The sequence below is a fragment of the Lytechinus variegatus genome, chromosome 6 (genome assembly GCF_018143015.1).
Source record: "Lytechinus variegatus isolate NC3 chromosome 6, Lvar_3.0, whole genome shotgun sequence".
Taxonomy (NCBI): domain Eukaryota; kingdom Metazoa; phylum Echinodermata; class Echinoidea; order Temnopleuroida; family Toxopneustidae; genus Lytechinus; species Lytechinus variegatus.
The window spans coordinates 7862227-8006405 of record NC_054745.1 but is presented as its reverse complement, the minus strand read 5'-3'; the positions used below and the strand labels follow the sequence as shown (position 1 = coordinate 8006405).

The 144179-nt window shown below is 36.6% G+C and overlaps 4 protein-coding genes across 7 annotated transcripts; 2 read left to right on the top strand and 2 right to left on the bottom strand.

Moving 5' to 3' along the window:
* Positions 1-614: 614 nt before the first annotated feature.
* Positions 615-21952, bottom strand: LOC121416488 (microfibril-associated glycoprotein 4-like). Of its 2 annotated transcripts, XM_041609980.1 has the most exons (8): positions 21441-21951; positions 16328-16373; positions 10276-10443; positions 9369-9488; positions 4944-5045; positions 3177-3316; positions 2613-2871; positions 615-919 (listed from the first exon to the last, which is right to left on the bottom strand). In XM_041609980.1, exons 1-8 carry the CDS (start codon positions 21486-21488, stop codon positions 693-695), a joined length of 1110 nt encoding a protein of 369 aa, XP_041465914.1. In that variant the 5' UTR covers positions 21489-21951; the 3' UTR covers positions 615-692. The 2 variants fall into 2 exon arrangements, with proteins under 2 accessions (XP_041465914.1, XP_041465915.1); XM_041609981.1 differs by lacking the exon at positions 4944-5045 and having other exon boundaries at positions 21441-21952.
* A 9610-nt stretch (positions 21953-31562) lies between these two features.
* On the top strand, positions 31563-92026 carry LOC121416950 (ZP domain-containing protein-like). Its single transcript, XM_041610481.1, has 10 exons — positions 31563-31741; positions 46899-46928; positions 48238-48267; positions 49499-49591; positions 58610-58782; positions 75265-75659; positions 83695-83800; positions 85900-85984; positions 87570-87659; positions 91753-92026. Exons 1-10 carry the CDS (start codon positions 31675-31677, stop codon positions 91905-91907), a joined length of 1224 nt encoding a protein of 407 aa, XP_041466415.1. The 5' UTR covers positions 31563-31674; the 3' UTR covers positions 91908-92026.
* Positions 92027-98847: 6821 nt separating this feature from the next.
* Positions 98848-110031, bottom strand: LOC121416487 (protein crumbs homolog 1-like). 3 transcript variants are annotated; one of them, XM_041609976.1, is made up of 7 exons: positions 109993-110031; positions 107520-107571; positions 106320-106502; positions 104194-104301; positions 103316-103423; positions 101292-101579; positions 98848-99425 (listed from the first exon to the last, which is right to left on the bottom strand). In XM_041609976.1, exons 1-7 carry the CDS (start codon positions 110014-110016, stop codon positions 99265-99267), a joined length of 924 nt encoding a protein of 307 aa, XP_041465910.1. In that variant the 5' UTR covers positions 110017-110031; the 3' UTR covers positions 98848-99264. The 3 variants fall into 3 exon arrangements, with proteins under 3 accessions (XP_041465910.1, XP_041465912.1, XP_041465913.1); XM_041609978.1 differs by lacking the exon at positions 109993-110031 and adding an exon at positions 109156-109547; XM_041609979.1 differs by lacking the exon at positions 106320-106502.
* A 12268-nt stretch (positions 110032-122299) lies between these two features.
* Positions 122300-139399, top strand: LOC121416949. The gene is made up of 13 exons (XM_041610480.1): positions 122300-122463; positions 122800-122926; positions 123685-123810; positions 124648-124804; positions 126369-126482; positions 128048-128251; positions 129015-129215; positions 130455-130742; positions 132271-132540; positions 133283-133511; positions 135197-135331; positions 137433-137592; positions 139190-139399. The coding sequence occupies exons 2-10, from the start codon at positions 122816-122818 to the stop codon at positions 133480-133482; spliced, it is 1671 nt and encodes a 556-aa protein (XP_041466414.1). The 5' UTR covers positions 122300-122463; positions 122800-122815; the 3' UTR covers positions 133483-133511; positions 135197-135331; positions 137433-137592; positions 139190-139399.
* Positions 139400-144179: the final 4780 nt, after the last annotated feature.

The following is a 144179-nucleotide window of genomic DNA, read 5'->3' as shown; positions in this document are numbered from 1 at the left end:
ACAATATCAATATAAGTAAAAAAAAATGAATTGAATTCTTAAAAAGTTTATCAACAGTAAAATGGCCCTGATGCTTTTGCTAGTGAAATAATAGTTCCGAAGTAGTGATATATCTTCCCAATTCGGAAAAAGGGAAGTTCACTAATTTTCCACCGTAGAATCAGTGTTAGGGCGACTCCATGCTAGAAAAATCAGCCATTTTCGCAACATTTTTTTTAACCTACTACCCACACAAACGAAGAACTTCATTTTGTATTGTGGTAATAATAAAGTACTACTGAAAAGTCATATGAAAAAATGACAACCGACAAAAATATATTGTCCATAGGTGAATTAGGTGAAAATGTTGCGTGTCGTACGGGACATTTCTGAGTCCCGTACGACACACAACATTTTCACTTTTGATTCACCCATAATCCAACATTTTTTGTTGGTAATCAGTCTTTCAGATGACTACCTACTATGACTTCATTATTGACAGAAAATAATTTTCTATTGCTCAAGCGATGAGCTACGAGACTAGAAATTGTTGTCAAAATGTCCAGTACGACACGTATGTAATCGCCCGGTAGATTGCCAACCATATTCATTCATTTTTGTCAGTCACCAATATGAAGTTGAAAAAAATGAGAATGGGTTGGCTCGAAAAGAATGTCTTTTGCCTGTCAGTTGTAATTAGGCCCGTGCAACCTTTAGCCGGTACGTATTTTCATGTGCACACTCGTAAATGCTGTTAGGTTGCCCTCTACCGTCCACTCAGCAAGTCCTCGATTAGATGGCTGTACGTTAAGTCTCACGTTGTCACATTCGGCGTACCAGAAGCCTCCATATTTCAATGCGCAGTTGGTCCTGTTTGAAAGGTCCTGGTCCCGATCCCAAGTACTAAATCGAAGCCCATCAAGTGGCCTCATAGCATCTCCTTTAAAACAAGATATAAAACATCCTAAAATGCCTCCATTTATCATGTTTATAGGTGATAACCCTTATTTCGGGGGGGGGGGGGGGGGGATTCTTCGCTTCTTAAAACGAAACGACCTTTACTTTTAGTAATGACTTATTAAAAAAGATACTGGTACCCCCCCCCCCCCCGACCAAAGACATTCTAACTTTTGAGTAATAACCTTTATTTCATTTATCGTTTTTACTTATTTTATATTTTTCAAAATTTAGTTTATTTTTTTCTAGTAGACCTATATCATATTATCTATTTATTCAATATTATTATTATTATTATATCATTATTATTATTATTATTTTGAAGGGGGGGGGGTGGTCCTTTTTTTTAACAAAACGCTCTCATTTAAGTAAATGGTCCATCTGTTTAGACATGACTAAAATACACTCTCAATAGAGGTAAATCTCACTCAAAAAGGAATGTGATCGTCCTACTACAAGAGTATGATTAGGACCAGAACGGATGACCTCTTTTGCGCTTGAAGAGATTAATATGATTTCAGTCAATTATATATTCATGATATCAGTAGCTTATTACAGTTGACATGGGTCCAGTAACACAGAAAATAGCGATTAATCGTACGCTCCAATTTCACGATTGATTGTATATTGTATTCACGGGAATCAAACGTAGACAAATGTTCTACGATCATTGCTAATCTTTGTGCGACGTGCCCCGGGTTATTATTTTTTCTCAATGATATGAAAGAATGAATTACGGCTGCCATGACATTTGCTCCGGCGACATTTGCTCCACTGCAAATTCCACACATCAATGGAATAACCAACTTCAACCCTGCACTCTAAAATCACTGAGTAAAATTTTACTCAATATTGGGCAGGAAGGGAACATCCACGTTTGCTGGATTTTTTTTTGCCCGTATGACGCTATTTAACGCAACATTGCGTAAAATTTACAAAGTATCTTTTACCCAACCAACATGCACGTTCCTTTTTTAACCAATATCGGGTAAACCTCAGCGGCGACCGACCAATTAGTAGCCTGCTCGGGCGCAGCTGGAATTTAGGCTTTGCCGAACGATTTTTGTAGAAGTCGAGCGGGCTGTAAAAATACATGACTTAGCGGTGGCCGAGCAGTGCCCCGGAGCAGTGCCCGGTTGATTACCCGGTTACCCAAGGCCAAATCTGGGCCAAGTAGGGGAACTTCTCTTTTTGGTGTTCGAGCAGTGATCGACTGACGACCCACCGAATCCCAGGCGGTCACCAACCGACCACCGGCCTATTTTTAGGTAATTGGCCGTCCGATCTTAAATTCGCCGCGAAATCATCGACAGCTCTCCGACTGACGACCGACCGATGACCACTGTTGTTCCAACGAGTTCAATTTTTTACCTAAATCGTTCGACGGCGATTGCTCGATTACGTCAGCGCCCGAACGGCGACCAACCGGGCGGCGAATGAAAAGAGAGCAGGAGCGGCCAGAATTTTTACTCCACGCTAAATCTCGAGCGGCGAACGAGCGATGCCCCCAAATCCAGTGGTGACCGCACGGCCGCCGGTCGGTGCCGGGCGAAGTTGGGTAAAAACTCGCTGCCCTGTTGCTGAGCAGGCTAAGTTTTCGAGTTGTGACCTGAAGCCTGAAACCGGAACAATTTTCGCGGGAGCAAATGTCGTGTCGACAGTATAAAGTTACGTACCTGCCGAACCACTGTACCTTACAAAGCTTAGCTGATATCCAGAGTCTTCATCCGCCACGCTGAATCGCTTGTAGACTGCATGATGATCAGTCCCATCTAATTCAAGGACGACGCGAAGTATAGAGGTACCGCTCCTGGTCATGTGATGAATGACGTCATTACCTAACCAGAACTCTGCAGACACATTGCCGAACCCCGTCTTGTAGTCAGCCCATGTCCGGTTAAAGTTAACACTTCCGTCGAAACGCCTCTGAATCAACTGTTTATTGGGGGAAGGGCGGGGAGCGGGTGGGACAGGAGGGGGGGGGGGTGCGGTGGGAGAGGGCAAATCATCTTATTCTGTCGTACTCTTAATTGTATATTTTGAGTTTATTTGATTACAAAATTATTGTACACTTACTGCATTATTATTATGATCAGATTTACTTGTATTTTATCAGATAGTGAAAAAAAAGGAGAAATGAATTTGTTTGATCTTAGTTTGAGAATTTAAATCTGAAATTTGCAAAGCTAGATATTGCCCCTCAAGAAAAAAAAACTAGCAAAGTCAATATTTATCTTTACCGTCCACCCGTAGCTATCCATATCGCAGTACACTGAGACCCGAGTGCACGGAGAGCCGTCTGAAGCCGAAACACAGATGTCATACACCCCACTTTGTGTGTAGCCTGCCGTGAGGAGATCGTTGCACTCTGAAAAACTGCCTAAAAGTGATAAAATAAAATACGCACGGTATCTATCAAGCAGTGCGTATCTCGCCAAAGGTCAAATCATAGAGCTATTACAATCATTCTTGCACGGCCGTACGAAGCGGGAGAGCAAGGGGGGGGGGGAACAACTGCCCCACCCCAAGAAACGTTCAATACTTACATTTTTTACATAAACATGTCACAAAATTCACAAAAAGTGTGCACGAAAGCCGTCAATTTCACTTTATAAAATGCAAAAGCGCCCCCATTACTGCCTGGTGGCTGCTCTCCCTCTTAATCGAGTTTCTTTAGAGGAAATTACGAGTGTTGCCCCCTCCCTCTCTCTAAAAAGTAAAATGTTGCGTAAGACTATGCGTTCATCACACTACTAATGTGACGAAGACTTGATGTTGCTTTTAATTGTTCTGAAGAGTATCTGGCAATGCATTTTCTACGTGTTAAAAGAGTTTTGCGTCGCGATGCTAAAAAGCTCTATTAATCGAAACAAATCCAATGCCATGAAACATGCTATATCATTCACACAAAAGACTATTATGTAAAACAGTATAAATTAATAACAAATAGATTGCAAACTGGTAGCATTTTTGTGAAATCTGGCACCCATAAAAAAATAACTTGCATATTTTCGTGTTCACCCAGAAATGCCAGTTGGATCCCCCAAAAGTTCAACTCTGCAAAAATAATGGGCACACACATTTTTGCGTTTAAAAAAGGGCACCTTGCACTTGTAAAGGATACAACTCGGCACCTTTAACTGTAGGTATTTGCAACCTTAAAGAGGCAAAAAAAACAACAACAACAAAGTAGGGTGTAATTGGTCACTGCAGTGATCCCATTGGTGCATTTGAATGGTGCAGAATGATATTTTTGGGTGTATTTGATTTGGCCAATTCCAATAATAAACTTCATATCGGTTTATTTTCATTTGGTCCATCGCCAACTCCTCTATTTTCATTTGGTGTACTATCAGTTCGTCCAATATCCACGTGATCTAATCGCCTTTTCGTTCACTCACCATTTCGTCTAACAATCAGTTGGTCCAATAGCTATTTAGTCCAGTGTGAACTGGGCAAATTTAATGAAAATAAAACCAACATTAGACCAATATGAGACGAAATGTAAATAGAAGAACTGGTGATTAGACGAAGTGATGATTGGACCAAATGGTTGTTAGACGAAATGTTGAAAGACGGAATGACATAAGAATATAAAGGTAGACGAATTGGCAATTTACCCTCTGTTTCATGTCACCTATTATATACACACACTGCAAAAACTACGGTGTTAATTTAACACCAACCCGGAATGTATATATGTCCACACCAGAGAAGTGTTAAACAACAACAGTTTCGTTTGGTCCAACACCAGGTAGGTGTTTATTCAACACCAATTAGTATCAAAACAGCATCGGTTTGATTCCAAACGGGTGTTGTTTCAATACTTTTCTGGTGTGGACATATGTAGATTCCCGGGCAGGTGTAAAATCAACACCGGAGTTTTTGCAGTGCACTGTATTCCGCACTGTGCACAAACTATGAGACACGCTGCTCTTTCCAACAGAGTGATGACCTACAAATCTCATGCAAGGAAAGTCACTCTATAAAGGATTTGGATTACCCACTTTCGCAGTTTGAACCGGTGGTCCAACCAGGACAGCGGCAAGAATATCCATGAATTTCTTCCACACAGGAGCCTCCGTGAAGACAAGGATTAGAAGCGCACGCTATTGGATAAGGGTGATAAAGAATCCAGAGACAGGGCGGGAAGATGGGTATAGCGAGCAAGAAAGTGAGACGGACAGGGATTTAAGTGGGTTGACAGTGGTAGAGAGGGTGGGAGGGAGAGAGAGGGAGAAAGAGAGATATAATGTTTAGCCCTTGTCATTATAATTAATGTCTCTGTCTGTCTTCTCTCCATGTACACTCTAAAAACAAATCAGTCAAAATGACTAGTTAATAGGGTCGACTGGGCGCAGCTGTTACTCTAGTCATATCTTACCGGAACATAGTTATTTCTGACTTGAATATACGTCGAAAATGTGACTAGACCTATCATCAGTTGCATTAAGCTGACTACTGGTTTAGGTCAACGTGACTGATTTGTTTGAAAAGTAAGTATATATATATATATATATACATATATATATATATATATATATATATATATATATATATATATATATATATATATATATTTGGAAGACAGAAACAACGACGAGTGAGACGTAGCTCTCAGGTTTCCTTCTTTATTGCAAGCTTTCGGCCATCATCGGCCTTCGTCAGGCCTACAAGAAAGGAAATCAGAAGGAATGAACATAGTATTTACATATATATAAATAAATAAGGTATAATATTAGGTAATATTATATTATATAATATACCTAATATTATATAATATAATATTACCTAATATTATACCTTATTTATATATATGTAAATACTATGTTCATTCCTTCTGATTTCCTTTCTTGTAGGCCTGACGAAGGCCGATGATGGCCGAAAGCTTGCAATAAAGAAGGAAACCTGAGAGCTACGTCTCACTCGTCGTTATTTCTGTCTTCCAAGTTTATCTACACTTAATGATGAGTACCTGCACTACTCGTTGTGCTGTGGGCCCCCTTACATTATAAATATATATATGTATGTATATTGTTTTCTTCTGCATTCACATGTATCCGTATAATTTGGAATGAATCGTAGAGAAAAAGATGGATAACAGAATAAAATTCTCAACAAGTATGATCTACTACAAACTATTGTAACAAATACAGTTTGCAGGAGAGGGATTGTCATCAAAAGTAGATTGCTTGAAAGAAAAATGGCAATTCCAGGATTAAAGCTCATTAAAATCAACGATACCTTCATACAGCAGAATGGCAATATCAGTTCATAATTTAAATGACGAGGATGGAGATGATAAGGATGATGATGTATTACAAGGCGTACTAAAACTTCTGCATTATTTGCTTTAATATTAATAATAATATAGGTTATTTATATTGCGCACATATCCACCTTGTTAGGTGCTCAAGGCGCTCCTATATTACCCGGTTAAGCTAGGTGTTCATAGCGCACACAGATTTTTAAGGAATTACTTCCTACCGGTACCCATTTACCTCACCTGGGTTGAGTGCAGCACACTGTGGATCAGTTTCTTGCTGAAGGAAATTACGCCATGGCTGGGATTCGAACCCACGACCCTCTGTTTCAAAGTCCGAAGACTAATCCACTGGGCCACAACGCTCATAAACGAGGCGCTTCATGTTTTGATGAATTGCACTGAAAGACTAGAGTTGAATATTAACAACGAAATGCCTATGCTCATAGCACTTTCTCCATTTAGTATGTAATAAATGGTACGCCCGATCCCATGCAAGGGGGCAGTGTTTTTGACAGATTTAGATTTAGTCATATTTTCCGTTTAACAGAATGCATCACTGAATAGAAATACGTAGTCAAAATACCACAAACAGTTCAATGTTATAGTTCATAAGTAAATGAAATGATAAACACAAACTGCTGAGACCTACAGTAATTTTGTTATAATATTAGAATTAAGAGATTAGAATGAAGGGAGTTGGAAATGAAAGCCATGCTTGTATGACATCACAATTTACAGATACTTATTATAGCAAATTGTTTTATGATTCTTCTATCTCCAATGTAATAGTGCAGATACTAGTTTTGCTAAGGATTTTAATTATGAAAACTTATCCTCCAAATAGTAGGGTAACCTTCATGGTCTTACATGATTTATGCTCATTTGAAGCAAGAGGTGTGCGATGTGATAAAACATAGGAGTATGTCATGATTTGAGCAATATTTGCCAAACGTGGGCAAGTTTGACCCTCCGTTACGTTCATTGTAGAAAAAAATCCTTCTTGAATCAATTATGCTTTGCCCATTTGACACGGGTTCGAACATGTTTATCTGGATTGAAGGCAAAATGGACGCCCACCTCTCTGTATTGGCCATTGTGATTGAAAATCCCATGTTTGGAATACCAGAACAAGGTCACATTTGTTTTAAGGAAAACACCTGATAATCGCTCTTTCGGGGCTCAAGGTGTGACCAAGTGAATAATTATACATTGCAAAAATACCGGTGTTAATTTAACACCAGCTCGGTTTCTACACTCTAAAAAGGAAGTGCTAATTTAGCTCTTAAAGAGCGTGTATAGTGACTTCACTTCGGAGTGCTGATTTTTCTCGTTCAAATTTGAACTAGACAAATCAACACTCCGAAGTGTAGTCACTATACACGCTCTTTAAGAGCTAAATTAGCACTTCATTTTTTAGAGTGTATATATGAAAAAGGGTGTTAAAACAGCATCACTTCGGCTTTAGGCTAACACCAGATATGCATGTATTTAAACAACACTAATCAATGTTAAACCAACTTCAGTTTGATTCTTAACCGCTGTTGTTTTCAACACTTCCCTGATGTTTTCCGAGATAGATATATCGGGCTAGATTTAAATCAACACCCGTGTTTTTGCAGTGAAGGCAGGCTCCATCGAAATCAGTGTAAAATTACCAGGTTCCAAACCACTGAACCAGGCCAACACTGGTTCCAAACGGGACAATATGATATCATCATGCACATAGTATTGCGCTATATAAATGGACATTTATTATTTTCTTGATACATGTAATACCCTGAGCCAAAATGGATTAATCCATGCTAAATTTACTGTTTGAAGATTTTTCAATTTTATTAAAATAAAAACACAAATATAAATGAGAAAAGCAAATATACAATGTAGGAATCTGGAGACAGTTTTTTAAAATCTTTACAGTCTTCTTCGCCAAAGTAAGATGTTCTACAAAATTCATCACAATTTTGTTTACATCAACATGCCACATCCTCGTTCACAACACACTGGACATCAGCTCAAGTACACCCAGCCTTTTTGTAGAGTGAACTGCTACATGTACAGTATGTTCCCAAGAACCATCCGTATTTGGAATACTCTCCCAAACGCTGCTGCAACTTCGACGTCTATAGGTGGCTTCCGGGGAGCAACATTGCCTATCATTCAACAAATGTTGCCTCCCCCTCCTCTTAAAGGGGAATCCAACCCAAATAAAAACTTGTTTTTATAAGAAAAAGGAATATCAGACAAGTTGATAGGTGAAAGTTTGAACAATATTGGACAAATAACAAGAAAGTTATGAATTTGTAAAATTTGTAAATATTGGTAATCACTATACCTATGGAGACTTCAAATTGGCCGCTTATGTGATGTAATAGTGATGTAAGGCAAGGACTACTCTTCCATGTACTTCAATACATATTATGGCTAAAATGTCATTTTTCCCAAAAGTTTTATTTCAAATTGTATTTTTCTTTCATGAGGACATTAAACAATATACTACCTGGGTTATATTTAGATTACTGCCCTAGGGGAATGGGTAATCAGGAGAAAACCACAAATCCCTGATAATAAAGTACATGGCCTATGGGAAAGTTGTCCTTGCCCCTTGTCATAATTTACTTACCCAGTTGCCAATTTGATATCTACATGGTATTAGTGATCTCAATTTTAAAGCAGCTATAACTTTCTTATTGCTGGTCCGATTTCTTTCAAACTTTTACCATTCTGTTTAATTCATTTTTCTCCTTTCCACACAACATTCTATGGCCAAGGCTGGATTCCCCTTTAAGATGCTGTAAGAGGGACACACACGCACCACCCCGCAAACTGCACTTAGCACACTGTATACAGAGCACCAAAAATACCAACACAGGATCACCACATCACCTGAACCACTGGCAGCACCTGACACAGCACAACCCTCTCCAGGACAGCGTGTACGCTTTTTGGGATAGTACTTCTTCAAGATTCAAGATACAGTGCTGCCACAAATTAGAGCACTTTTTCTTGTGCTCTATCTGAATTTGTCCTGAAAATGATGAAGATGCACGTTAAAGGAAAGTTTATGGCACCAAACTTCGTATTCTATAAACATACTAGGCCCTCTTTGAGTCTGCTAGTGTAGAACAAGTTCCATGGACATTCCTGCACCTAACAAAGTTGGACTTACGTGTCATGGTAGCATTCTGCTCACAATGCGTCCCATTGGTAAACTCAGGGCAGACACACCGATAGCCACTGGCTTCTTCTTTACATGTGCCTCCATGGAAGCAAGGATTCACTCGACATTCTAAGAAATAAAAACAGCAACAAACAAACCTTTATCATTGTCAAAGTAGGATGATTATGATGGGGGGGGGAACAGAACAATCGCTCTTCAATATGTTTATTTCGTTTTTCATAGATAGAGTAGCTGCGTCAGTACTCAGAAAAATGTACCTCTGTCGAAACTTTAAAAAATCTTCTATTTTTTTTTAATTAACTCTTAGCTCTTTATGTGCCTCGAGCACTCTACAGAGTCTCATTATTATTATTACATTGTATACAAAATACATATGTTTAACTTCTGAAATTAAAAAAAAAAATGTTAAGAAATTTTCTGTTTAATTCGTCTTGGTTTTTCTGTACAAATTTATTGAAAAGCACCTTGAGCGCTCTAAAGTAAGGGATTCGTAGGATATAAGTCTGTCCGATTCATTATTATTCTTATTATTATTATTACGAAAGGAACTAATTTATTTAGCCCTTTTGTCACTTAAATCCCTATCAGAGCTACGTCTTTACATGATCAATAACATTGGGTGTAAAAAGAGAGGAAAAAATGAACAAATAAAAGCCTTGTAGTACAAAAGGTTCCATGACATTCGCTCCGTCGACAATTGCTCAACTCTAAATTCCACAAAGTTATAGAAAGACCAACTTAAACCGTGGGTTCAACTTTTTGCCCTACGCTAAACCTAACACAAAACCCTATTTCAACCCTATAAACCCTACATTTTAGAAGCAATTAAGCCCGGAACATACTGTCGCAGGAGCAAATTCCGTGTCCCCAGTATGGGAATGAAAAATGATTTTACCTGGTAACTTGCAAACGAAATTGTTGGGGCGTTTGCCCGATATAGGATGGCTGGTTCGGAATATCTTAGGAGTCAGGTGTATGAGCTCGCCAGTGTCCCGGATGTTAATAGATGGGCAGGTCGTAAGTTCAGGAGCGGCAGTGCATAAACCATCAGATCCTGTTACAACTGTTGAATAACAATATCATAAATGTATGTACATTTTCAAAATTCATTTTTATCATCTTGAAATGGCGATCTCCGGTCAGCCTTTTGTGCGTTTTGTGCGCTGGAAGGTAAAATTATATCCTCTTTGACGTGTTTTCTTCCCCTCTTTTCCATTTCACCACTTTTACCCCACCCCTCTCCTCTTATCACATGTACGCATATTCCATGATGTTTGTCATTCTTTTCTTATTTCAACTTTTTAAAATACATGAAAAGCAATATTTTGAAATCTAAGTCATAGGGGCCGAGTACAATATACAAGATTGTCTATTCAATAGTCCCCTCCATACCCATTAGGTAAATTGTACATTATGAACCTATTCTTTAATTAATTTGAATGATTTACGATGTTTTACAATGTGCGCTATGGTACTTGAATCGTAAATGTTTGTTGGATATTTTTTTTCTATTTATTCATGTTTTACTTAACACATAATCGATAGAAAACAGAGTAGGCACGTCCAGTTTAGATAAACAAGTGGAACGCCTCTGGCCGTCTCACCTGCATCACGCGGTTCAATATAGCAGCAGTGCTCACTTTGAATACTACTCTAACTCGCATAAGATGTTCAGTGATACATGGTTACTCTTATTTCCCTTTTTAATGAACTAGACCAATAAACTTACAGAGATATGATGGTTATTCAACAAAAAACCCCAACATGGCCATGGTCAAGTTCATTGACCTTACATGGCCTTCGACCTTGATCATGTGACCTGAAACTCGAACAGGATGTTCAGTGATACTTGATTACTCTTATGTACAAGTTTCATGAATCAGATCCATAAACTTTCAAAGTTATGATGGTAATTCAACAGATACACCCAATTCGGCCAAAGTTCATTGACCTTTGACCTTGGTCATGTGACCTGAAACGTGCACAGGATGTTCAGTGATACTTGATTACTCTAATGTCCAAGTTTAATGAACTAGACCAATAAACTTTCAAAGTTATGATGGTAATTCAACAGATACACCCAATTCGGCCAAAGTTCATTGACCCTAAATGACCTTTGACCTTAATCATGAGACCTGAAACTTGCACAAAATTTTCAGTGATGCTTGATTACTATTATGTTTAAGTTTCATGAATCAGATCCATAAACTTTCAAAGTTATGATGGGAATTCAACAGATATCCCCAATTCGGCCAAAGTTCATTGACCCTAAATGACCTTTGACCTTGGTCATGTGACGTGAAACTCATGCAGGATGTTTAGTGATACTTGATTAACCTTATGTCCAAGTTTCATGAACTAGGTCCATATATTTTCTAAGTTATGATGACAATTCAAAAACTTAACCTCAGGTTAAGATTTCGATGTTGATTCCTCCAACATGGTCTAAGTTCATTGACCCTAAATGACCTTTGACCTTGGTCATGTGACATGAAACTCTAATAGGATGTTCAGTAATACTTAATTAACCTTATGGCCAAGTTTTATTAACTAGGTCCATATACTTTCTAAGTTATGACGTCATTTCAAAAACTTAACCTCAGGTTAAGATTTGATGTTGACGCCGCCGCCGCCACCGCCGCCGCCGTAAAAGCGGCGCCTATAGTCTCACTTTGCTTCGCAGGTGAGACAAAAAAACTGCTTTACAACGGAGCCCTCCAAAAGGAAATGAATGAAATGAATGGCATTTATGTACAATATGTTTGTACCCGACTTGCCATATTGTCCAATTTTCAAAGATCGTTGAATTTGGGTAAATGGACTATTCTTTTAGTCTAGAATGGACAATGGTGTGCGGAAGCTCACTTTCCCCAATGCGAACATAGAGGGCATCCTGATTCTCGACCCCTAACGTTTCACATGCCTAATTTATTTCCCATAGACTCGTGTGTTCAAATACCACTTCAAGGAAAATCATTAAAAAAAGGAGTAAATTCGAGGGTTGAATGTTTACTACCAGTGGATCGGATACATGTCTGGCATTCCATATCTAACCAGAAAAAGGTATCTCGACCGGCTCATTTAAAAAAATAAATCGGCATTTATGAAGACTACATCTGACATGATCCAATTTTCGGCTAGTTTGTTTTGAAATATATATCATAATCCTTTTGAAAACAATGCAATATGCACAGAAAGCCCGGATGCTTTCCTCAATTAATTCTGTAAGTCGGATACTGGGGCCAATGTATTTATGTTGGTCAACGGTTGGAGAAATTCTCCTTCTCGGCTGATGATTAGTCATGGGTGACTCGAGGAAAACGGCCGATGAAAGCACCATGTCGATCTAGTTCATCAGTTACCCAGCTATTCGAGGAGCAGTTAAAAAATTGAGCTTTTTTGTTTTGTTTTTCCATAACCATATGTCAAGCTCCATGGGGGATATTCAAACTCACGACCAAAAAAAAAAGAATTACAAGAGAGCCAATTGAGAAAGAAAAAACACAGAAAAAATAGAAAGTTGGACTGCTCTTGATTACTTCTAATTACTTTACATTATAGCCAAATACTGTTTATTTTGCAATTACATCTTTATATATGGTCATGACTAACATGTATACTAAAGCCTTCAGATAATTGCCTTACGGTTTACTTATACTTAAATGATGAATACGTATGCATATGAATATATGTATATATATATAAATAAATATATTTCTTTCCCCCTAACTCATCCAAAATCACATTCCATCCTACAAGGGCTTGTCTCCTAAAGTAGGTAGGATTTAAAGGCGTCTTGTCTCCGGGAAAGATCGAGACTTCACTGACGTTGATGTTCACATCAACGGGACAGACGTATCCCCATACTCCGGTACGGGCGTAGGATTGGAGCTGTGATTTTCCTCATTTCTTTTCTCTGTCATCTCATCCTAGGTTTTACTTGCATACTTGTTGTAGGTCTTTATAACATATTTTCAGTAAAAGCCCTGATTTTAAAACTGAGAGACACACCTACTTGACTTTAAATCCTAGTACATGTAGATATATCCTATAAAAAAGACATAGAAAAGAAAAAAAAGAAAAAGAAATATATTTTTGAATTTTACTTTTTTCATATATTTTTTAAAGAAAAAAAACGTTAAAAAATTTAATATGATGGCGAAAATAGTCAAATTTGACTGGTTGCCAAATAAAAATAAGAACCCCCCCCATTCCCACAACTGGGTATTGTGGCGTGCGCCTGTAATCCAAGCTGTGGGGAAGTTACAAATTGATGCAGAGGTTTGAGGTTCGAGCCCTGGTCACGTCTTTCGGATGGTGACGTTAAAGGTCGGTCCCAGACGTAAATAATCATATATGATTGATACACGTCTGACAAAACTCAAATACACACACACACACATTCGTTACTTCAGAGAGTAAAATGGACTTAATTCTTCCGCCAGTAAAAAATAGTTCCATAGTAGTGATATATCTTTCCAATGTGGAAAAAGGAAGTTTAGTAGGTACCCTCCCTAGAATCAGTGTTAGATTGTCAGTCATATTCATTCATTTTGTCAATCAGCAATACCAAATTTAAAAATGGAGAATGGGTTGGCTCGACTGAATATTTTTTTTGCCAGACAGTTGTGATTCAGCCTGTGTCACCCTAACACGTCATCAACGGGACAGACGTATCCCCATACTCCGGTACGGGTGTAGGATTGGAGCTGTGATATTCCTCATTTCTTTTCTCCGTCATCTCTATCCTAGTTTCAGTTGCATACTAGTAGGACTATATATTTAATATCTAATCTATTTTGAGTAAAAGCCCTGGTTTTGATTTTTGAGACACTCCGACTGGACTTTTAAATCCTCGTAGATACCCTAAAAATAACAATAATAAAAAATAAATAGAAAAGGAAAAGAAAATAAAAAAATGAGAAAGAAAAAATATTTGAATTTTACTTTATATAAACATTTTTTCAAAGAAAATCACAATATTTGTGATGGCGAAAATAGTCAAATTGACTGGTCGCCAAAAAAAAAAGAGGAACCCCCCGAACACAGTGCCAATCCCACCATCTCCCTCCCCCCCCCCCTCTCGTCCTTTATAGTAGCCACCTTTTGCAAGACGGCGGGACCGGACCTTTATGACGGTAGTTGATTTTGGAAGAGACTTTTGGCTCGGAAATTTGAAATATAATCCCCCATTTCAGAGGAGAGGGAAACATAATGCCCACTGGGCATTTTGATTGCCGTTTGTGTAGGAGGAGCCAGCAAAAGAATGGCTAAATGGCGAGCCGTGATTGGCTGTCAATGTATGAATGCACGTTCAAAGAAAGTTATCCGCCTGACTTTTGCTAATTTCAAATGTTGCACCTGGCTTTAAAGCGAAGCGCCTTGAACTTCTAGTAGCCAAAGTCGAGCATACACCTGCCTTCGAACGCGCAATCATACATTGAAAGCCAATCACGGCTCGCTATTTAGCGTCCATTGTCTAGTTTCGGTCTATTATATATTGTTTTGCTCTAGCGTTTAGTCATTGATGCGATTTTGGGAGTGCCATGTCGAAAAGTCAGTTTTTAGGGCTATTTTAAAATTCAGTGACGTTGAAATTTTTTCTGGAGTTATTACTTTCAATAACTTTCATCTTATGAATATAATTGTATTGTTTGCAGAATGTTTCAAGTATTCAATAAAAAAACACGAATATCAAACCCACTTTTGCCCATTTTATACTTGGTTTTGAAAAAAGCGTAACAACGGAGAGAAATTTATGATTCTATCATATGTTCAATACTTTAATGATAAAGTTTATATATAATACTTTGTTTTGTTTTACTTATGGAAAAATATCATATATTGCACATGCCTTATTTTATATTGTCTGTAAGTAATTATTTCGACCACTTTACTTTGTTCTGTTGAAAATGAAATAAATTGAAATTGAATTGGACTGAAAATTGAATTGAAATTGCTTTTATACGTAACTTGATTAACGTGCATCGAAATAAGTGGAATATTTTGTATAAAAAATAAATTATTTATTTGGATTTATTTGAAATGTAATTTATTATTGTTACAATGTATCTGTGCATGTAATACTCATGTTTTGAATAAGTTGAGAAAAAAATCCTGAAAATATGATAATAATAATAATAATAATGATAAAAATCAATTAACAATGACAATAAAAATCCGCTTTTATATAATTCTTAATATGTAAAGGGATGATGCACACCTTATCCCGCTTGGGGTTTATTTTCTATCCATCTCGCCCGAGTATATGCCTATATACTTCAATACCAAGGTCTATCATAACACTTCATTTATCGTTTAGATAGCTAGGGCAAATTCACAATCAGTACATACGGGACACAAAAGGATAAACGCACGAGGCGTGCGAAGGGTCAAGGACCAAATAAGAATATAATAAATTACAATGGGGAGAAACAGAGGGAGTCTAAGGGCCTTTGCAATTAGGATGAAATAAAATATATTGATTAAAGAGATACATCATGCAATGGATTAGATCTAATAGTATTCTACCATTAGTTTTCCAACCCCTAAATGCCGAAATGAAGGTGATTTTGTTCTGAAAGAAATCAAAAGAAAAAAAAATGGATTTAAACTCCAAATTTTCAATATCGGTCATAAAAAAGCACAAGCAAACAACAACAACAAAGGGAGGGAGGGTTTGCCCCTAAATGATATTATTCGAACATTTCAAATGAATTATAGATGTAGGTGCTAAGACGTTCACCCATAAATTCTGCCTGAACTATAAACTTATTTTTCATTTAAATTTATTTATTCATTCATTTATATTTTTAATTATTCATTTTTGAATTCCAAATTGGTGCTGTTTCAATACTTCTTTGATTTGGAAATAGATTCCGGGTTGGTGTTAACATGGTTAAATCAACACCGGATTTTTTTTGTCAGTGTGTACGTGCTATACTTACTTGTTGCGGCCCCCACGAGCTGTATGGCAAAATACACCAACATCACCTGAATGGAACGAGACAGGAATAATAAAATCTATTGCAAATATTAATGAGGGATTTTCTTACTATGTATATATTTGTTGCGAATAAGGAAGGCCTGGAATTTAAATGAAATATATACCACTTTTTTTCTACATGTTAGACCAAGCGAGCAATATTTTGTTTGGATCCCGCCATGTTTACTACAAAACTGGTTAATAAAAATTTTAAATTGAAATTAAGAAGAATCGAATCTGCGAAATCAAACGCTCATACATATACACTGAACAGTTGTGGAATTAACTCCTGCCCGGTATTTAAATATGTCCACACCAGCGAATCTTTAAACAACACCAGACTGATTTTGGCCTAACACCAGATAGGTGCTTACACGACACCAATTAGCCCGTTTCTGTATGGCGAGAGCAGCACATACTTTTTTACTGACGTGTTATACATGATCATGCCAAACAAGTTTATCGTCTATAATGACACCTAAGATTTAGTTGATTGAACGTTCTTTAGTACTTTACCATTAAAACAGGATGTGTTTGATCCCTAACTGGTGTTGTTTTAACACCTCTCTGTGTTGGACATATATAGAAACCGGGTTGGTGTTAACTCGTCACTATTGTTTTTGTAGTGTATGCATCCACACCGGAAAATAGTATCCAAACTGCTTTAACGTCTAATAAAGATCACTTGCTGTCTAGCCCAGAGTTTCATGTTGAAATCACATCCGGGGAGGGTTCCAGCAACATTTTGTTGCCTATTTACTGCAAAAACTGCGGTGTTGATTTAATACTGGTCCGGAATTTACATATGACCAAACCAGAGAAGTGTTAGAACAACACCGGTTTGGTTTTGGACTAATTCCAGATGGGCGTTTTTGCAACACCAATTAGTGTTAAAACAGCAACATTTCTCTGGTGTGGTCATTTATAGATTCGGGCTGATGTTAAATTAACACCGGTGTTTTTGCAGTGTTTGTCAGATGTGACAAATTTACTTGAGTTTGAATGGTTGAGAAGCACAGTCACTGTGGCACCTAGCGTATCCAACATACCTTTTTTATTGGATAAATACCTTCAACGAAACGCTCCCCCGTCATGCAAAAACGCCGGTGTTTATTTAAAGGGATGGTCCGGGCTGAATTTAATAAATAGAGTAGAGTTTTCTGAGCAAAATGCCGAAAATTTCATCAAAATTGGGTAACAAATAACAAAGTTATTGAATTTTAAAATTTAGCAATATTTTGTGAAAACAGTGTCATAAATATTCATTAGTTGGGCTGATGAAGTCACGTCTCCACTTGTTCTTTTGTATTTTATCATATGAAAATAGGTTTATTCAAAATTTTTCCTCAAAGAACTAGAAAAATTGGATTGACATCTGATTTAGTGCATTAGATATTTATTGCTGCAACTTATTTCATTACAAGGGAGACATATTATTCACACAAGTATGAAATAATGAAAAAATATGAAATTATGTAATAACTTGTGACATCATCAGCCTACCTAATGAATATTCATGACGACTGTTTTTACAAAATCATAGCTACACTTTAAACTTCAATAACTTTATTATCCGATTTTGATGAAATTTTTGGCATTTTGAATTTTGAATTCTACTCTATGTATTGAGATATAAATATTTTCAGCCTGGACCATCCCTTTAACACCAGACTGGTATCAATTTGGCATTTAAGATACACCAATTAGTGTTAAACCAATATCGGTTTGATTCTTTATACCACATGATGGTCACATTTGTTCTATGGCGGCCGTACGGCGAGTCGAAAACAGCCGTTTTATCAATTTTGATTCAAACCACCTATATGTAGTTGGACAAAAAATGTTAAAACGGCTGTTTTCGACTCGCCGTACGGCCACCGTAGAACAAATGTGACCATGGCATAACTGTTCTTGTTTCAACGCTTCTCTGTTGTGGACCGATATGGATACCGGGCTGGTGTAAAACCGAAACCGGTATTTTTGCATTGCATCAACTATTATACTAAATCAGTCACTTATCAAAAACACCAAAGTAACATTTTCAATTGATCACATGCATTTACGTAATCGCATCGCCATATGATGTCGATACCATTGCCTTGCCCGCGTTGGTAATCTGCCTCTGGCGTACCTCTGAAAATTCCTTTGACAAGTATTCGTAATAGTCTCTGGGTTGCACGGGCCTAATCACAACTGGCAGGCAAAAGATATTCATTCGTCCCAACCCAATTGCCCAATTTTTAAATTTGACAGTGCTGATTGACGAAAATGAATGAATATGACTGACAATCTAATACTGACTCTACGGAGGGTATATACTGAACTTATTTATGTATCACCACTATGGAACTATATTTTTACTGGCGGAAGAATTAGGGTCATTTTACTTTCTCAAGTGAGAAATTTGGTCCCGTCAGGTGTAGTCTTCATAAATGCTTTTTGTTTTTAAAATGAGTGGTCGAGGTCCCTTTTCTGGTCAAATATGGAATGTCAGACATCTATCCTATCCACTGTTAGTAAACATTCAACCCTCGAATTTCCTCCCTATTTTTTATTAATTCTTTTTAAGTGCCACTTTAACACACGAGTCAATGGAAAAATTCATAAAAAATAAAGATGAAAATTCGAGGGTTGAATGTTTACTACCAGTGGATAGGATATATGTCGGACATTCTATATCTGACCAGAAAAGGGTAACTCGACTGGCTCATTTGAAAAATGAATCGGCATTTGTGAAGACTACACCTGACATGATCAAATTGGGCGTTGTGGCGTGCGCCTGTAATCCAAGCTACGTGGGGAAGTTACAAATTGATGCAGAGGTTCAGGGTTCGAATCCTGGTCACGCAAACACACACAATTCATCACTTAAGACAGTAACATTCTTTCGCCAGTAAAAAATAGTTCCAAAGTGATAATATATCTTCCCAATTTGGGAAATAAAAGGAAGTTCAGTAGTTACCCTTTCTAGAATCAGTGTTAGATTGTCAGTCATATTCATTAATTTTTGTCAATCAGCAATATCAAATTCAATATTTGAGAAAGGGCGGCTCGAATGAATACCTTATTTTGCTGCCAGTTGTAATTAGGCCCATGTAACCTAAACATAAGTTTACTTGAAGATGATTCTCATGCCACCATCATCACCAGACCGGATGGGATCACTGGGGAGCAATAGAGGCGTTTAGAGCGATTAGTTTAGTCGGAGAGTCGCTGTATTGCACGGTTCCAGGATATGCATTGAAGGGGCTGCGGAAGAGGGGGGGGGGGGGGGGGGGGCTGTTGGAGCTTTAGCCCCCACTTTTTTCCGTGAAGAAAAACGTAAAAATGACCATATGATTGTGATTTTTTGCATGGTCAGCCCCCCCCCACTTTGAAAACCTTTCCACGGCCCCTGTATTGTTCCCACATGTTGGTCTAAGTTAATTATTTCTAGGAAAGTAATTCATTCGTACTGTACAAGAAATTCCTCTCAGAATAAGTTACGCTTCCCCAAATGAATCATTCAAACACTAATTTAATCATCACGCTGTTTCGCTATGGAATACATAAACTCCTTAAAAGATAACCTATAAGTCCAGTTGCAGCATAATTTTCCAATATTGAATATCCCCGATGTCAAAATCAATTATTATGTTCTATGTATGTATATTCCCTTCTTTCTTATGATGTGCGCAGTTTATTATAGTCTTGTTTATATCTGACGTCACCTAATATGTTCTAGCATAATAATGTATGTATATTTTCTAATGTTCATTTTACTGTGTATTATAACATGTATAATATATATTTTGATTGTTTTGTTTTTAATAATTATGCATGACCCCAAGAGGGAGTAATTTTCATGTAGATTGTGCATCCTGTTGAAATATTGTTGATAATAAATAAATAAATAGATTTGCTCTGGCGACAATTGCGCCAATGGAAAATCTGCATGTCAAGCTTAAAGATAAATTCCAGTATTGGTAACGATCTCAAAATGACTTTTTACAGAATCTAATATAATGACCACCCAGGTGTCTGTTTGTATGAATAAAAAATCTGTGCCAAAGGATTCTGGAAGACATTGTGTAACTGCTGAGATATAAGCAAAATAAGCGCGGATTCGGTCACTTCCGTTGGAGCTTTATTCCAGCAATAATAATACACTGTCCCACGTGTGCCTCTCTGTGTTGGCGATCTTCATTGTGAACATTTTTCAGCGTAGATTTCAAGATTTCACAAAGTTCAGTTTTTGCAACTGTACCAGATCTAGATCCTCGATGATATACTGACAATAAAGCCTGGTTTTACAGACTTTCTCATGAAACCAGTTTTTACTGCAACTACTGGCATTTCTCTTTAAGCTATACAAGCGTAAAATCTAAACATCAAAACTAAATAAGCCCTAACCATTATCTCTACAGTTACATATTTCTGAACCGAAAATCTAATAGGTCGGGGGGGGGGGGGGCGGGGCTAAACTATCCCCTATGCCCTCTGAGATATTAAGACCGGGGGAGCGTTTCATCAACAGTTTTGTTCGACAAGTGGTCAGATCTGACAACTTTCCTTGAATCTGATTGGCTGAGAGGTACTGTTATTATGGTAACTGTCAGATGAAACAGGACTTGTCCGGATAAAACGTCCGACAAGTCCTTTCATGAAACGCTCCCCAGAGCAAATGTCGTGTCACCGTTTTGCACAAACACATTTTCGCCAAATAGACGTAGCCTACTTGATACATTATTATAATCGTCATAATCGTATAGTCCCCCATGGGCGGCAATCCCAGGGGGGACGCGTCCCCCCTACCAAAAACAGTAGGGGGCATAATGTTCTTTTTTATTTTTTGCTTGTAAAATTTTCCAGGCCGATTTCCGCCCATCCTACCCCCCCCCCTCAGAGGATACATGAATACGCGTACTAAACGGAGTTGAGATGCGTGAACTGGACATGCTGGAGGTAACCAACGCGTGCAAGGCAACGACTTCTGCATTTCTTCAGCCTCCATGATGGCGGCTTTAGTGCCGTTATATTTGGAAGCTGCCAAACGACACAGGATACCGTTGCATAAAACAATTACAATTACTTACCAGATCACGCCTGTGTGCTTTTGATGTAGGTCTATAGCTAGTCATCATTGTTGTTATCCTATTGGTAATTTCCCTTTAGCTGTTGAAGACTTAAGTTGTTCGCTTAATACGTAAAAAAATGGGAAACCCAGGACTGTATCTTTATGCAAACGCTAGCTTGTTTTTCACACAAATACACAGCAAAATCGAACTTATGATAATAAGAACCATTACAGTACCAACAACAACAGTGGTTCAATTTTATGAAAACTGCCATCAAAACATCTTGAATAAGAGCGCAATAATACTTAGGCTATCACAGACTCGATGATTAATCACCCATGTCCGCCAAGAAAGACTAGTCCATGTTTAAGTTCATATACTATTTCGATGATCTGGATAATTAAGAGAAAAACAAACCAACCTCTCTATTTCAATTTTAGAATAAAAAACCAACACATTTAAATACTAAAGCTTTTCGCGTTTAGACGTTTAGCTGGGTTGGTTTGATGCTGCTGTTTCGTTGCTTCCCCCAGAATATAACAATTATGCGAATGGCCATCAATAAACCACTATTTCATTTTTTAGATCAATTTTTATACAGTCCGTTCAAGAAAAAGAAAATGTCATACAATTCAATTATTACTCTATATTTTCATACCTACTATGACACAAACACTTCACACATTAATGAGCAAGACGAGTTTGACATTTATCTCATGTTAATGTCAAAATCAAGTTGAGCAGAAAAAAAACACATGATAAAATTGGTTCGTAATAGGACGATCGTGCCTATTCGACAATTGATAGATTATTCTTTCTTTTGCATTCTTATTTTTTTTTCACAGTGATCCCTGAAATGAGAGTGGATTCAGATTCACAGGCGAGTTTCTGCTCAAATTGTTACTGATAGAATTTTCTTGTTTGTAGCCTGCCATGCGCTAATCATGGAAGGCTGTTCTCAAATTAAAGACAAGACTCCTCTTTCACCAAAAGCATCACATTTACAGTAAAAAACATTGAATAACATATTGTGAAATCTATCTCTTAACATGGATTTCCTTTTTGTGGGGCGCGCTGTATATGAGCTACCTTCGTATCAGAGCAGTAACAGAATAGACAATAGACTGATTAACTTACTGACCTGTAACACACGACCATTATCGTAATGAAAACTGGCTTTAGAATGAAGTGAACTGGCCAATTAATTAATTGGAATACAGATGGGAGTTTCATAAACAGATAAAGCTGCTCGTATTAAGTTAAGAGCGACTTTAAGAACGACTGGTGTTCCTTTCTTGTGGTAAAAGGGTATATTCATTGGCAATGGTTTAGCGAATGAGACAGTTTCACCAGTCGTTATTAAAATCGCTCTTTTATACGAACTGCTTTATTGAACGGGGCCCAGGGAACCGTTTCATAAAGATGTTCGTAAGTTAAGAGCCACTTTAAGAACGACTGATGAACCTTTCTTCGCGCTTAACCATCACCAATGAATATACCATTTTCCACAAGAAAGGATCACCAGTCGTTCTTAAAGTCGCTCTTAACTTACGAACAGCTTTATGAAACACCCACCAGGTTTATATCGCAGAAGAACCGCTCCCCCTCCCTCCACACACAAATCCAAATGAAATTTCTATTAACCGTATATTTACGGGTGTCGTGGAACGGTTTTGAAAGTGCGGAGGAGGGGGGGGGGGGGGAGGTTGAGGGTGTACGGACCATGAAAGAAACATAATAAGATGGTTATTGTTTGCATTTTTGTATATTATATTTGGTGAAATTAATGTAAGGCAGTTGGAGCCCCCAAATTGTATTGGCTATAACGTAATAACATTTTTGACCTTAGGTAGGTTCCGCCTGTGTAACTAAAGCATAATCAGGCTGTAAATTACAATAAAGTGAGGTAGGACTGCTGCCATTTTAAGTGACCTCCCTCTTTTATGTCGGATGAATAATTCTCTATTTTCTATTTTGGCCTTATAAAAGTGATTACCTGATTTCAAAATTGATTTGCCCCAGAACATCCGGATCGATTTCCATCCAAGCGTGGAAAATTGAATTGCTAAAATTGTTTCTTCAGCAGAAATTTAATAAGAAAACCTATTTTAAAGCATTGTATAGCTTTGGTAAAGGGTCAATAATGTGATTGATAATCGAATATCATCTATTATCGCCCGTATCAGACATCTGAGCTGGTCATTTACAAAACCGTATTGCCCTACATTTTTCTGAATATCGGGAAGGGTAGGTATATTGTTTGTATTTTCCTCGGTCTCAATGTGCGTATTTACTTTGCATGCAGAGACGACGCAAAATATACCTTTGTACTTTCCCTGGTCTCACATCCGGGCATTTGTGGATGCGTATAAAGCCCGGGTATAAAGAGATACGCTTCATAAGGATCCGCGCGCACAATATACGTCATAATAAAGACAACGCTGGATCCGAGCGCTTGCAAGTACGTCATAATGGTAAAATGCAGAGCGTAGACCGATATTAAAATGACACAATAGAACTCTATTTTTAAAAGAAATATCCTCATTATCATGATTTGCTCTAGATATCTGATTTGGATGATAATAACAATATTGACTGGCTCTTCTTTCGGGAAACATCAAATATATTGCCCTTAAAAGACCCATATTGCCCTCGTCTAAAGACTCGGGCCAATATGATTCTTTTGCTGGCAATATATTTGATGTTCCCCTCAAGGACAGTCAATATTATATAAATATGACAGTCTCACTGAGAAAATTTCAAATATTCAAATCTTGGATATATAGCGCCCTCTCTCGTCGATGCTTGTTTTAAATTTAAAAAAAATGGGCATTCCAAGCACTTATCTTATAAATTTAGTGATTAGATATCCAAAAGTTACAGACAAAGAACATATCTAGAAAGTTTCAGCCCATTCCAAGATTTGGAATAGGATTTAATTGAAAGACAAAAAACACACAGATATTTTATTTTGATCGGGTGACCCGATCAAGTTAAATTTCCATGTAAAATCGCAAAATTTATCCTGTAAAACACATTTTCATTTCATATCCTCCACATCATAACTGTTATAGGGCATATCCATTTATATTAGCTAGCAATGAATTGGAATAGTGATAGGTGCATTTTGGTGGATTTACCAGGCTAACATCCGTTTCGTTCAATTTCATTATTCACTATTAAACATCTAAAGTAAGGATATTATTGTACACTACTAATAATAGGCATTTATATAGCGCCATCTATCTAGAAATATTCTATTCCGAGGTGCGTTGTTATTATTATTATTACCCCGGCTTTAGCTCGAGCTGCCTGTCAGCGCTCATGCATTCGAGGAATTAATCCTGCCGGGTACCCATTCACCTCACCTGGGTCGAGTGCAGCACAACGTGGATAAATTTCTTGCTGAAGGAAATTACGCCTTGGCTGGGATTCGAAGCCACGACCCTCTGTTTCAAAGTCAGAAGACTTATCCACTGGGCCACAACGCTCCACATATGGTCATTATTATACATTTAAAACGGGAAACAAGTATACACATATACAAACCATCAAGAAATACTATCTCATATGGTGTGTAAAAATGGCAGAGGTAAAAATGGCAAAGGTAAAAATGGCAAAGGTAAAAATGGCAGAGGTAAAAGTGGCTAAGGTAAAAATGGCAGAGGTTAAAATGGCAGAGGTAAAAATGGCAGAGGTAAAAATGGCAGAGGTAAAAATGGCAGAGGTAAAAATGGCAAAGGTAAAAATGGCAGAGGTATAAATGACCAGTGTCAAACCCCTGTGCAAAAAAATTCCAAAAGCATCTCCATGTACAGTATATATAATAAGAAGAAAATTAGAATGCTAACGTTGAACTAATGGAAAGGGTAACATTTTAAAATCATACTGTAGATCTTCTGCACCAAATCGAGTTGAGTTAGTATTTGTTTCCTCGACTTTCATGCACGGCCTTCACGTCAAATCGCTCCTCGGATATTCAAATTTGAAGCACATTTTGGATCTTCTCCTTCAAAACAGGTCGATAGAATGATTTTAACCTTTGCCATTATTTCCTGTTATTACCTCTGCCATTTTTACCTCTGCCATTTTTACCTCTGCCATTTTTACCTCTACCATTATTACCTCTGCCATTTTTACCTCTGCCATTATTACCTCTGCCATTTTTACCTGGCACCATCTCATATTGCATGTCCAAAATATTACCATTAACTCAATCCAAACACAATGAAACATTTGAAATAAAACACAATGTCATTGCGAATTTTATAATCAGTGCAGTTTCTCTAAAATACATAATTTCAGCCTTCGAGATACTTGCCCCCCCACACATGCATATATTATATACACCTTAATCTACACACACCCTCACACACAAACATAATTATGTATATTTATATGTGTGTGTGTGTGTATAACATTGGTACTTATTCAAACTAATGCACAGCAAAAACTGTGGTGTTAACCGGTGTACATAGAGGACCACACCAGATATTTTACACCAGTGTTAAATTGGTGGTGTTTTACACATTACAACACCTTTGGTTGCTACATTTACACTCTTGGTGTTATGTTCAATCTTCAGGGTGTAATTTTAACACCTCAGGTTGTGGTCCTCTATTAACACCAATTGGTGTCAGTTTTAACACCACAATTTTTACAGTGTGGATAGGATGTACCTAATTTGTGTGCGAACTTTGGGAGCAAGGTGATAATTTCTTTTACCGAAATTGCATTTATTTTTTAAACTTTAATAAGATATAAAAGATATTTTGGTTTAAGATATTTTCTAATCATAGTAAATTAATATGATTTGTCACTTTCAGTTAGATAGTGTATGGAAGTATGGAAGAGCCGTGGTGTAGAGGTACTGACTCTTGCCTTGTAAACAGAGGGTCGTGTGTTCGAATCCCACCGCGGTCTAGCGTCCTTTGGCAAGGCGTTAATCCACACTTTGCCATTCTCGACCCAGGTGCTAAATGGGTACCCGGTAGGATGCGAATAATATTGTATGTTTGATTTTGCCAGCGCCATAATGTGGCTGCGATGAATGCAAGGAATGCTCCCCAGGGAGTGTAAATTGTGCACTTTTCTTGCTTGATTGAAATGAATCCAATAACCGGGGTAATAATATGCTGTAACGCGCCTTGGGCCATTCTGGGAAAAGCGCTTTATAAAGATTGGCTATTATTATTTTTATTATAGTGTCCATCACTAGCAATTTTTGGAAATGAAAAAACACATCTCCTTCTGAACAATTACAAGCCCACCTCAAGTGATGTCCTTGCAGGCTTCACTCCTCTTCATTATACCGTTACACTATGCTCCACCTACCTGAACCTAAAGTCGGTGAACTCGTTCGGATACTCCGAGTGGCAAAAACTGCATATTTATTGTAAAAAATATTTGTTTTAAAAACATCGACAATAAATAAAAGCTTATCTTCCTACTCTACACCATCACTCTAAAAAATGGAATGTTAAATCAACATTTGAAAGAATGGAGGAGTGACAACATTTTCTAAATGTTGCATTTACCACTTTAAATGGTTCTATCCAACACTTAAAATGTTGGATTTAGCTTTATACAAAGTTGGATGTAACATTTGGAAAAGGTTGTCACTCCTCCAACCTTTCAAGTGTTGAGTTAACATCCACTTTTTAGAGTGATCATTTCACTGCATATCAATCCTCCGGTTATCCTCAAAATTGATGATTTAGAGCCAGTATCTAATTCCTCACACGTATTATTCACGGCCGATCTCAGAACATTGCATGCGTGGGTCGAAAGGCAAACAGAATGAATATTCATATTATACTGGATGGCTAAGAATGGAATACCAGAAATATTCCATGGGTTTGGGAAAATATTCCACGATTTTTCCAAACTCTTAGAATAATTCTGGTATTCCATTCTGAGTCATCCAAGATAATATACATGTAAATATTAAAGGAGAAGTCCACCCCAACAAAAAGTTGATTTGAATTAAAAGAGAAAAATCCAACAAGCAAAACACTGAAAATTTCATCAAAAATGGATGTAAAATAAGAAAGTTATGATATTTTAGTTATATGCACATCCTGGTCGGTATGCAAATTGGCAGACTGATGACGTCATCCACTCACTATTTCTTTTGTATTTTATTGTATGAAATATGAAATATTATAATTTTCTCCTCCTTGTCAAGTGAAACAAAGATTATTTTGCCCTAAACATGTGAACTTACCATTATTTTAACAGTTTATGATTCAGGTAAGTTTGTCCTTATTGTCAAATTTGTAAAAAAAAATGAAATATTGTATTATTCAAACAATAAGAAACAAAAGAAATCGTGAGTGATGGACATATCGACTGACTCATTTGTATATCGCTGAGCTGTGCATTTAACTGTCTTGTGAAAAAATAAGTGAAAATTAAAAATGTCATAACTCTCTTATTTTACATCCGATTTCGATGAAATTTGCAGGTTGTGTTTGTTTGATTTTTCGATTTTTCGATTCAAATCAACAATTTTATGGGGTGGACATGACCTCTAATGGTGTTTGACCTGCGACGGTGCGATCCTCGCTTGCGATGTTTTGAAATCGGCCGTGAATACGTGTGAGGAATGAGATACTGGCTCTAAATCATCAATTTTGAGGATAACCAGAGGATGGAGTGAAATAAGGGTGTTTAAAACTTTATGTCTATACTATACACTATAGTGGAAGAGCACGTGCTCATCAATAAACAAATAATTTTTAATCTCCTCTTCTCAAAACGAGGATTCCATGGTAGTGAACATCCTCCTTTTGACTAGGATCAATCATTGCTTATGAGTAATACGTCATTATAAAGCTTACAGTCTCCTATTTCAGAAGAGCTATTTAAACAAAATTTCATTCCTGGTGACTTTTTGTGGTGCCCGGTCACATTTTTGATATATATATGCGCACTTAGTTACCAATAATGCATATGTAGCATTTCCATTTATTTGAAAGCAAGATAAAAGAGCATTGTAAATTAAATATTTAGCTCACGGGCATATAGTGCCGCGGCCGGGGGTCGAACCCCGGACATTCTATGTAGAGCCACGCGCCTTAGACCACTCGGTTAAAGCAGATATTAAAGCAGATACGAGCCAACAGCGCCATATCCTCAACTACTCATACCTTTCCAATTTCCTGACCCATTATTTTATTATTATTTATTGGTTTATATGCCCATAAAAATTGACCAACAGCACATGCTGAAAGGGTCAATTGACCAAAAATTATGAAGTATAATATACAGATATAACAAAGCAAATGAACAAAGTATAAAGGACAGTATTCTATATCAAAACTTAGATCCAATTAAAAGATTTATCGAAAGGGAGATATAAGCAAAGAGGAAGAAGGAGAGAGAGAAAGAGAGAGAGAGAGAGAGAGAAATGAGAGTAATAGAAAGAAAGAGAGACAGAGAGGGGGTATGTCCTCCAGATAGAAAGAGAAAATTGAGTGAGGTATGAGAGAAAATTAAAAATTGGTGAAGAAGAGGAGAGTGCCATGAAGAACATAGAAGACAAAATATTGCCAATTATGATTGACACTACATACATATGAATATCCTATATGAGATACAAATTGAATTATATAAATAAATTATATAAATAATAAGATTCAACATAGAACAATTAGTATAATACATTTTAGCAAGACAATAACTGTGATCATTTCAAATTTTCCATGTACGCAGGCTAAACCTACAAAAAGTGATAGAAAGGTAAAGAAAGGATGTAAAGAAAAGAAAGAGGGACAGAGAAGGAAATAAAATAAGGAAAGTTTAAGGGAAAAGACTCAAAGAGGTAAAGAGAATAATACTACACAGCAAAAACTGTGGTGTTAACCGACGTACATAGAGTACCACACCAGTTATTTTACACCGGTGTTAAATCGGTGGTGTTATAGTTTTACACCTATATGTGTTATTACAGCACCTATGGTTGTTACATTTACACTCTTTGGTGTTAATGTTCAATCTCTAGGGTGCTATTTTACCAACTAAGGGTGTGGCGCTCTATTAACACCAATTGGTGTCAGTTTTAACACCACAGTTTTTACAGTGTATAGGAAAGGGAATAGATATAGGAAAGAACGGAGCCAAGACAGGGAGAAAAAAAGGAAAGTAAGTAAGTCTACATAGTACATGTATATAACAACACAGGGGCGTCGATCCATTTTTCAGATTGGGGGGCAAAATCATGAATAAACTTTCCATTGAACGTCTGCTACCGGCGGTTTCACGCCCGGACTTGAGGCGATCTTCAGGCAGACTGACGTTATTGGCTATTTGTGTGGTGCGGCGGGTCAATTTGACGCTTCGGTGGTTTCCGGTTTGGTCTCGTTCGGTGTCTGCACTTAGAAATCAGTTTTGACCTTTTGTTTAGTGAGTTTCTGTTTGTTATTATTGACACTTTTTCCTCCAAGCAAAGGTTGCACAAGCCACTTTTTCTTTGGTTTAAGTTTGACTTTTTTTCGATGTCCCAAGTTAGTGTAGATTCAATGTTCTTTTCTTTCAGATTCCATATGTATTTTGAGAGTTGAGTTTCGTTCCGGTATCTTTCATGCTTAAATGATTTGATGTGGTTTCTGTATCTATCTTTGAATGTCCCCCCTGCAAGTCCGAAGTAGTGTTTCTCTTCGTTGCCATGTCGGACCGTCGCCTTGTATACCAGAGCTGTCTGCATACACTTTCCTTGTAATGGACATTGGGTTTTTTGCCGACAGTTACATTTTGGTTTATTTTCCGCTCTTGGGTTTGATTGCCTGACAATAAACCAAAATTGCCTCATGCCTATTCGCTATTTGTATATTGTAGGATCAATAAATCTTTTGCTATTTACCACTCCCTCATCTTAACATTGTGTTTTCAGAATTAGGTGTTGAGTAATATTAAATCTTTGATGCCGTAACTGTCAACAAATATCAGTTGTTAACAGATGTTCAGGAGAGACAAAAGAAATAGCATAACAAACAGTCCTTCAACTTTATACGTCGTATTCCTAGGTTTATTTTTCAAACGTTTACGCAGTACTGGAGTGCGACGTTATTGATAAGGGGCGTCTCCCTGAACGGTGAATGCTTGCGAACGGATAGCGAATTCGAACTTTCACCTGGGTTCGCAAAAGGTTGCAATGGGTTCGTAAGACGTTGCTTAAAAATCCTTTTCATTCCTTATCATTGTTGCAAACAGTTTTTTTTTGTCGCAAACAAATTTTGTCCTTTTTTAGAGGGGGGGGGGGGGGGCGACAGTTACTAGCGTGTGTAAATATGTTATTAGCATTTGTAAACAGTTTTAAGGCGATATCAGAGAATCCTTTTTTTCTTTTCTTTTTTACCAGAGTGAGTTCTCGCAACTCGAACAGGGGCACAGTGGCCCGTATTCTGAAGTCAGGTTTAATTTAAACCCAGGTTTAAAGTTGTGGTTTAAATATGGACAGCCAATTGTTACATAAATCACTAACAGTAGAGATATCATATTTCAGCTCATTTTGCTCTCAAATCATTCATAATTGTCTAGGAAGTATAAATAGATGATTGTCTTCGCCCTCGATGAATCAGGAAAGAGCACAGTGAAAAATTAGAAACATACAACTTAATAAAAATTTTGATACTTATGGCTTCCCATACTTAAAAAAAACCTGAGTTTAAGTTAAACCCGACTTCAGAATACGGGCCAATAAATCTTTTGAAAATGCCCGTAAACTGGTAAAAGAACAGCTTGGAAGTCTTTTAAAAACATAAAAACTAGTAATTCGGAAATGCTTTATCATGAAAAAAAAAGAATTAACAATAAAACAAAACATGACAGAAACATGAGTGCATTGGTCGTTTTTAGTCATATTTTAGCCTAGAGCTGATAAATCATATTTAGTTCCAAATTTATAAAAAAAATGTTGATCGAAAATATTAATACGATTGACGACTAATATTCAGTATGTAAAACCAAAGTGTTGGTAGGTTTACTGGTATTTACTGGATTATCTGCATCAACACTTTACCATTTTGAATACGAACCATCAAGAAACCTCTGACGTCATCTGCACAGGCCACACCCATTCAAGGTCTTGGATGGGTGTAACAGCTGCAGTTATGAACCTCCGCGTTCCAGGTGCCGAGAAGATTGATGGTTTCATTACATCTCTGAGTTTGTCCTGATAGGCCCATGGTTTGTCATATCATATAAGTTGTCTGACTGCTCCGAACGAGAAGGACCGATTTTTTCTTCCAAGATGATTTCCTTACTAAGACTTGCTCTTTACTGTTATGCTATTAGCATTGTTGCTGGTCAAGGAACCGGTAAGTTTTTGTTGGTGGTCAACGGTTTCACTAATCTACTTTCAAAGCCCTGATCCAATAACATTGATGAGTGGATACCATGCGCGACCCCCCCAAAAAAAAACCACGTAAAAAGGATGTCTTTTTTAAGATATTAATTTGTATCAATTTTTCATGTTTCATATTAATAAACAAACTGAAATTTGAATGCATGACAAAACATCAATAACCAAGCACTATTACGACGAGATATTGGCCCATATTATATCAATTAACCTTTAATTAGTGAAAAAAGAAAGAACTTGACCTTTACTGAAACCAGATTTTAACACTTTTCCGATCGTTTTCGGCGAACTAAAATGGTCGGTGGAATATTGTTATTCATTACTGTTTATGCCAGATGAGTGCCCGCATATGCCCAGTCGAGCAAATTTGAGTCATATTTCAGCAAATATTGCATGGTTTATTTTCGCATGCCTCCGAATTATGTACTACACATATAACCAGACCAAGATACGGCGAAAAAGTAATTACACAAAAGCATATTTTCCTTTATGTATATGACCTATAGCTGCGGAGTAATGCGGGAATCATTTGTCTACACAATTGCAAGAGATGTTGAGCAAAGTGCGTGCCTGAAATACTTTCTGCTGGCGGTTTTTAACCTTGTTCAAAGAGACTTTAATTGCTGTTACTCCATCTCATCTGAAACCTCCTTGCCAAAACACTGAAATACATGTTGTGAAAAAAAGCCTATTTCGCTAGGAAAGCTACGAGTTTAGGGTCCAATTTGCGAGGGTAGAGAAAACAGACTAAAATGTTTTATAAAGGATGTACTTTTTACCCAACAGTCAACACTACGGCCCGTATTCTGAAGTCAGGTTTAACTTAGACCATGGTCTAACTCTGTGCTAAAATTATGGGAAGCCAAAAGTGACAATATTTTTATTAAGTTGTATGTTTCTAATTTTTCACTGTACTCTTTCCTGATTCATCGATGGTGAAGACAATCATCTATTTATACTTCCTCGACAATTATGAATGATTTGAGAGCCAAACGAGCTGAGTATGATATCTTTACTATTAGTGATTTATGTAGCAATTGGCTTTCCATACTTAAACCACAACTTTAAACCTGAGTTTGAGTTAAACCCGACTTCAGAATACGGGCCTACGTGTCGAGAGTCCGTTTGCGCGAGGTGTGGGAGGTGAGGCTTTACTAAACTAGTAAACCAAATGGTAAAAAAACCCAAAAGGTAAAACCGACGCCCGTGTAACTATCGCTGTACTGGTTTAGGGGTTCGATTCAAGGAATACTTGCCAAGGGTATCGTTTTCTTTCCAATACTTGTTAAGGGTAGGGTTTCACTTGCAAAGACTTGGTAAGGGGTGCATTTTCAGAATATGAAAAATACTTGTTTATGGTGCGTTTCGAGATCGCATGGTATCCACTCGTCGATGGAAGTGCCCCCTCCCCCCGGTTCAGTGTCACACAGCGTGATCGAAGTAAGATTCAAGAGTGTGAAGACATTTTCACACTGTGGACACCCTGACAGTGTGGCTGTTCACAGCGTGTTCACATGGTCATGGTCGACTATGTAAATATGTGATTCACACTGTTGAAATGTGCATATTCAAAAGTGTGAAGGGGATCGCACAAATGTGTTACACACCGAGAACACACTGTTGAACGCTGTGTTCTTCCATTTTAAATTCTCGCTCTCATACACCTCATCCGCAGAAGTCCCCTCAAATCAACGTAACCGAAGTTTTTCTCGGGTATGGTTTCAGATTTTTGGCCCAGTATATATACCCTTTCCAAATTCTTCGAGTTGTATACCAGCTTTGTAGTTGATAACCCAAACATAATACTTCACTGGCTGCCCGTGGTGGTAACGATTGAAATTAATGATATATTGTTGCTTACATGAAACATTGTTAATGGATGTGCTCCTCATTATTCTAACGATATATCTCGGAATATGTGCCCTCTAAAAATATAAGATCCCCAGGAACAGGGTTGGTGACAGCTCGTAGCCTCAAATACTCATTTGATGAAAAACTTTTTGGGAATTGTGCTCCAACTTTGTGGAATGCACTCTCTTCAACATACACAATGCCAAGTCTTTAGAGTCATCAAAGCCAGCAGAAATGATCCAAAATATGCATAAATTTGCATAATTAATTAACCGAAAGGTACACGTATGTATGCAGGATTCTGCAGTATTCATGTCTGTGAAAACAAATATAATTAAAGAACATTGTCGAAATGATATTCTGAATTGTCAATTTTGCAACCATTTTGTTTATGCAAATTAGGTTATGCAAATTAGGTGGTCAAAACATGAGAAATTAGCTTGGGAACCGATCCTATCAAATTCAGCATATTGGAATTGTGTGAAATAACCCGGTTCCCAACTTTTACCCCAAAATGCTTCTTATATGCGTATATTTAAAACATGTAGAAGTTTCACTGAGAATTCGGGTGGAATCATTTTCCACTCTGTGTAGCTTGAGGGTCTGAACATTGTTACATGATCAACAGTGGAAAGTAAAGGAGAAATACAGTCAGTTCTTGTATAGCGCATAACACATTATAAATAACGTCTCTTTGCGCTTCCAAAGCAATTGAGATTTCGCCATGAACGGACGTGTCTAAAGTGAGCTCCGCTCCGCTACGTTTTTTATCACATGGAATATACGCCTAAATTTTCGACTTGGAGAGATGCCTTTTGACTTCTAATTCTGACTGCAAGTTTGAACATATATTCTACATAATACTACATTTTGTTTGCAAAATGCAGAATTCTTCGAATAGTCGTGACTATAATTTGAGAAAACCTTCCACCCAAAAGGACTCTAGCCGTGGTAATCAACGTGCCAAAACACCTTCGCCAGTTCCCGTAACTGTTTCCAACAAGCCTCCCCAACTCGTGACCAACCAGCCTACAGCCGTACCCCCCGGAGCCATGGCAATCCATCAAGCTGACCCTCCTACTTCTACTCCCGCTTCAGACCCCTACACGCCTAAGGACCCTAAAGATGACTACTTGCTACTTGAAATGCGGAAAATGTTCACGGATTTCCAGCGTGATTTTGATATCAAATTGGATCACGTAATTTCGGATCTTAATGCTGTTAAATCAGACATCAGGATGGTGAATTCCGCTGTACATGACTTTGAAATTTCTTCAGCGGATACTTCAGCGAGAATATCTACCGTAGAAGCGGATAAACTACCTGGTATAGAACGTTTTATCGCCAAAGTTGGAGCTGATTTCGACGACAAGCTACTGAACCTAGAAATACACCACAAAAAAAAACAAAAAAAAATTGTTGTTCTACGGCATCCCCAAACAAACCAATGGGATATTTACAAGACCACATCTTTTGCATTGGGCAAGTTACTGGAAATTCCCGTTGAAGAGGCAGACCAAATTCAAATCATCAATACACATCGTCTACCTACGAAGAGGACCCACAACGGAGCCAGCGGAACCCCGGCCCCGAAGCTCCTGATCCCATCATAGTCTGTTTTGTAAAGATGTACGACCGGGACCGAATTCTTCGCGCCTTCGAGCAGCCAAGGCAACCCGGGCTACTGACGGCAACCGTAGGGATGGCGACCGTGTAACCGTCCGAACTGACCTACCCCCATCTATGAAACGCGAGCGTGGTCATCTAGCATCAGTTACATATAACATTCGCAGAACCAAGCAATTGAAAACCAGGATAAGGATTCAAGGAACCAAAGTACTGCTGCAGACTAAAAACCCTAATGCACCTTCTTCACAGTGGTCAACTTGGACTGAGTAGATTTACTTATCACATGCAACATCATGACTATGGTAATTATGAATATCATTGGAGACCGAGTCAAATTCAATCCCCATAACTTTGCAAGGACGAATGGAGTAGGCCTGATCCATCTTCTATACAAGTATTATATACCCCATCATGTTCTATCCCCATTTGGATAATTACTAAATAATTAATTATCCCATTTTCATCCATTAAAATGACCCCCTTCATTATGAATTGAAACTTTAGTAATTATGTAAGCCAAAATTAAAACAAATTTAAACGATTTATATTATCATGATTACTACATGTATGTCTATGTAATACAGTTAATACAACTGCATTTTCTCTGATTATTACTGGATCCTAGATTGTTGGATCCTAGATTGCACAACCCTTTCAAGTAATAATTGATGTCATTTTCATTTTTCATGCATAATAATTTGAATTTTATGTTTTCTTAAAAGAATAGGCCTACATTATTTCCATTTTACAATTTGACTAGACTTTTGGGCATAGCCCTGAATCACCATAGGTTTTGTTGACTGGTAAATTGAAACAATAACCTCTATTGCTATGATTATAGTACATGTTTAGCTAATCAATAACTGCATTTCTTTATTTTTACTGGATTCTAGATTGTTTGACCCTTTCCAATAATTAATGTCATTTCATTTTACAAATTGTTGGTAATTTTATGTCATTAATGAATACATTATTGCATTTCCCCTTTATATTTAGATTAAGATTTTGTGCTTAGTCCAGAAAGCCATAGTAGGTTACGTAGACTGTACTTTACAGCTACATGTAAGTAATATTGACTATTGAATGTATGTTCCTCTAGTCATGTCATGCATGCTTCCTTTATTTCAATTTTATTTTTTTCACCAATATCATCCAAATGGTAATGTTATTTAATTGGTACAGTAACTGTCGTTTATCATTACAATGCATGACTGTCTTGTCTTAATCCTTATTTTTTATTTACGACACCTTTTTTCACCACTATTTGCTATGCTAATCATTTCCTTGTTGGCATCACAAATTATTGAAGTGAATCAAACCAGAATGAAATGAAGCAAATCGAAGCAAAATGACATACAATTATTATTCTATTTTTTCTTCATCAAAATGAGAGAAAACTATGCTATCACTATTCAGCCGATCATGGATACGATTTTGACTGGTACACTGATTGGACAGGTTTTATGATGGACCTATTGTAATAATGAAATTACTTGTCCTTTTCTTCATCCATTAAGATGAGTATAATGACCTCTTCATTATGAATTGAAACTTGATGTAATCATGTAAGCCAAAATTGAAACAAATTCAAACAATTTATATTGTCATGATTACTACGACTATGTAATACAGTCAATACAACTGCATTTTCTCTCATTATTACTGGATCCTATACTGTTTGACCCTTTCCAGTAATAATTAATGTCATTTTTTTTTCATGCATAACAATTGGAATTTTATGTTTTCTGAAATGATTACATTATTTCCCTTTTACAATTTGACTATACTTATTGGGCATAGCACTGAAAGCCACAGTAGGGTATGTTGACTGATATATTGAAACAATAACCTCTATTGCTATGATTATAGTACATGTTTAGCTTGTCAATACAACTGCATTTCTTTATTTTTACTGAATTCTAGTTTCGTTTGACCCTCTCCAATAATTAATGTCATTTCATTTTACAAATTATTGGAATTTTATGTCTTTAATGAATACATTATTGCATTTCCCCTTTTATATTTAGATAAAGATTTTGTGCTTAGTCCAGAAAGCCATAGTAGGTTATGTAGACTGGTAGTTTACAGCTACATGTAAGTAATATTGACTATTTAATGTATGTTCCTCTGGTCATGTCATGCATGCTTCCTTTATTTCATCATATTTATTTATCTATTTTCTCTTCAATATCATCCAAATGGTGATGTTGTTTAATGGTACAGTAACTGTTATTACAATGCATGGCTATTTAATTTGTTTTAATCCTTATTTTTAATTTATTACAACACCCTTTTATTCACCATTATTTGCTATGCTAATCATATGAAATACAATTATTTTTTTAGTTTTTCTTCATCAAAATGAGAGAAAACTTTGCTATCGCTATTGATTTTGACTTGATAACCGATTGGACAGGTTTTATGATGGAGCTATTCCAATAATGAAATTAAACTTGTCCCATTTTTCATCCATTAAGATGAGAATAATGACCCCTTCATTATGATTTGAAACTTGAGTAATCATGTCAGCCGAAATTGAAACAAATTCTAAAAATTTATGTTGTCATGATTACTATACATGTTTACCTACATGTATAAAACAGTCAATACAACTGCATTTCCTCTCATTATTACAGGATCCTAGATTGTTTGGCTCTTTCCAGTAATGATTGATGCTTTTTTTTTTTTTTTTTTTGTCATTTTTCATGCATAATTGCTGGAATTTTGTTTTCTGAAATAAACACATTATTTCCCTATTAGGCATTGCTCTGAAAGCTATAGCAGGTTATGTTGACTGGTAAATTGTAAAACCTCTACTGCTATGATTTCAGTACATGTTTCGCTAGTCAATACAACTGCTTTTCTTTATTCTTACTGGATTCTAGATTGTTTGACCCGGGGACCGTTTGACCCTTTCCAATAATTAATGTTTTTTCGTTTTGCAATTCATTGGAATTTTATGTCTGCTTTAATGAATATATTATTGCATTTCCCCTTTTATTTTTAGATAAGATTTTGTGCTTAGTCCAAAAAGCCATAGTAGGTTATGTAGACTGATACTTTACAGCTACATGTAAGTAATATTGACGATTTAATGTACTAGTACTAGTATGTTCCTCTGGCCATGTCATGCATACTTCCTTTATTTCATCAGATTTATTTATTTTTTTTTTCTTTCACCAATATCATCCAAATGGTAATGTTGTTTAATGGTACAGTAACTGCTTATTAATTATTATTATTATTATTACTATTACAATTCATGGCTATTTATTTAGTTTTAATCCTTATTTTCATCACAACACCCTTTTCTTCACCATTATTTGCTTCGCTAATTATATCCTGTTCGGCATCACAAATTATATATTGGTACCTTAATCTTTTGTTTAACGGACATTATGAAGCACCTTATACCATGCATACATTATTCTCTTTATTAGTTTTGCATTATCTTTATTTATATACAAATTTACAATAATTCCTCAAATGGATAGGTAATAATGTGCTGGCTTTTGTACACTTTCATACAAGCATGCATTATTCTGAGTAGCTAGTGAATACAACAGCATTTTCTCATTATTACTGGATCCTAAATTGTTTGACCCTTTTCAGTAGGTAATTAGTGCCATTTTTATTGTTTTTTTTGTATTTTGTTAATTATCTCCATGAACACTTATTTCATTTTCCCTTTTACATTTAGATTAGATTTTGTGCATAGCTCTAATAGCCATAGTAAGTTATGGGACTGGTACATGTACATTTAGAGGTAAGCAACATTGACAAATTCATGTATGTTCCTCTGTCATGTCATGCATGCCCTTTTTGTTTCATTTTATTCATTTTTTTGCACCAATATCATTATCTAAATGGTAACGTTATTTGTAACTGTTATTACTCATTACAATGCTTGATTAAGTTTTTTATTATTTTATTTTCTTTTTAATTCTTATCTTATTTCAACACCCTTTTATTGACCATTTCTCGCTATGCTAATCATATCCTGGCTGGTATCACAAATTTTATATTGCTACCTTATTATTTTGTCCTAATTAACATAATGAATTTGTTCACACCATGCTTACATTCTTTTAATTTAGTATTTAGCATCATATTATTGAACGTTCAAATATCATTGCCTCAAACGGATGAATATCTTCATGCATCTATTATTCATCTATCTGTAATATCTAGTGATCTACTCTAGTTATTTACATAAGTTCCTCTTCGTGTGGCCGAAACCTGGCTTGGTATCATTGCATATATTTTTCACCTTCTCTTGAAAGTTGATTCTATCATGCATGCCCTTTTAGTAATTTGAAATCACTGTTTTTGTTTCGTTAATTCTTAATTCTTTTTTTTTCCTCACCTTCATATGCAATACCAATTTTTACCCAATTTTAAAAATTAGTTTAAGTCCTGTGTTCAGTAGCTCTTGATCATGCCAAGCATGCTTGCATCATTATTTAACATTCCTTGTTCGCCCTTGCAATAACTACATTACCTAATTAGAGAATAAGTAAATATCTGTGTTTAGTTGTGAGCCCGTGGCCATGCTTGCAAAACATGCTCGCATCACTATTTGTCTGTTCTACTATAGATCTCAAGTTGAATAATCGACATCTTGTTTTATTTCTATCGTAATGACCACCCTTTTTTTATATTGGCTTCTAATGACTGGTTTTACCAGAATGGCATTTTTTTCTATTATCTATTTGTGTTTAAACATTTGGGCATGATCCTTCTTTCAATTCGTTCACTGCCAACCTTTTGTTCGCTCTCGCCGCACCTATAAAATAATTACTGAGAATTTGGTGTTTGGTATTCCTGATTGTCAGAATACAAAAAGGACTTGTGCTTAATAATTATATTCACTTATCATGCCTCGCATGCCATATCCCTCACATATTTTAGTATCTTGCAAGATCATAAAAGAGCGCCAAAGATACGCAAATCATTTACTACAAATGTCTTCAGTTTCGATTAATGTCATTCTTGACTTCTTTATTCTTGTAACTTTAACAATACCCAATTGTTTGAGAGAAGATCTGTGTCATTAGCTCTTGACCATGTCAAGCATGCTGCCTCATTATTCGTCTATTTTACTATCGATTTCCAATTGAATAATTAACACTTTGTTTTAAAAAAATGCTTGATTATATAATGTCTGCCCTTTGTAATAACTTCCAATGGCTGGCTTCACCAAATGGCAATCTTCCTTTTATATTATCCATTTGGTGTTTGAACATGTTGACATGACCCCTTCTTTCAATTCGTTAAGTCCTAACTTTTTGTTAGCTCTTGCCACATCTATTAAATAATTACTGAGAATTTGGTGTTCGGTATTCCTGATTGTTTGTCAGAATACAAAAAGGACTTGTGCTTAAACAATTTTGTTCACTTATCATGCCACGCATGCCATTCCTCACATGTTTTAGTATCTTACAACATCATAAAAGAGCGCCAAAGATACGCAAATCATTTACTACAAATGTCTTCAGTTTCGATTAATGCCATGCTTGACTTACTCTTTTATTCTTGTAACATTAACATTACCCAATTTTATGAGTAAAGATCTGTGCTATTAGCTTTGACCATGTCAAGCATGCTGCCTCATTATTCGTCTATGTTACTATCGATTTCCAATTGAATAATCAACACTTTGTTTAAAAAATGCTTGGTAATTGTCTGCCCTTTGTGATAACTTCCAATGGCTGCTTCACCAAATGGCAATCTTCCTTTTATATTATCTATTTGGTATTTGAACATGTCGGACATGACCCCTTCTTTCAATTCGTTAAGTCCTTACTTTTTGTTAGCTCTTGCCATGCACATCTATAAAATAATTACTGAGTATTTGGTGTTTGGTATTCCTGATTGTTTATCAGAATACAAAAAGACTTGTGCTTAAACAATTATGTTCACTTATCATGCCTCGCATGCCATTCCTCACATGTTTAGTATCTTGCAAGATCATATAAGATCGCCAAAGATAAACAAATCATTTACTACAAATGTCTTCAGTTTCGATTAATGCCATGCTTGACTTACTCTTTTATTCTTGTAACATTAACATTACCCAATTTTATGAGTAAAGATCTTTGTTATTTGCTCTTGACCATGTCAAGCATTATTAGTCTCATTATTCGTCTATTATACTATCGTTTTCCAATTGAATAATCAACACCTTGTTTAAAAAAATGCTTGATTATGGTAATGTCTGCACTTTGTGATAATTTCCAATGGCTGTTTCACCAATGGCAATATTCCTTTAATATCCATTTGGTGTTTGAACATGCTGGGCATGACCTCTCCTTTAATTGTTATAACTCCATGGTCCCATCCACGGGGGATTTTTCTGTTTTTGCTGTCTCAGCGCCCCCCCCCCCCACCTCGTAGCAATGGATGATCCTGCGTGGATGGGTCCATGGTGAACTCCTAACTTTTTTTTCACTCTTGCCACATCTTTAAAATAATTACTGTGAATTTGGTATTCCTGATTGTTTCTCAGAATACATAAAGGACCTGTTTGATTACGTTAATTTATCATGCCATGCATGTTATATCCCTCACATGTTTCAGTATCTTGCAAGATCATAAAACAGCGTCTGAGTTATGCAAATCATGAACTACAATGTCTTCAGTCTCGATTAATGCCAATTTTGACTTCCATATTTTTGTAACATTAGCATTACCCAATTATATATAAAAAAAATAATCTGTGTTTACTTGCTCTTGATCATGCCAGGCATGCTTGCATCACTTTTTGTTGTCAGTTTTACTATGGATTACAAGTTGAATAATCCACATTTTGTTTACACAATACTTGAAAAGGAAATGTCTGCCTCTTGTTAATAATTACTTTTATTAACATTAAATGACAATCTTCCTTTTCTATTATCCATTTGACATTTCAACATGTTGGGCATGTCCCGTTCTTTCAACTCATTGACTTTGTTTTTGTTCGCTCTTGCCACAACTATGAAATAATTTCTGAGTATTTGGTGATTGGTACTCTTGTTCAATTATTAGAATGCAAAGATTATTAGAAGACTTGTGCTCAAATATGTTCAATTATCATGCCATGTATGTCGTATTCCTTTATTCTTTACTCACTATACGTATTTGAAATTATATCTTGATATTTGAATGTACTATTTTATAGGTGTATCTCACTACATTTTATTTTATTTTGGAGCTTCTCACTTTATCTCCTCCGCCAATGTCTGTTTCGATAATCGTTCCGTTCTCACTGACTTTGCATCGTTCACACTTAGAGGTCTTTGCCCTACGTTCTCGTTTTTGCGTAAGAATCCTTTGTGTTGCGCCTCCTCGTCCTTCTTCATGTTCTATATGTGTTTTGTGTTCTTTGCCTTCTCCCCTCACTTTGTTACTTTGCTTTACCGCCTCTTATATGACCTTGACCGACACTTTATTGGACATAACACAACACTTTCGGATATGTACTGACTTCTTAGCATAGACAATACACCTCAGTTTCCATTTACATCATTGGATAATGATGACCTCTTCAGCGAATTGAGACCTCAGGATACTGTACTTAACAACCCAATGAATCCTTCATTTTATGATAATTTTGTTACTAATAATATAAATTTAGCTTCGGAAGAATTAGATCTCGATTTTGAACAGGATCATAACATATTGCAAAATCCTTCTTCTGAGTATATTACGCAACATCAGGTAAATAATCTTACAAAAAATTTTAACGACGATACATTCAGCATAATGCATGCTAATATAAGAAGTTTAAATAAACATTTTGATGAACTTCAGTTACTTTTGAATAACACTTCAAATTCTAAAAAATGCCCCTTTTCTTTAATTGGCCTTACTGAGACATGGATATCGTGTGATTCTAACCATCAATTTTCTCTTAACGGATATGATTTCGTAATGAATAACCGAGAAGACAGACCTGGGGGTGGGGTAGCGTTCTATATTTCACATGACTACGAGTATACGGTTTGTGATTATCTTAACTCCATGAACGCCACTGTAGAATCTCTATTTATTGAAATTAATATTCCTGGTAGTAAAAATATGATTATTGGTGTAGTTTATAGACCCCCAAACTCAAATACAAATGACTTTCTAACTTACCTTTCCCAAACAACAAATAATCCAGCTCTCGTTAATAAGGATGTAATATTTATAGGTGATTTTAACATTGATTTATTGAAACACAACAATATATCTCAAGATTTTCTTGAAACTTTTTTTTCGGCCTCCTTCTTGCCTCTGATTTCTAAACCAACTCGTGTAGTTAATGAAACTGCTACACTTATTGACAATATTTTCTGCAACATTCTCCCTCCTCCCGATTCTTTTATAATACTTTCTGACATGACGGACCATTTCCCGATTCTTACTCATTTGACGACCAATTAGACCGATACACTCCCAACAACGAAGACGTAGACCTACGCACGAAAATACAGCCAGTCTAGGTGCTTCTTTGGATAATGTCGACTGGTCAGTTGTATACAATTCTGTAGATGTTAATGCGTCCTTTAACCTTTTTATGAATATAATAAATGAGAAATTAGACCTGCATATACCCTTAAAAAAAGATAAGCGTAATACATACAAAACGATTTCTAAGTCACCATGGATATCGCCATCTATCTTACGTTCGATTAATAGAAAAAATAACTTATTTTATAAATTCAAAATGAAAGGTACAGAACAATCAAAAATAAAATACACATCTTATAAGAATACACTTACTAAAATATTACGCATTGAAAAGAAAAATTACTTTGCGAGGCAGTTGGCTCTATATAAACACGACATGCAAAACACATGGAAGGTTCTAAAACAGACCATGAATCTCTCCAATAATAAATCAAGTATTTCCAAAATTAGATTTAATAATGTCATTGTTGATGATGGTGACAACCTTTCAAATATTTTTAATAACCATTTCTCTTCCATTGGCGTAAATCTAGCTAAAGATATTTCTCCCGCGACGAAAAGTTTTTCGGACTTTCTCGGCCCGCCTAATCCAAATTCAATATTTTTTGCTCCAACATATAATCAAGAAGTTATTGATATAGTATCTGGTTTGAAAAATAAAAAAAGCCCTGGCTTTGATGAAATTAATAATTTTATTTCAAAATCCGTAATAAATTCTATTGTTTCCCCGCTGGTGCATATATTCAACCTTTCCTTAGAAAATGGTACAGTACCAAATCAAATGAAGATAGCCAAGGTAATTCCTTTATTTTAAAAAGGTGATAAGTTGGATGTCGGTAATTACCGACATATTTCTCTTTTGTCCACATTTTCTAAGATCCTTGAAAGAATAGTATACGTCAGAACAGAAAAATTTTTGTCAATGCATAATATTTTATCTGATGTTCAATTTGGGTTTCGCGACAAGCACAACACCACTCATGCCCTGATGAATTTTGTCAACAAAGTAGTCAATGCTCTAGACAAATCTAGTCACCTTGTGGGTATTTTCCTGGACTACTCCAAGGCCTTCGATACCATTAATCATGAAATCCTACTTAAAAAAATATCTCACTATGGTGTGCGAGGGAAGGCCTTGGAGTGGTTCAGGAGCTACCTACTTAACAGACAACAATACGTGTTTGTTAAAGATCATAACTCCAATTTGAAATATGTTAACTGTGGAGTCCCCCAGGGTAGCTTATTGGGCCCACTTCTTTTCACAATTTATATAAATGATTTCTGTAGATCATCCAAAATATCCCTTATCTTGTTTGCAGATGATTCGACCTTATTTTTTTCTCATCAGAATCCACAAACTTTAGTTGATGTTATTAATTCTGAACTCAATAATGTTACTGAGTGGATAAGAGCCAATCGATTATCTTTGAACCTTAACAAAACAAAATACATGTTATTTAGTAATTCCATAGACAAGTTACCGATGAACATTATATTTGATAATACCCCATTAGAAATGGTACCTTACACCAAATTTCTTGGAATAACAGTTGACAGTAAACTTTCTTGGAAAAATCATATTGAAAATATATCCAAAATAATTTCACGAAATATTGGTATTATTAATAGGCTAAAATTTTGCATTCCCTCCACATCATTAATCATGCTCTACTCATCCTTAATCTTGCCTTATTTGAACTATGGGATTCTTATTTGGGGTGATACCCATCAATATTTATTAGATAAATTGTTGCTTTTGCAAAAGAAAGCACTTCGTATTATTCATAGTACATGTTTCCGTTCTCATACGGACCCACTTTTTCTAGAAAGTAAACTGTTGAAAGTCAAAGACCTGTATTTACTACAGTTAGGGGACTTCATGTATAGTTATAATAATAATGCACTTCCCCATATTTTTGATGCCATGTTCCCTAAAAATCAATTTTATCATAACTACCCCACGAGACACTCTGACGAACTTCACATCCCACTTTACAGAACTTTACTGGCCAAAAATACATTCCTATTCAACGGTCCTAAATTCTGGAACTCACTCGCTAATAATGTTAAAGACAGTGTCTCCTTGAATTTATTCAAACGTAAACTCAAACGTATCCTGCTTAATTCCTATAATTCTTCTCAACGGAACTAACACTTCATTATCTTGATTATAATCCTTACATTTTTCACTTTTATTTTATCTTTTTTCATCTATATTGTCCAGTCATATCCTTTGTTATTTCACCAGATCAAGCTGGTTCATGGTCAGCCCTTTCCCATTCTTAGTTTTACTCCTTTTTAAAAACTAGTTGTCTTGTACTGTCCTGTCTCTTGTTTTGTCTTGTCTTCTACGTCTTGTCATCCCCTCTCTCTGTTTTTTCCTGTCTTGCGCAACATATCCTTTACAACGAAGACCTCTTTGTGTGAAAAGCTTTGCATTTGTTCAGTTTTTATGTTTCCGTCAATATGATTTCTTTTTCTCTTTTTCTTTCCTGTAATACATGCATGTACGCATATAGTAAGTCGACTATAATTTCTTCTTTTCCAAGGGGATCCACAATTTTACAAGCTTTGCTTTTTAGTGGATCCCCCTCATTTCCATATCCATTTATGCTCTATATTATACTGTGTTTTTTTTACGAAGTAAGAATGCCCTTCTGTAAAATTGTATTTGATTTATATTGTTTTATATTACTTTGTATTATGTTTTGAATGGAAATGAAATAAAAGAATTTAATTGAATTGAATTGACTTGGATATTATTACCCCGCTGTAACTTGCCAAGGGTATCGTTAGAGTCATTCAAAGCCAGCCGCAACTCTTTGCACGCTGAATTGATCTTGGGGAGATAATAATGACAATTGTTTCCATGTTATTTTCTTTGATTCAAAATATCCATATTGTACCATTGATTCAAAATATCCATATTGTACCATTGATAATAATAATTATTATTATAATATAGATGTAATGCAAGAACTATTGCATTTTGTTAGCTTATCTTATTTGAAGGTATGGGAGAAAACTATTTATTACGATTGCTGAATTTAATTGTACGAATGGGCAAGATTACAACATCAGCGCGCAAAGGGACAAGTCAATTGGACCAGTCTGATATGTTTATTTTATTTCATAGCTATTTCCGGTTTTTTTTGTCTTTCAATTAATTTCGCTCTTTTATATGTATGCATTTGCAGAAGACTTGTTTGGAGGGTCTGGAGACGGAGGTAATAATTTGATGAAATATTTTTCTACAATGCAATTTAACTGAACAGGCCTGTTTTAGAAAAGGGGAAACAGTTTTATTACAATAATTTTTCAAGGTTACATTCACCAAATACCAATTTTGTGGAGTTTTACACAAATGCATGTAAGATTACATAGTGCAGTACACTCTAAAAACACTGCGTAAAAGTTTACCCAATATTGGGTAAAAAGGGGACATGCCTGTTTGCTGGGTATTTTTTTAACCCCATAATAGGCTATTTCAACGCAACACTGCGTAGAATTTACAAAATATTTGGTATCTTTTTACCCAACTAACATGCATATTCCCATTTTACCTAATATTGGATAAACCTTTTTTTGAAGTGTAAGATTACAGGTGTTCCCGAGACTGCTGCATTATATTTTTTTAGTAGAAATTTTCTGGCAGTTATTCTAACGATATATATATCTCGGAATATGTGCCTTCTAAAAATATAAGATCCCCAAATACTCATTTGATGAAAACCTTTTTGGGAATTGTGCTCCAACTTTGTGGAATGCACTCTCTTCAACATACACAATGCCAAGTCTTTAGAGTCATCAAAGCCAGCCGCAATGATCCAAAGTATGCATAAATTTGCATAATTAATTAACCGAAAGGTACACGTATGTATACAGGATTTTGCAGTATTCATGTCTGTGAAAACAAATATAATTAAAGAACATTGTCGAAATGATATTCTGAATTGTCAATTTTGTAACCATTTTGTTCATGCAAATTAGGTGGTCAAAGCATGAGAAATTAGCTTGGGAACCGATCCTATCAAATTCAGCATATTGGCATTGTGTGAAATAATCTGGTTCCCAACTTTTACCCCAAAATGCTTCTTAAAGTTTATGCAGGCCTCTTTTTTCCAGAATGGGTCTAGTCTAACTTGCCAAGGGTATCGTTAGAGTCATTCAAAGCCAGCCGCAACTCTTTGCAAGCTGAATTGATCTATGGGGAGATAATAATGACAATTGTTTCCATGTTATTTTCTTTGATTCAAAATATCCATATTGTACCATTCATAATAATAATAATTATTATTATAATATAGATGTAATGCAAGAACTATTGCATTTTGTTAGCTTATCTTATTTGAAGGTATGGGAGAAAACTATTACAATTGCTGAATTGAATTGTACGAATGGGCAAGATTACAACATCAGCGCGCAAAGGGACAAGTCAATTGGACCAGTCTGATATGTTTATTTTATTTCATAGCTATTTCCGTTTTTTTTTTGTCTTTCAATTAATTTCGCTCTTTTATATGTATGCATTTGCAGAAGACTTGTTTGGAGGGTCTGGAGACGGAGGTAATAATTTGATGAAATATTTTTCTACAATGCAATTTAACTGAACAGGCCTGTTTTAGAAAAGGGGAAACAGTTTTATTACAATAATTTTTCAAGGTTACATTCACCAAATACCAATTTTGTGGAGTTTTACACAAATGCATGTAAGATTACATAGAGCAGTACACTCTAAAAACATTGAGTAAAAGTTTACCCAATATTGGGTAAAAAGGGGACATGCCTGTTTGCTGGGTACTTTTTTTAACCCCATAATAGGCTATTTCAACGCAACACTGCGTAGAATTTACAAAATATTTGGTATCTTTTTACCCAACTAACATGCATGTTCCCGTTTTACCCAATATTGGGTAAAAAGGGGACATGCCTGTTTGCTGGGTACTTTTTTAAACCCCATAATGGGCTATTTCAACGCAACACTGCGTAGAATTTACAAAATATTTGGTGTCTTTTTACCCAACTAACATGCATATTCCCATTTTACCTAATATTGGATAAACCTTTTTTTGAAGTGTAAGATTACAGGTGTTCCCGAGACTGCTGCATTATATTTTTTAAGTAGAAATTTTCTGGCAGCATAGATATACATGTATGTTACCTAACCTTGTTTGTGAAATGATACGATTCGCTCTAGAGAATATTACACAATGCCAAGTCTATAGAGTCATTCAAAGCCAACCTTAAAGTCTATTAGACTAGTTTAATCATGTTAATATGTTTATAAGGTGGAAGTCATTATTTGATGAAATACTTTTCTACAATACACTTGCAGAACAGGTCTGGTTTAAAAAAGAGGAAACAATTTTATTGCCATTTTTTTTTGGTTACGTACACGAAATACTAATTTTCCGTAATCTTACACAAAATTGCACGTAAGATTAAACAGTGCATGTAAGATTACAGGTGTTCTTGAGACTCCTGTGTAGAGTATGCTACCTAACCTTGTTTGTGAAATGATGCAATTCAAGAAAATGAAATGTGAAATCAAAATTGAAAGTTTGGAGCAGTGAAAATACTTTTGTTAATGTTGCATTTACCTCTTTAAATGGTTCGAGCCAACACTTACATTGTTGGATTCAGCTTTATGCAACGTTGGATCTAACACTTGGAAAAGGTTGTCCCTCCTCCAACGTTTAACATTTTGTTTCGACATTTTATTTTTAGAGTGGTGCATGAAATGTTGATTTGTAATTAAAAGAAATCTTTGTCCTGTTTATAAACCTTTTTCACCCAGGTGATTGCCAGTGTATCAACGGAGGTGTATGTCAGATCGATGGCACGTGCGATTGCCCTGAAGAATTTGGAGGCTCTCAATGTCAAATTCCACGTAAGACTTTTATACGCCCGTCTCGATGGGACGTATTACATGAATTATGGTAAACGCGATTACTTCAGTAATTTAACTTAACCTAGGCTCCTATAATCTGGTAAAAAGAGTGGTAGGTATGATACTAGCGTGGATACCAGGAAGGTCAAAAAGTCAAAGGTTACAGTGACCTATTTTCATCTTACCCTTCTGCAGTTGTTGTAAACGTAATAGCTTCAGTTGAACTTAACCTAGACTAATATAATTTGGTGTGTATGATACTAGCATAGATCCTAACAATTCTATTGATTTTGAGGTCAGAAGGTCAAAGGTGAAGTCGCCATCTTCCACTTTTCTTGCGTGACCAATTTTCCGCTTTACAGACGGGTGTATTATGTGCTCGTCTTAATGACACTTGGTTTTTTAAATTTATTGCTTCTTAAGTATATGTTATCTTTCATAGGTACAGGGTAAGATTATCCAACAAAGAGTTGATTATAGAAAAACTATCACCACTCTAATAATTTTTTTGTCAAAATCGGATGTAAAATGAGACAGACAATGGCGCTTCATAGTCTTACCTCATTAAAAAATAAAAAAATATTCGGTGATTGTTTCTTTTTGGGGGGGGGGTGATAACGTTAGCCACTCAATGTATTTTTGTATTTCCTGATATTTGATATATGAGGTATCTTAATTTTCCCTCGGTATAATGTGAAACAGGGATTTTGTTTCTTCAGAGAGTTTCGAATTGTCACTCTTACAACCTTCTGTGATTCATGAAGACAACTTCTAAGCATATCCAAGAATCTACAATAAATACATCTTTCATTCAATAAAATGCAAGAGAATTAGTGATTGGGTTTGTTAAAATAAGTGAATGAGATATGATAGACGGGGGTGTGTACGTGCATGGTCTTCCTTAATGCCCTCTTAAAGGGAAGTTACCCTGAAGAAAAGTTGGTTGTGAAATAGCAGAAAATATTGCCGAAGGTTTTAAAATATCCATGGACGAATCAAAGAAGGTTATCATGATTTCAATTATTTGATTTGTGACGTCATATGCAAGCAGCTTTTCCACATATCGTATGGTAAAAATCATATAAAATGCCATTTCCTCAGAAAATTGAAAATGGTTTTAACTGTACCTTCAGTATATAAGGTCGTGTGGTCCATTGGTTAGAGTATTGGACTCATAATCACTAGGCTGTTAGTTCAAATCCCCACTCTGCTATTGTCTCCACTTTGATAAAAAGGCCCAAGAGTAATATCTGTCTTCTCTAAAGTCTGCCACTATGACTGATTAACCTAGATGTAAAATGATTCCTAGTTAAGGCCACATTTATTGTGCAGCGGATCTCGGAATCTCGGAATCTTGGAATCACGAAATAATACTTCAAATTTCCTTTTTCTTCGGTTCACTGGTACAGTAAATTGTAAAACTACGTTTTTAAGTGAGAGGATATACATGGATACTATGAAACAATTTGGATTCAGCAAAAGGAAACAAACATAAGTTGTTGGATATATATATAATTCACTACATGGAAATATATGGACTACGAATAGACGCCACAATATTGTAGTCCCACATACTATCAGAGGTGGACTACGAACTATTGATCACGATCTATGCAACGTAAGTTCTTGACTCATAAATCGTACATCTAAATTTTCTTGCACGTGCCCAAACCAAATGGAACAAATATAGCACACAATCTCGATCATCTTTCATCATGTCAAATCTGAAAATGAACGAATGCTCTGGGTCATCGGGCAATGATTCTTTTCGTTATAAACTGCCCAAATATGTTACTAAAACTAGTTTATTATCGGCAGTTGGATATCTTCTAAAATCCTACATGACCATGATGACGGAAGATGAAATGTCCGAAAACGAACTTGGGCTATGCAAGATCTACCCTCATCTTAACTCTAATATTTGTCATCATTTTGCCAATTTTATGGGCTTTCGACATTATGATATCTACTAGTGATAGCCCTTTACCAATATCACAAGGGACCAAAAAAGCTGTAAGAGAGTATGTTTCTAAACAATTGATTCAGATGAAAGACCAGATTTCGTCATTGGTAGAGTCATTAACCTCACCTACACAAAGCAACATGAATGCTCAAATGAATGAAAGTCCATCTCCTTCCATGGAGGTCCCTGTCCCTAACGTCGAAGTAAACAACAGGTACAATACTCTACTGCTTGATAACACTGAAGATGAAGTAGAAGAAACAATCGCCATTGTTAAGAGTTCTTGTGAGCAATTGACAGATTATAGACAGAAGAAAGAAAGTGACTTCATGCTAACAAAGAAAACTGAGAAGGAAAAAAGGAAGATCCAATGTGATGTTCTTATAATAGGAGATTCAATGATAAAGCCTCTCAACCCATCTACGATGTCGTCAACAAAGAGAATTAAATGTAAGACCCTTCCATGAGCAAAAGTAGAAGATTTGTTTGAACCAACAAGGAATTTGGTTGAAAAAACCCTGCCTAAAGAGGTCATCATACACGTTGGATCAAATAACATGGCAGTGAATGACTCGATTACTATTGAAAAGAAAATAGAATCACTGGCCCTTCAAGTCCAAGGTGAATGCACTTCATTAGATACGATATCGATTAGCTCCATCATCAAATGATGAGGGAGAGTGGGGCAAAGGTATACATACGAGAGACGAGAGACAAAGCCACAAAACGAAATAAATAAAAACACAGAAAAAAAACCAATACGGAGAATTGCAGTCCCTTCCATGTAGAGTAGAGGCATAAAGGGGAGAATGCTCCTAACCTGGGGACGGAGGGGAGGGGGGGGGGGGTGGGAGGTGGAACAACAATTTTATCTCTTTTTCTCTCTGATCATGTCATATATTTTGTTAATATTTAATTTTGTAATTGCTGAAACGCATTAGTATATTAATTTCTAGTATTTTTGAAGTTTGATGTATAAGTTGTATAATTATATTGTAATGGATTTATTGAATAATTCATAATTATGTTTCAAATAGTTTGTACAAATTGTTTATACAATCTGATTATGTATGTTGATTTGAGAGAATATAATAAAACACCCTTAAAAAAATCAAAAGAAGAGCTTATCAAAGTGAACTTCTAAACAAATTGAATGATACCAATGCTCGACTAAAATCAATGGCCTTATCCCATGGATGGGGCTTCATCAACAATGACTGCATTGAGTCAACCCGGCATCTATGCAATGATGGCATACATCTCAGTCCTGAAGGTGTTAAATTATTCGCCGACTGTCTAATCCGCGACATCAACTCAGAAAGAGATAGGCCTATCTCAAACTATGATCAACAAAGGCATGATAATCGCAGAACCTTATCTTCCACCTATGCTTCTAGACATCCCTTACCATCACCATCCCCGCATCCTACCTCCATGACAATGCAGGACCCACATCTGCAACCTGCAATAGATGTATCAAATGAACCTCAACTATGGAATCACAGAATGAGTTATGCGCATGTTACATCTTCCCATAGCTACTCTGGATGCTTTTACTGCGGAGAAACAAATTACAAGTACCAAAACTGCCGCTACGGGGAAAACATCAGATGCTACCTCTGTAATGAACTTGGTCACAAACGCAAATTTTGTAAGAATATAAACTACAACTAAAAATCTGGCCAGGAAGCTTGTGACGATAAAGATGCGCAAAAGAAACCCTTTCAAATTAAACAAAGAAAAACAATTAACACTCCAAACTCTAAAAAATTGAAAGTAGCGCATCTCAATGTTCGAAGTTTGTTTGATAAACTCGATGAACATGATGAAATCAATTATCATTTGAAAACTATGGACATTGATGTATTATGTCTATCAGAGACATGGTTGAACAATAAAATTTCTAGTGATATTGTGAAAATTCAAGGATACTCCCTCTACCGTCGTGACAGAGATGATGGACGTCGAGGCGGCGGTGTTTGTATCTATGTAAAGAGTACCCTAACATGCATCGAAAGAGATGATCTTATTGATAGCTCTTTAGAAGCCATCTGGATAGAAATTCAAGGACTGAAATTTGCAAAATTACTTATTTGTTGTATATATAGACCTCCAGACACGAATGCAACTTATTTTGAGAAAATCACAGAAAACTTTGAAAAAGCAAATAACACGAATATGGAATTACTTATTCTTGGTGATTTGAATGTAGATTACAAACTTGATGAATCCCTTCATGATAATCCTGTTCATTGTCTAGAGAATCTATTCTTGTTAACGCAATTGGTCACTAAGCCAAAGAGAGTTACTACCAAATCAGCAACTTGTATCGATCACATCTTGAGCTCTATCCCAGAAAAACATGTTCAAACTGATGTACTAAATATATCACTGAGTGATCATTATCTTATTTATACTGCCATTGACTTAAAGAATACAAAAGACATTCATAAATCGAGACGCTTTCGAGATTTCAAACATTTTGATGAAGATCAATTTTTAGAAGATATAAAAACAAGTGATATTTTCAATTTACCTAATGAAAGCTCTCAGACTTTGTCATTGTTATGGAACTCTTGGAAAGAAACATTCTTGAAAATAAGCGATAAATATGCACCTTTCAAAGAAGTAAGGGTAAAAGATCGTTACTGCCCTTGGATTACTTCGGATATCATCCAGCTCATGTATAAGCGTGACCATTTAAAGAGTAAAGCCCATTTAACGAAATCTCAAGATGATCATTATGAATTTCTTAAATGCAAGAATTATTTAAACAGAATTCCAAACGAAAGAAAATTTGCTTATTTCAGTGATATATAAAGTATAAAATGTGGTGATGTACCAGAAGACTGGAAATGGGCAAGAACAACTCCAATCTATAAAGGGAAAGAAGAAGCAAATTATCGCCCAATATCTGTACTTAGTCATATCTCTAAAATAATAAAAAAGGAGATTCAAGAACAATTTCTCCGATATCTCCTTAAACACAATCTCATCAATACTGAACAGTATGCGTTCCTACCACACCACTCAACGACTACGTGTCTCCGCAGAGAGTCATTGATGAATTCCTTGATGCACTTAATGAAAAAGAAAAAATAGGAGCATGTTTTTTAGACATATCGAAATGTTTCGATTGTGTAGATTGTGGAGCGTTGTGGCCCAGTGGATAAGTCTTCTGACTTTGAAACAGAGGGTCGTGGGTTCGAATCCCAGCCATGGCGTGATTTCCTTCAGCAAGAAATTTATCCATATTGTGCTGCACTCGACCCAGGTGAGGTGAATGGGTACCCGGCAGGATTAATTCCTTGAATGCATGAGCGCTGAGAGGCAGCTCGAGCTAAAGCCGGGGTAATAATAATAACAACGCGCCTCGGAATAGAATATTTCTAGATAGATGGCGCTATATAAATGCCTATTATTATTATCATTATTAGATCATGAGATTCTACTCTTTAAAATGCAACAATATGGTATAGTAGGAAATATGCTTAAGTGGTTTACATGTTACCTTAGAAATAGAAATCAGGTTGTCTTTTCACAAGGAAAGCTTTCTGCTAAGAAAGAACTTTCTGTAGGATTACCTCAAGGGGGAGTTCTTGCTCCCACGCTTTTCTTGCTGTTTATAAATGATATATCACAATCAATTAAATCTGGTGTTATAGCAATTTATGCGGATGATGTTATTATATTTGAGACTGGTAAAGATGTTGAGACAATAACTCCAAAATTGCAATCAAATATGGATTCCCTTAATGAATGGTATAAACTTAACCATTTAAAGATAAATGTCGACAAAACAAAATGTATGTTTTTAAAAACACGCTCCCATGATGTTATAAATCATAAATTTTTATTGATGGGACTGAAATTGAGCAAGTTAAGTCAATTCGTTATTTAGGGCTTTTAATACATGAAAATCTTAAATGGGACATTCACGTCAATAACTTATGCAAATCCATCGGATTTAAGATCCGTTCCCTTGGAAAATTAAGAAGATTTTTAAGTCCTTCATTATTAAACACTCTTTATAAATTTACAATACAACCTTGCATCGATTATGGATTACCTATTTGGGGAAATACTACTGATAAAAACAAAAGCAAAATTTATAGATTGCAAAAAAGGGCCGCACGTTACATAACTGGAAACTTTGATCAAAATATTTCTCTTAAAACACTTGTAAAAAACCTATCCTGGACTGACATGGATGAACGAAAAGAATACTTTCTTGCCACACAAATGTTTAAATGTATACATGGATTAGCCCCTCCCCAACTTTGTAATGACATTGAAATGGTCTGTGATCGACATAATTACCATACAAGAAATAATGATAGCCTTAACGAGGTTCCACCCGTTGTTAACCTTTCAATTTTCTAACAAGCTTTCAGATTTTCCGGTGCAAAACGATGGAACGACATACCCCATCATATTCAAAATGCACAAACCTTCGAAACATTTAGATTGATTTATAAGAAGTTTTATTTTTCATAATTAGTATTAGATGCTTATTGTTCCATTTCATTTTATTCTTTTTCTTTTTGATTGTGTTAATAATTTGGGATATTCAATATGTTGGAACGAATGCTTTTTATGTAATATAATTAGCGCATTGACCAAGTAAGCTTTCATTACTTTTCTTGGCGATATTTATTTTGTAAAATTTTATTGTTAAGTCTAGTATACAATGCTCAATGGTGAATAGATTCTTAGTTTTCTTCATAATTTTTGTTTTATTTGTATTTGCTATGCCAATGATTATATTTCACAGTTATTGTATTGTATACCATGTATACAGGATAGTTTTCCCATTTCATCGATTACAAAAAATGAATACAGTACCAGTCACCATTCTTTTGAATCACTATTGCCTGTTTCGGCTGGATTTTGGCTGAGGCAGGTAGTGGTAAGTCTGGGAATTGTGACTGGTAGTGTATGTTATCTTTGAACAATTTTGTATTTGTAATAATTCTAATTTTAAATGTTATTGAACTCAATCATTACAGAACCCAATGTTACTTTTTTATCTATTATGTATGTATTGTTATTTTTATGTTAACAGGACCAGGCTGAAAAACAATTAATCTGAGCCTGCTATCCTGTATAAAGATATCTTAATAAATAAATAAATAAAATAATTGGTTATATACCAGTTTGACGTTCACCAGCAAAAAGCTGTCTGGCAAGTTCCTACAGAAACAGTATTTCAATTGACAAATCATTTAACACCTGTTCCTGAAAAGAAAACAAAAAATAATCAGCCCATTACGAACCACTGAAAATTGAAATTTATGCATCCTGTATTACATAACATGGACAGCTGCTCGTTTATCATGTGTATGACATCACAAATCTAAAACTTAAAATCATATTAACCTTCTTAATCTTTAATATATTTGCCTTAAACTTTCCCCAGTGTCGTTTTTATTTAATTATTTTTCAACCATTTTAACAACAAACTTTTCTTCAGGTTGAATTTCCCCTTTAAAGGCATGAAGTGAGGGGAACGCGGCAGGATCCTGCTACTTATACAGTGCGTCCCAGAAAAAAACGAAACCGAGATTTAGCGATGATTTATTATAACTTAATCATAAATAAAATAGACACATGACCTACCAATTTAAAGCTTAGAATCTCCTCTTTCATCTGGTATTACGTTGATTATTCCTCTTTCTTGCATGAGTGAGCAAAAACGATTCGAAGAAAGAATACCAAAAATTCATTTGGCGGGGGTATCTGAATTTCAAAAAGAAAATCACATGACCAAAAAGTTCAATATCTGCTCTTTTCTTTGATACCTTAATCACAGAAAATGGTCAAGAAGTAAAAAAGTTATGATCCCTCAAAACAATGCTAGTATTTCCATAATTTCATTAAAATACACGTGTTTCCCACAGAAGCTATCGCACGGTATCGTCAACAAAACGGAGTGTCGAGTGAGTTTGAACGCTAGCCTGTAAAACCTCTTCATTTTATGAAATTATTGAAAATCAAGCCAAATAACCAGAACTTTGTTATTTCTTGACCATTTTCTGTAATTGAGGTATCAAATTAAAGAACAGATATTGAACTTTTAAGTGACTTTTTGGTATCCCCTTTTCAAATTGTTTTTGCTCACTCATGCGTGAATGAGAAATAATCTAAGTAATATCAGATGAAAGAAGAGATTCTAAGCTTTAAAATGATAGGTCATTTGTCTATTGTATTGGTGATAAAGTTATGGCAAATCATCGATAAATCTCGGTTTCGTTATTTGTGGGACGCACTGTATAGGATAAACAACTTACGTATTCCTTTTTTTCCTAAAATTAATCTTATTCGTAATTTGATTTGATGTATCGGGGCGAAAGAATGGAATTCCATCACATATGATATTAAAAACAACACAACACTTTCACGATTTAAGTCACTATCAAAATCATTTTTGCTCAATCATTTAAACAACTCCAACCCCCTCTGTAATTGCAATTGTATTTTATCTTCTTGTTTTATCTTCTATTCTATCTTCTGTGTCTTTGCATGTGTAATGATGTGTGGATGTGTGTGTTCATTAATATTTGTTTTTACCGGTTATGGTATTTGTATATTTGTAGGGCCCCGGCTATAAGCAGTTTTGCTTCTTAGGGGTCCTGACCATTAGGTAACTTATATCCTGTTATATTCTGTATTATTTTGTTGGTATCATGTTATTTCTGTAAATATTTTGATGTTTTTTAATGGTCAGTAAATTGAATTGAATTGAATTTCAAGTCGTCCCATACTCTACAGTTTTTAGAGGAAGAAAGATGCGGGATTTGGGACAGGTACATTCGGCATATCAAAGTGTCGTTATCTAGTGGTTCTCACTATTCAAGCAGACTGATTTCTCCATACGCTCATGTGTTAAAAATGGAAATTGATAAAATCACTAAAATTAAGCATGATTATGGGAAGCGGGTAGTAGTAGTACTACTACAACTATTATAACTTTTATCATTATAATCACCATCACTATCTTCACGTACGCATTTAAAATGTCCGCGCAAATGTGTTTCCTTTTTTCATCTCTTCAGTTACAGAGGTATCATGTCATAGTGACTCGATGGTCGTCTACATAAAAAGAGAACTCAGTCAGGGTACTAACCTGGGAGATATTCATTTTCGTAAGATTTCCTGCCAATCTGTCGATGATGATGCATATTTCTTGCTTCAGACGGCCTATGATGAATGTGGTACCACAAGAACGGTAAATTCTTGTCCCCTCCTATTTTTTGGAGGGGGGGGGGTAGGGTTGCAAAGGGCTGGAAACTTTCCGGAAATTCTGGAAAATTTCCATGGAAAGTTTCGGGAATTTTCAGCTGCCGGGAATTTTGGGAATTTTCATTTTTTCTAAAAAAGTGATAAATTCTGATATAAATACAAAATCATAAAAAGATATCCTCAAATATTATACTTTCTCTTTGTATCTAACTAATCTTCATTCTTTAAATTGCCCTGGGTATAAAAAAAAATCATCAAACTGTACATACATGCATTATAGTACATGTATCGAGTAACATGATGGAGCATTATGTACAAAATGAAGCTTTTCAATTCAACATGAAAAAAAATAAAACTTTGCTTTACACTATTTTTCATTTTTATTAGAATGTTGAGGGGGATTTTTTATGTGAGAACCTGCCATAATATAATTACATGTAAAGAGAACATTGCCCCCCTACATTTAGTCTTTAAGCACAGACTCTCATACCGAAACTTTGATCCACAAGTGGGACTTGGTTACACTTCGTAATTCCGAAACACGTAAATTGCCTGTACCTCGATGTTCGTTAATCCGAAAACTAAAAAGGGTTCGTTAATCCGAACATTTGTGGCGTTATTCCGACGGTTCGTTATTCTGAAGGTTCGTTAATCCGAAAACGAAATAAGGTTCGTTGTTCCGAAGGTTCGTTAATTCGAAAACGAAATAAGGTTCGTTGTTCCGAAGGTTCGTTAATCCGAAAACGAAATAAGGTTCGTTGTTCCGAAGGTTCGTTAATCCGAAAACGAAATAAGGTTCGTTTTTTCGAAGGTTCGTTAATTCGAAAACGAAATAAGGTTCGTTAATCCGAAAACAAAATAAAGTTCGTTAATCCGAAAAATGAAACCGGGAATGTAGAGGCGGAGGCAAGGGGGGGGGGGAACACTGTTGCCGTTCAATTGTTATGAGGATGGGAAGGCAAGGGCGGCCGAACGAATTTTCGTTTGGGGGGGGGGGGGTAAACCTAAAAAATGAAACTCATACGTCAAAATGGGCACTTTGGTGATATTTTCACCTTAAGATTATCATCTGCTTGAAGTCATTGTGTGTTTGATAGTGATAAATAGAGAAAAACTTTTTTGAAGTGACTTCTTATTATGGCAAAATGTATATTTAGGCTTTATTTTTCGGGAGAGAGTATAATGAGCGAACGGCTTGGTAAAACAAATTCAAAGATGAAGTTTTAAAACGTTTCTTGGGGTCAATTATTGCGAGGTGTTGCAAGCGTGAATCACAAGCTAAAACTTTAGGGTATTTCAATAAAAAATGAAAATAAGTTTTTAAAAATCCGAACAGATTTCTGCTGTCATTAAAAAGATGTGCATCTAACTAAAGAATTAACACGAGCGCAAAACGCGAGCTTAAACATACTGACCAGAAAAGAAACCTGTTAAAGAAAGCATTTAGTGACCTCTTTAGGATGCATTTTCACCAATCGAATGAGATTGCGAAGCGCAAGCTGAAAATTTGCTATATTCCAGCCTGAAAAATTAGCTTAACTTGTATACTTTAAAAAGAGTATTTTATTTCGAAAAAACATGAAAAACGGCATATTTATTTTTGAAAAAGGAACTTTCCCATTTTAGAAAATATTCATTTCCTGTTTTTATTTTATTTTTGGGGTGCAAGTGCCCCCTGCCTCCCTCCCGGCGGATCCAACTTTCGTCAAATAGGGGGGGGGGGCAATTTTTTCAGTCATATTTTCCTCGATCGGCAGCTTTAACTTGATTTTTGTTTGTTTCTTTGAAAGGGTAGTCCTAACGGTCAATAATTAGCTTTATACTTATAAAATAAAGTAAATATGTAATAACATGATAAACCCTTTTTAAATAATGCGAGCGCGAGCTATATTTTTTTAATATGATGGGCAATATGTTTGTGATCTTCAAAACGAGATGCCTATGTAACTAAATTTAGATAGTAACTGCAAGCAAGAAGCGCGAACAGAAATTTTAAATAAAGCTCTGACCTGATCTAAAGGGGACATTTTAAGAACTTTTTGCAGTTAGCCATGAAGACGATGCGTGTTTCAAGCAGTGGCGGCGGAAGGTATTTTTTTTTTTGGGGGGGGCAAAGCCAAAAAAGGGGCCAATAGGGGCAATTTAGTGCAAACGGATATTTTCACCATGAGATTATTATCTGTGTAAGAAAGAGGTTGTGTGTTTTGTAGTAATAAAATTGAACAAAATTTTTTAAGTGATCACTTATTGATAAGTTATATATTTACGTTTCATCTCTGCGAGCGTAGCGAGCAAGCGGTTTGGGGAAAAAAATCAAATCTGAAGATGTAAAATTCGCCTTTTTTTCAATTACTGTTAAAAGGGCATCCTTGTGAGATGTTGCGAGCGAATCACGTGCTCAAACTTTTGGAAATTTCGTGTACGCCTAGAATGATAATAATGATATAGATGCTATTTACCCAGGGAAGCCACTTCAGTTCTGAAAACTGTTCTCCCAGCTATTATTTTTTTTTTACAAGAATGCTTAGTATGTCCAGTTTTCATGTTGGAAAATCAGAAAAATTTTGGCTCAAGTTTCTCGCTCGCCTCCCATCAAGTCTTGCTTATTGAGGAACTCATTCTTTTCCTGGTTACAAAAAAGTATAAAATGTCCAGTTTTCAGGTTGGAATATCACAAATTTTAAGCTTGCGGTTCGCGCTCTCATTATTTAGTTCGTGAGATATATATTCTATTCATGAGTCAATAATGCAGCCCTTAAAGAGTTACTTTCTGAAGCCTGTTGCATAAAACTTTTTACCTGAGAAAACTCTGGTAAAAAACTGAAAACTAAGGTTAGTCTGATTTCCGCCATTGACTTTAGCACAGGGCAAAAACTCCGGTAAAAACAACCTGATCTTATGCAACGGGCCCAGGGTCAGTATACAAATTACAGTTCGCCCTCTTAATTCTTTAAAAAGATACACATTTTTCTCACGATTACAAAAAAATGCTCAGAATGTTTAAGTTCACGTCTTGTTACATGACATGTTTACTAGTTGAGCTTGCGATTCGAGCTTTCAACATCTCACAAGGATCATTATAAGTATTATTATTATTTCCAGCAGAAGCTGTTATTAAAAATGACATTCTCTCCAATACAAATCCTATTATCTAGAGGTTACTCGCACGTGACCCACACACTTGATCCCCTGCATCTTTAAACCATTTGCTTAGGCAGCAATTGCTGAGATAAAATCGAAATTAGCCTATGCTTGATCAGGGCGCCTATTCTTAATGAAATACATGCTTTTGGCCACAACACAGGCACGTATCATCTATCGTTATTACTATCATTGCATAATAACGTGTAATCTTGTAATGACAACATCGTTTTTGTTACCAAAATGAATTATTTTCATTTTCGGAAATACGAACCATATTTCGTTTTCGGATTGACGAACCTTCGGAATTACGAACCTCTTTTTTTTTTTGGAGTACCGAACCTTCGGAATTACGAACCTTATTTCGTTTTCGGATTAACGAACCTTCGGAATTACGAACCTTATTTCGTTTTCGGATTAACGAACCTTCGGAATTACGAACCTTATTTCGTTTTCGGATTGACGAACCTTCGGAATTACGAACCTTCGAAATTACGAACCTTCGGAAGAACCGAACCTTCGGAATTACGAAGCTTCGGAATTACGAATGTATGCGGTGGGACTTCACACTAGACTAGTACGAATACAACTTTCTGTTGAACAAAAGGACCTTCTGTACACAAATCATTGGCAGAAACCCTAGGCTGCATATTTAGACCACTTTCCTCGAGTGAAGGGTTTGCACTAGTCTGCTGTACAGCCTTCACTCAGGTTAAGGGTCTGAATGTGCAGCCTACTCATGCCTTGTGTACTGAAGGCCCTCTCGCTCAGGAAAACGGCAAGATTTTATGTGATAGTCTTTGCGGGGAGACCCACTTGTTGATTAAAGCTTCAATCAGTGGTCTGTGCCTGCAGACTAATTCCACCAGTAGCTATAGCACTGCCTTACGTCTTTAAATGGGAAAAATCAGGTCCAGGAACGAAAAGTCTTTCATCACTAATTTATTTCTGAGATACCCCCCTCCATCCCCGATTTTTTTATTCTTTTTTTTTTTTGGGGGGGGGAACCAAGACATAACAATATAATGGCTGACTTTGAAAACGATCAAGATGAATAATATTTCACAAAGGAAGAAAACATGCTCTAAGTTGTTGACCTTTGACCTTGATTGAGATTGAGAAACTTGTAATTAATTTCATATCTTTCATGATGACTATGACTATCTCATATCAGTTTTATTGGATTTGATCTGGTATTTTTGATATAACAAAGTGTTTATTTCCAAGAGGGTTTAATTGAACTGAAGTAAATTAAGCTTGAACCAGCAATCAGTGTTTATACTCATCAAATTAACACCGCAAACAGCACCAAGTTCTCACTTCTGCTATGCAGAAATAATAAGAAATAAAGTAATGTCAATACTAATAATAATGCTAATCAACAATTTGTTATTATCAATAATGATTCTCATCATCTGGAAAAAGATCAGAATATCCAATAGGCATCATTCCATGAACAATGTATATCGCTTTGTGAAGCATTTGCAGTGTACATACGATATGTAAACCGCTGCTATAGAGAAACTAGCTCCTAACACACGTACCATTCAGCCAATACTACAGCAAATCAACTTGTACATGAATTTATGCCATGTCTGACTGTCTTAGCATAATATTTCACTTGAAACTTGCTGACAAAGCACAATTAAGCATCATCCGCCAGGGTAATCCTTTCAATTCCTGTATATAAATATCAGAATATTGCTACTTTTTGAAAATTCCCCAAAATTTCTTAAAAATTGCCGAAAATTCCCGTTTATTCCCATGGAAAGTTTCCACCGCAAAAATTCCCGGGAATTTTGCTACACTAGGTTGGGGGGGGGGGGGGGTGCAGTAATGTAATGGTTAAACAATTTGAAGGGGTAAGACTCCATACTACACCATGTCTGACCGTCAAACATTGTGTATGGAGTGAACGTTGGAGTGACGATAGGGACCAACTTGACTAAACCATTTTGGTATTAAACAATTCTTATTCCACATGTTCTGGGAGAAATTTAGTCGTTGTTTACTAAAAAAAATGAGTAGAAAATTAAAACATTTTATATAATAAAATACCCCAAAAATAATGAGTCGATGACGTCAGCAGCCTCCTCATTTGCATACCGACCAGAATGTGCATATCGCTATTTTGTGAAAGTAAGCGAAACTTTGAATTGTAATAACTTTCTTATTTCACATCCGATTTTGATGAACTCTTCTTTGCTATGCTAGCTGACATCGGAGACGCAAAGTCGGATGAACGTAAACATTTACACGCTAATAGTTATTTCTAAAAGTTTTTGTAAGTATTGGTAATCACTATACCCATTAAGACTTCAAATTGGCCGCATATTGGATGTCATAGTGATGTAAGGCAAGGACTACTCTACTAAAATGACATTCACAAACACAGCATTTGCAATCCCACTATCACGACCTGAAACCCCGATCAATCTCGATCCTTAGTCCGGAGGAGAGCGGGAAAGGAATCGGTTTTAATCGCGTTCAGCGTAATAACAACGTTGTAACGACGACAGTGGGCCTCATATTCAGACAGGCGAAAATTTTTGAACATGTTAAACGGGAATCCAGCCTTGGCCATAAAATGTTGTATTGGGATGGAGAAAAAATGAATTAAACAGAATGGTGAAAGTTGAAAGAAATCGGACAAGCAATGAGAAAGTTATAGCTGCTTTAAAATTGAGATCGCTAATACAATGTAGATTTCAAATTGGCAACTGAGTAAGTAAATTACGACAAGGGGCAAGGACACCTTTCCCATAGGCCATGTAAGTACATGTAAGTACCAATTTCCCTGGGGCAGTGATTATATTGTTTTATTGTCCCCATGAAATAAAAATATAATTTGAATTAAAACTTTTTGGAAAAAATGTCATTTTAGTAGAGTAGTCATTGCCTTACATCACTATGACATCCAATATGCGGCTAATTTGAAGTCTCCATGGGTATAGTGATTACCAATACTGACAACTTTTAGAAATTCAGAACTTTCTTGTTGTTTGTCCAATATTGTTCAAACTTTCACCTATCAACTTTTCTGATTTTCCTTTTCCCTAAGGGGCTTCCACACCGGGGGTTGCGTAGAGTTGCGTAAAGTTACATAGAGTTGCTAGAGACTACGCAATACTACGCCGCCATTTGCTTGCATACGCTAGTCTATACGGAAGTGGTGGGTACGCGGGAGGAACGCAGAAAATTAAACATGTTTATTTTTTGGCCTACTGTTGGCGTAGAGCCAGAGAACGCAGAACATACGCAAGCCTACGCAACACTATGCAACTGTACGCCAAAATGCCCCGGTTTCTCAAAACGCCTTTCTTAGAATGGCGTAGTGTTGTGTAGTGTTGCGTATAGACCAATGTAGTCTTGGGTAGAATTGCGTAGACCTGGCGTATAGTTGCTAATTATTGGCGTACTCATGCTCGATCCTACTGTTTCTCATCTGGTTTTTGCTGATTGTGCAGTTAGTCACGAAAAAACTCTGCCTTAACCAAAACGGCACTGCACCTAATTTGAATGCTTGATTGTTCTTTCAAGATGTCAAAAAATAAGACAAAGACAGGAAAGAAATCTCCTGTCCTTTCTGTTCAAGTGACCAAGATGCATGGAGACTCACCTGGACTACAATCTGAACATAGTGATGCAGCTAGCGACGAAACTCCAAAACAACAGAAGAAAAAGAGAAAGACAAAACAATCAAGGTTCTTTGAAGATAAAAACAGAAAATTGAAATCAGAAATACTTCTTGGGCTTATTCTGATTTCTCATTCTAAATTTGTATTTTTGATATATCAAATAGAAAATCAGAATACGGTTTTAGCTCTGTGGTTCTGTTTGCAAAAACGCTAAAAGCAAATCGTATCAGGCTTTCTTCTCCGCAATTCTGTTTTCGGACATCCTCACCGCAAACATCAAAATTGACATTGGCTCTCTGATTTCTGACTTGCTTTTCGTTCATTAATATCAAAGAAAACCATCTACGCCAACCAATTGTTGAAAGCGCCAACTTTCATAGTTATCTTGATAGAATTCGAAGAAAACCATCGTTCTAGCATACAGTGGCAAGCATATGGGTGTCGATCTGTATTCATGGTTGGGGGTTGCTTTGTTCTCTTATGAGGGATCTGTTTTTATAGCTTTTATTTAATTATTTTCTTAGTTTGGGCGGAAGTCAGTGGCGTAATGAGACTAAAGTTTTCGGGGCAAGACACGACAAAAGAGCAAAATATTTTCAAATTAAGTGAGTGATCGAGGGAAGCGAGCGAGCCAAAAATAGCTTTTTAATACATACGTAAGTTTGCTATGACGGATTTTGTCGTGATGTTTCAAACATATATCATATTATAATCAGTTGCACAAATTTGGTCTATCTATCTAAAAGGCTATTTTTCGCTTCCCTCGCTCACAGCATTTTGAAATTAATTTAACCCTTTATGTCATGCCTTGCCTCGGAAACGTTAGAATGGCCGGACTTAGCAGACAACTCAGTATATTTTTATCCTACTTCACAGCAGTACAGTATATAAATAAATCTCCAATGTTTAGAAATAAAACAGATCAAAGAAAATTAAGATATTAACACGTAATTGAACTTATTTGAGAAAAAATGAAAAATGGTTATAACGATAATGAAAAGGAAGAGAAAACGACATAAAACAGACAAGACTATAGTGAAATGAATAAACCTTTGAACCAAGAACCTCGATAATACATTTCGTCAACAGCTTGTTGAGCTCCTGGGGACAGGAGAAAAAACAAAGAGCAGCAAAGAGTTGCTTGTGAAGTTTATAAAGCAGGGAATGATATAGGCCTACTGTATTTTGTTTCCGCCAAGATGCCATACGCAACCGTACGTAAAATTAAGTAGGCAAGTTACGCAACTCTACGCGACACTATGCTCCCCTACGCAGGGACTACGCCGATGAGTACGCAGCGAATTTTTGCGTACTTCCTACGCAACTCTACGCAACCTTCGGTGTGACCTCCCCTTTGTAAAAACAAGTTTTTATTTGGGTTGGATTCCCCTTTAAAGATTTAATGCCGATCTCTTGATCAGAAAACGACCATTTTGAAACGTGCTTGAAAGCGAGATATATGAGGCGCCGAATGTACCAATATTATATAGCACAATTATTTGTTATATAATCATTATTTATTAAATAATAACAATTACTTATATATAATTAACATTTTATTTGTAAATAATTACTATTATATAAAATAACGTTTCTAATTATTTATATACATTCCAAGTCATACTTCATTATGTGTAAATAATAATAGTTTGATATTCCATTATTTATAAATAATTATTGTTTTTCATTATTTAGAAATAATGATTATTTGTTTTTCATTATTTTTCAGTAATGAATATCTGTTTTTCATTATTTATAAATAATGGTCATTTGTTTCCCATTATCTGATTATTTATAAATAATGCTTATTTACTTTTCATTATATTTACAAATTATGATTATTTGTTTTTCATTATTTATTAATAATGACACTACATATTTCATTATTTATAAATAATTTCAACTCGTTTCTCAATTATTTATAAATAAGTTTGTCAAGTTTTCTATTATTTATAAATAATAATTACTTATTAAACAATGCCAGTGCACATTTCTTTATCTATTTATAAATAATTTGTGGAGTTTCCCCATTATTTATAAATAATGATTATTTGTTGAATAATGGAAACGTCTACTTCATTATTTATAAATAATGGAAAACTCGACTATAACGTGCAAATGTGGGACCGCCCATGATATGAATATTCGGGGACATCCCGATAGACCGCGGGTCCGATAGACCGCGGGTCCGATAGTCCGCGGGTTCGATAGACCGCGGGTCCGATAGTCCGCGGGTCCGATAGACCGCGGGTCCGTTAGACCGCGGGTCCGATAGACCGCGGGTCCGATAGTCCGCAGTGCGTGTAAAATTATGATCAGATATATCATATGTCATCGAGAGGTCCAAAGGTCAAAGGATACGAGACCATGGGGTTCTATCAGGTGCGGATCCATGGGGGGGGCGAGGGGGAACTGTCTCACCCCCCTTCCCCCGCTCAAAAAAAGAGGGGGAGAGGGAAAAAGGAGAGAATAAAAAAAAGAGAGGAAGATGGGAAAAGAAGATAATAGAATAGAGAGTAAGAGGGGGAAAGGAAAGACAAAGAAAAGGGGAGAAGAACAGGGGGAAAGAAGAGAAAAAAGAGAGGAGGGAAAAGGAAGAGAAGAAAAGAAAGCTAGGAGAAAGGAAAAGGAGGAAAAAGAAGAAGAAAAAAAGAGGAAGGAAGAGAATATTTATATAGAGAGGAAGATGGGAAGAAAGATACGAAAAAGAGAGATAGAGGAAGAGGGGAAAAGAAGAGAATATAGAGAGAGAGAGTGGAAGGGGGAGGGAGAGAAGAAAAAAAAGACAAAAAAGGGGAAAGGAAAGAAAAAAAAGAGGGATAAGTAATGGGGGAAAGAGAAAAAAGAGGAAGAGGGAAAAGAAAAAAAAAGGAAAAGAAGAAGAAAAATAGGAAGAGAATAATATTAAAAAGAGAGAAAGATGGGAAGAAAGATAAAAAAAGGAGAGATGGAAATGAATGTCGAATATGTCCCATTGGGGGATTTGAATCTCATCTTTTTAGGTTGGAATATCAAAAATTTTCTGTTTAATCGTTGAAATATGTATCGTATTGATGACTAACTTTTCGACCAGTCCATAATATTTAACATTTCTGCTCGCGCTTCGCGCTCATGGTAATTATCTAGTTACATACGCGTCCTGTTCAGGTTCTCAAACATTGCCCAGAATGTTAAATTTTCGGGACAATATACATGAAATTTAATTTTTAGCTTGCATATGGCTTATCAGATTATAACACATTTATGTTGCTTATAAAGTAAATCTAGGAAATGACTGTTAGGACGTGGGCGTTTGCCCCCCCCCCCACAAAAACAGAGAGAATCAAGGCCAAGAAAAAATAGAGAGAAAAGGAAAGGGATTAGGATGGAATATGCTATTATTTTCCAAATATGTCAAAATCTATCACAACCTTGTATTTTTGTAATAAAAGTGTCAACATATTTGCTTGCTCGCTTCGCTCACTGCCAACTTCTTATTAATCTTATGCGATACGCCATATCGAGCCCCCTCGAAATTGTTGGCTCATTATGGCACTTGGACAAATCAACTTTGAGCGGCCGATCGGGGAAAATATGGGTAAAAAAATGGCCCCTCCCCCTATGGGCGGAAGCTGGGTCCGTCCCTGACTTGGGCTTTCAGGATAAAATACAGGAAAATTCTATTAAAAAAATCAGATCGCGCTTCGCGTTCTCATTATTTATGTAGGCCTTGCGAGATACCTCAATGTGTTTTTCAAGAATAAAATCTCAGATTTTCTTTAACGTCTACCCCCCCATTTCATTTATTTTTTATCTTGGTGCCCTTCCCCCCCCCCTGCACCCATGCTGAATAAATACGCCACTGATGGGGATAATTAGTCGAGATTGCATATTTCCTAGAGGTTATCATTGATAATATTAAAGGGTATACTAAAACAACAGTACAGAAACTACAGCTCCCGTTCACAATATTCTAGTAGGGCCTACTCTGGTGAGAAGTTAAACCAAATTGAACCCCCCCCCAAAAAAAAATCACTCGTGCTTCGCGCTCCTATTGACATTACATCATGGGCGGAAATCCCAGGGGGGACGTGTCCCACCTACTCAAAATAGTAGGGGGACACAATATCAAATGTCCCCCTACTATTTTGGTCTTTGATAATCATAGAAATACATCATTCTAAATCGAAATAAAACATGTATTTTGGGACGAGATGACCTTACTTTGGCGATGATAACCTTTTTTTCCCCACCCCTTGTCCCCATAGGCGGATCCAGGGGGCCGAGCCCCCCCCCCCCCTCTTGGCGGAGCAAAAAAAAGAAAAAAAAAGGAAAGAAAGAAGGAAAAAAGGATGAAAAAGAGAGGAGAAAAGGAAGAGAAGGACGACGAAGGCATAAAATAAGATGAGGGAAGACTTGGAAAATAAAAAGAATCTTTCGTGCAACTATATAAAACTTTCGCTCGCGCTTCGCGCTCACATTGCCTATTAGGTGATTTACATATCTTGTTCAATATGGAGTTCGAATATCAAGTTTGGAAGTCAATATACAACACATATTTCACCTCGGAAATCGAACTTTCATTATTTTGTGTAATTTACAATTGGTTTTTAAAAAGTGCTCTGTAAAAATGTCAATTTTATGGTTTGAATGTTAACATTTGCTGCTTGCGCTACGCGCTCGCAAATTTTGATTTATCAGGTACCTATATTTTTGTGTAATCCATAAAGTTTTCAAAATATCCGTTTTCTGGTCTGATTGTTAAGACGCATCAGCTAGCGCGCTGCACGCTCGCATTTTGATTGGTCGAGTTATATAAATGTTTCAATTTTGTTTATACAACAAACTACTTAAAATCCCCTTTTCATGACAGTTAATCAAAAATTATAGCTCGCGACTTGCGCTCGCATTAATGGTTAAAAATATATAAACTGATGCATCCTATTTATAATCAAAAAAGTGAAATGTCCAGTTTTATGCCATGATATCATCAGATTTCGCACCCTCATTAGGCATTAATAAATATGATATCCATTTAATAATTGAATTGTCCCTTTGTTTCATCTCGCGCTTATCAAGATGAATAGGAAGATAGTCATCATTTTCATATGATGGCATGTCGTAAGGATGTCCCGGTCCTATGTCAAAACTCAAAGTAATAATAATATCAGCTCTTTTTTAAGTGCGATCCATATCCACCTTACAATTTTTCTACAAAGTGCTAGAAATATAAAGCTGAAATTGACTCCTTTTTTCAGATCGGACTATCAAAGTTTTTATGATTTTCATGATTAAAGTTGTATTCAGAATGCCTAGATTCTAGGTCTAAATATGAAACACGCTCGCGCATGTTTATTCAGATACCCAACTTGTTCTCTCATTTAAATCATTATCTAGTTTCAGATCACAATATCAAAAATTTTCTGCTCGCGCTTTGTGCTCGCATTATTAATGTAGGTAGACGCCATATTAATCATCCTTTTGATGATTTACAAAACATGAACAGAGTGGCCCACTTTTAGGTCTAAATCTCGATTTTTTTTTCTGATCGCGCTTCGCGCTCGTATCAATCGTTAAATTACATAGCTATCCTGTTCACGATTACAAAAACTGATTGAAATTTTCCATTCTTTCTTTAAAGAAGTTCAAAAATGTTCAGCTCGCGCTTCGCGCTCGCATTTTTTGATTGTTGAAATATGTGACGCCTTCATGGCTAAGTGCAAGCAGTCCTTAATAGGTATCAGTTTAAAATGTATAATTTTTTTTCTCGCGCTTTGCGCTCGCATTATTAATACTCATATTTTTTAGGATTTTCAAATCATGAATAGAGTGTCTCGTTCAGTAAATATTATAGGACTAAATCTAGAAATTTTCCGCTCGCGCTTCACGCTTGCGTTAATTGTTTACTCATATACCTATTCTGCTTGATTTAAAAAAAGTGCTAAGAATTTCCTTTCTTTGGGTGAAAATTTCAAAAAGATTCAGCTCGCGCTTCGCGCTCGCATTATTGGATTGTCAAATGCTACTTTAACAGGTATCTTTTTCATCAGTTCATTTCCCCTCGCGCTTTGCGTTTGTAGTAATTATTAAGTTGCATACATGTCTTTTTCAGGATAACAAACATTGCCCAGAATCAGTTCAAATTTTAGGAAAAAAATACATAAAATTCCCCCCAAAATTAGCTCGCGCTTCGCGCTCGCATCATATAAATGAGGATTATGATATTATGTATTAATTTATAAGAATAAAGCCAAGAAGTGACTAATGAGGACTACGCCTTCAAAGAAACAAACAAAAATTATCTTCGAGCTGACGATCGGGGAAAATATGGCTGAATCAAATTTCCGACCCACCCAGTCCCCCCCCCCCCATTTGGCGAAGGCTGGAACCGCTCCTGTGTCCCCCCTACCTTTTGCTATTTATGTATTCATGGATTTTTTTTCAAGAACACAATAAAAAGTGGTCTTTATTTTTTTAATGTGATTATAAGATAATTTAAGTTAGCCTGGCCGGGAGGGAGTGGGCGCAATTTTTCGAAAAGTACACATGGGCGCCAAAACATCAGGTCAAATTTGCTCCCCCTCCCCTTGAAATCCTGGATTCGCGCCTGGGTTCTATAACAATAACCCATTTAGGGCAATCACCCCCTGACAACTACTTCAAGGAAAATATTATCCCCATATTTTTTACCGCCGGGGACTGTTACCCCCCCCCCGGAAATTTACTCTCAAGATAATTATGAAAATAATAATTGTGAAAATGCCTTAACGTGACGACATGGCGTGGTACTTCATCTTACCATGTCTTAATTAATCATTCGCGGCCGAAGGCAAAACATTTAGGGGGATCCACCTGAAATTTTGGGATGGACACAGGTAAAAAATTGACAAGCAAATCAACCAAAATTTTAGGAGGGACCACCAAAATATTTTGACAAGGAAAAAAAAGAAGGTTATCAACCAAAATTAGGGGGAGCAAAAATATTCTAGGGTGGTATACCTATTTAGGGGGGGGGGGTCGTAGAAAAGAAATTGACCAAAAAAGGTTCTCAACTAAAAATTTAGGGGGACCGTCCTCCCACCTCAAATTTAGGGGGAAAGCCCCCCCCCCCGCTTTCGCCGCCTATTAAAGTAATTAATAAGCTTATTATTTCGACATAGCGATATATTCTATCTTGTCAAGTCGATATGTCCACATGGCGAGATATGAAGTGTACAATTCCCGGCAAGAATCCCGATATATCGCCATGTTGACATATAACTTTTTTTAGTGGACTGACTTGGCAAGATATGTATCTCGCCATGCGGACATAATAGAGAGATTTCGATTGTCTGCGACTGCAACGTATTCCTAGTTCACCGGAAGTGGTGACACCGCTCGTTCAGTATCACGTTCGTACATTGATGAAAACAGTTTCGACTTAATCGACGTACCCGTACTGGGCCCGTACCAGACCGCAGCATATACCAGCGTGATAGCGAGCGGGCCGTGGGTCGATGCTCGGCCGGAGAGTCAGGCGCAGCATCACCCTATGAACCAGTGGGGCGACTGAGGGTGCAACACTTGCACTCTTGCGCAAAACCCCCCAAAACCCGGGGTTTTTTTTAAATAGAACATCAATTACCTATCGGATATGTAGTGTCTGAAAACAGGACACACTAAATGTAATGGAAAAGCTGGTAACAAGCAGTAATTTGCAGTTTACCAGCCCTGCCGAATCAACGAAAGTCAAGTGTTGATGCGGCTTCATTCATTTTTGCTAAGCTTGGATGACGTCATCATGCACGAACAAGCGCTCGTTCGAGCACTATGACAGCGAACGTCAAAACCTTCAAATACGAGTCACAGATTTGGGTAGTGAACGAGAAGGCTCGTCACAGAATACTTCGCGCATGCGCAGTGCTCCCAAAATCCCTTAATCTCGTACGTCCACATGGCTCGTCTCAGAAAACGAAAGCTCTCAAATAAGCTTATATAGTCGACATGGCAAGATAAAGTATCTCGCCATGTCGTCACGTCGATGGCGTTTTAGAGGCTCCGTATGGCGTCTAGAGGGCAAATTTCTGGGGGGGTACGTGCACAACAGTCCCCGACGATAAAAATATGGAGATAATATTTTCCTTGAAGTAGATGTCAGGGGCCGATTTGTCCTGTGGGTCATCGTTATAGAACCCCATGGACTCGTATCAATGACCTTTTGACCTCTTGATGACATGGATTTCACTATGTTGTCCTGATCATAATTTTACACACACCGCGGACTATCGGACCTGCGGTCTATCGGGCCCGCGGTCTATCGGACCCGCGGTCTATCGCACCCGCGGTCTAACGGACCCGCGGTCTAACGGACCCGCGGTCTATCGGACCCGCGGTCTATCGGGCTGTAACCGAATATTCATGATGCGATTACCTTTTTCGCGATTTTTCTTCACACATTTTTGTGTATTTCCTCTTTATAATGACATTTCTTGAAGCAATTTTCTAGGAATATGGTCGGATTGTAATATTCTTCATTTTCTACATAACTTCTTCTTCGTAGAAATATCAAAAAGTGTAAATTTATACGGTTTTTCCTTCAGTTCACAATCCCCTTAGCCGCGCGTGTATTTTACCTTTTCCATCGTAGGGACAACCGGTGAATCGACGGAGTGCTCTTCATCCAAATACTACGTTGGGTGGTCCCCGGAACTGGCGGGCGGATTTAGCCCGAATCCTCGATGGGAATTGTAAACTGTAGGTAAAATCGTATAAAATTACACTTTTTGATATTTCTACGAAGACGAAGTTATATAGAAAATGAAGAATATTACAATCAGTCATATCCCTAGAAAATTGCTTCAAGAAATGTCATTATGAAGAGGAACGTTAAATAATGATCATTTATAAATATTGAAAATGATGGCGCTTTCGAAAAAAATATTTATAAATAATGAGGTAGACGTTTCCATTATTTAACAAATAATCATTATTTATAATTAATGGCGAAATTCCGCAAATTATTTATAAATAATGAAGTAGACGTTTCCATTATTTAACAAATAATCATTATTTATAAATAATGGGGAAACTCCACAAATTATAAGTTATAAATAATGGAATGTCAAACTATTATCATTTACAAATAATGAAGTTTGACTTGGAATATATATAAATAATTAGAAATGTTGTTTTGTATAATAGTAATTATTTACAAATAAAATGTAAATTATGTATAAATAATTATTATTATTTAATAAATAACGATTATATAACATATAATTGTGCTATATAATATTGATACATTTGGCGCCTCATAGAGAAATGCGTAGATGACACGGCACGCAGTCGTGGGTTGAGCAAAATCAGACCTTTCCAGCGTCACACGAACGTAATCAATTCCCCGTTCGCTTGGAGAATGTTTTATTACCGCAAAATAATGTTGGATAACTCCTGCTATTAAACGGTTCATTTCCCCATCCTATACCCGTTCTAAAGGTTTGACGAATCGTTGCCACATCGGCAAAGTGGAAGACCCGTTGACTTATGAGGAATGAAGTTCATGCGTTCAATGCTCGAACAAACGAATCGATTATAAGGATTATCAAAATTATCACACCCCAAGCCATTTTGTTGTCGTCGTTTTTTTTAAGGTTGTAGTTTTATGGTAGATGTTTGCATTCTTTTATAACAGTTTATGAATTCCACGTCAACTTTTCCATTTTTCCCCTCAGGAAACTGACACAACCATTATATTCTCGAATGTTATCACTTATTACAAGCCTGGGCCTATCTCTGGTACTGGTATCACCCGTGAATATCAGAAGCAGTTTGAGGTTTCGTGCTGTCTTGATAAGACATCGCTGGTTGATGGTCAGTCTTTCAAACCAAAGCTCGGACAAGTACAGTTTAACGACAAGGGTTCCGGTCAGTTTCGTCTGAAAATGATACGGTTAAAGTCATCAGAAGAACCTGAAGATGACAACGCTGAAGTCTTGCAAGGCGATGCGCTCTCATTTCGAGTCCGCCTTCGATCGGTAGAAGAGGTGGGTATGTTCATTGAGGAATGCTGGGCGACAGCCGGCCCAGGCCATGATTCGACTCCACGGCATGATTTGTTTACTAACAGGTTAGTATATATTTCCTACATAGATTGAATCCTGTATAGTGATTGGTTCAAATAGTATCATTTGACCAAATGTATTTCAACTATGATGTTGCGTGACGTCAGACCTCGATATATTTTTCGCTATACCAATATTCTGACGTCATTGTTTCAGAAAACTGGATATTTAACTAAACTCTAGGGCGCACCGGCCAGCTCTCTCTCTTCCCCGGGCAAGTCCCGTGATGCGTCGGCGCAGGCACTAATCTGCGTTCCGCTGAGCGCGGTGACTCGATAAAAAGTAGCTAATTTAACGCAAATAACCAGACTTTCCAAGCTCAGCGCATAGATTTTGGTTATAAATGATTAAAAGTAGGATATAAAACAAATATATCAGGCGTTTCATTCGAAAGCATAGTGGAAATTATTAATCCTCGGTTGGACTTGCAAAACTACTATTTCTCTCGAGTCGGGGCTTCGCCCCTCGGGAAAAATAGTAATTGCCAGACCAACCTCGGATAAATAATTCCACTATACTTTCTCAAAGCCTGATATATTTGTTTAATGTAACTAGGATATTAGTGAAGATCATATCCTGGTCGTAAAAACATTGACCATCTTCCCTTGGAGAATAGATAACAAGATTAGAAATAACAGGAATGACCACCTTTCCCCGGAATAAAAATCTTAAACAAAAACTGAGATACACAAGAAAAGCCCTTTATAACAGGTAAATCTGTACCGACCTGTCTAGCGCTAACAACGCGTTAACCTGTTAACATGCAATTTCGCCAGGGCACTGAGCGGCCACCCTAAATAGGCTTGGTGCCAGGGTGGTCGCCGTCCCGCATCGACGTAATAGTCCAGGATAGGCCCCATAGGAAATTGACCAAACCTTGTTTTTTTATATATACAATATTTTTTGATGGTTTCTTGTCAATTCGAGGGTGCTGATTACGAATCTGAATGATGCCACTCGTGTAACCTTGAGCATTTTCCGCAAATTGGCAAAATCCAATATGGCTGCCAAAATATGCAAATTACCCATGATATTCATAAAATTGTCCGCACATTGGCTGTGAAATGCATGAAATTGTGTGGCAGGAGTGAAATACAATCTTAAAAAATTATTTTTGACAAAATATTTATCTTCCTGATATTCAAAATGGCTGCCATAGGCCATTGTATACACCATCATGTACAATATGAATAGGGAAAACTAATTTTCACAAAAATGAGCACTAAACTGCAAAAATCGCAATGTATGAACGAAGTAATATATGCAAATCATCATACTAATGAGATATATTACTTATAATGTCAAATATGGGAACATTGCTGTATTTCGATATCTAAAATAGCCGCCACTGGCCTAAAGAGTATTATGTACAATGGCAATGGCCGGGGCCCAAAAAAATGAGAAGATTGAGCATTAAAATGCATATTATTAAGATAAACGAGTGGAATACTGACTAAAAACATAGCTGTAAATATGCAATTTCTGTGGTAAATGCTGTATTTTGAAATTCAAAATGGCCGCCATAGCCCCTATATTCATCATGTACAATGCGAATAGAGAAACTAATTTTCACACGAGTAAGAAACATAAAATGCATGTATTTGTGATCTATGAGTAAGATATTGTCTGACAACATGTTTTATAGCAAGACCTATCATTTCTTTTGTCATGCATGTGATAATATACTGTATTATGAAATTCAAAATGGCCCCTATAGGACCTAACAGTATTATCTACAATGTGAATTGGGACATTTAATTTTGTACGAATTTGGATCTGCTTGACTATGACATCCATATAATCCTGTTGTATGAGTAAAACGTTGTTTGAAAACATTTTTTTTAATCATCGCATTTCTTCTTTCATATAGGTGATAAATACTGTATTTTGACATTCAAAATAACCTCTACAAGCCCTAACTAAATTATGTAACATGCGAACAGGGAAACTAATTTTCACAAGAGTGAGAATCATAAAATACATATAACTGTGATGTATGGGTAAAGATATTGTCTTAAACATTATCTAACTAAATACATCACATATGGGTCGTGGACATGGTGGAGGTAATAAATGGTGTACATGTACTTTGAAATCCAAAATGGCTGCCATAGGTCCTAAAAGTATTGTGTACATTGTAACATGGGACATATAATTTTGACAGAATTTGGCTTTGCTTGACTCTAAATATTGCATATAATTGTGAATTGTGATGTAAAGGTGAATAATTGTCTAAAACCATGGTTTCTAACTAGATATATCATAATGTTGTGTAATTAAGGTGATAAATGCTGCATTTTTAAATTGAAAATGGCCACCATAGGCGCTTATCGTATAATATACATTTTGGGTGGAGACAAATCATGTTCACAAAAAGGGCATATGGCAGCCATTTTGAATGTTGAAATACAGTATTTATCACCTAAATTACATAAGATATGATATATTTTGTTATAAATCATGTTTTCAGACAACATTCCTCTCATACATCACCATTTGACAAAGCAAAGCCAAATTCTGTTCAAATGATTTGTTCCCATTCATATTGTGTATAATACCGTAAGGGACTGTAGCGGCCATTTTAACTTAAAAATAACCGTATTTATCACCTAACTGGCAGAATAAATGATATATCTTAATAGAAATTATGCTTTCAGACAATATTTTACTCATAGATCACTATTACGTGCATTTATGGTGCTCACTCCTGTGAATATTGGTTTCCCACTTTGCATTGTACATAATACGGTTAATGTCGATGGCGGCCATTTTGAAAGTCGAAATACAATATTTAACACAAACTTAAAACCTGAATGATATATTTCGTAAGAAAATAAGTTTTTAGACAGTATCCAATTAATTTATCACATATATATGCATTTTAGCGCTCACTCTTGTGATTTCTTTTCTCCCATTTCTCATTTCTGTATAATACTTTTAGGGCCTTTGGCAGCCATTTTGAATATCAGAATACAACATTCACCACATACATGGCATATTAGTAATATATTCCGTTAATAATTATGTTTATAGTCAGTATTCCAACTGTTTAATCTTCATAATAAGCATTTTAGTGATCATTCTTGAGATTTTTTGGGCCCCCATTGCCATTGTACGCAATACTGTTTGGGCCAGTGGCGACTATTTTAGATATCAAAATACTGCAATTTTCCCATATATGACATTACAAATGCTATATCTCGTTAGTAATGGTGATTTGCATATATTACTTCGTTCATACATCGCGATTTTTTGCAGTTTAGTGCTCATTTTTGTGAAAATTAGTTTTCCCTATTCATATTGTACATGATAGTGTATACAATGGCCTATGGCGGCCATTTTGAATATCAGGAAAATATTTTTTTGTCAAAAATTATTTTTTAAGATTGTATTTCACTCCTGCCACACAATTTCACTCATTTCACAGCCAATGTGCGGACAATTTTATGATTTTCATGGGTAATTTGCATATTTTGGCGGCCATATTGGATTTTGCCAATTTGCGGAAAATGCTCAAGGTTACACGAGTGGCATCATTCAGATTCGTAATCAGCACCCTTGAATTGACAAGAAACCATAAAAAAATATTGTATATATAAAAAAACAAGGTTATGCCTCTTCTATCCTGGACTATAATCGAGCAGTCGCCGTCGAACGACTTAGGTTAAGAAGTTGAGCTCGTTTGATCAAAGGCTGTCGAGCGGCCACCGCACCGGTCGGCCGTTCAAAATTCGGTCGATGATCTCGCGGCGAATTCAAGATCGGCTGGGCAAACTTAAAAATAGGCCGGTGGCCTGGTTGCGATATGAGACCACCCGAGAATCGGTGGGTCTTCAGCCGATCACTGCTCGGACGCCAAAGGAGAAAAGTTCCCCCAATTTTAGACCAGATTTCGCTTTGAGTAATTGGTATCGGACTTGGCACTGCTGGAACACCGATAAGTCTTGTGGGTTTTACTCACAACTCAGAGCGGCGACCGACCGATCAGCAGCCTGCTACTTTTGGGCATCGCCCAACGATTTTTGTAGTACAGTAGTCGAGTGGGCTGTAACAAGACTTGTCGGTGGCTGAGCAGTTCACTATAGCATACCCACTACTCAAACCCAAATCAGGGAACTTTTTTGTTTGGCTGAAGACCCACCAATTCTCGGGAGGTCTTCCCACCGGCCACCGGCCTATTTTACAGTATTCGCCCGGCCGATCTTGCAATCATTGACTGATCTATGAGCGGCTAGCGGGCGGTGAGCGACCGACCGATGCCCGCTCGACATCCTTTGATCAAACAAGTGCATTTGTTGACCTAAATCGTTTGATGGCGGCCGGCACAGGCCTGCTAAGCTTATAGCTTGACCTTTATTTATATTACTTTTTTCATTATCATTTTCATTGTTTTCATTGATATTATTATTAACATTGCCTTCATTGTTTCCCTTAACAGCCAATCACATCTCGTCGTTTAGCGCCGAATCCGCCTTTTCACACGGTAAAAATGTCGTAATTTGAATGATGATTCCAGGGAAAAAAATAAAACTAATGACTAATCCTTAGCACGTGTGAAACCAAACTAGAATCACTGTAGCTGAAGCATCTCTACAAAGGACAATTGGTCATTTTTTGAGGTTCCAATCATTCTTTTATTCTTTCAAATGATCCATATGCTCCGAATTCTCTGTAAAAACTGTATACAAATGAAACAAATCGAACGAATAATAAATCAACCGTTCACGAATATGCATGTACAGAAAACAATGACCTAAGAAATATGCATCTTACATTGTCTAATTATAACCCTTTGCCTTAACCTCAACTGAACGTATTTCCCTTAAAATACCATGCTTTCATTGTTCTGTTCTTTCATACATTTATTATGCACATATACTATCATCTATCTGAAACCATAGTTTCATACCTGTATCCTTCATAATTTAACCTTTCTCATATTTGTTATCCTTCATCATTCAACTAAAGTCAAGATTTCTGACCATTTGCATTCTTTGTATCTAATCTCTGTTCATAACGATAACATGTCTCAAACATGTATAACTCTTCATTCCTAACTATACTTCTATCAGAATCAATATAAATGAATAAATCTTTCACTGTATTAAACTTGCATTAACCTTCTCAATTTCTCCATGTAATGCATTTAATTTACTCATAATAGTACATCAACCTAACCATGTGAATTGTTTGTTTACATTCTTTCATTCACGTGTATTTCGTTCGCGTGCCGTAATCTACATTACATGATAACAATTGGAATTTGCGAATCAACATTGCGTCGGCCGCCGGAAAGTAATGTACATCGGCCTAATGTAATGTACACACATTGAGTTATTTATAATGGTTCTGTGCCTATTGAATGCACTTATGCATATATAATCTTATCATTGAAACTTTAATCATCCTTAATTATCACTACATTGGATCGTTACATACCTCCATTCTACCTTCTTACGTGTGTATTTTCATAATACACGTCGATGTCTCCAAATTAGACAGATTTCATCAAATTTGTCAACTGGAAATCGAAAATGGTGCAATTTCCTGATAGCAAAATTAGTAGCCTGAAGATGGCGCTATAATAACTAAATTTCAACCAATCCAAATAATCGTTAAAAAAGATCGATCACTGAAACAATCACGAACGCTAATTACAATTACGAATTCAAATTCTACTCCGGAGGTGAATTTCATTCAAATTACAGTACAAATTTTACGTGTGAAATACCTAAAATACATTTTTTTTCGGGGGGGGGGGGGGGAGGGTACGTGTCCTTTCATGCACTCATCGTATCGATGCAGTGTTTTGATTGACAAGTCACCAAGGACACATGCCGCCTTCGCTCAGGAATTCGAATTAAAATCACAGTTTGAGTGAGCGTGTGAAAATTCCGATGATTCTAAAGACGAATTGCAATCATCAATAGAATGATTCAAGTTTCACGCGTGAAAACGGCCCATTGTCTCTTCCGGATCTATCATATATCGTCCTTCTACAGAAACGATATGCCTCTAGCACATAGTGTAATGGGCATTATGTTTTACTTTCCCCAGAAATGGGGGATTAGATTCGAATTCCCGGGGGGGGGGGGCACTTTCATTGATGAATGGATACCAGGCACGACCATGGGGTTTCGCAAAGCACCCTAAACAAAGATAGCAAGTCTTTTCCAGATTATAAAAATGCATCTTTTAACAAGTATTTGGCTTGTGAAACCCTACAAGTATTGGAAATATATCAATTTTTTTAGAATTTTAAACATCGTTTTTGACGCCCTTATAACGTTACATAGGCTTTGATCTACGTAACGTATTTGTCCACTCTGTCCCCTTTTACGAGTGGTCGCGCCTGGTATCCACTCTTTAATGACAAGTGGGCCCCCGGGCGGCCTCTCGAGCTCTGGGAGGAACCAAATGTGGCTCTTGAAAGTCGCCCTTAATCGGATATATCGCTGTAACCATAGTAGCAACCAGAATTTTGCACACGAAACGCATATTGAATGTTTCCGTTGTAGATGCAAAACGAAACAAAAAAATCTCTTGTCACAGAATTTGCATTGCAGGACAGAGTTTTCTAACCATGACGGCGGGCTCAAAAGTCTCTTCCAAATCAACTACCCTCGTCAATAAGTGTTCGCGTTCTCCAGCGAAAGGTCGGGAATGTAGCGAGACGGCCGGTGGCCGCCCACCATCTTGCGCTGCCCACGTATAATGAAAGACGGAGTCAAGAAATGACAAGTTCGAACGGCGAGATGAAGTAAAATTGTACATAATGTATTTTATTGCAAGTAAATCTCACTCTCGGAACAAAATTTCTACACAAAAGTATTGACTGGAAATGTCAATTCCGCCACTTTTCTACGTGACTTACAAACAATACATTCTAGCTTCCTTCATTCTTTGGAATGTTTATTTTTTTGTATTATTGATTGTCGTGGGTCTTACAAAAAAAGTCATCAATATTTATTTACACGGCTACCATTGCTGTTGAGTAAATATTACGTGAACTGTTTTGTGAGATTAAGCGGCATTAAAAAATGTTATAACTTTCTTATGTTACATCCGATTTTGATAAAATTTTCAGTGTCCTGCTTGTTTTTTTTTTGTCTCACCTGCATAGCAGAGTGAGACTATAGGCGCCGCTTCTCCGACGGCGGCGGCGTCAAAATAAAATCTTAACCTGAAGTTAAGTTTTAGAAATGACATCATATTAACTTTGAAAGTGTAAGAACCTAGTTCATGAAACTTGGCCATTAGGTTAATCAAGTATTACTAAACATCCTATTAGAGTTTCATGTCAAATGACTAAGGTCAAAGGTCATTTAGGGTCAAAAACTTATACCATGTTGGGGGAATCAACATAAAAATCTTAACCTGAGGTTAAGTTTTTGAAATGTCATCATAACTTAGAACATATATGGACCTAGTTCATTAAACCTGGACATATGGTCAATCATGTATCACCAAACATCCTGCATGAGTTTCATGTCACATGACCAAGGTCAAAGGTAATTTAGGGTCAATGAACTGTAGCCGATTTGGGGGTATCTGTTGAATTACAATCAAAGTTTAAAAGTTTATTGATCTGACTTTTGAAACTTGGACATAAGAGTAATCAAGTATCACTGACCATCCTGTGTAAGTTTCAGGTCAGATGATAAAGGTCAAAGGTCACTTAGGGTCAATGGACTTTGGCCGAATTGGGGGTATTTGTTGAATTACCATCCTATCTCTGTAAGTGTATTGGTCTAGTTCATAAAACGCGGAAATAAGAGTATTCAAGTATCACTGAACATCTTGTACGAGTTATAGTAGTTTTCAAGTCAGCAATGCTGCTATGTTGAATCGCGTGATACAGGTAAGACGGTCAGAGGCATTCCACTTGTTTTCTTTTTATTCATATTTTTTTGTTTTTGTTTGAGTGGACTTGTCCTTTCAAACAGTTGTAGCTGATCATGCTATACTCCGTATATATAATGAATAATAATTGAATAAAAAAATATATTAAAACATAACCCTTTTTTGTTCATTCAATAGATGCCCTTCTAATGTGGATGAGACGGTTAAAGTCTTTTTTCCGCCCCGAACGGATCGAGAAAAATTTCAGTTTGACGCATTTGCCTTTGTTGGAGATCATAGTATGGTAATTCAAGTAAAATTGAGGATTTTCTTTGTAGGGTGAAGTCGGTGTAGAGGACCGGATGTGGGAACGCACTAGGTGTGCATATATATATATATACTTCGGAAATTCTATCTATGTATAGAGTGCTCGATGTCCTTTATAGGAAAAGCTTTGAATGATGAAAACTGGTTCACATAGTTGACTGGAGGTTCATAAACATTGCAAGGGGATCGAGGATGTTGTGCGATCTTCAGAGTTGCCTGAAGATCGCACCTCACGTTAGGTTGCGTGAAACTCCGAGTTGCAATTAAATTTTGATGAACCTCCAGTCAACCTTGTGAACTTGTATTTATTATACATATATATATATATATATATATATATATACGAAAAGTTATGTTTACGCACGCACGCATCTTTTTCAACATGTTTTTATTATGGTTTTCCTTCACATTAATTCGGGTTAAATACAAGCAAAATTGGCGAATCTTCATTTTGTATCAATAACAAAATAAAATATTTTCACCCCAAAATGAAGCAAACAATGATGGAATGAAATACACCATCCACACACTTTTATTTTTTATATACATGATTTTTTTGAGAGAGCAAGTAAAAGGCCTTACTGGGCGTTGTGGCGTGCGCCTGTAATCCAAGCTGTGGAGAAGTTATAAATTGATGCACAGGTTCAAGCCCTGGTCACGTCCTTCGGATGGTGACGTTAAAGGTCGGTCCCAGACGTAAATGATCATATATGATTGATACACGTCTGACAAAACTCAAATACACACACACAAACACACACACTTTCTCAGGGACCACGCAAGTCTGCTGACCAAATCCTTTATTCGACTTATGGACGGTGAATGCGCAGCCGACAATGACATGTGTACTGATTTGGAAAGAGCTAGGTGTTAATAATACACACCTTTTTTGTAATAAGAGTTTCTATCTGCATCTGTTTCTTTCTGCCTGCAGACTTCATGTAGCAATTTCCCTTCCATGTTATAATTGCCCCCCCCCCTCCCCGAATTTTTGAAAACTGAAAAAAAAATATATAGTAAATGCTGTCATCATGAGCATCTTACTCAAGCTGTAAAGTACTCAAAAACAGAGTTGTAACTCTTCAATTTTTTTTCTCGTCTAGTCCTGGTTAGCTCCCTAAAATGTTTTGTCACTAACGGTAAAAATTTCAGGTCAATATATAATATTTAAATTTTCGCTCGCGCTCGCGATTTCTGTTGGTTGAGGTGAATAAATGATCTGGCTGATAGGATAACATGGGTCTTCAAAATCAAGTGTTGAAGTCAATACGCAAAAAATGTTTTTCTCATGATTCTAGTTTTCATTATTTTAGCGAGATACGCATCCTTCATGTTTGAAGTGCTAAATATAAAATTTTCAGCTTGCGCGTGAATTGTTTTTATACATTATACCCGTACATCTTTATAAAAAAAATGCTTACAACGCCTGCTTATCATCTCAGGATATTGACAATTTTCAGTTCGCCCTTCGCGCTCGCATTATTTGTGTAGTAAAATATATAGACGAGCCAATGCAAACGGTCTTTAACAGGTCCGTGACAAGTTGGTAATAATAAATAATTTGGTTCGAACCCACGAACCCTCTGTTTCAAAGCCCGAAGACTAATCCACTGGGCCACAAATGAAAAGAGTTGGTCGGGCCTATATTGATAAAAATTAAATCGCACTTTGCGTTCGATTTTCTGAAACAGGCAATAATTTGTTCCCCGCTTGCCCATCTAGTTTAAAAGAATACCAGGAACCGGTGTCAAAGAGTTACGATTGATCCTCAATGGAAATCCATCAGTGTCATAATTTTTTTCTCCAGGAAATTTTCCAAATGTCCATTGTAAACAAAGGAGAACACACCAAATTGTTTAAGAAATCAATGAATTTATGGATATACATTCATATCTAGATTTTTTTAACAAACGTGCATTTTAGATGTTGACGTTGCTGGCTTTCCATAGTTGTGATTGATCGGATCAGTCACAACTCTTTGTAAGACAGGCATCCTGCCCCAAAAGGTCCTAGCTCCCTCAGATACATGAATGATTATAAACTTTCAAGTCACTCGATAATCAATTTATCTTACAGGTATACATTCACTGTGAAGTGAGGGTGTGTCTGATTAAAGAGGCCATTCAGAATCGAGATTGCTCCGGTACTTCCCCGGGACGCGCGTCGTTCTTTTTTACACCCTGGCGAAGGCATTTTCCGGAAAAGTAGCCAAAAAGCGACTAGTGAAGAGTCTACACACGTCGCTGGTTGCATGCAGCGTGCGAGTCCACCACCGCATGCAATTTGCACAGTTACTGATCAGAGCACAGAGTTCCTCGGCACTTCATGTACAGAGAGAGCGGCAGTCAGGAGTGAAATCCGAACATGCTTTTGCAGTCGCGTTGTTTATGATATTTTTTTTTCTAAAAATAAATTAATAGAATGACAGACAAAATGAAAATAAACAGATACTTATAATGGAAAGACAAATTGATGTTTGATGGATTGATACACTTAGAAGCTGCCGAAAGATAGATATAGAAGACTGATAAATAGATAAGAACTTAGATAGAGACAAGATAGGTAGATAGATAGATAGATAGAAATAGAGAGAGAGAGGTGGATAGATAGATAGAAAGAGAGAGAAAGAGGGAGAGATGGATGGATAGATAGAAAAATAGAGAGAGGGGGAGAGACAGAGAGGTCGATATATAGAGGGAGAGGGGAGAGAGAGAAAGAGAGAGAGAAGGATAGATAGAGAGAGATGTAGATAGAAATATGGACGGACAAAGAGAAAGAGAGAAAAAAGACAAACAGATGCTAGAGAAGGAGAGAGATATAGAATATGAGAGACAGATAGATGTTAGATAGATAGAAAGATAAAGAATGAGAGAGAGAGAGAGAGAGAGAGAGAAGATAGACACTGATAAATAGATAGATAGAAATAGAGAAAGACAGACAGATGGATAGATAGAGATAGATAGATGTTAGATAGATAAATAGGGAGAGAGACAAAGAATATTAAAAAATTAACATATAGATTAGTTAAAAAATAAATAGATAAATAGATAGAGAGAATAAGAGAAAGACAGACAGATGGATAGATAGAGAGAGAGAGATATTAAATAGATGATTAAAGAATGAGAGAGACAGAGAAGATTATTAACAAATTAACAGATAGATATACTCTAGTTAAAAATAGATAAATAGATAGAGATAAATAGAGAAAGACAGACAGATGGATAGAGAGATAGAGAATTTGAGAGATAGATAGATGTCAGATAGATCAAGAATGAGAGAGAAGAGCGACAAATTAACAGATAGATACTGTAGTTACATAGGTAGGTAGAGAGAGAGAAATAGAGAAAGACAGACAGATGGATGGATAGATAGAGAATTTGAGATAGATAGATGTTAGATAAAGAATGAGAGAGACACAGAGAAGATTATTAGATAGATAGATACTGCAGTTACATAGATAGAGATAGAATTTGAGAGATAGATATATAGACAGAGAGAAAGACAGACATCAGCAAATCGGCAAGGCAAATGATCAAGGCAAACATTCGTATTGAACCTGGAAAGTATAAGCTCACCTGCATTTGCAAGTATGTTCTGCGGTTAACTTCGGTGCGGACTTTGGATCGCGCGCCCAGCTGATAATGTAAACAAACGTAGACGTAGACTCTTCACTAGTCGCTTTTTGGCCACTTTTCCGGAAAATGCCTTCGCCAGGGTGTAAAACGGAAACGCGCCCCCGGGACGCGAACGTCGTTCTTCTTCATTCCTTTCCACCCAAACGATCAGTAGTGCACCGGTTCGCGTCCGCCGCTCTACCAACGACATGGCTACTAATGGTAAGGGGAAAAAATGCTTCACTGTAAAAACTGTGGTGTTAAAACTGACACCAATTGGTGTTAATAGAGGACCACACCATGAGGTGGTAAAATAACACACTAGAGATTGAACATAACACCAAGAGTGTAAATGTAACAACCATAGGTGTTGTAATAACACCTATAGGTGTAAAACTAACACCACCAATTTAACACCGGTGTAAAAAAAAACTGGTGTGGTCCTCTATGTACATCGGTTAACACCACAGTTTTTGCTGTGTATAAGCTATATAGACAAATTCCCTTCTTTTCATAAAGGAATGAGGTTGGGGTTGGGCTTGTACGAACACCTAGACAACCCCCCCCCCTACACACACACGCACACACACACACACACATGTTTCTCGTGAAAAAATATCAAGAAATGATGGACATCAATGATTAGGTCACGCGAGGGAACATTTTTATTCAGGTTTCAGTTTAAATACAATTCTTCCTACCAGACGAACGGAATGTTTCCGTGAAATAGGGAAATACAAGTACAATATGAAGTTTAAGGTTTATTCATACCAACAGTGCACATTTCTAAGTATCAACAACTCAATGCAAATAATGAAAGATGAGAGAGATCTTCACGGAAAAGGCATAAATAAATATCCTTGTAAAATCTGAAATGTATACATAAGTAAATAACAATAATGGGAAAAAAGAATACTAGAAAGTATTAACGTAGTTAGTACAAAAATAATGACAAACAAAAAAAGAATTTGAGTGACGTAAATGTGAGGGAACCAAAAGTAAAACCAAAACGTATTGGTTGAAGGCCTCTATGAATAGGCAGTGAGAGTCTCAGAAGCATAAGGAAACTGCTCCTAGAATTGTCAATAAAGTCCCTCGAAAAACAGGATATATCCAGATCACTCAAGCAACTGCACTGGCTACCAGTAGAGAAGTGTATCCTCTTCAAAATCCTTGCCATAGCATTCAAGAGCATCCAAGGAAAGTCTCCCCTCACACATCCCGAGTATGATCTTTTTTCCCTGTTTTTATTGGTTTTCATGAAATAACAATAACAAACTATGTAGGCTGACAATAAGTTCAAGACTATTTAAATACATTGATATTAACAAGCTAAATTCTGTCATATTAACTTAATAATCAGCCACAAACATCCATCCTCACACCATACACTCACACATACACAAACCCACACACACACACACGTGTTCCCAATGTTAAAAGCTTGCATAAAGTTTAACTTTGTTCATACTTTCCTATGTTTAAAAAGAGGACCCTCATTGCTGCATAAATTGTATAAATTAAATTAAATAGGTAAAATAATTGAACCAGGATAAAATTCCTTAAAACTGTATGCTCCATTTCTTGAAATGAGCACTAAGCTTATTCTTTTTTGAGCATGATCAAAACGTCTACCAACCCTCCCGATCATTTCGGTCATCCAACAAGAACCTTTTAGTTGTGCCCAAGGCAACCTCCCACATCCATTTCAACTGTGGCTCCTACACTCTGGAACTCACTTTTCTTTATAGCTTAATATCACATTCTCCTCTAAGTTCCTTTAAAGTAGCACTTAAGACATATCTCTTCCGTAAATAGTATGATTTTTTTACGGTTAATATGTCAGAAGTTAAGTTGGTAGGCCTATATAACATATGTAAGGTATTTGCGTTGGATGTTTAGTTATATAAGGTAGTTAAGTTCATAAGTGGGTTCACTTTATCAAGTTAAGTAGTTAGGTTTTGTGATGTAAAGCGCTTAGAGAAATTTTGTTAGGCGCTATATAAATATTGAACAATCATGATTATCGTTATCACTCTAAAAACAAGAATTGTAAACTTAACATTTGAAAGTTGGAGGAGTGACAGCATTTTCTAAATGTTGCATTTACCACTTTAAATGATTCTACCCAACACTTTTAAGATGTTGGACTCAGCTTGATACAAGGTTGAACGTAACATTCGGAAAAGGTTGTCACTCCTCCAACCTTTTAAATGTTGATTTAACATTCGGCTTTATATCAATACCTCGTTACCCTCTAAAAAAAAGGTTTACCTAATATCGGGTAAAATGAGAACAAGCGTGTTTGCTGGGTGAAATAATACCAAATATTTTGTAAATTTCACGCAATGTCTTGTTGAAATTTACCCTTAAAACATGCATTTTACCCAATAAAGGTACACGGCGAACATGCATGTTCCCTCTCTATCCATTATTGGATAAATATTTACTCAATCTTTTTTTGGAGTGAAGGTATTCATGAGCACCTTCGTAACGCGTACAAAAATAACTATGCATGTTTAAAATATGTCTGCGAAAAAAATCACAGAACCACATAATTTGAGGACGTAGAAATTTCGCTCGATTGAAGATTAAGTTAACTCTAATGCAAAAATCAATGTTAAGAAACAATGTGGGCTTTTACAGGAATTCCATTGCATTTTATTCATGAAAGTGTCGCATAAATGTTCTCGGCTCAATGTATTATCCTTTAACCGGTGATTCATACAACCCCAACACAATTTATAAATGATTTGATATTATTTTGCCAAGCAAGCATACATGTTCCCATTTTACACAATGTTGGGTAAGCTGTTTTTAGAGTTAAGACAATGTCGACGGGAAAGAAGGAATTGCCTTGGAAGCATTAAATGAAATAGCGTCTGAAAGCATTAAATATAACTTGCATGCCCTATCAACATCAGAAGAGAGTTTAGGTTATATTATCAATATCAATTGAGTATGCTATCATGTTTTTTTTTAATTATGTTTTTTGTTGTTTTCATAAATAATCAATTACAAGAAATCACAATATTTACATAATTAGACATGATCGTAATCAAACAAACAAAAATAAAACAGCAACATTGATTAGAAAAAAAGAAAAAAAGTGACAAGTAACGTAATCCAGAACAAGCTAAAACAATTAGAGTCTGAACACATACGCACAACTAATATAGCAGATAATGAGCCGTAGCAAAATATTAACCTATACTTGCGGGGTATAAACAAAATACATGTTTTACAAGTGAACTTCTTCAAAGCTCAAATCTCCGTTTCAAAAAATGTAAAGCGAGCTTGTTTCTTTTTTTGGCCATATAGTATTCAGTTTCCATTTGAGATTTGATAAAATTCTTAAAGGATTCAACGTTTCGAGTATCACCTCTAAATTTACAAATATATATTTAATATTTCACAATCAATATAATGTAAGTTACAAACTTATCAGTTATTATACCAAACAGTTTTTCAAAATTCGTAAGAATAATAACATTGTCTTTACGTTCTAATGAATTTGTAACATATTTCCAACATAGAGTCACTTTTTCACATTCGCAAAATAAGTGTGCTATCGTTTCTTCTTCCATTTCACAAAATACACAGTATAGAGATCCCTTTCTATTGATTTTGAATAAAAAAATCATTCAATGCTATTGTTTTATAAAAATATTTTAAAATAAAAAGAGCGCAATGTAGGGTCAACAGTACAAGTGAAATTGACAATATGAACCTTCTCCCAAATGGTTTCTTCAGGAACAGTAATTTGACTTTTCCAATAATCATACCTCTTCTCAGGGATATGAGGTACATTCATTATCTTATAGGCATACTTAGGTACTTTTTAGTAGCAAGTAACGAGGAAACTAGGGAATCATGAATGTTTACACTATATAAAAACGGAACGTTTAACCAGTCCTCTGGAATGTGTTTGATCAAAGAATTAAATTTTCTTCGATCTGATCTAGGAATGTCAAAGTCTAAAATCAATTCTTCAAACAATTTATGGTTTGGTAAGGGTGGGTTCAGTAGATCTGGTGGGTGTTTCACAAAGATTTAAGTATGACTTAGAGTCGCACTTAAATGTCTAGTTGCGCGCAGTATAAAAGGCATGGCAGCATTGGTCAGATCATGCCAAGAGGACGCGCACTACTGCGTATTGATCAATAAGATTGCGCGCGCGTTGTATATCATGTACGCGTCGACATTTAAGTGCGACTTAAGTCATACTTAAATCTTTGTGAAACATCCCCCAGAAATGCTTGAGATGTTCTTGTTGTCCCATGAATGCTATCATATTTTCATTTCTCTACCATAGATCTGTCTGCCTACAACTCGTTTGGGATGTTCCTCATTGGAATGGTCGCAACCGTGGTTGCCGTAGCAACCCTGATGGGTGTGGTCAAGCTAATCCGTCGTCCAACCGACATCAGCTACAAGCGAGTCCCAACTGCCTCCCTGGAAGGGATTTAGAAGCGATCAATGGCCAGAGTGGAATTCATATTCGGAGTGACGTTGTGTGGATTAGCGCGCTTATTGAAACCCTTTCGCGCAAGGTCAAAGGTCAACCATCAACATTACAAAAGTTCCTTCAATGAAATAGGAAAAGATCAAAACTGTCTAATTCTCCTAACAACAAATAACAATTAAAAAAAATCCGCTGATGTCATTCTCTGTTTATACCACTCTGCCATCACAAAGCAGCACAGAAATTCTCATTAATTAATAATATGCTCTTAAAAGAGTCATATAGTAGCAAATTTAAATCAACTATAACGTTGATTTTGTTTTATTTAAGTATTTCTTCTTCGTATTAATTTACTGCTGGTGGAGGACTTAAAATTGTTTTTTTTTCATTCTATTGTAATGCAGACAAAGATTACTGAAGACTAAAACCATTGTAAGAATTATTTCAAAGACAGTCGTCCACTTCTATAGTCATAAGTTTGCGCTCATGATATTCAAAACCATTTGATGCTCCTGAGCAAAACAACAAATGAATATAATTATTAAAAGAAAAAAATAATACGCTCAAATCAGTCCTTTATATACCACATTGGGTTTAACCAAAAGTTTCAATATCCTCATTGCTCTTAAAACAGACATGGAAGAGGAAATATAGATTAAAGAGTTAAATGATAATTGTGTTTTATTTAAGCATTTCTTCTTCTTTTGCTTCTAAGCTGGTGGAGGGCTCTTTTTTTTTTGGGGGGGGCGGGGGTGCATTATGATCTAATGTAAGTTTACGGAAGACGACATGAGTATAGTATTTTAAGAATTAATTAAAATATAATCCTAACATTCTGCAAAGTGACTCAGAAAAATGTCTTTTCTATTGATACATCGATATGTCCTACTAAAATCTCCTCCCTGCATGCACGCATGACTGAGTCAGTCATCAGAAGGTGGTTGTATGTGAGTTGCGCCAGGTTGCTGGGTGATGATTGAAACACATTGTGAAAAAATAATGTGTGCAGGCAGAAAGACACCTACCACACGCACATATACACACACGCGCACACACACCCACCCTCACAAACACGCACACGCATAGTCTCCACATGCACACACATAACACATCACCTTCCCCCAACATGCATCGGCACACACACACAAACCCCCTTTCACTTGTTCACCTGTGAAGGGCTAAACATTAACAACCGCTTCCAAAACAGGCAAGCCACTTTGAAGGTATAGGTACAACAATACACAGCAAAAACTGTGGTGTTAACCGGTGTACATAGAGGACCACACCAGTTATTTTACACCGGTATTAAATTGGTGGTGTTAGTTTTACACCTATAGGTGTTATTACAACACATTTGGTTGTTACATTTACACTCTTTGGTGTTACGTTTAATCTTTAGGGTGTAATTTTAACACCTCAGGGTGTGGTCCTCTATTAACACCAATTGGTGTAATTTTTTACACCACAGTTTTTGTCCATTATGATCAGCGACAAAGTACACCAATGAGAAAAAGGGGAGATATGGGAAAATGTAAACACTGCTATATAGAGTGTTTAGGTTTGTGTGTATGTGTGCAGGTGTGGCTGAATGTATCAGAGGATGTCTCATGTGTGCGTGAGAGACGATACGTTACGTGTATGGGGTATGTGCATGATACTGGTAGATGGGCCCAAACCATAACAATATATGTGATATAACCGTAGCCCGTGATGTATTTTTTTGTTTTTCAAATAGGGGGACATTTTCAAAGTGCAAACTCTTGAGAGGCGTGGTTGTATGTGGTGGCTCAACGGGTCTGAGACGTGACAAACTGTGAGGGCGCTATGCTCGAGAGCAAAGTCACACTAGCACGGTACTATATTGTGATGATGTAAAAAAAAAAACGATATGAAGTATTCACAAAGAATGGTTTCAAGAACCTGGAAAATATATTGTCAAATACCTTCACGAAATCATCAACAATCAAGAAGCCTTTGTCGAAGTTTGGTAAATCAAAATACACTTTTGTCCTGAACTCTGGACAAATTTCCATTATTTTGTCATCTCCCAAACTAAGAACGAAACTGCTCTTCCGGTTTAACCAATGTTCGACAAAGACCTCCAAGCTATTCATTGCCATTGACTGTATTTATGAATTCATTCTGCGTCGCCGTTGCAAAAAAAAAAAATCACGAGTTTCTCCAACATAAGCGAGGCCAGACGCAATCTGAATTTGGTATCTCAAAAATACTCTAGCAAAGGTGGCAAGAATAATAAAATAGAACAAAGATAGCATTAGATGTATAGTCTATCGTTATTTCCTGGCTGTCGCAATAGCGAGTGTTGATCTTGAACCTCGATCTAACCCTGGTTATCTTTTGTCTTCAATTGGCAAGGAAATCAGGCAAAGGTAGAGCGAATTAACCTGAAGTCATAAATATCTCCGATTCTTCCTATTGTAAGAAGCTTGCCATTTTCCCTTGAGAGGGCGACAAATACGTTACCTATACGATTTGATATGTTCTCTATGATTGTTGGTAAGGGAGGTCAATTTTTTTAAATCCTCTTCGGTCTTAGAGAAAGTGTATTATTGAATATCAATTAAGGGTGTTGACTGGTTGTTGATCTGAACTGGAATAATTTGCACAAACTAGAAAAAAGTCATTGTGACAAAGATTTTTAGTTCAAATTCAAAACCACAATCCATTATTTATTTAGGAACTTTACACATCTCAATTAGCCAAATTACATCACATGGATACGTACCACTAACATACTTATGTCTAAAAATACGATATTGATCAGTCATTCTTTACTTTACACTACGATTCCAGTGCAACGAACTGGGTCACACAGTCTGTGTTTTGATAGGTCACTATGGGTAATAATTTACATTGTTGTCTCTACTGGGAGCCGTTGCAGGAAGAGTTGCAATCAATCCCATCTCTAACAATCATGCGCAACTTGATTTTCAACAGCGCGCATTTGGAATTTGCGGTTGATTTTTTTACTTGCTTTTAAATGCAACTTTTTTTGCAACGGACCCCAGGAGTGTTAAAACGTATTCCAGTTTATCGCAGTGTGATCGTGCACCACGCTGTGGTGACTATGTGTGCTTTAAAGTAGGAATGATCCCACTTTTTAAGAAGCAGATTATTGGATTACTAGAAATTCCAATCTGGAAAAGGTGCCACATTGAAGCATTAACGCACATTTGAATTTCGTTAATTGCAATAGGATTACTATTTTAATCAAATTGGTAAAATATTGGTCTGATTTAAGCAGTTATGATATGGGAATATAAAAATACCTTGAGAAATCGAACGTAATCCTTTTGTTTTAAAAATAAACTTTCTAAGCTTAAAAAAAGATCTGGTCAAAATTGAACAAGAATCCCCCCCCCCAAAAAAAAAATGATTTTATTGAATGCAGAAGGATCAAAGGAATAACTTGACACATAACACATTATTTCGACAGTGAATGTAAGCTGGGAGAAGAACAGGCTGGCTGTCGTGCTGGCTATTCTACAACAGGCCACATTTTTGTTTTGAAATCCTTGCTTGATATTTACTTGTCTAAGCGGAAGAGGATTTACTGTGCTTTCATATATTATAGAAAAGCTTTTGATATGGTCGATAGGGTTTCGCTTTGGCACAAATTATTAAAGTCAGGGGTGGATGGTAAGGTGTTTACAGTTATTAAGAATATCTATTCTCAAGCAAAATCATGTGTGATAGTAGATGGTCAAATGTCTGAGACTTTTAAATGTGATGTTGGTGTTAGGCAGGGTGAAAACTTATCGCCGCTACTCTTTGCTATATATCTTAATGATTTCGAGGATTTTCTCAGTAATCATTTTAAAGGTCTCAAGTTTTTGGTTGAAAATGTGCAGACATCTTAGATAAAGAAGTAAATAGTGATCTTTTTGTACAATTATACACATTGTTGTATGCAGACGATACCCTAATATTGGCTGACTCAGCAGAGGAATTGCAGGTGGCACTGAATGCATTGTCTCAATATTGTAAAATTTGGAAATTAAGTGTGAATGCTATAAAAACTAAAGTACTGATATTTTCTAGAGGTAAAGTACGTAAATTTCCTGTTTTCAGATTTGGGGCAGATGAAATCGATGTTGTAGATGATTTTGTATATCTTGGGATTCGGTTTAATTATAATGGAAGTTTTAAAAAGGCTATTTCAAAGCAGGTATCACAGGCCAGGAAAGCTCTTTTCTCTATGTCTTTAAAGGTTCAAAGACTCAAACTGCCATTGGATATTCAATGTGAATTGTTTGATCAACTTGTATTACCAATACTCATTTATGGATGCGAAGTGTGGGGATATGAAGATTTGAGCCAAATTGAAATATTTCATAGAAAATTTCTCAGGTCAGCATTATGCGTGAATAAATTTACGCCAGACTGTATGGTATATGGTGAAACTGGAAGGGTATGGTTAGCTAACAGTATTAAATATAGAATGATTAGCTTCTGGTTAAGAATAGTAAAAGGTTCTCCCTCTAAATACTCTGTCAAATTTTATTTATTGCAAAGGTTAATTAGTCAGAATGCAGAAAGGTCTACATTCAAGTGGTTATCATGTATTGAAGAGATATTGAATCATGCTGGTCTTGGGATTGTTTGGCTGAAGCAAGGAGAAGGATTTAGTAACAGTTGGATACTGAGCACTCTGAAGTTGAGATTAAACGATATTTCAAAACAGGATGTAATGGCAAAAATATGGTCAATCATTGTATGCCTAAATTATAGGATCTTTAAAAAGGATTTTCTGTTTGAAAGGTATTTAGTTTTGCTGAGTAAAAAAGATAGAATAACACTGAGTCGTTTTAGAAGTAGGTCACATCGTCTAGTAATTAATAATTGGGACCTTTCGCAATCATCACCGACGCTAATTTAGGGTCCCCTAACACAAATGTTAACGCTTAATCATACACTTGATTTTTAAGATTGATCGTACATTTTAGTCAATAGAATTAAACGTAGAAAACTGTTCTACAATCAATGCTAAGCTTTGTGTTACCGGGGGATTACAGGCCCTACAGATCTGCCTTTCGTGTGCAAAATCCTTTCCCGCGACACCCGCACCGTATGTGCATGTATATTACGACTGATGGCTGGAGATATTCGAAATGCAGGACCTAAAAGAAATTATGACATGGATAAGAAAGTGGTTTTTCAAAAAAATCGACTCCATATTTAGAGAGGAAAAACTTACTGAATGAAGGCTTAGATATAGATCATTACAGTCCATCGAATCGATATTGCATTTAATGTGGATTATTGGTGGATCACTGGCAATTGATTTCATGAGGTTAGATCAACCTCTCCAGCCGAACATTTCATTTCGCATGCGTTGATACACGTATGTACACATCATGCAATACGTTTGACCAGGGACGTGTTGACCTCGCGGGTTTCTTTTGTTTCTTTTGTTTAACCCTTCTACACAAACGATATGCCTCTAGCACACGATGTAATGGGCATTATGTTTTATACTTTCCGCAGAAATGTGGATTAGATTCAAATTCCGGGGGACCACTTTCATTGATGAGTGGATACCAGGCACGACCATGGGGTTTCGAACAGTACCCCGCTAAACAAGGGAAGCAATTAATCATTTTTCAGATTATGAAAATGCATCTCTTAACAAGTGTGAAACCCTACAAGTATTGGATATGTATCATTTTTTCAGCATTTTAAACATCGTTTTGACACCTTTATAACGTTACATAGGTCTATACGTAATGTACTTGCCCACTCTGTCCCCTTTTACGCGTGCTCGCTCTTGGTGTCCACTAATCAATGGAAGTGGGCCCCCCGGGCGGCCTCTCGAGCTCTAGGAGGAGTCAAATGTTGATTTGGAAAGTCGTCCTCAATCGGATATATCGCTGTTACCATAGTAGCAACCAGAATTTTGCACACGAAACGCATATTGAACGTTTCTGTCGCAGATGCGAAACGAAAAAAAATCTCATGTCACACAATTTGCATTGCCGGCCAGAGTTTTAAGACGGGCCCAAATGTCTCTTCCAAAGCCAACTACCGTTGTAAATTAGCGTCTGCGTCCTCAAACGAAAGGTCGGGATTAACAGATTCACGGAAGCCCTTAATGAAACCAGTATTATCTGTCCATGCTGTTATATGCAGGAGTGTGGTGATGAATTTCATTATGTTTTTGTATTTCCCTTTTTCAGAAAGGAAAGAGAGCTGTATTTAGATAATAAAGCAAGAGTTAAACGACCTTGCTCATTACACATGTTAAATTTATTCTTATATTCTAGCTTAGGTCAGCTGAAGAAATTAGTACTCTTTTTAAGGGAAATAATGTCATATTTTGCTGGCCTATATAAATGTAAATCTGAACAATCCAATCGAATGACGCTCATAAACAGGAGTGTTATACAACCCGAAGTGGTAGGTCAGTTAATCAACAGAGAATCCTTGATTTGTAGTACAGTCTTGCTGTATGTTAAGCATTTCATATATGACAGTTGAGTTACATCACACTTTGTTAGTCTGCATGAATTTTAACAAGCCAAATTACATTTCTCTTATGTTAATAGACAAATAGAAGTTATGACCTGTTAGATAGTTAGGCTATTTATATAGTTTATGTAAGTATTTATAATACTTACTGCGTTGTGGCCCAGTGGATTAGTCTCCGGACTTTGAAACAGAGGGTCGTGGGTTCAAATCCCAGCCATGGCGTAGTTTCCTTCAGCAAGAAATTTATCCACATTGTGCTGCACTCAACCCAGGTGAGGTAAATGGGTACCTGACAGGAATTTATTCCTTGAAATGCCATCGCGCTGTAAAAGGCTGCGAGGCTAAAGCCAGGGTAATAATATCCAAGTCCTTTGGAAGCGCATAGAGACGTTATTCATAATGTGTTATGCGCTATACAAGAACTGTCTATTATTATTGTTAGTATTATAATCTTCCATGTGGTTTTCACCACTTTTGAAGCATGCTTGCCGCACTGTATGATACTGTAAATTCATGTTTAGCATAGCCTAGGTTTAGAACATCTTCATACTGTTATACATTTGTATTTTAGTGTTGTTTTTTTAGTGTTATTATTATTATCATATGTTTGTATACATTTTTTTCTTTTGTATCATTATCATGTCATGTAAATGTATTGTACTCTCATACCCCAGAAGGGGGTCGTAAGAGTCAATAAATTATATTCTTTCTATTCTATTCTATATGGGTAAATACAACGTGTGGAGGTTACGGTTCACGGAGGCTTGAGATTTGCACATGATGTTATCTCAGAAATTAGCAAAAACTTGTGCCAAAGAAACTCTTGAATATTTTTTTCATTCTTTTCTACTAAAGATTGGTATGTAGTGTATTTTATGTCGGTGTATTTCTTGAGGCAATCACATTCACTTGACAAGCGGTTAAATCGTCCTGATTCGAACAGCGATATGTGTCCCAATCGCCACTACTCATGTAGACATCCACGCAGTCAATACTCTCGTATGGGATTTGGTAGTAAGAAGAATGAGGCCAATCTGAAAAAAAATGTGCAGACATACAGAAACATAAAGCTTACTAATCGCCTCAAAAGTTGAATTTTAATATTATGAAATCGCATGAATGGACAGAACGCTAGAACGAAGTTAAACTAAAACCGAAACAGACAATACTGACAAATTGGACGCTAAACGACGAGCAGTGATTGGCTGACAAGGTAAATAAATTAGGATTAGTAAACAGCCGTTAATTGAAGCAGATTGAATGTTAAAAAAGAGCACACAAAAAAATACTAAGCCTAACTTGGTCACCTCGACAACAAATCACATCTTGTCGTTAAACTTCCATTGTCTCTGTCGGTTCTATTATAAATTTATTGTTTCTTTCTAGCGTTCTGTTAATTTTACTCTGATAATTGCTTGTTGAAAAGCCAAGTAAATCTAGTTTTGAGGCTATTTTACGTTTTTGTGAGCACCTGTTCTTTCGTATATTCATATATATATATATATATATATACATATATATACATGTATATATGAAAATCCGGGTAATATCCTGGTAATATTAAAAAAAAAGATTCATGCCCAAATGTACATGTTTTTGGTCAAAAATTTGCATGTGCATTGATAACTATTCCATCATAAACATCAACTAATGCAGCATTGACAAGAAGGAGGATATAGAAACGGGAATATCGATGTGATTCAAGACAGTATTAATGTCTTGATTTGATTAAAGGGCAAATACTTAAATTACACGATATTGCGATGAAATGAGACAAAAAAATCAACCTCCACGTCTTAGTCACACACTGTAAAAACTGTGGTGTTAAAACTGACACCAGTTGGTGTTAATAGAGGACCAAACCCTGAGGTGTTAAAACTACACCCTAGAGATTGAAAATAAGACCAAAGAGTGTAAATGTAACAAGCAAAGGTGTTGTAATAACACCTATGGGTGTGAAACTAACACCACCAATTTAACACCGGTGTAAAACAACTGGTGTGGTCCTCTATGTACACCGATTGACACCAGTTTTTGCTGTGCACTAATAAAACTGACTATAATGCGACCGGTGGCATGTATTTTAAGAGACTACAATAGCCTAAATCGGTCTGGCATCGTCTGTGTTGGTGTGACATGTTATGTACGTTGACATAGAAACGTATATATTATATAGATGGGTGTAAGGGCAAAAGGCATTTTCTATATACCAAAGCAAATGTTATGTTTATGAAACCTGTTTGAAAAATTAGAGGAGGAGGTTTTGCTTTGCATGTTACATTCAATTACTTTCTGGTATCTTAAAGCATAGTCCCACAATTACCTGTCGAATGTAACCCACTCCTATCCGTTGTTTTACTATCAAAATATCGTGCTTTTGGAGCCCCAAGGTTTGCAAAATTGCATTTCTATAGTAAAACTTCTTTTTTTTCTTGAAACTAATTGAAGAGGACCAATTTATCTTTTCTCTATCACATACATACAAAGAAGTACCTGGCACATCGACCCCCCCCCCTCAGGGAGCTTCCGAAATTACCCATATCCTTTTGCCTATTTGTTAGAAAATTATCCAAATTGGTCTCCAAATTTAGGGGGAAAATAGAGTTTCTGCTATGTAGTAAAGCCATTTCTATTTTTTTGAAACATCTTGGAGAAGAAGTAAGGTTTTCTCTATCAACATATTTATACAAAAGTGCTAGGACATCGTCAGCTACCCCTTCAGAGGGTTCCGACATCACCCCACCCCTTTTTGCCAATTATTCATATTTTCTTTCAGAAACTACAATTTGAGAGCACCATTTTGGGGAAAAAGGGGCATTTCTACTACACTCTCATTGTTTTGAAACCACAGGAGAAGAAAGAGTACATTTTCTCTATTAGCTGCATACGAAGAAGCTTACTTCGGTAGTCACTTGTATTTCCCGCTCTGTCTGTGAAGCAAGTAATATTCATGTCAACAACCTGGCAGTTCAACCAGTAGTAATAAGGGTCGGATATGTGGAGTTTGAGAAGATCATACTCTTCCTGGCTCTCAATGAGGAGTAGAGATGGTCCAACTCTGTTTCCGTTTCCGAGTACAACCTCGTCCAGACCGTTACAATAGTCACGCGCATTAGTCCAGTTGGATCGTCGGCCAGCCACTTCCAGAAAACACTTCGTTCCTCCATACACCCATCCGTCTGGACATACTTGCAAGACAAGAAAGAAGATACATACCGTACATAGATTTCTATCATAATTTGTGTTATACTATTTGATGTTACTGATAAAGAGCATCATTAAATTATGTAGTGTAAAAATTGCCATTCTTCTGTAACGTCACAATACAACATGGATGGACCTAAACCTTAGAATTATACTCCTAGCAAACCTGTCAAGCTAATGTTTATTTAAGCGGTATTATCAGTGTACTATGTTTGACTTGGTTAAAATGAAAAAGAAAAACCTTGTATCTTAAATGGCGTGAAAGGAAATCCTTCCTTTTTGGAGAGATCTGAAATGGATTTGAAAAAATCGTCTTCTGCGTTCTTACTGATATCCCTCTTCGTATGAATTTTTGTAAGATTTGTAAATGAAGCCACCATTCCCAGGTCTGTTTTATCCGACATAATCCATGATCATGGGCCCGTTGCAGAAAGAGTTGCAATCAAACGCAACTTTAAAAATCACATGCAACTTGATTTTCAACCAATGAACAGCTTGCCATTTTGGACTTGCCATAGATTATTTGACTTGAGTTTTAACGCAAAAATGCAACTCTTTCTGCAACGGACCCCTAATGTCATTTAGCAAGTAACAAAAACTGAATTATGCCGAAAATAGACTAAATAACATTTTCAAAGTTAGATTATTTATCATGTCGATTGGAATGCAAATTCTAGTAAAACGTCCACCTACCATCCCAAAAAAGTTGATTTGAACAGATGAATACAGAAAATAAACCAACATTTAGTGTGGATTAAATTAACGTAGTCAGCGTAAAAACGCTCCTAATGTTGCAGCCTAATATGGATGTAGTAAGGGGTATGCCTATGTCGGGTAAAGCGTTAAACCGGGGAATCTCATAATCGGATTTCAAATAAGAAAGTTGGGACATTTTTTTTACATCATTCATTTACCTGCCACTGCTACACAAATAACATTAATATGGCTATTTATAATGCGCTTAAGACATTCATTGAACGTATCAAAGTGCTCACAGACATATCGGTACCCCTGCCATCGGAATCGAACAGTCATTCCCGCAAACAATCTACCGGGTATCCATTTAACATCTGGGTGGAGAGTAGCAAAAACAAATGTGGATTGATGCCTTTCCGACCGACGCTAACCCACAGTGTAATTCGAACATACGGCACGACCACAAACTCTACTTCCTCTACTATTTCTATCCTACTGCAGCTATACTGTTCTTGATGTAACCATCGGTCAATTTAAAAACAATTATTTCTACCAACCACGGAATATCCCTCTAATTATACCGCAGGGGTGGAACCCGAATTCTGAAACAGGGGGTGCAAAATTAGAAAAAATAAGAATGCACAGACTTGTTTTTCCTAGATTCTGCTGTACACTGGAAAAAGATTTAACACCAGTCCAGAATCAATATATGTTCACACCAGAGAAGTGTAAAACAACACCAGTTTCGTTTTGGTCTAACACCAGATACATGTAGGTGTTTATACAACACCAATTAGTATGACAACGGTTTGATTCCGAATTGGTGTTGTTTCAATACTTTCTCGGTGTGGACATAATATTGCGGGCTGAAGTTAAATCAACACCGGAGTTTTTGCAGTGTTGGCAATTATTTTGAATGAATGATTCTTGAAATATTCAGTAGATGGAGCGTGTGCCCCCTCGTTCACAGCCCGTATCCTCCATTGTTTTACCCTAATGCATTATCTGCTAAAAAAAAACTCACCAAGCTTCTCACAGTGAATTCCCACATAGCCTCCATGACAGGAACAATTATAGCCATCAAGCTCCTCCACACATGTCCCTCCATGAAGACAAGGATTGGAGTCACATGCTGTAAACACACACACACACAAAGAGTTGTAAAAAAAACATGTATCGTGAATGTAAAAAAAAAATAGTTAATCCTGCCATGACTGCAGTATGAACAAGGTGGCGCTGACTACTTTATCCCCCATACACACTGAGGAAGGAACTTATCGTTGAACAATTTCATGGTGTAGGTTAGACTAAATAGAAAAAAAATCTACTTTGCGTGATCTGGGGCCCGTTTCATAAAAACTTATAATACTTATAACTAATAATCACAAATAAAAACAGTTCAAAGCTATTGAAATTTTCATTCTCATTTGTTGATCACAAATTTGTCATAAAAATTTCTTGTAATAATTCTTTATAAATGGTTACTATGACCAATGTCCGCGCCATTATCTCAACGCGGTCTTGTCAACGTCAAGACTGCTTACCATTATCATACTAACATTGCCTTTGGTTTTGAAACATACCTACGTGGGAAGTATGTTTATTTCAACATAACATCGCAGACGCTTAATGTTTCATTGGGCATGCGCTGTTTAGTAGTCTAATTAAAGAGGATATATATTTTAATCATGTGAACAAACATTTTACTTATGTTTAATCTTCTGAATATTCATGAAAGGGATACACTGCCGAATTTCTCGAGATAGCGACTGATCATTTCGTGATTAGTATTTCGAAACTCATCATGTTGGTCACAATAAACTCCCCATTTCCTTCATGATTTTTCTGAACACTTCTTTACTTCTGGCTACCCTTAAATCAGCTATGCAATCAAAAACGTACCATGTTGTTCACAATGAATTCCGAAATAGATCCCAGGACAGGAGCAACTGAACCCGTCAAGTTCTTCCATGCAGCTTCCTCCATGAAGACACGGATTGGAGTAACAAGCTGTTAAAAACAAATTGCATTTCTTAAATACTACACATTGTAAAAAGACTTATCGATACAATTTTCATTTTGTGTTACGACGCAGATCATGGCACTGACAATAACCCCCCCCCCCCACACTGTCAGAAAAATTATCCTTAAAATAAACGAAGTTGCTGCAGCAGAGTCTCAAGAACACCTGTAATCTTACCAGATTGCGTAATCTTACAGGAAGTTGGTATTGGGTGTATGGAACCTTACAAATTTCCTTTAAAAAACACCCTTTTCCCCTTTTAACCGTAAACAGGCCGGGGGGTGAATCACCCCCTCAGCATTTTCTGCGATTATTCCGCCGCGCGAAATTTATTGACCGCGCCACTCGCAGAGCTTCTACTTTTAGGTCTCGCGCATCTTATTAGACCAAATTTACGACGCCAGGGTATGCGGTTCCGAAATTACGCAACATTTGGTAAGTACATGTCAGACCAAAAATTGTTCCAAAACGTGATGTTGTGTACAAAGACAGGCAAATTCAATTTTCTCATCTCATTCATAAAGATATGATTATTTTTACTTTAAACAGCTGAAATCAATTGATTTTTAGCATAATTATGCTTCAAAAAGGTTGTGCAATAAATTTGGTGAAAAACAAAGAAAAACAAAAGGTTGAAAAACATAGAAATACATTGGAAATTCATAAAGAAATAAAATACGTAAGAAATTGATTTCCATACCGTAGTTTTTTTCGATTGCAATTGTTTAGAATGCTACAAAAAATATTTTTACCAAAAATTGGCATTCTAGGAGCTTTATTTAGTGAATTAGAGAAAAAAGTATGATTTAAGCATAATTTAGCATAATTCGGTCCTTTTGAAACCAACACAGAAAAAATACATGAATATAAAGAAAGAAAATACGCCCTACTCATTTCTGACATTGAATCCAAGAGCTACTCGGTAAATTACTTTCCAATTGAGGTGGGATCAAGAGGCTACATTACCCCGGATAACACAAGACGACTTAAAATGCTTTTGAATGAATTTGGCAAACCAACCTTTCTAAATTGGCAGTGACGTCATATTTTGTAATACATTACTAAAAAAAAATAACGTCCAATGGGAAAATCAGATTCCTCTGCGTACATAGTGAAAAGTTGTTCACTCTATTAAAATTGCATGGATTTTTGCTGGATCTAGCCTGCAATCGTGGCGGGGACTGCAGTTGTATTTGCTGTTGTGCTGGGCGCGGGTGGGGTCTGATGTGACGGATCGCAAATTTATTCTTGGTCTTGCAGTGTCGGGCGTGTCGCTTGCGTCTGGCATAGCAGGGTTTGACGGTAGCTGCGGCCTCAGCCTAGATTACACGCCCTGGCGAGTCCGGGTCGACTGTGGTCGTGTTCGGGCCCGGCGGATTCTCGGTGTGACTTGCTTGCTGCTTCAAGCGATAAGATGTTAAAATTCACCCGTGAGTGAATAAAAAAGAAACAATATTTTTCTTCTTTACCTCCTTTTTTCTTCTTTTACTTTGATAATTTAACGTCTCTGTGGAATCTATTGGACTCCACAATATTGGCAGATATTGGGTTTAAGCTTATTTTTTCTATAAACTACTAAAAATCCATCTGGGTATTTTTTCGAATTATTATTATTCTTGGTTTTTTTTTTTGGGGGGGGGCATATACGTGGCCGTAAGCTCAGAGGATTGTCATTTGTTTATGGGAATGGGAAACACCTATTGTTGCGTCACCCCAAACACAACAGATATCATCTGTGCTGATGCCGGTGTACATAGCTATCCATCCCACACTTTCGTGCACATCTATCAAAATGTTTTTTTTTAGATACACAACTGTATTTTTCACAATAATTCTAGGGGAATGAAACGGTAGAGCAATTTCCTTCTCTTCTTCTCAAATTCAAATTTGTCTGAAAAAGTTCAGAAAAGGCTTATAATCTCGCCAGAATTTTTTTAAAGCTTACAAGCATAATAAGAATTATTCTATATCTACCACGTTCGGTACAAATTTAATAGATTTGTACCTGGATGGGCGCAGTACAAGTTAACCTTGTCACGTGCTTCCGGTGGTGTTCTGACGTCGTACTCGGGGTGATCACGTGTTAGGTACTTGGGAACAAATTTCACCCATTCACCGGTATACTCAGAAACTCCATAAGGACAGACATCTTGAGGAATATCAGCGCATATTCCGGCACCATAAACGTCTTGGTAAAAATTATAGATCATAAGAAAAAAAAGGGAAGTACCATATAATAGATATATGATTGATGTTTATAATTTCAATTGTGACGACATAATTAATTTCCTTGATTAGGCTAATAAAAAAATACTTCTACTGTTACTAATTCTGCTGATAATATAATAACAACAATAACAAGGGGCGGTGGGACAGGGGGGGGGGGGTGCCATCGGGTGCACTTGCCCAACCACCCCCCCCCCCTTTGGGAAAAATCTTTTGTCTCAGGGGTGTTATTGCTTGACTGAATTCTTGTAAACGTTCAACACTTTTTTTCTATTTCTCTCACACGCCATGTCAGGACAAATAATCGACGAATTTCCTTTTAAACATATTTTTACTCCAAAAAAAATAACTAAACAAAAAATGAACATGAGATTATCACCAAATGACATGGACAAAATGGGTGAGCAAGTACAATTTGATTTTTCTTTAGATGTGACGTCACTTTATTCGTTAATGTATATTTTGGTATTCAAATATCGAATGGTACATGTATTTTATGTGTTGACTTCTTGGCTTTTAAATATGCTTCATCAACAAATGAATTCTTTATACGCTGGATGATCTTGACAGTTATTACTCCTTTGGAGTGGTAACACATTGGCCCGTAGTCTGAAGTCAGGCTTAACTTTAACTCAGGTTTGATGTTGTGGTTTAAGTATGGGAAGCCAAAAGTATCAAAAATCTTTATTAAGTTGTATGTTTTTTATGTTAACTGTGCTTTTTCCTGATTCATCGATGGTGAAGACAATCATCTATTTATACTTCCTACACAATTATGAATAATTTGAGAGCCGGATGAGCTGAAGCATGATATCTCTACTGTTAGTGATTATGTAACAATTGGCTGTCCATACTTAAACCACAACTTTAAACCTGACTTTAAGTTAAACCTGACTTCAGAATACGGGCTAGTGTGTTTGCGCCCACTCCTACAAATAGGATAAATTGCTAAATGGATACGGATTGAAATAAAACTTACCCTTGAATTGGTGGTTGAGTAGGATAAGTATCACGATGGCTATCTTTATGAACTGTTTGAATAAAAATGGACATATGTGATATAAACTACTTAATCATCATAACTCTTGATGGAGGCGCGCGATAGCCCAGTCGGTAGAACGGGGGTTTCGTATTCCGGGGACCCGGGTTCGATTCCCAATTGGTGCGCGAATGCCCTTTGGTGAGGCATTTAAATCCTCATTAGCAGTTCCCTCGGATAGGACCTTAAGCCGTCGGTCGTCTCTTCGAGACTGCTTCGCTTGTTCCCCGAACTCCGCACACACGCCTATAGAACACTCACTCCTGATGATCGACAGTCTCTCTCTCTCCCGTTTCACTTCTTCCGCTGTTCAGAGATCCGCAGGTATCACTGCAAAAGTTGAGTCAACGGTTTAAGGTCCTCATCGAGTCAACCTGCCCGCAGAGTCTTCTACACTGCAAACACTACGGTGTTAATTTAACATCAGTCCGGAATCAATGTATGACCACACCAGAAAAATGTTAAACAACACCGGTTTGAAATCGAATCGATGCTGTTTTCACACTAATTAGTGTTGTATAGACGCCTATCTGGAATTAGTCCAAAACCAAACCGATGTTGTTTTAACACTTCTCTGGTGTGGTCATATATAGATTCCGGACTGGTGTTAAATTAATACCGAAGTTTTTGCAGTGTATACCGTTCCTGCTTTGCAACTCCACTTGCCGACTGAAGTCGTCCTCCTTCCATCACTACCCAGGCCTATTATCTATTGTGATATTCAGTCAATTTCAGAAAATAAAACGTTACCTTCCATTCTTCTTGTCTCTCCATTTTTCTTTTACCTCTATCAACATTGTTATTCCTTCTAGGACTCCCCACATAGCTTACTCTGGGAGGCAGCGTAGCTCAGTCGGTTAGAGCGCATGTTTCGGATTAGATCGTAGATCTCAACGTGAGGGGTTCGAGTCTCGCTCATGCCGAAACGCGTCTGACAAAAAATCTGATGCAAAAGCGTTGTGTGTTAGCGTGCCTCACCACTGTATTCAGTGCAGGTGTAAATGCAGTTGGAAAACATTCCGTCCATCGGAAAGGACGCAAATGTTGGTCCCGTGTATAGGAGAGTCACGACCTATGCACGTTAAAACCAATACACTATTCGTCAAAGAGTAGGGTGTTCACCCGGTGTATTGCACCTGCCGGTCCCGGCAAAATTCAGGTCAAGTCAATCTTGATGTTCATATGCCATAATAATCAATATAATGATTGTGGGCATGAACGGAAAGACAAGACAAACCACTCCCGCAATCATATACCTTTTCCATTTAGTTGTGTGTGCTGCTGGTTAAAACTCTCTATGGTTTCATACAAGCATTTTATCCTTGACTGTATTTTTATTAACAAATCTTTAAATTTTGATGTATCTTTTTTTTAAACGAAATTGAATAAATCAACTTGAATTCAATTAACGTATTACCGAAGGTTCGTCAGCTTCTGTCAGTTGCTTGATATGAACCTAGAGTAGACATCGAGCAAGGACAACCTTTAAACCAATAACCAGAAGGAATAATTAAGTATTTAAGTTTGAATTCTACCCGTTAAATGATGGATATATAACAGTTTGACATATACTTACCATTTCCGAGAGTCAAACACAAACCCAGAGGCCTATAGGACTAAGAAGTTAAACCACACTGTAAAATATATTGGGTAAAATTCTAACCGATACGGGGGTAATTAAATTTGTCCAACCAATTTTGGGCAGTATTTACCCAATGCGGGAAGCAAATTGTCCTTTAGAATGGGCAACATTTTTATCAAAAGAAATTCACAAATGTCGGTTGGACACATAAATTTCCCAATGGAGCATTTTTACGCAATATTTGTTGAGAGTGCAGCTCCTTAACCTCACTACACGAAGCCGATTGCGAGTAGAGAAAAGTTATCAAACTGTGGTGATATTTGCGAGACCCGGCGAAGTGTTGTACCTAGAGATTTGGTTGCGAGGGAATGAACGCTGACAGCATAAAAACTAGAGAAATTAATTTGTATCAACTGCCAAGGTCGCGTACGGCGGTGATGCAGATCAGGGGCCCGTTGCAGAAAGAGTTGCAATAGATCGCAACTCTAAAAATCATGCGTAACTTGATTTTCAACCAATCATCAGCGCGCATTTGGGACTTGCGTTTGATTTTTTGACTTGCGTTTAAACGCAACTCTTTCTGCAACATGCCCCAGATCACTTTTATACTCACCACCCTGCATCTTTATAAGCATGTATTCACTTATTCATACTGTTAAAAATGCTTCATTCTTTATTACAGGAAAATATGATTGGAATGTATCGTATTTCGTTTGCATTAATGATACTCTATTGCATCTATAGCCTCACAATTTGTTTTGTTTTTTTGTCAATATACATATTTTTTGAAATTTCTGATTTGTATGTTGAAAATATATAATTCCAGCTCACTTCAATCAAATAAGCCGCAGACATTGTATGAAACTGACGATGGCGAGGCCTCGAGGGGGGTAGCGTGACATCAAAGATGATCTAGGGACAACAGCACACAAAAAAGAAAAGAAAGTAAAGATGAACTTAAATGCCCACCAAAAGAGATATCATAGAACCGTTAACTTTGTCAAGTGTCTCTGTTGATGTCGTTTTAACGTGACACTTAATTAGGGCGATCACGTGTTTGTGAATAGAAGAAGCTCATCAAACTCCGCTGATACTTACGAGCCCCATCCATTATGATATGACAGCAACACTAATTATGTCTAGTTGGTAATGGCTACCATTAATCTGTAATGAATGCGAGTCCTTGAATCGTTAGTTGCAATTCAGCTGTCTTACATACTCGCTCTCTCTCTCTCCCTCTCCCCCTTCTCTCCACAATCATATTACGCAACTGCAAAGTCTGACTAACCTAATTGTTCAAGGTAATATATACAACATTGACAATGCAGTCAGACCAAAGGTCCTTGTGCTAGTGAGCAAAATACGCCAGAAAAATCCAAATCCTCTCGTGGATAATTCTTCCTCCCTTCAAAATCTCGTGAATCGTGAGATTTTCTCGAAGAATAACACCCACTTTTTCCTCATTGACAAGTCAAAATCAATATCAACGTACCACTGGGCAGAGTAAATGTTTCATGTTGGCCCAAAAAATATATCTGGTATAAAATATTTTGATAAATAAGTGATTTTTTTAGGCCAGATCATGTGTCATAAACCTGAATTTGTTTACCCTGTTTTGATTTTTACAAATAGTGAAAAATATTTATATTGCGCCTCAATGATATCTTTATTACCACAAAGCTGGAATTCTCTGCTTTCTCACAATGCCACTAAGTTTCTATCGGGCACCTTTTATTCAGAACAAGATCATGTTTCTCCCATGCTTTCTAAAAATTTTGAGTAGCGTTAAATTTAGATTTCTGATTGGCTGTATAAAGTTTCAAAACAACAGGTGCGGGTAATTCGAAGAGATTACCACATGGGGAGTGTGAACCTGGAGGGTCCCCGCATTGGAACCGTTAGAATTCGGGTTGGTGCGTGGTCTCTTTGACAAATAAGAGTTCAATATTCCTGTTTTGAAGCTGCTTTTTTAACTTAGCCATAGAAAAGTGTAATCTTTACCCGATTAATCTCAATTCTTATTATGAAACTTATGCCTGGCCCATTTTTTTAAATCATTAAAAAAATGTTTTCAAGTGGCCCACTTGAAAACATTTTGTTTTTATGATGTCAAATAATCGGGCTAAAACAAAAGCAAAGTATAAAACTAACTACTTTTTTCCAGATGAAAATAATTATTTTGTAACATGTTTTATATCAAACCTTTCATTACGTCACATAATTTTCAAATAAACCGAACTCATGATGTGAAAGAATGATTCTTCTTAACAACAATACCAATTTTTTTTTTTGAAATTTGCTATAAATTTAGAGCAGCAAGGACAAAGTTAAACAGGGGATTTTGGGGTCATGCAAGCTCATTAAAAATGAAAAAAAAACCCTCTCTAGTCATGAATTTCACAGATGGAAGAAACTACTTTAATGGGACCTGCCTATTATCATGGATCCTACCTATGCTATTATCAAGATCAGTCATTTTCCACCACGTTTACTAAATAATGGTGCAATCACATTTCCCCTACGGCTGCCTCAATAGGAAGAGAGTCATTGAATGTTCAAGAGCCGGTATAGCCGTGCTAACGCCGTGGTAAAAATATGCAGTGCTTAGAACGTTGTATTAAATGCAATAATTGTGCTGCAGATCAATTGTTATGATTACGATTGGTTATTATTATCATTGTAGCTATTATTACTATCATTATTGTTATCATTATTATTTTTTTATTATTATCATTATTGTCAATATCATCATCATCCTTATTATTTATTGTCATAATATTATGATAATGATAAAATAGTACGTATTATGTAAATAAAAATAAAGAAGACTTTTGTTTATTCTAACTTGTATTGATAAGTAATTGTGTGAGCGTTTATATTCTTTTGTTACAATTGTAAATACATCGACTGTCTATTAAATAAAAGTGGCGTTAACGTTTTTTGTAATGCAACTGTAGCATTTTTGGAAAGCAATATTATTAAAAGCACAAGCAATTGATAGCAAAGCAAAAGATCATTAGTAATTTCGTATGCATAACCTAATGCTGGGTTAAAACCCTTTCTTGCCTTCAGAAAGCAATTGATATCGGTTTTTTCCTTGTTCTAAGGAATTTTAAGGATTTTTTACTCCACAAAAGGAATTTTGACAATTTAAGGAATTACAAGGAAAAATGAAAAAAGTCAAGGAATATTTAGGAATATTTAAGGAAATCCAAGGAAATCTGAGAATTCAAGGAAATTGATTGAATTTCGAGGAAAATAAAGAAAAAAATAATGATGAATCTTAAAAATGTTTAATTTCTCACACAATAAACGACTGGATGACAGACTACTAAAGCCACATTTATGTAAATGTTCTTATAATTATGCTGGCTGGTGTGCTATACTTTCTTTTTCCTTGGCATGCTGAGACATGTATTTTATATGCGCACACAGTGATAACTATAGCTTTATATGTCTATGGTACTGCTGCATTCGCGCGGATCTACCTTGAATATATAAGGGCCGTCTGCACCATCCCGAGTTTTCAAATTAGCGCGCTATTTCTGATCCGGCAAATTATCCCGATCTGAAAAATCTCGAGATTGTTTGTAATGCAGACGCAATTATCGCGCTAGTTCGTAGGATTAATCTCGAGATTGCAATCCCAAGTCAACTCGGGTTTATTTGCAAAATAGCGCGCTATTTACGAATTATCGCGCTAATTCGTAGGTGCAGACGCACTCGGGTTTGGACTCGGGTTAATTTATTCATGACCTTCAGTCCATAATGCAATTCGCGTTCCATTTCCGCCTTGGTAAAAACATAAACAGCGATTATACCGAACGCATGCGAAAGTCAACTTTATCATAGCGTTCATCAATTCCCCAATCAGCAACGATGGTGTCAAGCCCCCCGTGAATGGATTTTGGGAGAGACCAGACCGATGGGGGAGGCGCTCATTATCGACGATGGTCATAACAATACTGACAGCATTGTCGTCTTATTCCTTCGCAAAATGTGAGCAAATAGCATTTCTTTCCTCCCCTCTCTCTCTCTCCCCCTCTGTCGTTGCCTCGGAGTCCGCCATCATATTAAACGAAGAATACTTCACTCGCTTATAATTATAGCGCGGCTGAGCTGAGAGGATTGTTGCATAACAACGGTCGAATTCGGCGAAAGAGTACATGTACTTGATTGCATATCGCGGGAAGTTATTCAAAAGCGCGGGCCGTTGAAACTCCAAGATCGAAAGTGCGCATGCTCGGAATATCGGGCTTGTTGCCTCGCTCGAGCAAGAATCGCTCTTCGTGCGATGGTGGAGACGGGGTTTCTTGAATCTCGAGATTAATCGCGAAGAGGGCTGATCGGGCTAAAATCTCGAGATTGAGCAAACTCGGGATGGTGCAGCACCGCCTATAGACAGGTTTTCTCCAGACTCTAATTCTAGGAATTTTGTCCGAATGTAAGGAAATTTTGGAGCTCAAATAAGGAATTCCAGTTTTAAGTTGTGGAAGCACTGACGCTGGTGGAAACACGGACCCCAGAGGGGTCCGACCACTTGACCGAAGGTCCGCGAGACCGAGGGCACGCGAGACCGAAGGCCCGCGAGATCGACTTTTTTCCTTCATCAGGGGAGCGTTTCATCAATATTTTCATCCGACAAGTTGTCAGATCTGACATCTTTCCATGATTTGATTGGCTAAGATGCACTGTTCCTGAGGTAACTGTCCGATAAAATGTCCGACAAGTCCTTTCATGAAACGCCCCCCAGGTGACGAATGGTTTAAAGCGCCTCGTTGAAGCGGCTTATGCCTGTTTTCGGGGGGGGGGGGGGGTAGAGCCAAAACATTTCCAGGTAGTGGGTCACTTGTCAAACACAGAACTTCTTGACAGGAACCAGGCCTTAGACCTGAATCCCAAGGTTGAATATTGTTTGGAAGATTACCCGGAAGGGCGGCGAGTTTCCCTTTTAAATTTTCGTTCCTTCTCTTGACCGCCATGATGCAATAATTGCGGTTTGAGACAATGCAATGGCATATCATGGTATTAAAAAAATTACGGGGGCATTTGCTCTTATCCAGAGGGGGCAGTTTTAATGATTTCAGACTTCGGATCTTCTATCCTTTGTTTGTTGGGTTGCTTTGTTTTCACATCCCCTTACTAAATGTACTACATTGTCATAAAAGTGCCATACTGAGTAAAATTTTGCAATCGCATTTTCAAATAGAAATTTTGAAGTATGTTTTTTTTTACTGATTACATAATTAAAATATATTTTCTTCCCTAAAAAGTGGGGGGATATTTGTACACGCCAACCGCCCACTCCAAAAAGTGAGTGTGTGGGGGCGGGGGTATATCCCTCATCCCCCGGGATTTACGCCAATGGTCGAGTATTCTGATGTACTGGCCAGCCTTTTTTATATAGAAGATTTTTTTAACGGATTAAGATGAGCGAGAGCAGCTAACGAACAATTCAAAGAAACGTCGGACCTTCCTCGTTTCTCGCAGGGGGGGGGGTAAGTACACGCTTCCCGTGCTCACTACTGCCACCTAAACTGAAATCCTAGTTACATCATGTACATGTGTTCAATTATTTCTAGACGGAATTGGTCTCGCGGACCCTCGGTCTAGCGGACCCTCGGTCTCGCGGACCTTCGGTCTAGCGGGCTGTCACCGACCACAGAAGGCTGGATTCGAATGTAGAGGTGTGGTAGCACAAGATACCACTTCTGTTATGTCACATCATTTCCTTAGACGCGGTGTCAAACTGTTTCTATAACATGTCTATAATCTCTACATTTAATAAAAAATAGTACCAACATGCTCCATTATATCGCATATCACTTCCAAATGCGTTGCTATGCGCTTAATTGGATATTACACTGGCTTTAGCCTCGCATCCTTTTACAGCGCGGTGACATTTCAGGGAATAAATTCCTGCCAGGTACCCATTTACCTCACCTGGGTCGAGTGCAGCACAATGTGGATAAATTTCTTGCCGAAGGATATTATGCCATGGCTGGGATTTGAACCCACGACCCTCTGTTTCAAAGTCCGAAGACTAATCCACTGGGCCACAGCGCTCCACATTGCACTTACTAGGAAGAGAACATGTTTAAGTAGACTATTGTACACCTTGGGGTTCTCTCTCAGGTGCATAAACATGATTGAAAAACACGAACGCCCTGATCAAGCAAACGCTCAAGCTGCTCTGACAGAGCTTGAAGAGCCGCAAGCAAGTGCTTAAACCCACAAGCAAAAAGTTCTTTATATCCGTAAGCTCTTAAGCAATTTCTTAATCGTCAAGCAAAATGCTACCTGGCAGTTAGCAATTGCTTGATATTACTAACTAAAACATTTGCTCGCTCAGTTTTATGCATACGGAATCAAGCAAAAGTTAAACTTCGATTAAACACAGCCACGCAATGTCCTAAAACTTGATAGAGTTATGCAGAATATATTTGAATTAAGTCTAAACTAAATATAAATCTAAACATAATAACGGTTTTTTATTTTACATTTTTATCAAAATTCCCGCAATATGTTGTATTTAACATCCTTTATAAGTTTTAGCGTAAGGCGGTTCTCTTCGCCAATATGCAACATCTCAGAAAAAGGAATTTTGTATTTTAATGTTTTGTTCATTGCTGTACACCTACCAGGAAGAACTTGTTTGTTTCACTCCCATGGGACAATGGGTCAGATGCAAAAAGAATAACAATTGCTTTTGCCAGGCTTTTGCTTGATTCCGTATGCATAAAAATCAGCGAGCGAATGGTTTTGCTAGTAAGTTCTAGCAATCGCTTACTGATTGATATCATTTCATTGGCAATTCAGCTGTTGCTTAAAGGTGTACACATAACATGCATAAAGCGAGCATTTCGCCTGTGCGTGCGCGTTTAAAGCACTTGCTGGGGATTTTTTAAGCTCAGCTTAATTGAGAGTTCACTTGATCAGGACGCTCGCGTTTTTTTTTAATCATGTTAATGCACCTGAGAGAGAACCCTAAGGTGAATAGCCTACATACTATGTTTTCTTTCTAATTAGTGAAAACCAAATCTCTCATATTAAAATTTCGGTTGATTACTTTTTTTTTGGTGCTTGTTAAAACATTTTGGTGGTTCCCCTTTAATTTTTGGCTTCCGCCGCCAATGGTAACGATATAAATTTATCGAAAAGAAACCAGTTAGTTTGACACCAAGTCTGATGGAAACATCCAGGAAAAGATGTTAGATGAAAGGAGCGGTAATCTAATTTACATTGCCACGCCTAAGCGTTCCAGTTCTGCCTTTTCTGTGAGTCGTGTTCGTACCAGCGTAATCGTTAGCAATTGCTTTCTGAAGGCAAGAAAATGGTTCGAGCATTAGCAAAGGATTATGCATATGAAGTAAAGCAATTGCTGAAGTATGATCTTTTGCTTGGATATATTTTCCTTGTGCTTGAAGCAAATTCTATTTTTTCATGCATCTGACCCAATTGGTAAATGAAAAGTTGCAATTAAAATATTTGTCGGAGTATGGGCATATTCACGTATGATGCGAGGTAAAGGCGCTCCTTCAATTCTGTTTTGTTGCTTTTATATCTTTCCATGGAACTAGGGCACCGTATAATTCATATTGTTGGACCCTGGGTTTTTTATATGATTTGTTCATTGATGGCATCAATTCTACATCAAGGGTCACTTTTTGCAATACCTACTACTCTTAAAGAGAGGAGTTAGTACCAAACATCTGGGATGTGTAATTTTGAGAAGTGATGTACGATTGTTATAATGATATTACTTTTCTGTATCAACATCATTCTGTTCATTTTATTTCGATTTTATCCTGTCAAAGTGTTTCATTTTGTTATTGCAAGGCCTTTTTTCTTTAATCATCTATGTTATTTGTGGTGTCATCCACTCTTTATCATTATCATTTTGTTTACTCCTTTGCTATAGATAGGAACTCAACGGCCCGTATTCTAACGTCGGGTCTAACTTAAATTCAGGTTTAAAGTTGAGGTTTAAGTATGGACAGCCAATTGTAACATACTCTTAAACAGTAGAGATATCATATTTCAGCTCATTCGGCTCTCAAACCATTCATAATTGTGTAAGAAGTATAAATAGATGATTGTCTTCACCATCGATGAGTCAGGAAAGAGCACAGTAAACTTAATAAACATACAACTAAAAGAAAATGTTGATACTCTTGGCTTCCCATACTTAAACCACAACTTTTAAACCTGAGTTTGAGTTAAACCCGACTTCAGAATATGGGCAATTCATTTTAAGATTTAAAACATAATTAGAAAACAATGAACACTTATCAGAAGAGTCTGGTGATTGTAAACATGTCACTCCAGGAATTTTGTGTGACAGACTGACCCAATAATAGTATTCTACTTTGAATGGGAATGGGACGTGCAAATTATATTTGCGAGGCCCGCTTTTGTAGTATGAGATGAAAAGTGTACTTTCATTAAATCATGACAATTGGTTGATATGAAGCTTAAGTTCATATGCCCCCTTTTTCACTCACATTTTCTCTCTCTCCCGCATCACTTGCAATAGGCATGACAGGGGTTTTGTCCATTTTTCATCAAATTTGATTTTTATGTCTCAATGTATAGACTTTTAGTTGCTTTATAAGATGATACCCAGAAAAAGTTGAAATTCCCATTTAAAAAGTGAACTAAAATGGCTAAGAAAAATCCCTTTTTTAACGAGGGTTAGGTCCATTACAGTTTGGTTACAAATGGGGTTAGGTCTACACAGATTTTTTTGGGAAAATAATATTGTAAAAAGTATGAAGACAAGGTATATTTATTTTCTACCCCATTTTATGTTCTCGTGCTCGAGAAATAAACAAAAGTGATTTTCTTGGAGTGGACCTAATCCCTTTTGAAGAACTCAATTGTCAAAAGGAGTTAGGTCCATTTTAATAAATTTCATTGTTTTCTGTCTCTAAACCTCTAAATTTTTAGTCGCTCTGATTATACCAAAGAAAATTTAAAATTCAAATGAAAACGTGAATGAAAGTGGCAAAGACAAATCGCTTTTTTATTCAAAAGACATTGGATTCATTTTAGTTTGCTTGCAAAAAGGGGTTAGGTCCACAATGATAGATTAAAAAAAATATATAGCAAAAAAGGATTAAAGACATGGCAATCTAGTTTATCATAAGAATATTGCAATAAGTGAGAAAAAACACATGCCTTTTCTGAGAATGGTCCAAGGTGAACCTAACCCCTTTTGCAACTAAACTCTTCACACACACACACACATATATATATATATATATATATATATATATATATATACTCTTCATTCCAAGAAATATAATTATTTGTGAAAAGGACCTGATATACGGCTTCAGCTGGCAAGGACGTGCATGTATGAGGTGACTGCACTTTGGTGTAATTGGAATTTGGTATTGGTTGATGGGGGGAGGGGGGGTGGAGGTGTCCCATGAAATTAGCTCCGGCGACAATTGCTCCGCTCTAAATCCCACACACTTCTAGAATGACTAACTTCAACCCTGGATTCACCACTATACCCTTTCCTGATCCGAACCATAAACCTGACATAAATCCCCACGGAAACCGTGACCCTAACCCTATGTCGTAGACGAATTACAGCCCGGAGAAATTGTCGCCGGAGCAAATAGTCGTGTCACCGAGATGGGATTGGGGCGGAGATAACCCGAATATGGATGTTGATAATGAATATGATAATTATTGTGGAGCGTTGTGGCCCAGTGGATTAGTCTTCGGACTTTGAAATAGAGGGTCGTGGGTTCGAATCCCAGCCATGGCGTAATTTCCTTCAGCAAGAAACCGATCCACAATGTGCTGCACTCAACCCAGGTGAGGTAAATGGGTACCGGTAGGAAGTAATTCCTTAAAAAGCTGTGTGCGCTATGAACGCCTAGCTTAGCCGGGTAATATAGGAGCGCCTTGAGCACCTAACAAGGTGGATATGTGCGTAATATTAATTTCCTATATTATTATTATAATTATATAGTGACGATTGAAATGTACGTTATATTTCGAGCTCGCAATGAAAAGGATCAATTTCATTACTCCCATTATCACTATTATAGATATGAAGAGTTTGGTTGAAAAGGGGATTAGGTCTACTTTGGACCATTCCGATAATTTTTTTTTATTCTCACTTATTGCAATATTCTCACGAGAAACTAAATTGCCATGATGTACTACGCTATCATGTGAACATAAAATTGGGTATAAAAAATCAATCTGCCTTCTATTTTAAATACATATATTTATTAAATCATCATTGTGGACCTAACCCCTTTTGCAACCAAATGTAAATGAATTAAATCCTTTTTTACTTAAAAGTGATTTTTCTTTTCCACTTTTAACAACGTTATAATGTGAATTTCAAATTCTCTTACTAGCTCTCATCAGAGCGACTAAAACTTTATAGATTTTGAGACCAAAAACATTAAAATTCATGAAAAATGGATCTAACCCATTTTTGACAAATTAGCACTTCAGAAGAACTCGATTGCAAAACGGGCTAGGTCCTTTCCAAGAAAATCATTTTTTTCTCCCATGTTGCAATATTCTTATGCGAAACTAAATTTTCATGATGCCTTACCACGTAAACTGAAATTTTGATACAAAATAAATCTACCTGTCTACATGATATTTTGATATTCTTTTACAAAAATATTGTTTGTGGATCTAACATCCTTTTCATCCAAACTGAAATGGAACAAAGCCCTTTGGAAAACAAGTGATTTTTTTTCATTGCAGTTTTTGTTCACTTTTTAATTGAAAATTTAGCTTTTCTTTGGTATCATCTTATAGAGCTACTAAAACTCTATTCATTAAAAAAAATCAAATTTGATGAAAAAAAGCGGATTTAACCCCTTTTTGCAACTGAGCTCTTAATATATCACCGACGACATCCTGCCTATTGATTTAAATTAATTGATCAGGGAATGGAATATATCAACTGCGGCATCGGTATGAAATTGGCAATTTTGCACTATTCATTAGGAACCTATTTGAGGCCATCATCATAGTCATGAATTATGTGGGTGAAGCGAATCCTTGAACTATACATATATATATATATCACTAACAATTATTTTCATCCCTTAAGACGTCATTGCTCGTAACAAAACAAGTTTGGGCAAATTAATTCACATGGTAATGTTTGCATTTATTGAAAAAAAAGGATCGATTTGCCCCCCCCCCCCCGATTATTTCGACAATTTAAACAAGTTCTTGCATGTAATTTATTTCGTTTGTTTCAATTTCGTACATACACTGTTAAAAAAACCTGATTTTACAGAAAAAAATAACATTTTGCGAAAAGCAATAACAGAATCATTCTAATAATTCACAAAACAGGAATTTTTCTGCAATTAAACAGAACAGGTCTGTATAAAAAGAAGAAAATGGTGTTTTATTTAAGGAAATTTGTAAGATTCCATACACCAAATACCTATTTCTGTAAGATCACGCAATCTGGTAATATTACAGGTGTTCTCGAGACTCTGCTTCAGGAACTTCTTTTAATTTAAGGATAAACATTGCAACAGTGTATTTACGTTGTACAGGTACATATTGATTTCATAAACAATAAATAAAATTTCTTTATAGTACAATAATATGATGAAGATGACCGTACAAATGGAATTGGGAATGTAGGGTGCTGCTTCAAAAACAGAGTTTATAGAGTGCTACCTTGTATTGACATAATCTTATAAATATACCACCCCCCCAAAAAAAAAAGTACAATGGGGTGACAACTTAACCGTGACACCATTTAAATGTGCATTAGAAATAAGAAAAAACAAAGAGAAGGAAAATTATAAAGTAAGAGACTCAATGTCTGCAGATTCCTCCCCCCCCCCCCGCACTCCTTGCGAATATCATTACATATCACAACTCTAGAGAAGATTGCAGATAAGAAATTATCTTATTTAATATAAAAAAAATTGCAAATAAAGAACTGTCACATTTTAATGTTTTAGAATGTCTTTCACACCAAGGTATGGTCGCAAAGACCGTACCCAACTACCGATCGGACGTGCTTTCACACTGCCATCATAATTTGGTCAGGCCTAGAGCGACCATTATGCTAGACTGAACTGTAAGGTTAGATTCTCGAAAAAAATTCTACATTTTTAAATTATTCAAATATATCTCGTAAATTTAAACATTGTGCTTCTTCCCAAACGATAATTCCCCAGTTGTTACATATTTTGGACCCCCTCCCCCTATTTACAACTTAGCCGTGGTACCTATCTCCATTCGAATCCAACCCAGGCATTTCGAAATTAATTTATAAAATTCATGACATCACCACTAAGTCGGGTCGTGTGGTCCAGTGGTTGTAGCATTGGACTCATAATCGCAAGGATGTGAGTTTGAATCCCCACTATGCCATTGTTTCCACTTTGACAAAAAGGCCCAAGAGTAATAACCTAGACGTAGTTTACCGGTTATTTGCTTCTATAATCAGCTTGGCGTTTACCAGCAAAAATTTTGTCCTGCCGAGTTCCTACGGGAGCATAAGCAGAAATGGCAGCAGATGATAAAGGTGCCATGAGCATAATTACATCAGGAGGGCTTAAGATATTCGTTCGACCCAACCCATTCGATTTTTTTTCAATTTGATGTTGCTGATTGACAAAACTGTATGAAAATGATTCAAAATCTAACACTGATTCTAGAAATGGTAACTACTGAACTTCCTTCGCCCAAATTGGGAAAATAAAAAAGTGACTTGGAACTATTTTTTTTGACTGGCGGACTAATTAGGGCTATTTTACTGTTTGAGTCGATGAATTTGATCCATTCATAGTTATCTTCATAAACGGCAATTTTTTTTTAAAATGAGCTGGCTACGCTGCCCTTTCCTGGTCAGATATGAAATGCCAGATATATACCCTATCCAATGGTAGTAAACATTCTACCCTCTAATTTCACATTTATTTTTTATGAATTTTTCAAAAGTGCCATTTTAACACACAAGTCTATGGGGAATGTTTTACGCGCGTGACACCTAAAGCCTACCCTGAAACTAAAACAGATTACGCCATCTACGACAGAGAACGAAACGTAAGTGAATACATGTGTCGATCTATACAGTGAGGTAAAAAATACCCTCATGGAAATTTTTTTTTTCATATTGCAACTGTACTTTGGATTTGACGACGTAGAGCGTTAATCACATACTTTGCTACAAGTAACCTCTGTGTCGCTAACCGGAACGTCAACTCCACTATACCAGTTCATCTCAATACTATTTAGAAGTTCGGTGGCAAAGTGTATTGGTGACGTCCGGAAATTTCAGCGGTAAATTGCCAATTCGTCTACTGCCAACTCGTCCACTAACCACATTGTCTAATTTTATTTAGTCTAATGCCATTCCCTCTATCAACATTTCGTCTAACAATTATTTGGTTCAATCATCATTTCGTATGATTACCGTTTCGTCTATGACCACTTCATCTCATAACCAGTTGGTCTAATGATATCCATTTCAATTTCATTCATTTTGCACAATTAACATCTGTCCAATATAACACGAAATGTTATATGGACTAAATTGATATTGGACCAGCTTGTTATTATACGAAACGGTGAGTGGACGAATTGGCAATTAGAACAAGTGGGAAAAAACCATTTCAGCGAGGACCAAGTCAGGATGATTTCTATCAAAGCACTGGCATTCATGCCTCAAACCATGCCACAGGAGAGGAAAGTCAACCTAAAGATATTTCTTGATGATAATGCCAGGCCAACGGAAAGAGAGGAGGTAATTATGTAAAACGTGTAATGGTAAATATTACTAGGATCGTAATGATGCATGAAAATAATAATAATAACAATAATAATGATGATAATGATAATAATAAAGTTATTAAAAAATAATTATAATAGTGATGATAATAATAGTAATTATGATTATGATAATGATATCAATAATAATAAAAATAATTAATAAAACTATTGTTTTTTTTAATTCAGTTTGGTTTCGTTACACTACAAGTTACACTACAAGTGCTGATTTTCTAGTTTAAAATTGAACTAGAAAATCAGCATTCGTAGTGCAGTCACTATGCAAGCACTTTAAGTGCTAAATTAGCACTTCATTTTTACAGTGCATAAGAAGAGAAGGGGGAGGGGTCATAAATGCTTGTAATAATCATTACAAGACTTATTGCTATCATTCTATTTAATATCATTATTTTTCTGTTTTGTTGGAGACAAATTTGAATTTGAATTTGAAATATTAAGATTTTTTAAATTTCATGTTGTTGAAGATGATTATTATTATTAGTATTATCAATATTACTATTATTTGTATCGTTATTATTATCATTGCTATTATCATTGTCGTTAATATTATTTTCATTGTTGTTGTTGATAATAAACCAATGTATGTTGAATAAACATGCCAAATGCGAAATAAATTTGCAACTGTCGTTTTAAAGTAAACGTTACAAATAACATTACAAGATAATCAAAGGAATTCATCTAAATCAATCTCTATTCTTGTTTAACGTTTCTGAGGATTTGATTTTGAAAATGCGGAGAAGAGGACTGAAAATCGTTGGAAGAAAAGATTACATCTCGGTTCAAAGTGGCTCAAGAATAGCCATGCAATACAACTTGATTGGTCCAAAGGAATTTACAAAGGTAAGCTTTTTTTTTTACAATCAAGGCCATTTGGTTTTTGCCATCGCATCGGGTCATGGCGTCTGGTATATAGGGCGATCACGGGCCCGATCATTTGAGAAAAGGGCCCCCTATACATTCACGAATGTTTTGTGAAAATTATAGCCTAATTCTCGAAAGGTGGGGTGTCCTGGATCCGAATTTTAGGAATAAGATAGGGCACGTTACGTACGTAACGTGAAAAGGGTGTCAAAAACCAAACATAATAAAAAAAGGGTATCTATTTCGCTAGGAAAGCTACGTGTTTAGGGTAAAGTTTGCGGGGATTATAAAACAAAATTAAAATGATTTATAAAGGATTTACTTTTTGCCCCAACACTACGTGCTAAGAGTCCGATTTGCGCGAGGTGAAAGGTGGGGCCGTCCTAAACCACATGGTGTGTAAAGGTAAAACCGACGACAGACGTCGACGGACGTAACAATAAAATATCGCTGTACTTGTTTAGGGGTTCATTTCATGGAATACTTGCCAAGAGTATCGTTTTGTTTTCAATACTTGTTAAGGGAAGGGTTTCACACACCACTACTTAGTAAGGGGTGCATTTTCAGAATATGGAAGATACGTGTTTAGGGTGCTTTTCGAGACCTCTTGGTCGCGCATGGTATCCACTCGTCAATGGAAGTGGCCCGGGGACCTACTTTAGTCAATGAAATCAATCGTAGAAAAATGTTCTGCGATCCCCAAGCTTTGTGTTACAGGCCCCTAAACAGCTATGCACGATCCTTACTAACTCTCATGAACTTGTGGTACCTATTACTAATTCATCACCACTTTATTTTGTTTCCCATATCACGCAGGTGAAGCAAAATATATCCATTAAGGAATTTCCTAAATGGACGAAAAACTCCCTATATTACGTAAAGCAAGACGAAGATTACCACATGGAAGGGGAGATTGAAGTACTCCAGGCTGGCAAGTTTGTTACATCGTTTGAAGTCAAGGCAATTTTAACACGTATGTCAATGGAAAATGTGACCAGGGGGTGTTTCACAAAGATTTAAGCATGACTTAAGTCGCACTTAAATGCCGACGCGTACATGATATGCAACGCGATCTTATTGATAGATACGCATTAGTGTGCGTCCTCATGACACGATCTGACCAATGCGGGCAAGCCTTTCATACCGTACGCAACTCGGTATTTAAGTGCGACTCTAAGTCATACTTAAATCTTTGTGAAACACCCCCAGCTAGTCCAAAACCAACAATAATTCGTCTGGGCAGGAACTCAGTAAAATAGCCAAAACAGTAATTTCGCCTTCACGAAAACGAAGGGGGGGGGGCATATCTAAACGAATAATTGATGAAAAATAGCTTACCTGAAAGAATGACTCTTTATGCTGGCAAAAAATGAACTTGTGAAGCTGAATAAAAGACAGGATTCTGGAGTTTCTTTGGACACCATTATCTGTTTTTTGCACATTACGTAGAATTTTCACAGAGACCGCTCATTGTGCCCATCCATTCATGCCAATGTTAAAGGGAACTTCAAACCACGTTTTCTTCTAATTTTTTTTTCGTGAAGCTCTTTTTTAATTTGTTTTCAATTCAATCGAGTATTCGGGTTGGTTATTGCTGACCAACTCCGATAAGTTATAAATCATTTTAAAGCTTAGGATTTATATTTTACAAACATTGAAAACACGAAAGAGATCATCTTGGGCGATGGCTCGTCACAAATGGTAAATCTTTCATGTCTATGGAGGGCAGAATAAACCTAAGATAAGTCCAATGATGTACATTAAAATAAATGGACGTCAAGTGATGTGGAATAGAGCGTACTACCCTAAGTTGAAAAAGAATTGAAGGGAGAATATGAACATGATGTATAATATATATGAATATATATATATATATATATATATATATATATATATATATATATATATATATATATATATATATATATATATACACGCCTGATCTTTTTGGTTACTTTTGTAATCATTTTCATCATAATATCACTTTTATGATTCTTGATAATCACAGTATTTATAAATAAAATACTACAAGCAGCAGCGGAAAAAATACAAGTTGTATTAGGCAGTAAAGGAATGCAAGTGCTACGGGCAGAAGAAATACGTGGAATAGTAGTAGTAGTCGTAGTAGTAGTGGTGGTAGTAGTTGTAGTAGCAGTGGTAGTAGTAGTAATAGTAGTGGTCGTGGAAGTAGTGATAGTAGTGGTAGTAGTAGTAGCAGTAGTCATGGTAGTAGTAGTAGTAGTAGTAGTAGTAGTAGTAGTAGTAGTAGTAGTAGTAGTAGTAGAAAGTGTTTTGGTAGTTGTAGTAGTATAAGACTTGGTAATAATGGCTATATCCTCTGGAAAAGCGCAATATAGTTCGTACTACAGCTACTAATATTAATAACATTATCATGTTAAGCAGGGCCCGCTGAGAGTTGCTGCCCTTGATAAATAGTTATTCCATAATTGTTATAATTACTATCATTAATAATATCACCGCTCTTATTGCTATAATCATTATTGTCATTATCATTATTACTATTTGATTTTTTAAAGATGACGCATTCGATTACTCCGGGCATGATGAGTTTGATGCTGTAGAAGTTGTAACCTCCAGTGAATCGGAATATGATTCAGAAGTATATGATTATGAGGAGGACACGCCTGAAGGTAGTTGGTTGTTTTTTTCTTCTTTTGAAGACATAAAATGGAATGGCAGTGATCTCTAATCAGACAGTCACAGTGTACCATTGCATGTTTCAGAGCGTTATTGAATCAACTTGCTTTTCATTGGTATTTATGTTATGATTGTCACTAATATTAGGGTTATCATCATCATTATTGTTATTTTTATTTTTACTCTATTGTGATTACCATCATCATCAATATTTTGTATTTATTCATATCTGTTTTAATTATATTATTGAAGTATTCTATACAGGAAAAATGATCCTGACTCCGTAACACAAAGGTTTGCGATGGATTGCAAATGTGTACTGATTTGTCCCTGGTCAGTATTTTAAGCCTAATGCGCATGTAACATTGATAATGATTGGTCAGTTCATTTAGCGATTGATCGCTAATCTTTGTGTTACGGAGCCCTGGACATGCACGTTTCAAAGACTCGGAAACAAAGGCCACAAGTAGAAAGAAAGTTATTAATTCACCCGAAATCAACTTTTAATAATAATGATAATAATGATAATAATAACAATAAAACACATTTTGAATCAGTTTTTGTGTAGATGGTAGTATATATTTCAAGTGATATTACTTGATGCCTGGATTTAGGTCTTCTTTAATATTTGTTTTTCCTGTATCGAATATCAAATACTCCATGCACTCTAAATGTCAAGGAGCTTAGTAAGCTCTTCCCTAGCCACACTCGTCTTACACTGTAAAAACTGTGGTGTTAAAACTGACACCATTTGGTGTTAATGGAGCACCACACCCTGAGGTGTTACAATTACACCCTAGAGATTGAACATAACACCAAAGAGTGTAAATGTAAGAACCAAAGGTGCTGTAATAACACATATAGGTGTAAAACTAACACCATCAATTTAACACCGGTGTAAAATAACTGGTGTGGTCCTCTATGTACACCGGTTAACATCACAGTTTTTGCTGTGTAGAGTGTGACAAGGAACCAGTCATTTTGGAGAGGGGTTTGCATCACTGTCGGATCCAGGGAGCACAGCGGAAACGTCCCGCACCCTTGAGAAGCAAAATTTAAATTTGTAATGTAAAAATGCCATTAAAACAGAGGTATGTCCTTTTTTCAAATTGAAGACTTTTTGTGTTTGTCAATTTTTTTTTCTGGGACGAAATATCCTTCATTTGTGGTTGAAAACCATTTTCCCTTCTTTTTTTTTTTTGGGGGGGGGGCTTGTCAATTTTTTTTTGGTAAGAAATATCCTTATTTATTTCATTTATTTGTGAGTGTGTATCGAAATTTTGCCCCCCTTTTGGAAAATCCTGGACCCGTCCCTTGTTTGCATCTTTTGAGAGTGGATTATACTTATCCTTCTGGAGTGAACATACCTAAAAATATGCACAGGTGACTCCAGAGGGAGATAAAGTGCACTTCCAAAAGAATCTGATGCAAACCCCACTCCAAATGGATTGGTTCCTCGTCTCACTCTGAGAGGATTAGGATTAAGGAACAGATTAACTGTAATGCATTTACATGTAGACAGTCAGAAAAAATGGGGTGTGTTTGTTTGATTTACGAGAAGTAGAACCAGACATTGACGAGGAGCCCGTCGTAGACGCAAAGGAGGAAGAGGCGGGGGTAGAACCAACCATTCGAATATCTAAACCCTATGCAGAATCCAATGGCGTTATTGGAAAGGCAGGAGGAGTTCTTGAGCTCAAAGGATGCTCTGCTACTATAACAATCCCTAGGGACGCACTGGAGAAAGACGTTCATATTAAGAGTAAGCTAACTGGCGCGCACAAGTCGTTCTCACACATTAAACCATCGCAATTGTTTGCCAGAGATTCATGTCTATTTATTTTCAAATTCAATTTGGCCTAAGTCTTGGAGAATGTGGCCAGTTCCACTTCAGCAAACCGTGTCTACAACATTTTGTTTTTTTTTTGTATTGGTTTAATACATGTATATATGGCAAACAAATTAAGAAAATCGTGTGTTGAAACAGAAAAGCTAGCAAATAACGTTCGAACAAAAATAATATCAAATTGAGAAAGGTGAAAAAAAACATTTTACTTATATTGAATGAAAAGTAATAATTGAAATCACTATAATGACGTCATAATGAACTAAATGAATTTTCCATTCGTGCCAACCGGTGTATTGGCTCAGTTGGTGAGCGTCCGTATCACAACCGGCATGACCGGGGAGGTCGGGAGTTCATACCCCCGGCCGCGTCAGACCAAAGGACGTTAAAAGATGGTAGTTGCTGACGCCCTTATGTGCCTTCAACAATTAAAGGGATAGAGCCTCGTCCATCTGGCGCTGCACAGCGGCTGCTGGGCTTACGATTAATTGGGTAAAGCAATTTTTTCGGAGTATTCCATTTCATGTCTATTTCGAACTATAGAATATGGGTATTCTTTTTTTCTATTTTCATATTCCACCCATCTGCGAATCGTGGAATATTGGCCCTATCTCTTTGAATATATCTGGAATTCCATTTCGAGCCATCCAATCTCGAATAATCATAAACCCTTTTCCAGTTGAGCTGATTCCAAACCTGATCAAGAATGATGTTCACCGAGACAAAGAAGCTACTCTGTGCCACGCCTTCCGATGCTCCCCGCCTGGATACAAACTGAAGAAGCCAATGACAATATCATGTGAGCACTGTGCCAGAATTGCCCCATCAGTGAAATCGGGGGACACCCCCATCATACTTTACTCTTCCAAAGAAAATACAGGTAAGGAACTAACATATATTTTGTTCCCATTTTTATATTTCTCATTGTTAAGTGTCGTGCAACATTGCTGATCGTTTAAATCTATTGTTACGAAGCAATTTTATTATCACAAAAACGAGCAAAAAATGTAAATATTCTTTCCGTGAAGGGCGCGTATCCTCAGACATTTATCAACCAACATCTGATAGCACATTGTAAACCTCTGACCAAGACGCAGGACCATAAGCTATATGTATATATATATATATATATATATATATATATATATATAAATACATACACACATATATAGTATATAGTGGTAGTAAGATACGAGCTGTGATTGACTAGATCGCTTCCACGTGATCTCCCTTCAAAAAGTTATATTGCACATAATTATGTACAATATAACTTTCGATTTTTTTAGGGTAAAATCCGAGTTTAATGAATGGGGAGAATATCGATTTATGGCAATGCGCATTTTGGATGGGACGCATGGTACGCGTGCAACGTACGGTACGAATGTTTGACATTCAGCCTCTCATTTGCTTGCGTACAACAAGATAAGAAGGCGTTGTACAATTTACTATAGTGACCGTTCTATCATACAATATTACAGGACTATATGAACTCCAAATATAAAATTATTTCTCGTGCAGGTCTATTTCATCTGATATCGTTCTGCTTGGAGTGAGTCAATTAATCGAAAGGAACTCAAGGTGAAATAAATACTCAGCAATAAAAGAATGTTTACGATTTTTAGCCCTCGTTGCTTTGTCAAGAAAAGTGATTTATCTGATTTGTAAAAAAATATATACAATAGTTTGTAACACCCCACCATTCCCCCTTCAAAAATTGGGTGGGTGGGGGGGGGCTTCATCAGGAATTAATTAATTTCATGAAGCAGTATTTTCCTCTGCACGGTTAATTGTCTGCACTGTAAAAACTGTGGTGTTAAAACTGACGCCAGTTGGTGTTAATACATGTAGAGCACCACACCATGAGGTGTTAAAATAACACCCTAGAGATTGAACATGACACCAAAGAGTGTAAATGTAACAACCATAGGTGTTGTAATAATACCTATAGGTGTAAGACTAACACCACCAATTTAACACTGGTGTAAAATAACTGGTGAGGTCCTCTATGTACACCGGTTAACACCACAGTTTTTGCTGTGTGGAGGCAAGAACCACTCCACTTTCAATCAAATGACCGTCAAGAAATTAAGGCTGAATTTGCACATGATTTTGAATTAAGATATCGACGACGAGATCATGAGAGAACTGGCTGGATCGATCGAGACTGATCAGCAAATCGAGTCCTTGGGTCGAGCACTTGGGTTTTCCGCTGCGGATATCAACAGGTTTCTGGACTCAAACAGGGTGGGATCCCGGACAACTTTCAAGGGCACGAGCGATATGCTGTTTGATTGTAAGCAGAAGGTTGGTGCAGGTCAGCAGCGTCCGAGGCTGAGGGAAGCAATGAAAAAGGCTGGCCTCGTCATGCTGGCAGAAACGCACTTAGGAATGGCCAAACCAAACGAAGGTTTGTCTTCAATTTCAAGTTCGGTGCTGACCTTTTTGTGTTGGTGTTAAATTTCACACGATTGGCCTATAAGAATTAATGTAAAATTAAAGTGGTCCTGAAAAGTCACTCACCATGTGTTGAGCTGGTTAATATTTTGAACTTGATTATTTGTGTGTTCTCAGAATAGCTTTTGGAGTTAGGAAACAAAATCCAATATGCGCTCCAACACCAACACCGAACTTGAAATCACCCATTGAACTTTTATTTTACCCCAAATCTAAAACTCATGAAGAACTTTTTGATTTGCAAACCAGTTTATGTTTATTAAGATTTTTATCGCAATATCTGAGGAAAAGAAATGTATTCAACTTAGTACACTAAATATCAAAATGCTTACCCTGAAAGAGAATCATTGTTCCAAAAAAGTCATTCACCTTGGAAACAGGGGCTGCTGGGGCGATTTAGAGAATCTCTTAAAATGTTGAGATTTGACCGAAATTTAATTTGATTTTTGTAACTCCAGGCTTGTGAACAGCAAAAATATAAAAATTACCTAAGATATTTGGATCATTGTATCTGGTTGTTACAAGAATTAGGCCACGATTCCTGAAAATGGTTAATATCAAATGTTTTAATTCCAAATCATTAATGATGATGATAAATTCAAATAGTGGCCTTTAAAAAAGCTAATTTATGTTTTTACGGACTTGCCCCAAAGTAGGTTTATGTGTGGAAATTACAAGAGCCTACGAAATCTTTACATTTGCTTTATTACGCATGATAATGCTTAGTTCCCATTATACAACGAGGAATTAAAAAAAGAAAATCCAAATTAGAAGGACCTGCTAAATGTAGATTATTATGAAATTGATATCCTGTAATACTTCCTTGGTCTTGGTCCTTTTTCATAAATTCTTGTCATAGTAACAGCACAATTTATGTAGCAAGTTTACCATAGGTCAATCAAATTTTAGTAGCTTTACATTTATGTTTCATTGCAACTTGCCCCTTATGGGCGTTGTCAGCTATACAACGATGTTTTCTAAAATAAATACTAGAAAAAAAATATGTTATTGATAGAATAATAATAAAAATATGCAACATTTATGTAGCGCTTAATACAAATGTTTTTAAGCGCTGCATACTATTACCCCAGCTTTAGCACAGCTACCCTGATCGGGCGCAACGAGCATTCAAGGAATTCTTTCCTACCGGGTACCCATTTACTACACAGTGGTTGAGAGTGACAAATGTAGATAAACGCATTGTAAAAGGACGTTATTGCTGCTGTGGGATTTGAACCCCTGACCTTATTTTTCAAAGTCCGAAGACTTATCCACTGAGGCACGGCACCTCTACCTGTGATAGAACCAGGTTCACGTTTCGGAATCATACCATATTGCATAGTGTCTATATCAAATAAACATCATTAATCTTTTTGTTGGTATTTTAAAACTCAAAATTTAGTATTGCATGTACATGTATAACGAGTTTTGTGAAAAAGCTCCTTGATCATTTAATTCATCCAATCAAATCAATCCAACAGCTCTATCGCACAGCCTGCTTGCAGACCTTGCAGGGTCTCTGTGGTCTGATGAAGTCGTGGAAGACTTGGGTCGGGCTCTCGGGTGCTCAGTTGCAGAGTTGAACCGATACACTGCCACGAATAACAGAGGGGAACAGGTTACGTTCAGAGGCACCCAGGATATGCTACTGGACTGGAGACAGAAGGTGCCCCCAGGAGATCAGATTCGAAAGCTGAAGGAAGCGCTCGACGAAGCAAACCTTGCAGAACTTGGCGAAACCTATCTGACCGGTATGTTGACAACTTCTGTTCGTTTGCTGTCTCGTGGGCAATGGTAGGTGAATTTATGGTGTAGTCACGCCGACGAACCGACTCCAAACGGGCAGATAGTTCCTTTCCCATAATTATACAATAACTTTCGTCGGTCTGGGGTCGACGTTCCGGTGTATCTGTTGCATTGATCCAATGAAGAAGCTCTTTGGGTTGACCAAGTAAAGTTCGCTAAACAAAGACATGTGCATAAGTTCATATGTCTGTCAAGTCCTGCGTGTAGTATTCTTAAAGTATATACGGATGATTTGAGATGCGGTATCCATAGTGGAGGCGATCGTAAAAATCGAGTGCCACTGACATTTTGATAATCAGGTACTCGTACAGATTATCCTGCGTTGATTTGGACCCTGCATAATTAAAATATGAATGATGCATTTCGAAACTTTTAGGTAGATTTTGATGTATAAAATGTGGTTATGATTATGGTAATGTCCTGGATGATTAAATGCTTTGAGTTTATTTTTAGACGTAGCGTTACGCCAAGCTATAAATAAGACACCAAGTTGTCACAGACGACGTGAGAATCGAAAGCTGCCTACTTTCTGGCACAGTGAATGGGACCTTGTCTGTGACCGGCGTGTTCACGCCGATGTAGGCGATTAGTCTATTTTTAAGTCACTTCGTTTCTATACACATCATCTCAGACATGGAGGTTTGTATGAAGGCTACAAATGATCCCGATATCTCTCGTTATCAATAGGAAACGTAGAGGTTGAACAACAAGAGCTCAGGGCGCCAGAATGCAGAATTGACGACAAGACCATAGAGTTTGATGTTGACGAGTTAAGTACGTATGAAGTCCGAGTTCCAACTGAGAGTCTGAACGGAAAGGTGGTTGGCTACCTTGCCTTTCACCCAATCACCATGCCTAAGAAACGAAAGCCAGTTCTAATTTCATAATCTACGACAACGTACAAGGACGCAAAAAGGTAGGGCACGATAAAGAAGAGAATCAGGCGCACACACACCTGCACAGTGGGGCTAATCTGTAGAATACATCTTTCATATTTCTGTTCAATATTTGCTTTGTAAAAAAAAAATCAACAATGCTGAAGAGGATGAAAGTGATGTTTGAATGCGATTGGCGAGTCAATTGTAGTGAGCTGAGATGTCTGTGAAGACGGTATTGTCACGATGATAAGCTGTTGATTACGTAATCCATGTGTCTCTATAACGTGTTGCTGATCTTGATGAGACTGAACTGTAAACAGTAATGTGTTAATGAAATGAGATAAATTCCACATAAGTTAAATCTGAATTCCACAACTCTGCACGGAGATAATTTTTGGACACTGAGGCCCGTATTCTGAAGTCAGGTTTAAAGTTGTATAAGTATGGGAAGCCAAAAGTATCCGTCAAACAAGAAATGAAGTTGTATATTTCTTATGTTTACCGTGCTCTCAAGTTCCTGATTCATCGACGGTGAAGACAATAATCTATATATACTTCCTAGACAATTATGAATGATTTGAGAGCCAAATGAGCTGAGATATGATATCTCTACTGTTAGTGATTTATGTAACAATTGGCTATCCATACTTGAACCACAACTTTAAACGAGAGTTTAAGTTAAACCTGACTTCCGAATACGGGCCTGAAATTCTAAATTCTTGGGTTCCTTGTGTGTCCGTAATATTTATGAGGTAATGTAAAACTGTGACCAGCAATCCGACAACCAATAATATATCGCCAGGGTAGGTTTTCTGTAAAAACCTCAAAGAATTAATTGGTCTTCAAAATGTGAAAAATTACAAATTATGCTATCTGCTAGAGAAACTCTTCCTCTCCATCCAGCCAAAATCTGAAGGTTGTTTATAACAGAATTGAACCTTCCCTCTTTTTTCCATAGTGGTCGGAACTTTCTTACCGACTGCAAGGTGTGCACCTTTAAAGGGGAAGTTCACCCTGACAAAAAGTTTATTGTAAAAATAGCAGAAAAAATAATAAAAAATATTGCCGAAGGTTTGATAAAAAATCATCAAATAATCAAAAAGTTATTATGATTTCAATTATTTGATTTGTGACGTCATATGCGAGCAGCATTCTTACATAGCGAATGGTAAAAAATTAATGAAATGTAATTTTCTCAGAAAATTGAAAATGGTTTTCACTGTACCTTTTGTATATTAATAGACAAATCATTTCACACCCGATCATGAATAGAAAACAAAATTAAGTCATCAGGAACCATACAAAATTTGACAATCATGCATTTTATATTACATAACACATGGGGCAGCTGCTCGTTTATGACGTCACAAATCCAAAAATTTGAACTCTAATAACTTTTTTACTCTTTAACAGATTTTCCTCAAACCTTCACCAATATTTTTTATTATATTTTCTGTTATTTTTACAACAAAGTTTTCTTCAGGGTGAATTTCCCCTTTAATGCTTGAGTGAACCCCAAATTTTAATCCATTCGTTTTCATTATTTCTGAAAGACTTCGTGGGTTATTGTCGATCCATTTTGACAAGCTACGTATCCTTTTAAGGTTCGAATGTGCTGTATCGAGCTCATTACAATTATTTTATAAGTTCCTTTGTGGCGACCTTTTGTGTTGGTTTTCGAGGTGCTAGTCTGGGAAATAATCTTCACTCTCTTTGCCAACAGGGATTGTGCGATGAAATGGAGATGATGGGTCGAGTCACCAGAGACGTTGAGCGGTTGTTTGTAATTGATTCTGCTATTCAGAATGGTCTCGACGTTTCGTGCTCATTGGATGAAACAGAAGAGATCGTGACAGAGGTATTTAAAAAAAGAAATGTAATAATACAAATGACGGTATATTTACCCAGGGTAGCAGGCCCTGTTATAATTATTACCCCGGGTAAGCTAGGCTACCTATTCAGGTGCACACATCTTTTTTAGGAATTACTTCCTGCCGGTACCCATTTACCTCACCTGGGTCGAGTGCAGCACTCTGTGGAAGAATTCCTTGCTGAAGAAAACTACACCATAGATGGGATCAGAAACCACAACCCTCTGTTTTAAAGTCCAGAGACTAATACACTGGGCCACGACGTGATACAGTGTTCATTTACGATTTAGACCTTTTGAATATAGTCTGTAGGCACATACTACTTATTTGATACTTCAGCCAATAACAGGTCTCGAGTGAAGTTAAGAGGAAACTCTCTACACCCAGAAGGAAAAACCAGTTCCACTGGACCAGTTAGACCAGTATTTTTAACTGGTAACTCTGGAAATTGGAACATCGGTTTACTGGTCTAACTGGTATACTGGTCCAGTTAAAATTCTACTGGTCCAGTTAAAAATTAAACTGGTCTTGAAGTACTGGAATTTTATACTGGTCTTATTTCTGGTGGTTGTTACTGGTCTCACTGGTCTCCATACTGGTCTCACTGGTCGTCATAATGGTCTCACTGGTCCTCAAACTGGTCGAACTGGTCCTCGTACTGGTCTTACTGGATCAGTTTATTACATGCATTTGTTTTGTTATATACCACGGCCAGTGAAATGTGATGGAAAAGATGGTTAGTAAATTAATATTTCTGCTGTTATTTTGAATGTGATGCATAAAATTACATATTTTCATTGTGAATTAGTTCACACAATTATTTTGAAGGTTTTCAAACAACAATGAGTGCTATTGCAAAGATATTCCATTATAAATCCTGATTTTTCTTAAAGAAACAGGAAATATGCAAATGAGGTAAACCACATGATCAGCATCATCAGAATTACTGGTATTACTGGTCTTGACCAGTTTAATTTCAAACATTGAATTACTTTAGACCAGTTGACTATATATCAGAGGAATACATCTTGCTTTGAGCTTAATCATAATTAGAGGACATAATTATTTTAATTATAATATCAATAATTGAAAATTATGATAATATTATTAATAATAATTACAATATCAACAATATTAACAGTAATAAGAATGATTACAAAAAAAATGATCATAATAATAATAATTGTGATAATCATAAGAGCAATGATGATAACAATGATAACGATAATAATTTTCTCTGAATTGTAAGATTCATTTTTCATAATTTGTTAAATGATCTGACTTGAAAGTCATTATATATTGGACCAGTAACCAGAATGCAATTGTTTGAATTGGTCTCCAGTTCATTTTAACTGGTCCAGTTAAAAATCAACTGGTCCAGTAAAAATATACTGGAAACCAGTATAATTATACTGGATACCAGTAAATAAAATTACTGGTCTAATTGGTTTTTCCTTCTGGGCAACGCACCAATTCCTTTGAAAATGCAAGTCAAATGACAATTATGACAATGGAAAGCTGAGAGGTTTTTGTCGAAAGTTGGTGGACTGGGACAGCATCGGAATCTCTTTACTCTGGACAACGACATATTTCCACTTGTTCTTCCGCGGAAAATCTTCGGATGATCTGCAGTCCAAGTCCACCAACATTCGACAAAGGCCTCGGAGCTCTCCGCTGTGTATTGATTGAATTTTCAAAGAAATCGATACGTTGAAGAGAGTTTCTTCGTAGTAAAAGCGAAAAAAAAAATCATTTCCGTCATGTCCGTGTCCCTTCTCTTTAATCTCCTCTCTCCATTTTCGAACTTCTTTCCTCTTTATTTCCCTTTCCTCTCTCACTTTCTTTATGTTTTCTTTATCTTTTATTGGACATCAGTCTTTTTATTCATTGTCAAAATATATTATTGTATATATTTGTATATATCATTTTTGTTTAACGAAACACTATTTTGTTTGATTTTATCTACTTGTATTCCTTGCATTGGATATTTTGTTTATCATTTTATACTTCTTTTTTTGAACAAAATGTTGGCAATTGCCAGTGACGTTCTATAATAAATTCAATTTATCACCTACCGTGATTATGCAGACCCTCGACTTGCTGGATCTGAATCTCGGCCAAAACATCCTGGACTTTGACTTGGATTTTACAGACCTCTCAATAAATGAAGGAAATGTGAAAATAACGATTTCACATGGGAAAAGACGCCGGAATAGCATATTTGTCGTCGACATGAAAGGCTAGGCAGGTGAAAATGCATACTGTCTAGTTATGTGTGGATGAGGGAAAAGAGGTTGGTGTCGTAGGTTTCACGGCGCACCATATATCTTTCTTGGCAAGTGTTGGTCCTGAAAAGGACCACCCAACAGCGAGCTAGTATGGTCTACTGCATCATCAACATGCTTATTGACATCCCGGATGACCACTTTATTCAATCAACTGGACCATGTACACGTGGAAATCCACATAAGTTCCAAATCCCATACGCCAGAACACAAGTATATCAAAAGACATTCTTTCCTGATCAGAATATGGAACTCACTCCCAGCAAAGATAGTTCACAGCACCTCCCTCGTGTCTTTCAAGCAGGAGGTGCAGCAAAGGGGGCTTCGTTAAGGCCTCTTCTGTTTTTAGCCGCACATAGATTTGTAGAGATTTTTACTCGCACTATTCATCTGGGCACTTGACAAGCACAACTAGTACGATATTATACCAAGGGCAGTCTGTACTTTACAGGAAGAAGAGAAGAAGAAGAAGTCGACGTTTTGACAAGAGTGTTCTTGACAGTCGTCTCCTGAACTTTTCAGGACCAACACTTGCCCAAGAAAGATATATGGTGTACTGGGTAGATGGATGATGCTTAAAGCAAATACGAAACAGCATCAGCCCTCAACGACTGAAATCTGGGCATGCAGTGCTCCCACAATGCAACATTCAGAACATTGTATTATTGCATTTATACTACCACTTGAGTGATACTTTGCTAATTAAGTACTCAGTACATTCATATCGCAATAGTTAATATAACAAGTTGCTAAATTATTTTTTTATACAGCTAAGATGGTTGGCAGTTTTGTATGAATAGTTATCTCAAAAGATAAGACAAGCTATTTATAACACTTCGTCCGACATAGACCCCACGCAATGTTGTTAAGGTCGCTTCCCCTATGCAGACAGGATTCCAGTGATTGAACCTGCTGATTTTAACCAGTTTTTTATTCTAAAATCATCGTGCAATTTTCATGAACACACAATATGTAAGTTTCACAATGTATATATTTGGAGCCCATTTCATAAAAGCTTGTTACATTAACAAATTGAGCAGTAACAGAATCCTTCAATGAGATTGGCTAATAGTAAATTTGCTATAGAAACAGCGCATTAAAATGAGCCCTTGATTATCAAGAACCTCGTTATAGAATCAACACAAGTTACAGCCAAGAATTGTGTTCACTAAAAACAATGGGAAAAATTATTCAAATGTCTGAAATATTCAAATAATAATTAAAAAGACAGCAAGCGTAGTGATGTATAAAACCGATGTAGCTTTTTGGTAAAATTAGACGTCCAATGAACTCACACTTATCGTTTTTGTCAATTGATTTAACAATATAAAATATGTTAGAATTTATGTGCTCTTTAAAAAAAACAGAGCACAAATAGATAGAGAGAGAAAAAATACAACATTATGCACTTTGAAATACTCAGTCTGGCTTGTACCTCAGTAACAGCACCCTTTGTACGTTTACATGTATTTTGAATGATTACCAATTTGGTGCTGTGGTGTTCCTCACAAAAGCATATATTATTTTTTTTCTCTCATTTCATTTCCCCGTTTTACATAGAAAAATCAAGATCAACAGCAGGGGAGAACGAATGATATCGGTCCCATCCTCATCATGACGTCACAATTTTAACCACCTTATTGTCATCCATCAGCTTGATCAGAGGGCACACAGGATAATTCCGCGGACACACCATAATACCCCTTTCACGCTGCCCTCTTCATTTTTCACCGGCGAACTTCTCCGCCTCGCATTCCTCACTTCACCGGCGAAAAAAAAATGTACCCTTTCGCACTGACATTTTTCACCGGCGAAAGTTCAATGGGCGATTCGAGGGTATCTACTTGGCCACAGCATTCAGCTGAGCTTGCAAGTAGTTGCGCGCAGAATCTCGGTGCAGGGGACTTCGGGAGAGAAAAAATTTGACCTCTGACGTCATTAAAGAGGAGAAGTTCTCCGGTTTGCTTTCATACTGGCTGTTTCACCGGCGAAGTTCGCCGGTGAAAAGTTTCACCGGCGAAGTTCTCCACCTCTAGAGGTGGAGAAGTTCGCCGGCGAACTTCACCGGTGAAGTTCTCCTGTGTACCTTTCATACTGGACACTTTCCCCTTCGCTGGCGAACTTCGCCGGTGAAGTTCGCCGGTGAAAAGCGCACTGTGAAAGGGGTATGAGGATCCTTTTTCCCCTGTAACCTGTCCCAACCATGGGTGTCGATCACGGGGGGGATAGGGGGGATATATCCCCCCAATACTTCAAGTGGGGGGGATGGCCTGTATTATCATCCCCCCAATAATTTAGGGTAGAAAAATTATAATAATGATGAAAAAATGAAAATGTTTGATCATGATGATTATAGTATGCCATCAATCAGTTTGTTTCCCTCGCAATTTGTGTACATTGTTATTAAATAAAATATTCTTTTCAGGACTATTTTGGAGGTTCAAGATGAAAAAGAATGAAATGTTTATGTATCTGATATATTTTTTAACACATGACATAAAAGGACCCCAACGAAAATCAACTTTTGTTGATAGGGTGTTCCATTCCACCAGTGGTGAATAAATTAATTTGAATAAATCATTAACTCAAAAGGGTGGAAAAATAAACGTGAGTAAAAGGGTGGCAAGATAAATAAAGGAACGACGATAAGCCCGATGGCGCACGAGAAGCCACACAGGTTGTAATTTGTGCTAGTCTTAATTGGTCCGAATCTGCATTTTATCATAATGCATTAAGAATAATAAAGATATTGCCAGTCAGGTTAGATTTAAGAGAGAAGTTGTATACACAGAGGCGTCGATCCTGGGTGGGGGTGGGGGCAGGGGGCGATCGCCCCACCAATGAAAATATTGGGGGGGCAAACATATCGTTTTGCCCCCCCCCCCCAATAATTCCGCATGTGCAACTAAAAAATAAAATAAGATTGTAATGCTACACTGAAATCAGCAAGCGAGATTGAGATACCAACTCAATTTTGATTTAAAATCGTGCTCAAAATGTCTGCTTTTCAGATTGGAATATTAAAATTTTTAGCTCGCGCTTCGCGCTCGCATCATGTACCAAAAACCCATACTTTTCATGATTATATAGGTGAATATAGTGTCCCGTTTTCAATTCTAAACCTTAGAAGAACTTTGATTTTGCAATAATCTTTTGTTGGATATATATCTTCCATTAAAGTGTCCTTTTTTCCATATCAAAATTTTCAGCTCGCGCTCGCATCTATTGTTCTTCTAGATACCCATCTTAATCATTGGTACCAAAAATGCTTAGAATATCAAGCTTTCAAGTCAGAATATAAAGAAATTTCAGCTCGCTCTCTAGTGAGATACATGTATCGACCCTCCTCATGAGTTACTACAAACAAACCTAAACAGGTACATTTTTCCTGTTTTCATGACATACTAAAAAAAAATTAGCTCGCGCTTCGCGCTCGCATTGTTGGTGAAGGTGAGATATGAGTCTCTTTCTCATGAGTTATATATATATATATATATATATATATTATAATTTTGCCCCCCCCCCCCATCTGCAAAAAATGGATCGACGCCCCTGTGTATACATCATGCTCAATAAACAGATCACTATGTAAATGGTCCAGTCAATTTTTGTCATTTTTTTCTCAGTATGAGTTTAGAATAGGCTTACTTGAAACACAAATTGAATTTTCAAAAAAAAATATACAAGTATAGTACACTACAACAATGAAGGAATTTCCAAGAACACCATGCATATCAACCACTCCCAAATGTCCTAACTTGTGATTTTAGTGGGGGTAATGTTGAAATATCTCAATCCACAAGAACATTTGTGTCAATCATCCCCCAACCAAGAATACCGATCGACACCCATGGTCCCAACCTTTTACGTATAGGAAATGGTGCAAAACACACCATCTTCTTATCATTTGCACAAAGAAATACGCATAAGCACCATAAGAGGTGCAATCTTTCACCTTTTAGGGCGCATTATATTTGACATTAAAATATTAAAATATGCTCCTTTCTTATATGGTTCATTTTTGCACCCTACACTGCAGAAACACCGGTGTTGATTTAACACCAGCCCGGTATCTATATACGCGCACAACAGACATGAAAGAGAAGGTTTAAACAACACCAGTTTGGTTTTGGTCTAGCACCATATGTTTATACAACATCGATTAGTATCAAAACAGCATCGGTTTGATTCCAAACTAGTGTTGTTTCAATACTTGTGTGGACATAATTATACAGATTTGGGGCTGGTATTAAATAAACACCGGAGTTTTTGCAGTGTACAGAGTGCTTAGTATAGCCCAACTACTCTCATTAGCACTAATGGGGTGCTGCTCTCATTGTCCCAACCAGCATGTTCAGTTGGATTTAAAGAATCAGCACATTTTTCTAAGCGTGTACAGCATAATGATAGAGAGCATAGATTGAAATCAACCTAAAATTGGTTAATTTGATCGAAGGATTGAGAGACAAAGAGAGAAAAAAGGCATGCATGTAAATAGTTTTTTTGGTTCAAGGGAGTGATGAGGACGGAAAAAACAAACAAATAAAACAATGAGTTTGCAGTTTGGTATTAATGTAATGTACGGTAGTTCTGAAAAATTAGGGGTGAGTTAAGAAGGAAACCTTACACTGTAAATGTGTTTGAATAAAGATCATGTTTAGCTATGACATTCAAGGAAACGTGGAACATAATCGTTTAATGACTCCATTTTTTGGGGGGATTACTATCTGGGGGTCAAAGACCCAATACCAATACACTGCAAAAACACCGGTGTTAATTTAACACCAGCCTGGTAAATGTACCTATATCGGTCCACACCAGACGTTCAATAGAGGTGTAAAAACAACACCGGTTTGGCGTTAGGCTAATACTAATTTGGCATTGAAGCAACACCAATTAGTGTTTAAATCGATGTCGGTTGATTCTTAACTGGTGGAGTTTCAACGCTTCTCCGGTGTGGACATTATATTGATACCAGGCTGGTTTTAAATCAACACCGACGTTTTTGCAGTGAATCTACCCCCCCCCCCCCGCACACACATCAACATTACCCAATGTCTTTAGTAATTGTCTACCAAAATCTACTATTGAAAAGATTCCTGATTCTAGACTTCTACACCAGACATTGATCATGTTAGCTTTACTTTAAAGATTTTAAATGTCGAGTATTTCTGCTGACATGTTGATTTATACCTTCTTATCTCATGTTGTTGTAAATATTTGTTTTTGTAATGCATTACAGAAAAGCAAGTTTCCCCGTGACAGATAATAAGGTTTCAATTCATTCATTCAAAATGTAACATAAAGGATGGATCTTCATTTAATTCAATTTAATTATTTAATTGTGTCGCTGGGATTAGTAGGGATATATTAAGTTCAATTCAGTTTTTGATTCAATTTTATTCACATCACTTTAAGTTTACACATCAATACAAATTACAAAATACATCATACATTATACGTGCATGTAAATTAGGTAAGGTCTTATTTAGGTATTCAGTAATACACAAATTGGATGGGATTTTAGGTATTTTAGTATTTTCTAATTGCGATGTGTTTCATTACTTCTTCTTTATACATGTATGTAGCCTACAGCCAATAAACCTGTATTTTTGTTAAAGGTCAAGTCCACCTCATAAAAATGTTGATTCGAATCAATAAGAACAAAATCAGACAAGCATAATGCTGAAAATTTCATCAAGATCGGATCTAAAATAAGAATGACATTCTAAAATTTCGCTTATTTTCATAAAACATTGATATGCACAACCCAAGAAAATGAAAATAAGACAGCCGATGATGTCCCTCACTCATAATTTCTCAATTTTTTCGTTGTTTAAATTGTAAAAAATATTTTTTTATAGAATTGACAATAAGGAACAACTAGACTGAACCACGTGTTCAGGGACGAATTACTTATTGTTTCCCTTGACAATGAGAAGAAAATTAGAATATTCCATAAAATAAAATACAAAAGAAATAGAGTGGATGACGTCATCAGTCTCCTCAATTGCATACCGACCAGGATGTGCATATAACCATGGACCTACTTTCTATTCCAAGCAATATTTCGTTAGAGTGGACTTGTCCTTTAGGTGTATGTCTTATTACGTTACAAGTATTTGTTGTGTTGTCTTGTGCAGTATCCAATACTTTATCATAGTCGCTTGTTGTGTCTAATGATTTACTTTAAACAATTTCGATGAGACAATGTACATACTTTGATCCTTTTGGTGTGTGTGTTTTTTTCCTCCAAGTCTGCGTTTTACTAGGTTTTACTCAACCTTTTTAAGGCTGATGGATTTTTGAATTCCCGAAAAACCAGAACAATCATGCATACTCAAAATTGATGAGAAATAATCAAGAATATTGTCTGCTAAATTTCGTTCGGCAGTTTTTATTTCGGGTTCGTCTTGTACTTTTAGATTTCCAGATTGTTCCATTTTTTAATAACAGATATTGATAAAAATCTTATTAATTCATGAAAATGAAGTACAGGTAACTGATGCACGTGATGGTTTCGTGATACATGTAATAAGCAGTCTAAAAT

Bases quoted from the DNA above. Each gene is read 5' to 3' on its own strand.
- LOC121416488 (XM_041609980.1), bottom strand. From the start codon at position 21,488: ATGATGACTAGCTATAGACCTACATCAAAAGCACACAGGCGTGATCTG. The intron at 10,444-16,327 runs GTAAGTATAGCA...GTTATTCAACAG, and splicing joins GCTCGTGGGGGCCGCAACAA to TTGTAACAGGATCTGATGGT. The intron at 9,489-10,275 runs GTAAAATCATTT...TTTATTTCTTAG, and splicing joins TTTCGTTTGCAAGTTACCAG to AATGTCGAGTGAATCCTTGC.
- LOC121416950 (XM_041610481.1), top strand. From the start codon at position 31,675: ATGATTTCCTTACTAAGACTTGCTCTTTACTGTTATGCTATTAGCATT. The intron at 58,783-75,264 runs GTAAATTCTTGT...TTTTCCCCTCAG, and splicing joins AATGTGGTACCACAAGAACG to GAAACTGACACAACCATTAT. The intron at 87,660-91,752 runs GTAAGGGGAAAA...TCTCTACCATAG, and splicing joins CAACGACATGGCTACTAATG to ATCTGTCTGCCTACAACTCG.
- LOC121416487 (XM_041609976.1), bottom strand. From the start codon at position 110,016: ATGTCTGCGGCTTATTTGATTGAA. The intron at 107,572-109,992 runs GTGAGCTGGAAT...TTATTCAAACAG, and splicing joins CTGCGGCTTATTTGATTGAA to TTCATAAAGATAGCCATCGT. The intron at 106,503-107,519 runs GTAAGTTTTATT...ATTTTTACCAAG, and splicing joins ACTCAACCACCAATTCAAGG to ACGTTTATGGTGCCGGAATA.
- LOC121416949 (XM_041610480.1), top strand. From the start codon at position 122,816: ATGATTTCTATCAAAGCACTGGCATTCATGCCTCAAACCATGCCACAG. The intron at 123,811-124,647 runs GTAAGCTTTTTT...CATATCACGCAG, and splicing joins GTCCAAAGGAATTTACAAAG to GTGAAGCAAAATATATCCAT. The intron at 132,541-133,282 runs GTATGTTGACAA...CGTTATCAATAG, and splicing joins TGGCGAAACCTATCTGACCG to GAAACGTAGAGGTTGAACAA.